Below are 142,356 nucleotides of genomic sequence, written 5' to 3'. Positions count from 1 at the left end.
TAATTGTAGTTACTGATCTTCTGTTCCCACTCATTCGTCATGATCTGTTTGTAAAGGTAAAGCATGCTTCATGTTGACCACATGACTTGGCCATCAGTGGGTGTGACCCCCATTTTGGTTACTAAGCGGGTATGTGTTTTTATGAACATCAATGTGTCAGAATTGGTCCCTTGATGATAAATTGCTGACAGGGGTAGGTAACTGATTTCCTGCTTCTGTGCTATGAGTATTTATGGTGTGAAATATATCATTTGGCAATGGTGTACATTGATATCTCTGATTGTTGAATCACCAATATCTGTGTAACTTTTACGTTTTGATTTTCAAAAAGGTAAAGGATCAATGAATTAAATACTACCTGAACTCTGTGATTCTTTTGTGTTCAAACTAAAAATCAGTTGTAAAGCAAATATGAAAAGTATTATAGTTATATAGAAATATATCATATTCATCCAGTATAAGCCAATAATGTTAACAGCTTTTAAACAAGGCCCTAAAGGCTCCTTGGGGCTACTACGGTCAGCATGCTAACGCTTTGACGGTGCTAACATCCTGAGAATTAGTAGGTATAATGTTTAAACTTTACCATGTTTACCATGTGGCATGCAAACATTTGCTTCTGAATGAGTTTATATGTTATTCATGCATCAAAGTTATTACAATGCATTTTTAAGGGGAACATGAATGTCTGTAAACAACCACATTTCCTGACAATCCATCAAATAGCTTTTGCGACTCCGACCGCAGAGGAAAAGTCAGGGAATCACCAAAATAATGTGATACATTATCTGAGCACCAATATCCAACTTTCCTGCCAATCCAACCAATGATTTTTTAGATATTTCAATTTGGACCAAATAGGACCATAGGGGTGTGCAATATGAAGATATTAGATAGACCGATATTAGTGATAGATATCAAAATGTATTTTATTGTTAGTATTGTGCACATTCTTTCAGTTGCAGTTCTGTGACTCCATTATTTCACCTGCACACAGCGGCGCAGCACCGCTGCTAAATGATTTGCAGTGCTGCTATATATATATATATATATATATATATATATATATATATATATATCCCCAACACAATAAACTTGCTATCTCTACTTGAAACAGCCAGAATCAGGGATTATAGATCGAACATCCCAAGACATTGCCACCAGTTAGCAGTCTGTCATTGGTTGTTTGAAAGCTCGTGTTTCACCGAGTGTGCTCTCCACACACACACACACACCAGAGCGGAAGAGAGACAGGTGAAGTGACGGATTTGCTAAAACAGAATTTCCGGTTAAAACATATCCTCATTGTTCTCCATGAAGTCTGTTGGAAGTGATGAAATGAAGCCCCGGTGTCTTATGTGAAATGAGCCCTGGGCCAAACTTTTTTTTTTTAAAGAAGCTTTAAAAATGCTACATGGCTTGTCAGCAACCGGTCAACTGGTTGCTGACAAGCAATGTAGCATAACTTAGGAAGCGATTTAGCCTTGTGTGCGCTGATTAATTTGGCATGCAGTTAACACACCCGTCTTAACTTTGGATGGATGGAACCTCAAATGGCATTTGCCAAGAATACCAGAAGGAAGTAATGACAGTAACAGGCAAACCGGCTTTTAAAAGGGATATCATGATATTTTTTTCCCTGGACCAACAGATCCCGCGTGACTAGAAATAATCATTCTTGCAGTTCTCGTAAAAGGTTTACCATCAGTATAGGGTTTCTACCCAGTAAAACAACCCTTACTCTCACCCTGCTCTTTGCTCAGTGTGCTTACCCATTCTACTATGGACAGCCACACACACACACACATACATACACACACACACTGACTGGGAGTTCAGCAGTGGGACAGAACAAAGGGCAGATCGGAGCTCCCAGCAGACCACAGATGGGTGGCAGTAAACGAGGCAAGCCAGTCGAAGATTCACGCAGGCCACCCAACCATCCACCGCAGCCCCTGCAGGGCCAGGAGCTGTTGAAAATGGATCCGTCACAGGAAACAGGCAGACAGACACGCTAACGCTGATGGAGGTGGGGGAAGTGAGGGGCTGTAGCTCCATTATTTCAGGAAGCTGATATTCCAGGGAGTGAAAGTATTCCCTTCTCTATATAATTATAAAAGCCAATTTCCCTTTTCGAAATAATGTCTTGCTAACCAATTAATTGTGATAATCCTCTTTGTGGAAACAATGGCATCCCAAGACAAGATGACTTGAGGATGAAAAGAAAGAAAAAGGAGATCCGGAGGCCGACACAAATAAAATGTAGAGCACGGTCGCCAGGTGCTGCATTTTTAAAAGCAATGTGTTTCTCGTTTCTCATGCAAATCATCCGGTTGGACCAGATATTGCCATCAATAAGTTTCCCACAGATACAGTAGCAAGGCAATCATTTACCTCCATTGACAGGTCAAAACACCTTTCATTAGAGTTACGAGGCATCTCATCAAGATGCAGCTTCGCTCGCAGCTGTATGACTGCTGTGTATTGCTTAAGTGTGTTTCATTATTCCCAAAGCAACGTTGATGATGGTGAGGGAAAGGATTACACGTCAGGGTGAGTGATTGGGTTTGAACAGAGCTGCTGCATACACTTTGTATCAACCCAGGGCTCAAATTACACTTAGGTTGAAAACGGAGCACGCAAATGCCCAGGAGAGCTTGTGGCACAGAAATGAAGAGTGGGCCACCATCTCTCTCTCTCTCTCTCTCTCTCTTTCTCTCTCTGTGTGTTTCCCTCACACACACAAACACACACACTTTTCATCTCTTCTCTTTGTCAAATTTTCTTTCGACCCCTCCCCTCCCTCTCCCTTCCCATCGCCGCGCTCGCCTCCCTGTTTTTGAGGCACAACCATCCTTTATGGGCATTCTTATTGTTCCACTGATTCTGTTATGTGTATTTATTGCTCCATTTGTGAAATTGGAGGCACTGGCCGACAAGCCTATTACTATTCAATAACAGGAGCTGGGCATTTTCACAACCGTGGGCTATCAATGTCCCAGACAGAAACGTTACGTCACATCAATTTCAAACAACAGACAGATGGCTATATTGTTGTTGTGTATTATATTGGAGGTAAAATTCCACCCATCTCCACAGAGGGAACTGCGAGTGCCAGCAGTCAACAACCCGTCCGATCTTCAACAAAAGGACAATGTAACTGGCTCAAGAGTAGATCTATTTCCTAATAGATCCTGGTTACTGCTGTCCCGTACCTGTCCCACTAGCAGTATCTGAGCCGAGCATCCTCACACCTCTGACCCTGCCCAAGACTCTCTTTGGCTGATCAATAGGCTGTCAAAGTGCCTAGCAGGCAAAGGGCCGGGGCCATCTGAGATTTCGCGCTCTCATTGTCCGTCTTCACTGTTTTAAGTGCATTTATCAGGTTACACGCCTGCTCTGCTCACCACTTAATACATGGCTGAGCTGCCCTCCTAAAAAACCTAGTGGCCATCAGAGAATGTGTGTCCCAGTTCGTCAAATTAGTCTGGTTACATTTTTCATCAAGCCATTATACAATCATGCAGCGAGACTTTCGACATTAGTGCAGTTTAAACACCCATTTTTTATAATGTAATATCAATCTCCTGCAGGTGTCAAACTAAAATCTGGAGCAAAAATTGAAAACATTCGGGTTAATAATCAATAAGTTTCCGAGCCAAACCGTGGTTCTGGTCCTTCAGAAGGGGCTGCACCAAAACGCTTCTCTGTCTCAGCCGATAAGGAATGAAGCAAACCCACAAAATCTCCTGAGAACAAGTCCCAGAGGAGTCAGAGAGAAGTAGCGCCACACAGCATGAGACCACACTGACCTTCCAGCGCAGCAGAGAAAATACTGCTTTTAGCTCAATTCTGTTGTTCCCGAACACTTGAACATTGTAGGAACAGAAGCGCTGAGAGAGCGGGCAGGTAATAAAACTGAACACACACACACACACACACGATAACTGTATGTGAAGGGTTTTCTCCCTTCATTTCAGATTTATTTGCCCAACTGTATCTTTATCTGCTGCTCACTGATATGAAGCTGTTGGGGGAGCAGAAATATTTCCAACTATCTGCTGAATGTATCTCCTTTCACCCAAGGAAAACACTGTTGTGAGATGTGTGTGTGTGTGTGTGTGTGTGTGTGTGTGTGTGCGGGCTCTTCTGCTCTTCTCCTGTTTTATTGCTTCTGCCATGTATTCACGCGTTCTTATGGGCTTTTCCAATTTAACCACTGGTTTGGAAATAATGAAGGGAGATAAGGAACATTGATAAGCATGGATACGTCCATCAAATGGAGAAAAACTCACACAGGCTGCTGTGTGTGCTCACTTCACAGGCGTTTAACACAATTACCCTGTTATTACTGAGGGTCGGGGCTGCGTCTTGAATTATATTAAGACATTTGCTTCATCCGAGTGTACAGCTGTGATTGTTCATAATTTTCTGCATGTTTGGAATATGTAAAACTGAAAACAGATATTAGAATTGCTTATTTTAATTGACTTGTCCTATTTTATTTATTTATTTTACTATTAATAAATATCTATATATACTGTAGGATTAATTAGGACACTATAACCAATATAGTATATATATATATATATATATATATATATATATATATATATATATATATATATATATATTGGCCTCTCGGCTCCAATATATATTGGTTATAGGGTTATAGTGTTATAGTGTCCTAATTAATTCTACATTAATCAAGCTAAACATTTAAAAATTGGTGGGCTGTGATTTAAGCAGAAAGACACAATTTGTCACGTCATTTGACAGCTATCTGCATTGTTGTTGGTACAGTGGATCCCAGGATTTCCTGGAGTCCAAAGGAACAGCTATAAAATGGTCAGGCTCAACTCCGGGGGGAAGCCACGGATGGGCCTGACCTTTTTGGGATGTCAAGCAAAGGTTAGAAATCTTCACTGGCCTTAAAGCAAATGCACTTGTTTGCCATAATGGAGGAGACCCCTGCCTTTTTTCAGCTAGAGACCAGGTCTGCTCCCGAGAGAGTTCCCTCTGATGGAATTCTCTCTGCACACGCACACACGCATACATACACACACACACATGCACGCACGCACACACGCATGCACACACGCACGCATGCACGCACACACACACTCACAGTACTGTCTCCATTGCTCCACTGCTTTGCCGTATAATTAAGTTCAAGTAAGTGTCAGGCTTTTTTCTAACAAACAAACCAAACTCCAACATGTTTTATTACAATAAATTATCTGAAGTATTTTAGGCCATAAAATGCTCCGCATCATCTTCTTTATTGTGATCATTCTTGTTTCCATTTTCATGCTATTTGCATTTCAAAAAGAGATGAACAGGGAGTCAAACAGTCAACAGCATGATGAGACGCACACGATGTGAGAAATAGATATGTGATCAACCACCTAAGACCCCAGCAAGGAAATCACCCATCCCTTATCCTCTTACGAGAGAGACTAGAACTCTCATAAATATTGGCAAGACACTCTTGTCTGGAGCCTATAGACATATTGTACATCATATAACACATATGACCACTCGTAATTCACACATTTATATTCATACACGTGATTTTGTATTTAAAATATGACTCATAAAGCATGATATATGGAAATTGACAGATCATATGTGATTCCTGAATTAAATATCATATAGATCACATGTTTTATGTCATTTTCTTTCCTTGCCTGAGAAAGGAGCCTTGACCATGCAGGTAATTTACAGTGTTATGGGATGAGTGCAAAACATGCTGTAAATAAATAAGAGTCGACCCATTTCATTTTAGGATGGGGGGTGGGGGTGTTAGCGGAGCCCCCTGTACACCCCACCCCGCTGCCCCTTTGAAACCGTGACGTCCCATCTGTATATCATCGGGAGAAGAGGGGACCGCAAATGGGGCAGCAAGCGACACTATGCAGTCCATTTACTAATTTCAATATGGTGTCCGTCTGTGTGGGTATGGCCTTGGGCACAGTAGCAACCCCCGTTTTAGCTCCCCCCCCCCCCCCTCGTCTCTCCACTGTGTCCCTTTGACCTTGCACTCAATCACAAACACACGTACACACATATCGACTTCATAAGAAACTATACACAAATCACATCTGCTTTCCGGCCCCTTGATATGCGTCCGTTTTTATACCACACACACACACACACACACACACACACACACACACACACACACACACACACACAGGAGAACTCTCAGGTAAATTTTATCTTACACAATCACGCTAATTCATTCATTTCACTGTCCAGTCATCTCCTATTGTACTGTCACTCGTGCAAAATGCAGCCGCCCAAAATGCCTCTCACATTGTCAGTCCGCACCAGACACAATGGTTGCCTTTGTCGATGCCTGACAAGCATCAATACCTTCAGTGTACAGCTGCTGTACTCTTCCTATTGTCTTTGTGCAGTAAAAGCTCTCACATATCGGCAGGCATTTTAGGACACTTTTCAGTGGAATTAACACTGTCAATGAGCACAGTCAGAGGATGGATTATTTTAGAAATTCCAATAACGACACCCGGCATGTGTGTGTGTGTGTGTGTGTGTGTGTGTGTGTGTGTGTGTGTGTGTGTGTGTGTGTGTGTATGTGTGTATGTATGTGTTGTATGTGTGTATGTGTGTGTGCGTGCGTGTGCCTGTGTGTGTGTGTGTGTGTGTGCGTGTGTGTGTGTGTGTGTGTGTATGTGTGTATGTATGTGTTGTATGTGTGTATGTGTGTGTGCGTGCGTGTGCCTGTGTGTGTGTGTGTGTGTGCGTGTGCGTGTGCGTGTGCATGTGTGTCTGTGTGTGTTCTATAGCTCGTCTCTTGGCCCCAGCTTCATTGGGATACACTGCATATGGCCGCATTTGAATTGCTGTGATGGCTCAATAACTCTCTTCAGTGATATGGCTATGATCATTGCCCAGCTGTACGGTGTAATATCAAATGAGCAAATTAAGTGCGCTTTTGTTCTAATATTGCCCTTCGTGTCAGCCGCCCACCTTCAGCCAGTTTGTGCAGACTCTTCTCACAAACTATGAGGAACTATAAAAAAGATCTATTAGTTGAAAAAGCAAAGCGGAAGCAACTATATTTTGTCCCCATGCTGCGCTCTTTGGTCATATAACACTGTCATGGTGTTGTCCTCACTACCAGCAGGTCTGACTGACTGCTGTTTAAAAGGTTTACTGGCCCATGAATCGTGATTAAAACATCTCCTGTGAAAATGTTTTACGGTTGTTGCAGTTTGTGCTTATCCCCAACCCTGTAACACATCACATGTCTGCATGCCTCCTCTCACCCTCCCTAATCATTTCATCTGTGTGTGTGTGTGTGTGTGTGTGTGTGTGTGTGTGTGTGTGTGTGTGTGTGTGTGTGTGTGCTTGTGTGCGTGCGTGTGTGTGTGTGTGTGGTTGTGTGTGTGTGTGTGTGTGTAAGGGATAGGTGTTGGAGCAGAAGCAGAGGGAATATTACACAATCCTCTGTGCATTATTGTAATTAGATTTCCCAGGACAGCTCAATTAAGTCATTCTGCTCCGGGACCCGGTGGTTTGTGGTTTGACACTTGCTCACAAGGGGTCCGGTGTTTTAAGTAAAGCAGAGAAACACAACTATTAAAATGGTCACTTTATCCTTTTAAGACAAAGTTAGGTATATCTCAACGTTTTTTTTCTGCCAGAGGGCAGGTAAAGGTAGAGCCCATACTGCAGCTCTGTTGAGAATGAAGGACAGCGCACAGTTACCCGAGGACAGCCTTGTAATGTAATGTAATGTATATTCTAATGAGAAGAGCTCCATCTATGGACCACCTGTTGAACTGCATTCATTATAAAAAATATTTATAAAATAGCCTTTAATCCAGCTTGGAAGAAGCTCGTTACACCGGTGTGTTAAAGAAAATGCTTGTTGGTGGCAAATAATAGCTATTTTTAGTAGCCACAGGATAAATCTGATCTACGCTCAGTATTACTTAGAGGTCAGCTCTAAAGGGCTGTCCTGGCTTCCAGTGATTATTTATTTGTATGATTGGCAACACAACATGAATGTGTTTGGAGGAATTGCATGTCATGTGTGGTGACAAAGGGAGATTCAGCACTTTTGATGATATGTGGTTACATTACTGGATTCAAGGCTAACGCCGAGTTTGAATGCTCCAGTAACATTTCCTTTTATTTATATCTGCAGACCTTGGCTGAAATAAATGAGTTGAGACAAGTGTGAGGGGCCGATGTTACGAACAATTTCTTCCTGCCATCGGGAAACGACTGTGCGCAAGACATTCAACTCTTTCACTGCCAGTGGCTGACAGGCCGTCCCGTCCCGGCAGCGGAAGGCCTCTTAAAAAGATTCAATGTCGGCATCAACGTGAAAGTCGTTGTGTCATTATCTTAAATCTTAACTATCCAGCAGGATGAAAGTGTGAGAGACAACCATATCTGTCAGGGGTCGGCAGGAGATGTTTTATTCTCTGTGTACAGTGAGTGCCCCTCTCATACGCGGAGATTAGAAGTCCCAACCGAGGAAGTCACTCTGCAAGGGTCATTCTGCAGCCTGCCTTCAATTTACTGCCACTTTTAATATTCTGTCATAGTTAAACATTTTATTGCCCTCTTTTATGACCATATCCGTATGTCCCGCGCTTATGAACTTTTCTATGCAAATCATTCACTTGAATCAAAAATAGAGTCCTGTGCTCTTTTGTTTTTAGCCTGCTTCTGTATTTCTTGCCATCAGCCCTTTTTCTTTCCTGCTGCCTCACTGCCACTGCAAACCTTCCACCCCTTGTTTCTCAGTGTGTGTGTGTGGTCCGCTGGATGGACAGGCACAGCTGTCCAGACAAGGTCTCAGACATTTGGAATTCAAAATGACGTCAACTCAACAGTGTTTTGCAGCAAAAGTATCCGGGAACTGAGGAAGTTTCTCCATGTATGTTAGCAAGTGGGTGAGTGTGTTGTGAGAACAAAACAGCAAATGCTGAGCCGCATGTAATGATCCTGTCTTGTTTTTTTTCTTTCGGTAGTGCTGCACTTGGACTCACAGGGAACTAGTGTCTGTGAGATCAACATTTGTACTTGCTTCACCTCGCTGTATTTTCACACCCTTCTTCCTCCCTGACGACTGCCCCATTGTTGTTTACTCTTCCTCTGAGGCTTGACGGGCCAGCGGGCGTTGGCACAGAGAAAGAGAGAGGAGAGGAGGATGAGCCCCAGATTTACGGCTGTATGGACCTGCCACTTTGGGAATGGAGTTCATGAATACATTCAGATGTTCTCCTTCTGCTGTCCTGCGCGCTATAGGTTACAGAGCCATTTTACCCCCATGGCAGTATGGATCATCCAGCCGGCCAAGTGGGGTGGTAGAGAGACAGCAGAGGCTGCTGGGAGACTGACCAGTGACCAGCAGGACTGGAATATTGTCCTGGTGCCATGGTGACTGGGACAAATCAATATTACATTAGTATGATTGCACAATAGGGATACAAATAGCTGCCTGACTGTGTCTGTGTCTGTGTCTCTGCCACACACACACACACACACACACACACACACACACAGACGCATGGGCTTTTAATGATAGTTATTTGATTGGGAAAGGTGCATCGAAGAGAGAGCAGACCTGACCGGGGTGATGTGTGGATGTGCAGGGGGCCTCTAAGTGCTCATGAATGGCCCTAATGAGGGTAGAAAATGGAGACATAAAGAGGGAATGGGTACACTTTTCACTTTGGTCTGACATACCGTTGCTGCCCCCCGAAGCCCTTGAGGGGGCATTTGGAGAGGGTGCGACCATGCTTCAAATCCTCCTCCTACTCTTTGGACTAATTGTTCAGGATATTGACCTTGGAAAGGAGGAGAGAACGAGGGAGGGAGGGTAAATTGGGTGAGGGGTGGAGGTGGCTCACAGTTCATGTCGGTTGTTTGACCTACAGAGAATGTATTCCTTCCTCAAAGCGGCCCACACACACACACACACACACACACACGCACACAGTTCACAGTGTATATCTTGTTCGTGGCCATTTTGGAAGTAAGATGGATCGAAAGGAGAGTAACGCAAATCAAAAGGCATCAATGAACGTGGCATCATAACTGCTGGAATCAATCACTCCAATTTCAGGCCTCATTTTCAGCCCATGTCATTGATTATCAGCACACGCAGCACTATTGGATCCATGCGGGAGAAAGCGGGGGTCTCACACACAAACAAACACCCCCCCACCCCTTGTCCCTTGCCCTGACCCTGATCGGTGTTAGACAAGTTCACCATGCTGTTCTTCCTCAAGTCCCAGTCAATGGGTGTCAATACGCTGGCCGACAGGGGCTCGAAGGGGAGTCGATGAGGGGCTGATAAGAAGCGAGAGGCTGCTTTGTTTTAGTAATGACGGCTTAAACGAACGCCCACCGGCCTTTCCGTTAACCCACAGCCTCCCCTCAAACAACAAGCTTTCATCAATAAAGGGACAAGCACAAACTATGGACACTCACTTAGCAGCATCCACACACATCACACCACTCTGAGTTTCAGGAAAACAGCATCTTGGACATTTGTATGACCTGAGATAATTGTTAAAAAGCACTTTGAGTATTTGCTGTGGTGTCAACAACTTCATTTGGATCCTCTTAGCAGAAGAAGCTCTGCAGGGTTTTATACCTCCACACGCAGTACGGTGAAGAAATTAAAAATCTATAGGTTTTGGAGCAGTAAAACTTCCTTTTTTATTTTTCAAGCTGATTAATTGCCAGCTTAATGGCATTTTACAATGTTACATTAACACTTTTAACGATTTTAATACTCTTGGTTCTGCAACGTAATATCCAAAGTTCATTAAAAGTAAATTGTAATTCTGATTTATATCTCAACAAGAGATGTAGTATCACGGAAAATCAGAGATGCACCAAATGTTTTATCTGAGGTGACTGCTCATGAGGTTTTGGTCTCCAAAGTCATTGATTGCTTTGTGACTGCTCCCTCATCCCCCTCGCTGCAGGCAGGCATGGTTGTACTCTCACAAGGAACATCTAGAACAGTCCACTCCTCACTGCCCTGCACGATTTCTTGATAGGTTACTTGGTGTGACCACTTTGCTATATTACACCTGGAATCTTACGCCACTCTCCTTTTTATTTTTTTTAAACACTCCCTGCACTGCAGTTTTCCCTCCAACTGTTAAAGCAAGACAGAGTTGGCAATCTGACGTCATATCACAGGACCTGCATTGCCATTTTACACTTTTAATTGACTGCTCACAGTGTTAATTTTACAATATGTAGACAGGGTTTACAGACATAGCAATACAATAAGACAATGTAAATCCCAACAGTATAAAAGAGAATTGCTGTGACATATTTATCACATTAATGTGTGAGGTGGAAGAAAATAAAATTTATGTTTTTAATGGATCATTGGTCCTGTTAACGTTGAGCATAAATGCTGTGCCACCATTGCTTTGGCCACTTGCTGTACTGTATGACTGCAAACAATAGCCTTTTGCTAGAAAGCCCTCCTCCTCTCCTATGACAGGCTTTTATGGCGTGACAGTTGCACTATACCTCCACAATTACTTTTCAATTAGCGCAATGAATATTTCCAACACTGCGGCGCAATTATTTTATAGCCCAGTGTCTTAGCCCATTAATGGTGCTACCAACAGCACGGGAAGTGATAAACCATCTGGCCAGGCTCCCAAAGAGATAGCGCACACTTAATGGAGTGAAAAAGTAAAAGCAATTAATGTCACATTAATATAATGATAATAATGCCTTCCCTTACAGCACTGGCAGGCTGAGCAGGGGACTGGGACAGAGCTTCCATAAGCGCCACTAAGCCGAGGAGAGGAACTCTGCTGGGACTCTGCATGGTCCCCCAAACCGCCTGGAGGACGAGGAAAACCAACTCACAGCTGTAATGGGAATGGAAACATTACTCCAGCCAGGGAGGAAAAAGTCTGAATAGAGCATAAATCGGATATGGGAGTGAGTACTAAATGCTGTCAAACAATAAGTGTGGATGGTGGGTTTAAATACTGATTCACAACTGCTTTTAGCCCGACAAAAAGGGCTCACACAATGGGGCTCTCTCCTGCTATCAATTTAAATGTTAAGATCCGTCATTGCCTTGTAGTGTAATTCTGACAAAGATTGACCAATGGTGTGTGTTTGCATGTGCGCCTGCAAATCAATGTGTGTATTGATGAATTGTAAGTGTGTAAATAAGTAATAAAGACTATGAGTATGTCTGCGCGTGCACATGCTCGGAAACACTGTTTCCTTCTATTTGAGCCTCTGTGTGTGTGCGTGTGTGTGTGCGTGCTGCGTGTGTGTGTGTGCGTGCGTGTGTGCTGAGTGCGTGCGTGCGTGCGTGCGTGCGTGCGTGCGTGCGTGCTGCGTGCGTGCGTGCGTGCGTGCGTGCGTGTGTGCGTGCGTGCGTGTGTGCTGCGTGCGTGTGTGCGTGCGTGCGTGTGTGGCAGCGCCTGTCTCAGGAGTAGCTCCCCTGTCCTATCTCCTGACCCCTCTGTGTTCTCGCCGCCCTGCTCTGTTTGTGTTAATTCCTCTACATCTCCAGGGTGGCTTACATTAGAATATCTTAACCACGAGGCTGCATTAGCATAGCGTGATGGATGCCGCTGAATCTCCATGCCAGATAATGTCCACATTTTGCATTTTAAACTAAGCTACGCTATGGACGTGCTATCCATTTTCACAGGGGGAAATTAGGTCCTGGTGGGAGAGCGCCTGGCACTCTGTCATCCCAAGCAAAGCTCCCTGCCCAGCTTTTATGACACCTCTGGGGCACCATACAGAGACAGGTTGAGGGTCATTGTCTAGCACTGGTCAGCTGTGATGTCACACAAACACTTAGTAAACTTAGGTGTCAGTGTACTTCATTTGTTTTTTTAAATAAAAGATTGCCAAAGTTTGGGATGTTGGATAGTTTCCTCCTACAATATTTATGCGTCTCTGTACGTCCACCTGTCCGCCAGTCTTTTCCACAAATATACGTTGTATTCCTGCCCATGGAGTTACTTTCAAGAGAAGCATGTCAAATCAAGCATGATTTCCATTTTAATCCGTATAGGCAGGCAGACGACTTGTGTGCATATGTCTCAGTGCAGCCAGACTGCCTTGGCTGTGAGGGAGTGTTGATTTCCGTTACAAGGCTGTCGCGGCCCCCGGCAGTTGATCAATAGGAATAAATCAGTGCCCTCCTTTATGTGACATGAGATAGTTGTACATTTATAAGCCTCTTTATGAGATAAGATCTCAACACTTACGTCATACACACTGACACACACTTACATGCAGAGAGCCAGGTTCTGGATTCTTATTAAGCAACAGAATAACAGCATGTCCGTATACTTCGCCTGAGGTGGGATGTTCCTCAATAAATATCCTCACGCAGGTTATTATTTTGTATTCTTATTGGCAGTGATAACTGTACTCAGATGGGGTATTACTGAGCGCAAACTCTTAAAGATGATCCTGTACGAAAGAAACAAATGACAATGCTGTTGCATATGTAAGCCATGTGTTATGTTACACTAAATGAACTGGAAGGTTTGCGGTATATAAACTATCCATATCTGTCGGGTTTGAGGCTCATTGATTTGTCGTCTCCTTGCTTTCTCTTCATACAAGCATGAAAGGCATTGCTGTGCAGCCTAGTAATTCTGTAATGTTCTGCTAATTACGTTTGACTAATTATGATTCTTTTATGTGGCAATATAAGATAGGAGTTTCCCCCCTTATTACGGTATAGGTCCTCGCTTTGCTTCATTGATCAGGAATTGATACCGAGGCCTCCGTTTTCTGTTTATTTTCTAATTAAATATTAGCTTTAACCACTCTGGGGCGAGATAATTAAACTATTACCCCCCCCCCCCCCCCCCCCCATTGACCGCTCCAGAATGTGATCAAGTGAGACTCAAGCTTTAATTAGATGCTTGGACATTAGTGTGCTTCTTTTTCCAGGTTAGGAAAACCAGGCAGGATGCTTTCAACACAAAGCACATTGACTGAGCTCAAATTACATCCGCCTTTAAGTAGCGGATTGATTGGGTAAGGGGAGGCTGTCTTTACGAGCTAAGTGTTTCTGAATAGAGCTGCGGCACATACCTCCTCTTCTGTCCTTTCACGTGCCCCATAAAAAGAGCTCCTCTGGAATGGAGTGTGGAGTATGTGAAAAACAGGAGGGATAATTTAACAACACACGTGTAGATGAAAAGGAGGGGGCCGGGTACTGTGGCAAAGACAGGATGTCTCAACAGAGAGGAAAAGGGAGGAAAAGGTGTGTGCAGGGAAAAGTGTGTGTGCATGTGTGTGTGTGTGTGTGTGTGTGTGTGTCTGCGTGTGTGTGTGTGTGTGTGTGCGCGCGTGCGTGTGTGTGTGTTTGTGTGTGTGTGTGTGTGTGTGCATGTGTGTCTGCGTGCGGGGGCGTTGGAGGTGCAAAGCAAAGTGCCACTGCGCTCTCGTTCTCTTTCTCCACACATGATGGATAGCAACAGTGGGGAGAACAAAACCAAGCATTCCTCATGCTGTCACCACAATGAAACAGGGACATAACAGGATTTGGTCACAATGCGAGCGGAGCACTTCAGAGAGATGCCAGGCCATCATGCCACTTCTACTGGAAGTCAAAGACTCCATCCATCACCTATAACGTCTCCTTAGCATTTGACTGGGGCTGCTGTCTTCCCTGGGACTTCCCGATCTAACACGCGAGTCTGCGTGATGAATTTATTGCACTGGCTATTGTGTTGCTGTTGTTACTCCGTTGAGGGTTGTGAGCGGGCGCGTGGAGCGTGTAGAGTGTTTGATGTAACGTATGCATTTAGAAATAAGGCATATTTGGTTGTTTCCTTAATAAAGAAATAGTTTGGAAAATATACTTATTTACTTTCAGGCCAAGTGTTAGATGAAAAGGTCAATACCACTTCCATATTGGGCCGCTAAGAATGTAGATGAAGCCAAGTGTTAGCTCAGCAAGAAGAGTGGAACCAGGAGAAACAGCAACTATCAGCACCTCCACAGTTGACTAATTAACATGTTGTATTTCGTTTGTTACAAATAAAAGATGTAAAAACGTAAATTCGTTGTTTTACCGAGTAATGTTTCGGAGCTGGTATCAGTAACTTCCCGAAGTTGAACTCCTCAGATTCAAGAAATAGGCAAATTGTAATTTTTTTACATGGCGTTTTTTTGTACAAAACAAGATTTAGTATTACGTATACATTTTTGATGTAATGGTGGGCGGATTTTGTAGCCATCAGAGAAAGCCGGGCTAGCCGCTTCTCCCGGATTCCAGTCTTTATGCTACGCTAACCCGAGCTAACAGGCTGATGGGGATAGCTAGCGGTAGTAATAGTAGGGTAGTATTGTTGTCATTTAAATCTTCCCCAGAAAGAAAATAAACATATTTCCGCAATTCCTTTAAAGCAGACATCAGATATGTTGCACATTTAATTAGTGAATTCTTCCTTAATACTCTTTTATGGATCTTCAAATTAAAAATATATTGAGTAGACACAGCGCAGGTAGGGACTTTGCATCAAAACTGTGAAGTAAAAAAGGCAGCCCCTTTCTTTTTTCCCCAGTATATCTTATTTTATTTGTTGGTTTTTTTCTGTTGATATGTCTAATCTCCATCCAGGGAGTGCAGCATTAGCTGCTTCCCCAGTGTCCGGAGCAAAAAGATCACAGCTCTATCTATAGTTGTGGGCTGTGGTCTTGTCTGTAATGTGAAGCCCCCCAGTCACACTACACAAAACGAGGACTATGGGGGAGGACAGCACTTGCAATCAGGCTCTTGAATGGCTGGCACCGGGTGATAAACATGATTGTGTAATGCTCCTGTAGGTGATAATGTGAATATTGTGCTGTGATCAGAGGAGGTTTGTAGGAGAGGGGGGGGGGGGGGGGGGGGGGGGGTCTGACTCGAAAATGAGGGAGCGGAGGAGGGGAGTGTTGAAGGGGGAGTTGCATTCTCAAAATTAAAAGTTGTAGCCTATTAGTCTGTGTTTGGTAGCTGAGCACGCGCCCATGCCTAACACGGCTGCTAATAGGAAAAGATGTGTGGAAGTGTATGATTTATGGTTGCACGCAGGCAGGGGTGGAATAATTTGGTGCAGAACGGGTACTTACTGAACGGCAACAACTCGGCTACTTATCCGTAGTTTCTGGTGATAAATTAGCTCTTGTTTAAAGTAGCCGGAGACCCATTTTTCATTTTGATTACTACACTTGATATCTCTTTCTTTCTTACTCTCTCTTTGTCAGCAGTGGTTCTCAGCATTTTTTGTGTATGGTTTGGTATATGTGTTTGTGTGTATTCAGCCCAGCCGCTGGTCCAAGCTTAACCCCTCAGTGACTGGACACTGCAGCACCCTCCCATGTAAAAACAAGGTAACGTTGTTAATTTTGAGGAGACCCAATACGACCAGAGTGACATGGCTTTTCTCATTGACCGTGAGCTGTCCTGCTGCCAGCTGGATGCAGGGCTCCTGTCAATCAGCGGCCGACCCCTGCCGGGACCTTCCCCTGCTCAGACAAGGTTCCCATTGATCCCTCCGTCGCCCCTCTGACAGGAAGCAGCCTCAGTGGGGGAAATAAGCAGATGAAATATTAAGTTATAAGTCAGCTTCCAATCAATAAACAGAGCCAGGAGCGGGAAGGGGCAGGGCCAAGTCCCCACAGCGGGAGCCCCACTAGCCGGGGGGTAATACGATTGACGTCTGTGGATCACCCCAAAGACCTGCAGGGAGAGCCGAACCCATCTTTTCCGATCCCTGACTGGGGCCATCACACGCACTTCACTGCCAAGTCCTGCAGCACTAGCTGGCACCCGCTCTTATTGTCCCCTGTTTGGCACTGCCACCCATGCCAGTGCCCAGGCTGAGCTGGACACTCTACAGACGGCATAAATAAAACATATGAGAGCTGTAATGAGAAAAGAGCTGCAGGGCCAACAGAGCCACAGAGCATTGCTCATTGATATACACAGATAGACAACTCAAAAGGAGTCCAGTCAAATTACAGTTTAAAAGAGGGCTGTAGAGCCAACAGCTCCACCCGTAGTTCTCACCTAGAGCCGCAGTGTGACATTGATCACACGTCTGCATGTGTCTCAAGTCCATTGTCCTGAGTAGTTTGCTTAAATTGGGTAGTCTCTGGCCCTGGGGTTGGATAGCTTGGCAGGTGTCAGCGGTTATCTTGGCCTGTCTTCTGTGGACAGGACAACTGAGGAGGTGGTGCCGAGCCCCTGTCAGCCCCCTCCCTGTTAGGCCTGGAAGGGGCAGGGGCGTGGGGGCAGCAGGGCAACTCAGAGAAAGCCCTTTTTCCTTCAGGGCTGCATCTCCGGGGCCTGATCCTCCAGCCCCCTCTCCTCTCCCCTCCACGCTCATGCTGCTGACTGACAGCTATCTTCCAGCTGCGGGACATGCACCCCACCAACCGACCGCTGATAAAATGTTAATGTAATTAACAGATAATGGCTGTTGTTTTTAGCTGTCAATACTCGGACTGGGAAGGGATAAAGGATTGGAGCTGCACAAAGTCACATTCAGATATCTGCCAGCCATTGTAGAATTCAATTATTTCGGCAACACTACCCCCACCTGTCTTCAGTTACTAACCTCCACACCGCCATCAAAGGCCCTCTTCACCTGCCTTTATTGCATAGAAGCACACATCTGATTGTCTTCATATTGGGATATTGACAGCAGTTGACTGGCCTGCAGTTTCGGCCAGCTCTGGAGGGAAGACTTGCTCTCTGGCCAGCCATGGTAAATTTTTCATATTCAGCCATGTCTTCGTGCTCGCTGTTTTAAGATCATAAATCATGTGACTCAGGCAGGCAGCCACAGGGCTCATCTCACCTCGGACAGCGCATCGTACAAAGACGCACCCAGCCAGCCAGCCCGCCCGCCACAAGACAAATGTATTTATATTTGTAACCAAAAACCTGACGCCTATCAGGACATGGCCAGCGCTGTTTTGGACATCGGCTGCCTGACTATTCTGGTATTTTAATAAGTATCAAGCCCAAACAAGATTAGGCGCTTCCAGTTTACGAAATGTCAGTGAAGGCAGCGCTATCACTCATAATAAATGGGCTTATGCAAACACTGGGTTTTTTGCCATGCATAAGAGCTTGTTTGGTGTGCACCACGGTGATGCTGTATGCTGATATGCAATTATTCTAAAGAGTATCAAAGTTCAGGTGTGAGTCTACCATCTTGTTGTAGTAGTGGGGGAATGCTATGAGCAGCTACAGATTACCTCAGGAATATTCCATGAATAAAGAGGAAAAAACTTGGGACGATAAGGGGGAGCCAGAGAAAATGATAAAATACATTCCATAATGGATGGTTCTCTGTGTATTTGTATTTTGTTTTTGGTCCGGCACTATAGCTGATATGAGTCATTATTCTGTGGCCCGACCCTCAGCTGGATTTAGGCTTAACGATGTCAGACTGGAACTTTGATCAGTCCATCTCAAGTGTTTGTGCTCCTGCTCCCTAATTAACCCAGTTTGTATGTGCTAATGACATCTAATTATCATTTGTGTAACAAGATTGCTCTCATTGCCATAATGAGAAAAACTTCTTCAAATGTTGCACCGCTTACAAAGCGGGTTTCTGCTGTTATTAGCAGAGTGTTTATGCAATCACATCTAATTGTAGTGTTAATTAAATCAGGAATACCATTTTGCTAAACAAAGACGCTAAGTAGAGGGAGCTGTGCTAAAAACTTAAACACCCCCTTCCCCACCAACCATCAGTGTAGGTACTCTTCAAACCACAAGCCCCCACCCCAGTAGCATCCACACCTGAAGAAGAAGACTGGCTAGTCAAATCAGGCCCCTCCCTCCCACTGCTTCAATGGTAATTGCCATGCACAAGAAGGTGGGAGGGGGCCGCTGGCTCTTGACCTTGTCCACCCGTCAATATTCACACAACTCTAGGACGAGTGCAATCACAGGTGACCAGATACACAACAGAACAAAAGGAATTTTCAGTAGTCAGCAGGCAAAGAGGACACATTATAAGACATTTAGTTTGTGTGTAGTCGATTGGCAGGTTTGGATCATATTAATTGTATCATTGCATATATTATGACTTCCTTGCTCTGAAAGGATCTTGACGGACTTGTTTTTGTAGGTGCAGCGGGAAGTTGACTCTAACGTTATTTTCAATGTGGGATCCCTGAGAACACTGATGCCTGCTTCTCTCTCATAATTGCTGAAGTCCGAGTAAGGCAGAATATAGGTTATGAATTTATATTATATATTTTCATATTATAAATACTACATTCATCGTAAAAGCTATATTTTCACTAAACGGCGGCTGAAGACTATCTGGGTTTTTATGACACTGACCGGTGGATTTGCAACCTTTTTCCAGAGGACTTATTTATTTATTTGTAGTTTAAAAGATAGTAAAATAATAAGAGCAGGGATACTGCAGTAATTACAAAAACACTATTATCACATAAGGCAGCATTAAAATTCAAACAAAAATCTCTATGCAGATAAAGATTTTGTTTGTCAAAAACATATTTGAGCAAAAGTGAAAACTGACTTTATTTAAATTTTAAATCTGTTAAAAATACAGTTGACGCTTAGGTTCAAGATAAAGGAAACTGATGTAAAATGAATGTGAGTAAATCTTAATTTTGTTTTCAAAATATAAAGACATGGCGGCTTGCAGCTAATGGGGGGGGGGGGGGGGGGGCTACACTGTAACCAACGTACAATCGCAGTGCAAAGCAGGTGCCGTGAGCTAGCCAGAGAGGTACGCTCACACGCACTAAAGGGCATGCGGTGCCAGCCCGGCTATGTAACGCACACACACACACACACACACACACACACACACACACACACACTCTCTCTCTCTCTCTGCTCAGGGAGACGTTACTCCACTATATCCTTACATAGCAAACAGTTGTTTGCTGCTATATTAATGCTCTGGTTGTTTTATAGAGAACCTTTAACTCAAGTCATGTCAGCTGATACTCAAAGTGAATTGACAGTTAAACTGATGTGCTCAGTGGGCAAATCTTGAGATGCACTTGACAGACAAAGTTGGTGCTCTTGGAGAAAAAGGGTTGAAAAAAGCAAACTTCAGGCACTCGTATGTAGAGGAGAAGTCCATAGTATATAAGCACTTACCTATATGTATGGTTATGTTTCTGTAGTCTCTTGACATTATGTATATTCATACATCAAGTACACATTGGTATTCTCTTTACTGCGGCGCAAAAGCTGAACAAATTATATAAAATAGTAAATGATATTTCATCTTTTTGGTGAGCATGCCCAAAAACAAATGACCTAATCACATATGAAATCTTGATCAATTAATCAAAAGATAAGACAAAAAGCTCAGGAAATACATGTAAATAAATCTACAAATGAAGGTTGCTTTGTATGTTTCCTACTGAGCTTAGCAATGAAGAGCTTTTTGAAAATGATCTTTAATAGTTCACAGGTCTTTCAACATTTCAGTCAAACTGAACTTTTCTATCAGTTATTGACTTAAACATAACAAATTCATTCTCTCGTATTACAACAAATTGTTGTGTGCTGCATTATTTATTTATTTTTGCAGCTGTACCGAGAGAATGAAATGAATATGTAATAATTTCCCTATGACACCTTGTATATCCGGACAATATATTAAAACAGAATGAACAGAGTAATTCAGTAAGTGTTGCGCAGTTTGCATACTGTGCTCTCACCTTTCTCTGCCTCAGTAGGATGATCCATTTCTCTCCTCTGTCTTTACGTTCCTTTTCTCGTCCTCCTCCTCCTCTCAATCTCATTTCATACCCCAGTCATTATGTCTCTCCCCCTTCTCCCATCCTCCTCCTGAACAGGACCCATTGGCCCTGATTAATCTGCTGCATTTGACTTAATGAGAGGTCATTCACATATCTGATCACAATGGCTACAGGAATCAATGATAGATGGCCACTTGGCAGAAATACTGAGGTGCTGAAAAAAAAAAACTGATCTGTTAAGTCTTTATTAGATATTCCTCCTCTGCACTGTGTGTTGTATTACTGTGTGTAAAAAATATATTTCAAACATTTAAAAGGCTCTGGGATTGATTATTTTCATTTCTGAGGTCTCATAGTCAGTTCCTTCAACTCAGCTGAACTATTTAGATTCTCAGTTCACCACTCCGGAGTTGGATAAGGTGAGTGTTGTGACTGAAACGTGTGGTAAGACTATATATATATATATATATATACAATAGGTCGTTCAATAATATAGCATCATGATACACACATCTAGAAAGAGAGAGATACAGCAGGTACGCACGCACACAGAAAAACCTTCAGTTAGGAGATTATGAATTGATTTTTCCGCCCTATAAAGCCCATGTCTTCCTCACTGAATGCAGTAATGTGTCCACTTGACCTTTCTTTGTAGGCTCGTTTCTGGTGAATTGACTTCTAAGTGTTTGGCCCTGGCCTTTTCAGCACCATGGGTGTCCTTTGTCCACAGTGTGGCCCTGGCTGGCAGACATCAGCAGCCTGTGAACACACCACGCCCGCCGTACAAATGCAAACACGCTCTCTCTCTCTCTCTCACGCAAACACAAAGTGCGCTGAACTGCCGAGACATGACAGGGAAGGCCTCAATGCAGGACAGAGTGTCAATCTGAGGCGATGACAATGCATGCAGCTGCATTTCGTTCAGACTCACCGTGTAGGCAGATGGAAAACAAGATGTCGCATGAGATCACCTCGTGACATTTTACTTAGCTGACCCACAGCATGTATGTAGCCTATTCAACTGTACTGTAGGTATCGTTCTACACAGCATACTAGCGCGTCGGTGATCCATTCCACTACATTATGCAGAGTGAGACACGTGTATGGAGTATGTGCTGCCATTGAATTTCCTGGTCTTTATCCAAGTGCCATCTCAGGTCCATGGAGTGCGGTGGAAATGAGACTGGTCAGTGACACGAGGTCCCGGGCATCTGAACTAGCATCTGTTGCAGACGGGAACAGCACAGCGGCCGCCCTGTCCTCGCTGTTGGCCCGACACCATCCTGCACTATCCACTGTCTGTCACACCCGGCGCCCTGCGAAGTTAATTGTGAACTAGAGTGGCGCGTTGGGGCCCTCTCGCTAAGAAGCCCCTAATGACAGGCAGAGAGACAGCTACACATGTTCGCTGGCTCTCCCTCTGGAGGAAGCTACAGATAGCGCTCCTGCAAAGACACTGACCTGTCACAAAGCTGTCAGCAGCCAGCCTGTCAGCCATGCAGCCCAGCACGCAGCCCAGCTATCCCAGGTGCTCGGCTGACAATCTCCACACCCTGTTCTGTCGGCTGCTCTGCCAAGCCTGCTGCCGCGTAGATTCATTAGCGCTTTATTCAAAGCGGACTTGGCCACTTCATTATGAACACACCTAAGAGTGTGTGGGACACAAATAAACAGGACTTTTCTTGCTTTGAATTGCTGTCCAGAGTCTTCCAGAGTCGATGTTGTTCAGTCATCTTGTACTCTGGTGTTACATTTCCAGAAAAACTCTCACTACCCTGTTCTACTTGGTCAGCCTTGTTAAGAGACTCCTGAGGTGTGCGTTTTGTGTTTATGAAGGATTCTCCTGGTAGTTTAATGGAGCTCAGCACAGACGTATGGAACACATGTGCTAATATCTCCTCATAGGAGCCCAAATGAGCCATTACAGGAGCTAATCTGACAGGCATACTGCATTCAGTTCCCCATCTGCCAGCCGTGATGCTGAGAGCCCCATCGTGTTCCTCCTGAATGCAGAGCCGGGATGGATGGACCAGATGGAAAACACCCTACTTTAGAAGAAAGCGATTGACCATGGATGCAGATAGGTGCAGGGAGGAAGGACGATGACTGAGAGCATGGTTACACTGGTGAGAGCGTAAAGTTTTGGGCACTTTAGTTGTTGTGTGAAATCCTTTTCCAGAAGCGTGGTACCGTATCTACTGAGGTATGTTGGCCCTCCGCCTCCTCCCCTTTCATCCAGTTTCTCGGTTTCTTCCACCTTCTTAACCCATGGAGAGCAAGAGGGGAAAAACGTGGGGGGAACAAAAGGGCCAATATAGGCTGCTGCCTACCTCTTGGGGAAGAAGACATATAACATTAATGGTATCCGTTAACATCTCCTTAACCCCAATCCCCCTTGCTTGCAGAGCACCTCCCATCCCCTTCTTTTCCCCCTGCAGCCAACCGCAACCCACTCATAACCCCACCACGGTCCCCTCTACCTCCACCCCCCTCAGGCTCCGCTCCCTGGGGGCCTGTTTGTTTCCCTGCCAGGGGCACAGGCGGCGGAACACTGATGAGGTGCTCAGGCCACCGTGAAATGCGCCATAACCTGCCAGCGCAGGGGCCTGGTGAGATTGCCGTATTTACTTTTTAATCTGGCCGCCTTAATACATGTGATAAAAACTTTGTCACATTAGATGGTGACAGATGGGCCCGGAGATGTTATTACTGGTCGGGGGAGGCAGGGGGGAGAGGGTGTTGGGAGGAGCGGGTGTGGGCTGGGGAGCACAGGGCGGCGAGGTGGATGAGAGCGAGCGAGGCAATGCCCCCAATCACGATAATTTTTCATCACCCCAATTACATTGCTGAGTGCGTCTCGGCGGTGGCATGTGCACACCCAGTCCTGCTGCTGGGTAAAGAGCGAGGCAGAGAGACATAAATAAAGATAAAATGAGGTGCCCTAGGTCTTCTATCCCGCTGACTACTCCTCTGCCAGCTCTCCAAACTGATGGAGGCCCCGTTTAAATGAAGGGTAAATCTTATTTAGATAAGAGAACTGAACTGCTGCCCAGGAACCAGAGCATCATTGTTTGTTACTGATGGCTGGAGAGGTGGAGAGGAGAGGGTGGGGGCTGGTCTTTTACATGTTCCTATGCTATATGAGAGATTGAATATTGTTTGTGTGTTTGTTTGCAGGAGTGCAGGTGTACAGACCACATGCAGAGAATATCTGTCACTATACAGATAGACAGGTATGGTTTGGGATTTGAGTGCACATTTGTGAACTGAGTCCCCTGGAAATACAATCTCATTGTAGTATATCCATCCTAATGTTGTTTCCTATCTCTGAGCTCCTTGCTTGTGTATTGCATGGAACACAATATCAAAAAAACAGTTGTTTATAGTGTCTCTTTACAGCATCCAAATGTGTGTGTCTTTGTTGCACGTGTGTCTTTGTTGTACAAACATTTAGTTTGAGCCACCGAACACACAGCACTCAGCTACCTCGAGCAGCACAAGTTTAGCAATTGTTTTCCTTTTTTAATTGTTGTGGAAATTAAATAAGAGTGTTTGTGACATGAGTGTTGGAGGTAATGAGAGCCTGAGAGCAGCTGGGAGGCTACGGGCCTGCGTGTGCATCATTAGGGGCTCAGAGGCGCCACGCTAGCGTAAGCCGCTAATGAAAAGAATGTAGTCACAGATCTCATTTTTCAAGCAATTCTTGTGTAAACTGGAGATTTTCCAGTGTATGCACTGTGGAACAGGGGCCCCACATAAATCACACAGGCTGGCTGCCTCCAGTGAGAAAGAGGGGGCTTCTAGCAAATGCTAACCACACAGACATATGCTGCAGGAAACGGGAAATCTGCAGTGGAGCAGCCAGACAGAGAGACACTCACAGCACCTACACCTGTCTACACCCCCACCCACTTCTCCCCATCCCTTCTAGCTCTCTATCCATCTCCACGGTGCTGTCCAACAGCCCAACCCCCATCCTCGCCCCTCTCTAACATCCCCTCCTACCCGCAGGCAAACCATCCAGCAGCGCCTGCATGCAAGCCATTGAAATGGGTCACTTTATAATTAAATACAATATTAATTACTGCGAGCATCATTACCGATATGTGAGATTTGACTAATTAGTGTAATAGTTTTGGAGTCACGCTCATTAAATATGAAAATTACAGCAGTAGAAAAGATTGGTTCCGTGATCAATCTTGTATGGACAGAGAGGAAATGATTTAGAGAATAGCTTTTATTGTACAATTAACTCCATTACAACCTGCCAGACAAGAATAAAGAGAGCGGGGAATTTGGTCGCTGTAAAGAGTTTCACACAAGTGCTGCCTTCGGCTGCTGGCTCTCCCTCACTTCAAATGCAATCTTTTGCCTGTAACTAGATGAGACACTTGCCAAAGCATACACTACCCTCCAGAGAAGCCGTAGCCTCATCAGCCACTCAATTAGGACAGCTGCTTAATGGAAGACTTGTTGATCTCTCCTATTTGACACCCTCAGAGCTCATTGTACTTTTAGTTTGGCAGCTTAGTGCTCAGATAGAAAAGCAGGTAATTGTCAATTGACGGGGCAAAACGGTTCTAGCGAGCTGCAGCTCATTTTGAGCTTTATCTGAGCATCTTGGCGAGTCGGCCCCTCTACCACTGAACTTTTTTCCATACAGCACAACAAGAAGAGAGCCCCGACATAAGAGCAAGGATTCAGTCATCACATGGAGTTTGTCAAAGGAAAAAGGGAGATTTCAGTATTCAGACAGACATTATTATACAAAATGAACAGTCCTCATAATAGAAATAGAGTATGGATGATCTCCAAGGTGGCCAGTGGGCACTGAGCTTCCCTGTTGTTTGTGTGTACCAGGGTCTCTCTCCAGTGCTCTGGTAAACACATTGCATAGGACCACAGCCAGAGCGTAAGAGCTGAACAGGGCTCCTCTGTGTCCTCAGCATGTGTACGACTAAACACTCAGCGACAGAAATTGGCTCCTTTGCTGGAGTGGATTTTGTGGGTTTAGCATATCAAAGCTGTGAAAATAACCATGTTTGCGTTGCCTCTCCTCTTTCCAGGTGGTCTATCATATCTGGGCCCTCAGACCGGATGGCACGCACCGTGTGTGTTGATCACTATGGCCTCTGGGTAAGGGGAACACCCCTGGCTGGCACCGCAAGTGTGTTAGTTTCAATACAAGTGATGGCAGCCATGACAAAGCAAACAAGATGCAAACCTCATCCAAATTAGGCTCTTTTTTTTTCACATGTGAAAATGGTGATAGACAAATGCCATCAAGGTACAGTGCATGCCCTTGTAATTATCAGTTCATACATTATTTAAAAAAGTAACAACTATCCATTATTATTGAAATAATAATGGCTATAATGCATTGATCCCTTCTCATTGATACCACTTAAATTGTAAAAGGGTCGTCATTCATAATCACTCTATATAAGTATTAGGATATTAGTATTGTAACGCATTTAAACATTTGTAAAAATGAAACTCACCATTGCTTATGACCTTGTGTCTTGAATGTCTTTGTGAACCTCTGCTTGTATACGTATGTACCATAAACATTTTCCACTCTTTGAATATATGCAATAATCCTATCTTCAGCCACATGAATACTGGCCCTCCATATTATTGTAATGCTAACCTCCAGACTGCATGCCTGATAGACAATACTTTATCACAGCTTTGCCTTTTTTATGGGTCTGGTGTCTCTTTAAAATGATTGCCCCTGTTTTGATCTGATTAATTTTGTGTGAGCACAAACAATTACTTTTCATCTTTATCTGCTCAAGGAATCACCCCTTTTTATGGGTATCATTTATTACAGGTGGACAGCTACTTGTTTATTAGAATTTCAAGCAGCCTATCACAGTCGAGATCTCCCGTGGTCTATATTTACATTTCAACTTCAGCTAAACAGGCATGACAAACACATAGCAAAGGGCCAGTCACAGCCAGACTTCATCTTCATATTGCCTCCTCACAGGCCAGACGGACTGGACTTAATGCGAAAGTTCCTGACATGGTGGCAGAAGGTGCTGAGCAGGAGGGTAAAGAGGAAAAAGAGATGCGGAGAAACTGAGTGAGCGAGAGAGAGAAAGAGAGACAGAGCGAGGGAAGGGGAAGGTGGTGGGATGGTGAGAGCAGCTTGACTAAGTATGTATTTGAGCTTTCAGGTGAGTGTCCATCATTCAGGGAAAGAGGATGGGTTCATGGCCTCTGAAATCCATCCATGGTAAGGGGGTCTTCACAGTGAATATAAATATATGTGTGTGTGCCACGACCAGGGCCACTCTTGACAAGCCAACAGCTGTTAATTATGAATTGGCCTGCAGAGAGGGAGACAGGCTGGTGAATATGCAGAGCTGGAGAAGTGCGTAGAGCCCATGCAACACAAGTGTCAGACCCCCACTGCACCCGGAGTGGCAGGGGTTGACCTGGGTGTCAATCACTAGCACCGGGCAAGCAACAGGACAGGGATTGTTTGGAATTGACCCAAAACTCACATGGAAATTAACTTTTTTATTTGATGGAAGCACAAAAAAAGTTAAGTATCATCTCGTCCTGGCAAATTTCAGGATATTGAAAATAATGTTACAAGGATGAAGTCCTCAATAACATTTTCACAGGAAAGTTTATATATGCACACACACACACACACACACACCAATAAACACCAATACACACACACACACACACACCTGTACTTAGGCAATGCAATGCTTTGAGCTCAATGCCGACGTCTCCATTCTAACACTCACAATGCTCACACTGTCAATACGAACATTAGGCTGTTAAGCTGGTATAATGTTGACCATGTTAACAATATCAAGTTAGTGTGTTAACATTCTTAACAAACTAAAATAAAAGTGTAACATTTCAACTTGTGTACACATCACACCATGGAGCCCATTCCCAAAATATGCACAAACTGGTATCTATTAATATGATGCAACTTCCTCTGTGTAGCATCAATGGAAGGAATCAGAAATGAAAGAAACTCAACTAGGCCTTGAAAAAAAACGACAGACAATAATAAAAACCAAATCACCAAAGCAGACAACATAGAAAAACGATGTAAACTCAACAGCAGCTGCAGCACTTAAACACAGAAGAAAATCCACAGACTCAACTTGCAGTCCAGCATGCACAATGCAACACTGACTGTCTCCTCTGGGTACAGTAAGGTTAATGTGTTGAAGGATGCTCACCGGTCTGAAATAAACAGGAGTCCTTCCATCTGCTCCAGGTTCCACTTCTCTAAAGCCCTTTTGAACAAGTATCCAGTCCACTCGGCCCCTCTGTTCCATTGCACTCCTTCAAGAGTTAGCCAGGCCAAGCAGGCACCTGTTGGGTGTGTTTGATTTGGACCACTTAGCGCGCCGGCCGGCGGATCGTAAACCGGGATTAATTAAAGTAGACACAACCTTGTATGCCGAGGTACAATCATTCTAACCTTAACCCATAAACAAGCAATTATTATTATTATATTATATTTTGTTCACTCGCTGTTGGCTACCATTCTTCAGACAGAAAGTTCTTGAGTAAAAGACACTCAATAAAAGTATAGCCTTACTCGGGCTTTACTTAGGCCCTAAGTAAACAAAAAATTACTTTGTTACAGTTAGGAGAGTAAATGTAATTTACCCCGCCTGCCCTTGATATGAAATGTCATTGGGTTGTAATGGTTCTAATGCAGGCAGGTGCCTGCCAGCCCATGCAGAGCTCTACAAATTAAATTGTATTCTGAATTTAAAGTGTTAAGGAATCACGTAAGGGAAAAACCCTGAACAAATAGAAAGGGTTTCAGCACTGAACCCTTAATAACCCCAGTTAAGGGAGGAATCTTAAGACTTATTTGTCATCCTTAAATACCCATATATCTTGCTGCAGTCACTGTGGAGAGCCCCTGTGTCTACACACTAGGACCAGGGTTAACAGGGCCTGTGCCTTTAATGACAGGAATATCTCCAGGAATTTTAATTAATTTTCCACTCTTACCAGCTGAATCTGCGTTAATTCCCCCCTCAAGGACTTTTATAAATTTCATCATTAATAAAATCAGACATTCAATTAGTCCCAAAATCCAGATTGCCAACTGTTTCATAACAGTCTTGGTCTGATTTTCCCTTTTTTATTAGGTTGGGTAAAAAAAAGTTAAAACTAATTTCATTAATCTAATTGTCATAACTTTGAACCATCTCTTAATTAGTTCAAATTAATATGATTAATCACAATAATGACAAAAACTCATTCAATTACAGGTTTTCAATGGCAAGTGGATGTGTTGGGGGTGATAGGGGCATAAAGGATGAGGGCGGGAAGCAGAGCTGGCTGCGAGAGACGGGATTGGTCGTGATTATTCCAATGACTGACAGGTTATCAATCATGCCGCAGTTTTAATAAAGACTGCTGGAACTTCAGTAGAAGGCCTGGCTCGGTCGCCTTCTTTCTTGTTTTATTTCTTCAAAATCCTTTGGAACTCTCCTTATTCCTCCATGAAATATGATCCTTCTTTGAATGACTTGAGCTGCACATTTTAATGAAGAGATGGGTGTGCATGAAAACAAAAATCGACTCATCCATATGTAAATAAAATGATGGCAGTGCATATGCTCATCTTCACTACCCCATTATTGCAGAAAATTGCATACGTTTATGCACGGGAATGATATCACTTTATTTTCATTTGTCTGAGCGTTCGCTAAAGCTGCAGATGAGTCTGGCCCTTCTCTCGTTCCTGTCCCTCCATCTCTCTGCAGACATATGGATCTGAGAGATGCCTGCTGCGTTGCTTTCAATCAGGGCCACCGATCTAACAAAGCAGGGGAGCAGAAGCATGTCACCATTTGTCACATGCCACTGGGGCACAAGCTGAGCAGCAGGCACACCCTCGGGTGTGTTAGGCCAGGAGGGAGTGCTCCAGCTGCCCGTCTCAGGCAGGTTCCCTCTTGTCCCATGCTGTCCCCCTGGGACCAGCCACCCAAATGTCCCCAGTCAGTTGTCTGGGACGATTTGACCTGTGATCCACCCATCTGGATGGAAGGCTGCATGCATTGAGAGGGCTGCTTAGCTTCCATCACCCTGAGGAAGGAGCCTGATGATCAGGAGGCCCATCTGGGGATAGACATCCCCCCTCGAGAGTTTGAACCTTGGAATCCTAAAGACGCCCCTTCACTCTACTCCTCTTGGCTTTTCACTTCTTCAAACACTGCTGCTTTGATCCTCTTAGTCCTATGGCACTGAGAAGGGGGAATTCACCTGCCACCCCAGGTAAAGTCAACCAAAGCCTGTTGGAGCGTGAAGCAAAGCATAGCATAGATACATATGTTATGTCTCGTTGACAGTGCTTATCATGCAGCTCAGGGGCTCCAATCCTTTACCCAATGGTTATATCTCACACAGCATTGGATCCATGTCCGATGCATATCTTGGCTGACAGCATAGTTGAAAGCCTGGAGCATGACAGACATGTAAAAGTATACATTTTATACCCACGGCTTTTAAGTTCCTATGCTGTGGCATTGTTTGTCGTGCCTGGTGATTGGTGGCTATCGGAAGTGATGCAGAACCAGACAGTGAGTGGTGCCATACTTTCAGGATGCTGTGACCACATGGGGCAGCATATGGAGCTATTTCCTCTTCCCTCTCCAGGACTTTTTAGACATGTCAGTTGGGCCTTAATCATGCATTTTTCTGCATGAGGGGAGAACTGGAGTATCTGTGCCGAGCTGGCTTCTGTGCCCTGCGGTTCTCCACTAACACAGTCAATCAATAGTACCCAGCTCCACTGTGTGCACAACATGCATGCACACAAACATGCACACAAAGGCAGAAACCCACAAAGCGTTTACCTTAGTCTCATTTCGGAGCTTGTGCTTATTCTGTCCATTATTCAGGCCAACATGCTTTCGATAATTTCCTTATTGTCATCATGCTTTTTAATTAGAGGAGACTGGGAACTGGTGGATTGGGGATCATACCTCAATAGTTCAGCCTTCCAGAGACTCTGGGACAAAAGGGGCATTTTTCAAGGTCTAAACCCACCCTCCCCTCATATGCACAGCCATCTCTAAGTCCCCAGCCACCCTTGAGAGGGGAGCACAGCATTCCATGTGCATAAAGTTGAAATAAACTGCAGTCTGTATTTTCATTGGGGAAAGTGAACCCAATTTACACGCTGCTCCATTGGAGATGAGCACTCTAGCGTACCCTAGCTGGTAATCTCGCCCAGATTCCCCCTTTGTGTCCTGCATTATTGTTGAAATAAATAACCTTTCACTGCAATCAGTGTGGGGATCTTCACTTAAATTATCACCCCACAGATAGCTCACTCATGATCTGCTTCTATATCCATTAACTATCCTGGAAAGTGATTTATTGATGAAGGGTAAGAAAAAAGGAATGACGAGCAAAGCGAAGGAGTCAGTTTGGTTAGACAATAGTGCCCTCTCCTGTTTGCAGACTGGATCGCTTTGACAGACTGGAAGATGGCACTGACGCAACAATATAATGTGCTGATGAAGTGATGTCTTCCAGCCTCAACACAGTTCACGTTAGCCTTTAAATACAATCTTTAATTACAATGGCCAAACTAAGGAGGGGCTTTTAGAATACCTTCATTTTAAATGAACTAAGGGGCCAAATTCAGTCCAAAAACAAACAAATCCAGATCAGAATAAAGCATCTGAGAAGCCAATGTAACAATTTGTTTACTGCAAAATCCACCAAAGTACGTCAGATGTATGTATGGGCATGGACAGTATGCCCTCTCTCAGTAGCAATTGAAGCCCCCCTCATCCCTCCATCCCCTTTTCCGCAGTCCCTCCTTCCCCACACTCCTGTGATGTGTCGTTACACGCTCGGCTGGCTCCTCTTCCATGACAGACTGTTACTTCCTGGAGCGGAAACGCATTTGATTGTTAACATCTGGGCCATTACAATTGCAAACTAGGGCTCTGTACATCAATCAGGAAGTGATTTCAAAACAAAGAGACCGTCCTCCAATCAATCTATTGGGAAGCGGGGGCATTACATGCTCCTGTAATCCCGGCTAATTAGCGGGATAATGGGAATGAGATTTATGAATCTGCTGAGATGAGTGGAGGTGCGAGGGCACACTCAAATTAGCAGGGATGCACGCCAGCCAGGGCTGCAATAAGGAGGATGTGCTGTTGGTTTTTATCAACTTCCTGCTGCCGGGCCACCTTTAGCTCAGTGTCGCTGTGAAGGGAGCATCGCAGGCTAATGTGCAGGCACGATGCGAGGCACCGTTACACTACATCAAACCTCTGTTTCAGAGGGAGCTGAACTTTGTTAATTTAAGTGTTAACACCCACCAGACGAACATTTTCTGTTTCTCGGTGCTTCCGTTAAACATCTGGTATTTCACCAAAAAAAAGTGAACTGTACACAATCAAGGAAAAAAAGTAAACTAAACTAAAAGTAAAGCAATTAAGTGGCACATTAAATATATATATGGATTTACAAATTTACAAAACAAATATCTTGGTGAAAAGTATGCAACAAATATGGACATTCATAAGCACCCAGAATACACATCAGCTGTTTTATGATGAGGTGAGCTGATTTCTTGTCTTGTTTTTCATGCAAGCCAGAGGTGCGAAAACCAGGTCACACAGATACAGCCACAGATTGTGTAGTTGATTGCTGATTATGGATGCACTCTTGGTTCATCAATACGGTACCCCAGGGTGTCACTGCACCCACTTCAATATGTGAAGATATTATGATGTTGAATGCTATGCAGCATCCTGGTGGCTTGCTTGCCTGCAGTGCAATTTGTGTGATGAAACATTCTGGGAGTCTTGAACTATATCATTCTCCATCTGTTTCCCCAAAACGTTCCAGTCATTCTCACAAATAGACAAGGAGAAAGAGTGAAAGCGGAATCCAGCACTTCTCAAATCATAGCTTTTCTGTAATTATTTCTAGACTGAGTGAATGATGGAGAGTGTATGAGCAACACGGGCTGCATGGCAGTGTGTGTGAGGAAGTGTTTCCCTGGAGGTGGCTGCCTCTGTGCCACCCCGAAAGCCTCTTCCTCCCCAGCGGCCCGAGGCCTGACCTTGCCCACTGGCGGGGGACATCTCCCATTAAAGCAGAGCATTGTGATAAGGCCATTTCTTTTCCTTCAGCATCCCTTTAATGTCATCCCTGAAATATGAAGTCATTAAGCGATATTAAAACAGTGCTGACAAACTAATTAACAGAAGACATTATACGGGATGGGCTCGATTAATCCGCTTTAATTGCTCTTTTAAATGGGGGCTCCAATTAAAATTAATAAAGATTTACTGGTGATCATACCAAACTACACCAAGAAGTGGTTGTCTGAAGGGCAGCCTAAAGTCAGCGGCCTCCATTCTCAAGTTGCACTCCCTATTGCTCCCTGCGCCCTCCCAGACTGAGGCTGCCAAAAAAGCCTGTATCTATGAGCAGGAGATTAAACGGAGGAACTGTCCCAATGCCCCCAGTCACCCAGCTGCTTTTGTCTCCAGCTCAGGGGTGTTTGATCCTTAGTCTCTCCAGGACCCGGTTAAGGAGACACTGGCTCATGTTCCTATTAATATCACGCCACACACATACATTGACTGTGCACAGTCAGTCACGCTTTAAAAAAATAGCATCAAATACGATGTTGACAATTATAAATGATTTCACAGTGTCTATTCGACAGCTGTCTATTTATAAGGCATTTGTAGGTCTATGTATTTTACTTGTCATTTTGTATGTATTTTATTCTATTTAATGTTTTGTACTACCTAGACCGTGAGTCTGAAATAAAAGTTTGATTGATTGATTGAGTGATTGATTGATTGTCCTCTTCCCTTGTAGTCCTTGCTGTGAGGAAAAAATCAGAGCAGAAGAAGCAGCCGTTCAGTTTCAGTGACAAGTGCACCTCTGTGTGGAGACTTCTGCAACGGCAGAACCTGATGACACGTATTTAATGGCAGAAACACACATTTTGAGAGTGTATTTAATTTTAAAAGAAGACTAGTGATTGGCTAAAAACAGCTCGTTTACACCAAAGAGTATATTGGCACATGCACTGTGAGAGATGACTCTGTTGAGTGGGAGGCCAGCTGCGGTGTGTGCACTACAGCAGAGATTCACTAGATGATGCTGTTACTCTTCTCTGTTCATGTCCACGAACTAAGAGATTGATGCCAATTGATTTAGTCTCTTTCATTGTGCCACTGAGAAAACTACAGCTTCCTTAAAAACAAATTCATTTAAATGTTCATTTTAAAGAGGTTAAAAGGGTGACACAAAGCATCTGTTCCAACACAGGGTTTCTGTTTGAGATGTATGACGTCCTGTTGCCTTTCACTTTTCATTTCATCTTCATTACAGAGCATGCTGTGTTTTATCTTTGGCCATACTGAAAATAATTTCATATCGAGCCGTTTAAGTTGAAGCCAGAGGCAGTTGAACAAACTGAAGGTATTTTCTTTGTTTTCTTTCATTATTTCAGGGTTTACCAAGTCTTGTTCAGAAAATGTTACACAACAAATTAATTTCAGCAAAGCACTTTGGTTCAACCAGAGGCACTTTAATTGAGTAGAGAATGTAAATCAATTTACTGAAGAAGACAGATCTAATTGAAAAGAAATATCTATTAAAAGATTAGTAGGGTTTATTGTATCCAGTCTTTGTCATCAACCAATTCAACTAATGTTTTAATTTCCTTAATGTTATCATTTCTGATGTAATTGGTGCTTGGGTGCCTAATTGCTTTTCCTATTAAATGTTTGGTTTTGCACACTGACAATGTAGTTGTAGTGATAAGAAGCAATGTATGTTTAAAAAGTGGTCAGCGCTGTTGTGCATTCCTGTCTTTATTCTCTTTATTTCAAAGGCACCTTGTTGCTTTAGTTAACATCACCTGCAAACATACAATAACAGTTTTGTTTTGCTAAAAACGTCAACGGTGCTCATTCGCAGTGAAATATACAATTGGCATTGTAATTGAATTCATCACATTGAATTCACTGCTGTGATTTTCAGTTTTTTTATATGCATTTGGATGCCCAACGCATCCAAATGTGAGATTTTTCTGACATCACCGTATACTTACATGTGTGCTTGCGTGTGCTTGTTTGCGATCGGTGCTTTGAGTGTGTGTGTGTGTATGGGGGGGGGGGGGGCCTGGAAGAAAGAGTCAACGGTTTTGTGGAATTTTGCTTTGGTGGCACAACTGTGATATGAGGTCACCTCGGGCGTTAGTCATGAGGAGGGAATGCATTGTGGCTGTTTTTAAGACATGGCAGTTGTCCGCATCCGCACCAGCCACACAATGAATGCAGGCCTTAGAAAGTTGACTTGAATTGGCTTCGGTGAACAATGTGAACAGCATAGTTTGGGGGACATTTAACTGGTGGCCGCTGGACGTGGATTAGAGGCACCTTAGGGGCACGGCAGGGGCTCACAGTATTTTCAGAGGGAGAGTTCAACGTTTACAACTGAAAACAAAGCATTTACCTGGTGTGTTGTTTAAATGTTAAAATATGGGAAAGCATTGCCAAAGAAAACCATAGGACACAATTTGTATATTATAATTTAGTGCAGCATCTTTAATTTTAAGAATCATCCAGTACAGTGTCTGTGAATGAAATATCTGAACATGATTGTACTTTACATGACCTTTTATACATGATATTAAAACCCACAACAGTCACTTGATTTTTTTTCCACATGCACATTCTGGGGAGCTAAACATTTACAACATGATTATAGAACACTATGCAACATAAAACAGCAGCACAAGTACATTTACACAACACACACAGCTCTGAAATGAAATGAAAAGCACACTAATACTGATAGTAATTGCCCAAAAAAACTCTTCCAGTTCAGCGAAATCCGGCTACACTCTAGTTTCATGAAAAAACATTTTTACACACCTACAAACTCAGTAACTTTCTAAATGTGTTGAGGCAGATTATACAAGTAAACACTTAACCATAGAATAAACCACAGGAGCATTAACGTTTCAAAATAATTGTTTGTAAAAGTAGAACATACAGCATTTTGACTATATAGCTTATTAATATTTTAAATGGATGTGTCTGTGTGTGTTTTTACAGATCTACAAAGTTATGAATTATCCAACAGCTACATTTCACCTCACTAAAATGCACTACAATAAAGGATGAAAAAATTCTGGAATTGTTAGTGACTCACTCCAATTCCTTCACTGTTATAATGATCCACTTCAGCCTATAAATAGGAAGATGTCTTGAATTCGTCCGGGACGTCACTGTCCAGTTTGCAGATCACCTTGTATATGGACTTTTTCCAAGAGGGGTCTGAATCTTTGGCTGCAGAAATGGCACTGTAAAACTCATGCAAGGTGATCTCAGAAACCTCCAGGAATCTGTCAGGAACCTGTAAAAGAGGGAACAAGTAGAAAACCATAAGTGAAATCAATCTCGTTAAAATCATATTCTAATGACGAAAGAAGTGCTACGTGTAATGCTGTGTTACAAGCATACTGAACAATCTGTCTTAAAGACCTGTAGCTCAATTCTTCAAACACTCAAACTGATGAAAGGGAGCTCATGTCTTTGTTCTCTGCACACATACAATAAATGCAATGCTGCAATCATTAGCTTTCATTTTGATGCCTCTTTGATTAGCGAGTCTTGTTTTCTTCAACCTAAACTAACTACTTGTGAGCTTTCTTTGCATGGATTCCACCCAATGTCAACAAATCATCAATGTGAATCCCACCAGGAATATGGGAGATTAAAATAATTAGCTATAAAACTGGATAAGATTAAGTTTAGATATAAACGTGTGAATATGGGTAATGGCAGCGACCTATAACTACAGCAGGGTCCATGAAAACGCATCAGATGCAAGGGATGCTGGGAGAAAAACACTGTGCAGCCCTTGTTTCCCATCCACTGACCAATCAACACAACATTTGTTGGCACAAGTTATAAGTTATTTTTCTTTCCCCTCATCTCCTGACACAAAAGCGTCCCTGGGAAAGGAATGTCTTGGTCCGAAGGTAAAGAAAACGGTCCCGTCCCTTTCCCACCAAACGGCCTCCTCCCTCGGAATACACAGCGTCTTTCTCAGCATTCCGCATCAGTAGCAATCTCAGTCTCGCTCAGGCGTACTGGTCCTCTAATCCTGAGTTGTTTTAGTGGGATTGTGCGGCTTCCTCTTCCCACAGTTTGATAAAGCATCACTCTGGAGTTTAGATAATGTCTGTAAAGGCTGGCCAGCCACAGGTGCAGTGTGACACACAGGTCACGGACATATACGTGCTGACAGGAGAACCTACTGCAGCAGGTTAGTAACTGCTGTGAAGACGGTAACAATGCCAGTGTTTAAAGGAATATTTTAGGAAATACGCTCATTCACTATCTGGCAGATTTAGATTGATCACACTCTCTATTGTCTCTTACTACGCACCTCCAGAACCCCCTAGTTAACGGTTTATGTCTCATTTGATGTGTAAGTGTAAAACAAGAATTCAACATGTTTGCATGCTCATTAAAAGACAATAAATTCCATATTAATGGAAAGTTGTAGAGGTGCTGGTAGGTGGATTGAGTTACCTTCGCACAGAGCTAGGCTAGCTGTTTCCCCCTGTTTCCAGTCTTTATGCTAAGTTTATAAGCTAGTGGCTGTGGATTCACATTGAACTGACAGAAATGAGAATGGTAACAATCTAATCATTCAGCTGTCTGCCAGAAAACCAATAAGCACATTTCCCAGAAATGTCAATGTGTTGTTGAAAAAATTAACTAATATGTCTAATATGACTAAGATGTTTTATGGTGGATTAACCCACAATGGATGAAGAATACTGCAGATATATTCCTTTCATTTAAGGAATCTTATCTGTCGCACAGTGTACAATGAGAGCAGTACCTTTTTTCTCAAAACCACATAAGCAAGATAGAATTATCTCGACAAAACAGAAGAGGAATGACTAGTGAGTGACACTTACGTGGAAGTCATTGGCTTTATTGTAGTGCATGTTCAGGGCCCGGAACAGCTCTGAGTCCCTGCTAACTGTCATGTCTTTGACATCACTGATGCCGTCAACGATGGCCTGGCGGGCAAACTTCTCCATCTGGATGTAGTAGAACTCCCTGAAGTTACTGAACCATTTGATCAGCTGAGAGGTGATGCAGCGGTTGAACTGGAGAGAGAGAAAAACATATACCATCTCTCAGTTGGTAGCAGACTGACAACCGGAGCCCCCGCATCAACAATAATCTGTCCAAATGGATTGTGCTTGAGCAAAACAATGAATCCCGGGCAGCTCCAAAAAGTGCTTTTCTGACCTTTGAGCTCTCTGTGAAGAATGGAAATGAAAGCAGGGATCATCTTTTTTGGGATAAATGAAATAAGCAATTCAATTTCAGACTTCAATTATACCATAGCAAAATTAAAACATATGAATGCTTTTCAATTAAAAATTAAATGGCCGTCTGATGCGTTGGCATTAGCCCTCTTTTCAATAATTGACTGAAACCCATCATTTGGTAACTATAGGGCAAAATGCCACCAAATGGTCTGTCACTCTATGCGACATTAATTGCTCTGAGCTTTTCCCACCAATGTCTGGGGTGGAAAAACATCTGTCAGGGCTCTGTATTTCTAAACTCAGTCTTGACATTAGTCTTGTTATTCTATCTCCTCATCCAGAAAGACAGAAAAAAATGCCTAAGGGCTGGGCAGGCATCAAAGACGCTTCTTCTCTCTGGTGTGGTGGGTGAGAAAGCGGCAGCATAAGGACAGAAGGAAGCTTCCCTCTCATTGACTCGGGGTGATAGGATGGAATCAGACACTGGGATTAGTTGCTCTTTTGTTCAGTGCCACTTCCCACCACAGGATTGTAAGCAAGGAGGAGACGTTCGCAGGGCTGCAGCAACAGCGTCCTCCCCCCTGACCCCTGGGTCAGAGCAGATTGAGAGGCAGGGGCCCACACTGGCTCAGAGATCCAGGGCCACAGTGGAAGGAGAGAAGATAGGAGAGGAGATGGAAGAGAAACTCGAGAGAGTGGAGGGAAGGCCGGAGAGGAGGTATGAGTGGGAGTTTGTAACATAAGCAGAAATGATGTACCGGTCCTATTGGAAAAGACTAAAAAGAAGCAAGCAGAGATAAATGGGATGAATGATAAGAGCTAACAACAGGAGACAGATAGGGAGACAAGAGAGAAGACAAAAAGAGGAGATAGAAGAGGAGGCATGACACGAGCCCAAGGCCAAAATACACAGGATGTTGTGTTTAGGGCCAGCTCATCGCCGCCTGGTTGCTGCCGCACAAGTCTAATACCAACTCTCTGTTGACACTCAATAGCAATGCCTTGCCTACAGAGTCCTTTGTCACTCCATTTGCTGACTAGAGTGGCTTTTTTAAAGAGAGAATGCCCCTGTATCTCCCTCTGCCCCCAGGACATACTAGCAGCTCAGTGGCTTTGTTATTTAAACCCTCTGCGTTTTTGTTTCTCTCCTCCGACACACTGCTGATTTTTCCGTCCCAAACACACACTGACAAGTAGATACCGGGGAGTTAAGCGCAGGACAAACAATCCTGCAGGTTGTTTTGACATGTTAAATAAAAAGCGAGATTTTTTTATATGTAAAAAAAGAAATTACCTTGACATCAGGGAAGAAGGTTTTCAGCACATTGGAGCTGGGGTAGCGGGTGTAGAAGAACATTAGCTTTGCCTTCTTCAGATGGCTCGGGGTGAGGCCCTCCTGGATGTTCACATTTAAGTTAAGGCAGAAAAAAACTGACAATTAAATACAACACACAGAATAAAGTCCTGTGCAAAGTGATAGCAGACCAGAGTATTGTGTTGCCTCAATCTTCAGCTAAATTGAATTTCCCTAAAGAACAGCTCGCCATTAACCAGGGAGTCAATAATGACCCTAACATGTGCTTATTGGCAAAACAGAATTACGAATTAGATTAGGGATTTTTAATTAGAGAGTGAAGCACTTCATGCCTGGCAGTTAAGACAGCTTGTTTTGAAATGTTTTGAAAAAGGGAGGTGATTTTCTGATATAATTAACTTGATTTAAAGAAGACATATGTTGCTATATTTTTTTCCCTTGAAAAAAAAGAAAATCCTGCAAATTTGACTTTTTTAAAAATCTTTTTAGTGTAAAATGTCAACATATATTTCCTCTGTTGACAATTGTAATAAATTCAACACCTTCTCAAGCATCCCCCTATGCAATGAAGATGCTCAGGAGCATTTCCTCTGTAGTCCACGCCTTAGGTCATAATATTTCCGTATCAGGTCACCACGCCATACATTTATTAGGGAAGCCTACCTTTGAAATGTGGAAGTTGGGATGAAAGATTTATTGGGTATTGTTCAAAGAGAAGCAGAGCTCTTTGCTCCGTATGTCCTGAGAGGCACCCCATAATATTCCTATCTGATGCGTGGCGACAAGAGAATCCACAATACTGAACACTTTAGGATAATTTACTTTACAAAGAGCGATGGTGAAGAAAATGTTTATTTAAATTAACTTAGGCGAAGAATGATGAAATGTAGATATTATTTGATGTGAATGTCAGCAAACACATACCTAAAAGAAATCCCATATTTCCCCCCTGAATAGAACGAGTTATCCCAGAGGGATTTTCTTTGTTTTCCTATGAGGCTAAAAAACTGTTATCTTGCACTCTATTTCAATCATGTACATTCTGACAAAGGTATCCAACAACAAATGCTCAAGACAAGAGCTCAAGTGTTATGGTTGGGAGGCACTTTTGGTTTCCACCAGCACTCAGATGTGACCTTTTAGATGCACCCCTATCACTCTGATGATGGAGAAATAGATCCTGCACCTTTTCAAGTCTGAAAAAATGACGCTTCCTGAAACAGAAACCGATGCTTTCTCTGCCTTTGAAAAATTGGCTTTTGTTCCTGGCAATTCTTATCAAAGCCTTGTATTCCTTTTTATTTGTCTTTTTCTAAACTTAAAGTCATTACTCTGCTCAGATTAAAGAAGACGCTATAATTTTCTATGGGGTTAGCAAGATCAAAGAAAAAATTCTCCTTGAAGTTTTTGTTACTGGAACTGCCCATGCTGCAATGAACCTCAACCAGCCATTGTTAAAATAGAAGAGATAAAATAAAAGGAGTTTGTATAAAATAAAAGGCAAATATAGTATATATGAGATATTATCGAACAAACCCTGCTGTAACAAGCTCAGTGCAGAATATTATGATGTTACATAAAGGTTTTCACTGCAGGTATTTCCAAGGCAATTTTTTTAATACTTATGTAAATTAATGTATCATAAAATGTGATCACTCTATAATAGCTATTTTGTATTTACACAGTTAAGTCTTCTTTTCTTTTTTTTTACATCACTGCATTTTCAACCTACATATATCAAAAGAAAACATTTGTCTATTGTCTAGATTGTTTTTGTCATTAATATTAAGCAATATAGTTTAAAATCTTGCATCAAGAAAAGGCAAAAAGCAGTGCTATATCTTTTCTGTGAAAGGATATGTTGAGTGACATGTAGGGGTTTCGTTCCGCCATCAGTTCACCGCACTCGATCTTGACATGAGGGAGACACAGATTGTCGACTGTCACTGCCCCCAGGGCCGAGGCACGAGGGTGGTGGCCGAGGTGGCTGGACGTCACCTTGGACCTCATGGCAATGGTGTCCCAGGGCAGGTCCACTGAGTCTGGGGAGGTCCTGTCCATTGATGGGGGCATGCAAGGGAGACCCCCAAAGTTGGAATGGGGCCCGTACTTAAGAAGATGCTCTAGGATCTGACTGTCATGCAGAGGAGTGCTGTAATTGAACTGAAACGGTGTCTGGTGCACAGGATAGGGCCTCTTCACAGTGGGGGGGACTGAGCTCAGAGGGGTCACGGCCGGCTTGCGGACCACCAGTGACAGTGCCTCCGTCTGGTCCTGTGGACTTTGGGCCTCGGAGCTTTCGTAATACTCCAAAGAGCGGGGTTTCCCCGCAGGCTCCTCGTCCAGGGGCTGTTCCTGGGTGGAGCCGGCCTGCTGGCTCTTCCTGTCTGCACCCACGCTGATCAGCATCTCTGGAGATGAGCACATGCGCTGCTGGGGGGACAGATCCAGCCCTGTGGAGGACACCTTCTTGAACACCCTGTCCACACAGTCATTCACAGCCCTGGAGAGCTCCTGCTTCAGGGTTTCCTGCAGGTTCTGACTTTCTCTCTGGTGTGCCAGATTACCAACTACTTTCATTCGGTCCTTGCACTCTGCAGTTACCCGGCTATTCTTCCTTTCAAACTCATCTTCAGTGCTTACGTAGCGTGACTCTGTGCATTCTGCCAGGCTGTCATGCTCAACAGCGACTTCTGTCTCATCTCTGTCATTGTGTTCGGGGTCTTCTTGGTTGTAAACTTGAAGGAACTTTTCCTGGAGCTGACGCAGGAGCCTTTGCATGCTGTGGAGCTGCTCTTTCAGCTTGTGACACTCCTCATCCTTGGTGTTGCAGTTGTCACTACTGATGTTTCCAGATCTTCGGTTTGCCGGTCCTCCGACACTGTGTTCCTGATGCTGAGGCAACCGCTGCTTACGTTTGTTCTCCCTGTATGCTTCTCTGGCCTCTCTGGTGTCTCTGGCATCTGTGTCAGACCTCTCACTGTCTCCATGCTGCCTGCTGTTGGGAGAGCCCGCCATGACCCTGATAATGTTCTCCACTCTGGCCCTCTTGGCTTGCAGGTGGTCCGGCACGGGATGCTCCCCCTCCGTACTGGCTCCTGTAGAAATGTGACCACTGGGAGAGGGAGCTTCCACCGCACTGTCCTTTGAAGAGACGCTGCACTGGTCCTCCTGACCGGAGTCAGCGGCAGTGGAGCTGGAAAGGTAGAAATGGCTTTCATCTAGTGCCCTCTTGTTGTGTATTGTCTTGCGAAGGAGTTGAGAGATGATGGATCCGCTGGAGTACGGGGCCAGAGGCTCGTCATACATGTTTCTGCGGAAGCAAGGCAACATGACATCGGGTTTGTCGTCGTCTAGGCAGCCTTCACTGGAGTTGTGCATGTTCTGGTCAAAGGTTAGGGCTCACTTAGAAAACTGGCTTTCAGACACACGCTGCACTCAGAGTTATGAAATACAAGAATCTGAAAAGACAGAAAACACAGCAACACAGTTAGGATGATAAACACATTTGTTTTTATGCTCTAGCTCTTTATTGTTCCTAAATCCTGTATGTGTATTTATTATATTGCTTATTGACTTTTGCAAATTAAAGTGAAACATTTTTTAATCTTTTTTGTCTCTATGATTGTTGTTGAACAGTGGCATAAATAAACAGTTATGATAATGGTATGTGATGTCTCTTTATGCTTTACGTATGTAAAGTACATTAATTTGAATAATGAACAGATTCATTCACAGGTAATTCTGTCATTTTGTTTAGAAAAACTGAAATTACACTGACTTGAAATGTTCACATTAAGAAGCAAAAACAGAATTACTTTTACATATGATAGAAAAATAAAGAAGATGCTCAGCTCTTTAAATAAAAAAAGAGAGAGAAAAAATAAATCTTCAATCTTATTCAAAAAGGGAGTGCGTCCTTTTGGATTGTAATAATGGATAACACAAAGGATGAAAATAACAAATGTTATGTACTCATGAAAGGCGTCTGAAAGCAATAGACCACCACGCACAAGAAACGGCTCTGTGTATTTTTTTACAGGAGAATGTATCATGAAAACCTTTTTTCTAGTAGTCATCTTAAGAAATGATCAAGAGAATATCTTCGTAAAAAAAAGATCCCACCACTCTTCCTTTTAAGTTTGGCTTTTATGAGAATATTTCCACACGATTACAAATATTTCTGTATATACAAATGGAGCAGATGGAGTTGAAAAGACCATATTTAACTTTTTATTTCTATGTTAGTGGATTCTATATCAGTCCCTCTTATGTCTATATTTCTTATTTTAAATTTAATTAAAACCTTCTTTCAGTAACAAACTCTTTTAGGAGAATATCTAAAAACAAACAACTCACTTATTCCGCAAATGTTGAGATCATTTAATTGTCCTATTAGTTGAGGACAGGATTAATTTAAATGTGTCCTTTACTCTTTACAGCTTGAAAATCCCCTGCAACATAATATATATAATGGTTATGTGCACTGCCTGGAGAACGAACAATGTACAACCAATTGTTTAAATTGAAACGTATTTATATACTATGCATAATGACACCTTAAATAAACACAGGACAACATGGTAATAATAAAAACTCACCAAACATTAGAGTATAGTTGTCAGCTGTAGGCTGTAAAAGCATGGGAGTGTCAAAAATACCTCTCATGAAAAACCACTAAACTCAAGTGATGGGTTTTGAAGCGGGTTGAGCTGCAGGCATGCAACTATTAGTCACACGCCTCCAGGGCTGCAGTTTAACCACAGTTCACACAGACAGAGTGAGCGGCGGTGACGGGACCTTACCTGTTGCGCCGGGACGTGCTGCCGAGCTGATGGCCTGCGCAGACTGTGAGTTGGACAGTATGAGAGGAGAGTCGAGGCATCAGACAGAGCTGGGGCGTGGCCATGTGAAAGCAATGAGGTGCACGCACATCGCCCACATAATGTTAAAAGGAGGAACATATGTGTAAAGTGTTGGAGTGATAGTCTACTCAGTGTGGTTGAGATTAAACGCTACTGAATTACCAACAATAATAGGCCAATAATTCTGATTGGCACCTTTAACTGGAAACTGTATGCATACATGATGTAGGCCTATACATCAATACAGACTAATCTGTTGCGATCCTTAAAGCATTCAATTGTTTTATTTGTCTCCAAAGGGCCCAGCAGTGAAACAGACACAGCATAAAACACATAAACACGTTGAATAAGTACAAGTATGGATATAAATGTAAACTGTAAATATATAAATATATAATATATAATAATAATAATAATAATAATAATAATAATAATAATAATAATAATAATAATAATAATAATAATCAATAATATATCTTTCAAACCCTCTGGTGCATATTCGAAGGTAATGGCCGAAACCAACCAAAATATTAGCTTTGTCAGTTGAAACTTATCTTTTATTCTGTTCTATTATGTTTCTATAATGTTATCCCTCATTGCCCTATCGTATCTTATCTTATCTCTGTGTTATTCTATTCTATTATTTTATATTCCCTGTTATTACCTGTGAAAGTGGTTGAAGACTTTATTTGGAGATCATTTTTGGCCACTATTTAAAGTTGTCTCGAACGATTCAGAGGGGACCACAATGAGGACTCCCCCCTCCCCTCCCCACCCCTCCACTCGGAGCACTTGGTTTCTCCCACACTACTTCCTCGCTTTTTCCGGCTTGTCGCTGTGACCGGAGATCCCTTCCGCTGACAGGCTGCTGTCACACAGCCACCATGTTATCCCATTCCCGGTGTCTCACCAGGAATGTTGGCCGTTCCCTCTCCGCTATCCGCCAGGTAGGCAACACGCAAGTAAAACGCTGTCATTGAGACCCTCGACAGGACTCCTCGCGGCTTTCAGCTGCGCGCGAGGAGTCCATGTGTGCAGCGCTACCAGAGCTAGCTGTAGCGTTAGCTGAAGGCCACGGCCAAGACGTAGCTAACCGTGTAAGCCAAGGACAGGATAAAACCTTCCTTCACGGGGGATGGCTGCAGCCAGGGTTGAAGGTTAAAAGCAGTGCCCGCTGTGTGGGGTTGGTCTCACCTGTTCACATGAATGTTAAAGGTGTTTGACCCTCAGCAGAAAGTATCTAGTCACACGAAGCTAGCGTTAAATGAAGGGGTCGGTTGGCTCTGCTTCCAGCTGTCATGTTGAGGTCATATTTAGGTTTATGAGAGAGAGAAAAACACAAGGACCATTATAGCGAAATTAACGGAAGTAATCTGTTAATGTCTTTGTGGTTTAGAGACTCTCTGCCGCTGCGGGAGAAGATAAGTCAGCAAAGTAAAATGTCAGCGAAGTTCCGGTTAGTGTCTTAAATTAACGTTAGTTGTCAGCTTGTCAGTCAGATTAACGTTAACGTCAGATCATTAAGCTTTAATGCAGCTGTTCGTGTAACGTTAGCTACTAAAATAATATTTAATGCATTTGCTGGTGCAATTCTACTGCAAACCCACCTGTGTGCCAGATAAAAGTATTGATCGTGACTAAAGTCATCGTCTCGCTAGTAGAAGTGACCTTTGAACCCTGCACTGACTTATCTCCCTGTTTTTCACTCCATTGCCATTCATGCACAGTCCCAATTGTTATTTATTAACACTGTTAGACATAGTTATTGACCTTGATGTCAATGTTCGAGACATTGAATTATGTTTCTGCACAATACTTAATATTTAAAATAGTTGAAGATGTTTTGTAATCCATCACTGTATCTTGTCACAGGGGAATAATGCATTAGCTCGTCGGGCCACGTCAGGTATGTGTTGTTCAAGCATGACGTCTTAAATCTCAATCTGCGCTTGGGGATAGTGCTGCTTCAAGAAGTTAACACATTGTTCCATGTCAATTTTCTTACAGCTCTATCAGTTGGCCATGCTTTTACTTTGAACAACAATGTGTAAGTATATTAACTCACTAAGACACCAAACTATTTTAAGTGACATGCAACTTTAAGTACACCTGTCTCTCTTTAGATCTGAGGAATGTCATGGACGGTCTTAAGTCCCTAAGTCATCGACACCGGCTCTCATAGTGTCATAACTTTGCCACCCAGGACATGTCTTTAACCTAAAAGTTATAAATATTATGAAAAGTGGTGTGTGCATATGTATTCTCCCCCTTTGCTGTGAAACCCCTAAATACGATCTGTTACTACCAATTACTTTCAGCAGTCACATAATTAGTTGAATTTAGTCTAGTTGTGTGCAATCCAAGTGTTAGATGATCTCAGTATATGTACACACACCTGTTCTGACAGGCCACAGAGTCTGCAACACCACTAAGCAAGCGGCACCATTAAGACCAAGGAGCTCTCCCAACAGGTCAGCAACTTAACATCCCACAGCGCATCACTAAAATTGTTATTACAAAAATAAAATAATATGGCACCACAACAAACCTGCTAAGAGAAGGTCACCCACCAAACTCCCGGACCAGGCTGTGAGGGCATTAATCAGAGAGATGACAGACGACCCTGAAGGAGCTGGAAAGAGCTTGATGGAAGAGGGGCCAGAAGAAAAGCCATTGCTTAAAGAAAGAAAGAAAACACCTTGATGTCCAAATGGGTTTTCTTATTTCGTGGTGCATTATTTTTTCCCATTTTGTAATGCGTGCTTTAATGGCGCTCCGTTAGATGTTCAAAGTGTCAGATTTTTTTTTTCACAACCCAACAAGTTGCAGACTCTGTGGCCTTTCAGAACAGGTCTATCTGGGGGCTTCATAGCAAAGGCTACATATACATACCCCACTTCTCAGTTTTCACAATAAAAAAACAATTTAACTACACCAATTCCCGTTATTCTGTGTAGCTCCATGACATAAAATCCAAAGAAAAAAAATCCATTTAGATTCCAGGTTGTAATGCAACCGAGTAGGAAGAAAAAAACAAAGCGGGGTTGAATGCTTTTATAAGGCACTGCATGTCATGTCCATATGTTCCATACACACAAGCCAAATCTGAATCTGTCTTGTTTTTGGACTCTTGGGTTATAAATTTAGTTAATTTAGGGATTTTTATTACTTGTCTGATTTGATTATTTTCTCCTTTTTATTTTTTCAGAAAATCTGATCCTCGGTCCAGCATCTTCCAAATCCAGTACTTCAGGACATCTGTACCCTACAGTATGTTTCAGCCTGCATGCATTTGATTTCTGCACTTAATTGAATATAAAGCACGACCACCCATGTGTTAAGACATACAGATGTTTTTACTTAACTTTGTTCTCTAGGAGATGAAGTTGTCACAGTCAAGACGCCAGCGTTTGCGGAATCTGTCACAGAGGGGGACGTGAGGTGGGAGAAAGGTAACTAATTACATATCCTGTAAAGCAGTGGTTCTCAACCTTTTTTCAGTGATGTACCCCCTGTGGAAATATTGTTGTAAAAAAATAAATAATACACAGTGCTGGGCCACCAGTGTCTGATTTGATATATAGAATACATCAAATTCAGTTTAGTAACTTACACTTATATTTTATTGAATATTTATTAAATGACTATTTTTGAATTTATGCTAATTTTAAATATGTTTTTTATTTCACGTACCCCCTGGAGTGCCTTTATGTAGCCCCAGGGGTACATGTACCCCCATTTGAGAACCACTGCTGTAAAGTCAGTTTGCACTCGGATGATAAAATATAGCTTTCTACTTACAGCTGTTGGAGACACCGTCTCGGAGGATGAGGTGGTCTGCGAAATTGAGACTGATAAGGTAATACTAAGTAAATGTCATACAAATTCACCATGTTTGGGATTACTAGTAGTAGTTGTGCTTTGCCCTACAAAAGTGAAAGCCTTCATAGTGTGTGGTCTAACGGGAAGTATTTGGACATGTTGTTGTTTTAGGGCATAGTATTCCTTTTTAGCCTGTAAACATGTATATTTGTTGGTGCTTGTGTGACAGACAGAACAGTGGCAAATCATTGCTAAAGTGTGTCATTTTCTCCTAACTAAATATTTTTTTAATTATTTGATCATTTCTAAAACTGTAACAAAGACATTAAGCTTGTGATAATAAGTTTACACTTGAATCAATGCATGCAGTCATTATTTAGGCACCAGGCAAATTTAGAAAATATCCTAGAACAATTTACATTTCTTTTTTTTTTAAACGGACCATTTTTTTTTTTGTTCCTGCCGTTAGACATCATTGCAGGTTCCTGCTCCTGCTTCTGGGGTGATCGAAGAGCTTTTGGTCCCTGATGGAGGGAAGGTCGAGGCAGGAACTGCACTCTTTAAGCTTCGAAAAGGAGGTCTTAATTATAGTATTTTTACTTGATTGATACAAAGTAGTAATATTAAGATAATTAAAAAAAGGCAGTCATATCCTTACTGTTCACCTCTGTCTTTAGCTGGTACTCCCAAAGCTCCAAAAGCCGAGGCCCCGGCCGCTGCAGCCCCTCCGCCACCTTCTGCTACTCCGCCTCCACCTCCTCCCCCCTCAGCTGTGGGCCCCATTCCCACCACTATGCCCCCTGTGCCACCTGTGCCAGCACATGCTATGAACACCAAACCAGGTTAGTTGTCATGAGACAGACGGTCTGGGTCATGTGAGAACTGTTTTGCGTGACATCTGTGCTCTTGACCTCCAGCTTACATGATTAATCATTGTTGGCAGAGGCTTTCACCAGTTCCACTGAACCGATGTGTCGAGGTACTAACTGCTTCTCTATGTCTTTCTCGTAGTTTCAGCCATCAAGCCCACTGTCACTGCACCAGTGGCTCAAGCTGAGGGAGGGGCTAAAGGAGCCAGGACGGAGAGCAGGGTAGAGTGCAAAAATCACCACACCAAAATAACATTGAAGAGTATCTTACATTTTTTTTAGATTTGTTTAGTGATTTTGTAAAGTTGGGAGCTGTTTACTGAATCTGATCATTCTTTTTTTTGTCTTAGGTTAAAATGAACCGCATGAGGCTTAGAATTGCCCAGAGACTGAAGGAAGCCCAAAACACCTGCGCTATGTTGACTACGTTTAATGAGGTCGACATGAGGTAGGAAATTCTAAATGAGTTGACCTACATTATTAAGCCCTCAATGCTATTTTAGATAACAAATGTGAAATGTGCTCTGCTGCATTAACACATCCAAATTGAACCCATTAAAGGAAAAAGACAGACCGTATAGAGTGTGGGGCTCCAAATCTGTTTAAATATCTATAAACATGTTTGCAAGCAATAGTATGCCGTATACATATACTGTATGTTAAAGGCCTGAGTAACACTTGCACAAATGGTTATAGATTGGAAACTGCCAAATAGGAAAAGCTTTTTGAGACCTGATATCCTCTTAAACACTGGAATGTAAATATTTGGTCGTAATGCCATCTAAAACGAAGATAAGAATTGTTAAAACGGGTTTTATTAATTTACAAGGAAATGTTATTGTCTGCACTTGCCCCCTGTGCTGAAGAGGACACTTTGAGGATTTCTTTTCCCCGCAAATGTGTGGTGTCGGCTTTCGGCTATTCAGGGTTTTCTATGTATCCTAATTAGATTGACATTGACGGTCTGGAGCAAGACTTCCCATGCTAGGGCTCATCTGGAGCCGAAGGAGCTAGTCAGAGCAGGAGGCTGGAGCATCTGTAGGGGCCCACAGAGACCTGCGCTCTGAGTGGAAGAGCTGCCTCAACCGATATGGGCTTTTATGACAGCCCAATAAGATTTACAGGCTCCAGAAAGTGAAGATTTTTATCGCTTCTTCTCTCCTTTCTCGGAGAGTCTGTGTCTTGGGAGGGGCTAATTATGTTAGCGGAGAAACCCTAGAGCTTCAACAGGGTTAGAGACAGGAAAACAAACAATTAAAAAGAGAGATACACGAGAAAAATGAGCAATGATGAAGCGATTAGAGGGCCAATTTCAATAGCTTTAATTCACAGCGATCTGTGACAGCATTCTTTTATAGCCATAAAAAGACAGTCTGCTTTTTTCTTTTAGAGTGTATCTTTCATCACATTGTTACAGTGTATGATAAACTATTTTCATGGAGTTAATAAATGCCATAAATGTTTTTCAATGATCATTCATGAAACCATTTGTTTGACAAAGCGGTAACCAGCTCAGTTCATCTGTCCGAAGCTATAGTCTCACATGATTGGCCTATTGAATTTCAGTGATTCCCCTGTAATACAGATAACTTAAATAAATATATATATATATATATATATATATATATAAATAATCTTGCTAGTCGTTTAGGCCCACTGATTTTCTTTTGCCTTTCAAAATGTACTTAATTTTCACAACTACCATAAAAGTTGAGTATCCTAAAATAAATTTTGATCTCTGCATTTATTTCTATTTCCTTGCAGCAACATCACTGAGATGAGGAAGACTTACAAAGATGACTTCCTGAAAAAGCACAACATCAAGTTGGGCTTCATGTCTGCATTTGTGAAGGCTGCTTCCTACGCTCTGGCTGACCAACCTGCTGTCAATGCTGGTAAAGACCGAGAAACGTCACTTTGACTGTCTTTGCACGCATGGGTACAAGTCACTGCAAGAGTGCGGTGAAGAAAAGGATTTAAGTTTCAGTACATTTCACTGCCAAACCTCAAAACCCACACCGACTTATTCACTGCCTTTAGACCACCCTGACCTATTTAGATAGACCACAATGAAGGGGGGCGGGGGTTTATGAAATAGTCTGCAGGTTTTATCTTCTACACGTATTTGCTTGCATGTAGCAGGAAATGGCACACATGAAAAGGACATTAATCTTGTAGTAACGATTTACAGTTTTAACCTGTCTACATATTTCTTCTGTGTTCAATGTTTACACTTAATTTGTGTTTTCAGTAATTGATGACACAACCAAAGAGATTGTGTACAGGGAATACGTCGACATCAGTGTGGCTGTGGCAACGCCAAAGGTGACACGAGTGCATTTACACTGTAATGCTAAATGTAAGTGCTTGATAGCCCACTTGTCTCTAATGTGAAGGGCAGAACATTCAGTCATAACTTCTCTCTCAGGGTCTGGTGGTTCCTGTCATCCGAAGCGTAGAGGGAATGAATTTTACTGATATTGAGAAGGCCATCAATTTGTTGGGAGAAAAGGTAATACTTTACCTTTTTTATAGTGCATATTTATAGTGCATATTATGTCACATTTAGTTATTAATTATTGGTTTGTCACTTGAGAAAGGCTCTTATCTTGAGAGTTCCTCATTGTGTGTTCGTAGGCCCGTAAGAATGAGCTGGCTGTCGAGGACATGGACGGAGGAACTTTCACCATCAGTAATGGCGGCGTGTTTGGGTCCATGTTCGGCACACCTATAATTAATCCCCCGCAGTCTGCTATTTTAGGCATGCATGGCATCTTTGACAGGCCTGTAGCAGTCGGTGGCAAGGTTTGTTTGCTCAATGTTAAACATGCTAATACACAAAATAATATAATGTATTTAGCAGTAACTTTATATATATTTGCTGTTTTTAATTCTAAAAATAAGGTTCACTTGTGTGAATGCTTGTAATCGTGTATACATTGGCTCCTTTCCTCTTGTTTAGGTGGAGATCCGTCCCATGATGTACGTTGCCCTGACGTACGACCATCGTCTGATCGATGGAAGAGAGGCCGTCCTTTTCCTGCGCAAGATCAAGTCTGTAGTGGAGGACCCCAGGGTGCTGCTCCTTGACATGTAAATCCTTGTGCACTCCAGGCCCAACCAAACAAACCATCCCACATAAACGGTGGCTGTGCCCACCTGATGAGCACGTAACTGCAGTTGATGTATTGTTGTATTGGTTAACTATAAAAACTAATTTGGAGAACAGTCGAGTTATGCATTGGACAGTTGTAAGGCTCGCAGTGATAACAGGGTTGCTGCTGCTGTGGGAAAATGGGTCTGGGGTGTCAGTGGTGCTGGTCTCTAGATCAAACAGAATATATATTCTATTTCTCATTTGCGCTATCATTATTTGGGTTGAGAGAAGAACAATGAATTCATGCTGGGCCAGAAACCAAGAAACACTATGTTCTAAAATGAAGTCCTAAATGAAGAAAGGTTTATGCCATCTGTTTCACAAAAAATTAGGACAATTCTCTTTATGCTGTATAAGAAAGACTATTTAAGAAAAGTTGTAAACAATAAAAGCTGCAATACTCAACTATAGCTTTTTGTTTTGGCATTTTTGTTTTATGCTCTCATATTGACAGTGTAGCTAAATGTACAGGAGGAGACAGTAGCACAGATTGTTTGAAGGGTCACAAATTCAAATAAGAGCCACCACTAAGTTAGTGGTTAACTCCCACTAAGCTGTTGGTGGGGGCTGTTCACTGCTTATCATGCCGGACACCTTGAATGGAAGCATTTACTTGTTTCTGCCCTTCCCTTTTAACTTGTCACCTGTCTGTCAGTGGGTTGATAACTAATAAGATTGAACAAGTCTTACTACCTTTTGAATAATAGTGCCATGCCACAGAGATAAAACTTCTAATGGTCTCAGTCCTTTTCGGGACCTTGCTTTAGTCTATTGAGCAAATGGGCACCAAGGCCTCATCGGTGAATAAAATACCAGGGATCGAGAAGAGGTAACAATTTATTGCCTGATATTCTTGTTATTTTACAGAATTTAATGGTGGACACTCCAAACATTGGTAATTGTCAGAATGTACACTAATATGGTGTCAGTTTTTTCATGCATGGATACTATAAAATGTAAATATTCCCAAATTGCATCAAAAGTACTTAAATTGCAATCATGAGTCTCCGAAGTGAAGTAATAAATTAATTTCATGTTTTGGATGCGACATTCCGTTTTTATTGTCATTTTTCTTTGTGAAACAAAGGGAACAAGGTTCTGGTGCTTTGGCCACACGAGGAGTCAGTGTTCAGCTCCAATGCAGAACAGAGGTCAGAGGTGAGGCAGCTGCACCTGCTAGCAGCTCAACGCCTTCCAGGAGACGCTGCTGAAGAAGGGATGACACTTGATGTCACTCACGCCTCCGCCTCCAGAACCCAAGCGATAGCCAGCGTCAAACTGAAGCAACTGTGAAGCGGCACATTGGAGAGTGTAAGATTAAATTGCACCGTGTGTGTGTGTTGCAATTTAAGGACACTGAGCAGAATATTTAGAACGGGCCCCTTGCCGGTGTTTCAAGCCTTAGATCTAACCTCTGTGAGCAGAGACGCAGCTGCAGCGCTCAGGTGGTTGGGGATGATCAGCTGGGTGTGAGAATGGATTCCTGCTGGATGGAGCTGCCACAGTGGCTGGAAGCACAGTGAGCAGAGTGTGTGAGGAACCTTGACCCAGGGCCACAGTTTGTAGGACTGGTACGAAAGGACAAAGTTGTAGACTTTGACTCTCTGAGTCTACGTGCTTGTAGAGCCTTCACTTACCATTCCTGTTAAGAGTTCAAACAACAAAGCCCCAAGGCTCCACCAATCACAAGCCTCCGTCACCCTGGCCACACCACCGATTTCTGTCAACGTACAACGAGCTGAGTTTAGTTGCGTTTATCCAGAACTCATTTCTTAAAATTTTGCTGCGATGTCTTCATATTCCCATGCAATGTGCAGCACTTGACCTCTTTTTCAGTGTAAAAGGGCTTGACTTAATCCGGCCACTAGGTGGCAGATTACACCAGGGAACACCCACTGGTTTCATTTTACAGTGCGTATCTTTACCTGGCGCACAGTACATCTGTTCCATGGCTTTGGAGCTGATCTCTGACTGAACCTCACTCCACTGTCCGAAAAAAGTCAAACGCACCTTTCCTGTGAAAACATTGCATTTTATCAAAATCTAAAGTACTGCAGGTTTCCACATGCAATATTTCACAGGTATTTGATGAACTCACCGTTGCTCGTGAGCAGAACATTTTTAGGGTTGAGGTCCCGACACCGGATGCCTTGCTGATGGAGACTCTCCAGGGCCAGCAGAATCTGAGCCCCCCAGACACGTACCTCTGCCTCTGGAAGGCCCCAGCAGGTCGGCATGGCCTTACCTGTAGGCATGGAGGACTTCACAGGGAACCGAGGCAGGTGGCACCAGCCATCCACCTCAATGATCTGGTCTTCCCCTAGCTCCTCCGATTCTTCTGATTTAAGGAAATCATCCACCTCCTCATCCCCCCTGTGGGACGAGGCTCCAGTAGTGCTGGAGGACAACCAGCCCACAAATGATTGCTCTCTTCCCAATGCCACCTTCTCTCCGGGACACAGCAATTCGGAGGCCTCCTCCACACCCTCCCTTGTCTGACTGGAACGTGTTTCCCCTTTGTTCACCCCTGAGAGGGCCGAGGGGATCCCTGAAAATGCCCCCTGTTTCCCTGCAATGCCGTGGCAGAGGGAAGCAGAGAAAGGGACAGAACATTCTATGGTGTCTGTGTGGTCAGAGAATACTGCTCTGTCTGTGCTCCTGAGGACCACCATGCCATTTCTCTCCTCTGTGGTGGGACTGCTGCCGTCTCTCTTCGAGTCTGTGACCACATCTGCAGAGTTTCCCATCAAAACAGATCCTAGGTGTGAGCCATTGGTATCCCATGATGCCCTGCCACAGATCTGGGTTTGGCAATAGAGAGGAAGATGCAAAATGGCAGGGGATGAACTCAAACCGTTAATTTCACTGTTTGGTGATCCTGCTTTTGCAAATGAGGTCTGATTTGTTTGAGGTGGGGTTTGTCCCAGCGGGCTATTGAAATGACTGTCGGTCACTGCATAGGGGTTCATTTGTACACAGTTATGAACTGGATCTGCAACTTTCCAAGCCACTTCAAACTCAGAGCTGCACTCTGTCAGTCCCAATGCAGCTTTATTTGTTTGCAGTTCTGACATGACGTCAAGAGCTTGACTGACACGAGAGCAAGCAAGAGGAAGAGCAGGCTGTTCCTGAGTTTCACCCGAGTGCAAACACAAACTGGGAGCTGGTGGATGGATGCGGGTGTTGACCTGTGTCCTCGCCGAGCCTGAATTCAGAGTTAGCCGATCGAGCTTGGTATAAAACGATGCTGCGGAACGTGTGTTCTGCAGACAACCCGTCTCCTCGATGTAGGAGTGAGTCCCGCAGCTCTCCAGTCGCTGCTGAGTCTCATCCCATGAGGTGGGGAAGTCGGTGTCTGGGCTCTCATCGCTTAATTTATCCGGAATCACCCCCGCGCTCCCTGTGCTGTTGTGCTGGTAGTCTGTGCTGATGGTGGGTGAGGTGTAGCTGGTCTTCAGCTTGATGCTGGGTTGGCCAGAAGTGAAGCATTCTGGGTGTTCCTTGGCCTTCTCGTTCCTCAACTTGTGCAGCTTGGAGAAGAGCCTCCCACCTGAGACAACAGGGGGAAAAAAACACTGGATCAGACATTGGAGCACATTCACTTCTTAGAATCCACCAAACGGTGTCCAAATAGCACTGAGGACGGAGCAGTTGTCAACAGCTCACCTTTGACATGCTCAAGATGCAGGTACACAGCATCCTCGCTGACGTAGAATCTCAGCAGCTTCACCATGTATGGCACCCCCTGAGGAATGATGGTCGACTGATCCCTGCTCTCCCAGCTCGACTTGACCAGACTCTGCAAGAACACACACACACATAATGTCTGATCTTTTTAGAAAATGCACATATTAATGTGAAGAAAACTGTATCTAATCAGAAATGGTTAAAAGAAATGGCCCGATTACTGTCTGTCTGTAACCATGTCTCTCTGGTCACTGATATTCGAGGTGCACTTGCACTGGCTAAAAGGGTGAGAGCTTTCAAGCCGATCAATGCTGGATGATACTCAGTAAGACAGGATGCAGAGCGCTCCCGTCAACTGGCCTGCCCCAGGATATAAGTACTGGCTTCCTGCCCGGCAACAACCCCCAAAACATCTCCACTTTCAGTGGATAGACTATATGTAGACATATGGACCTGTCTCTAATTTAAATGTATTATTACACAGAGGAAAGCACAATCATGGCTTCTCTGGATTGCACCTGTGATTTACTTCAGATTAGTACTATATTCCTGGAAAGAAACTGAATACTCACCTTAACAACAAATGTCTCCTTATTGACCATACTTTGGACAATCAGGACCTTTGGAATTAAAACAGTATAAAATCAATGAGTGTCAGTACACAAAGCCGATACAGAAACAGAGAGGTAGTCAGTGTTACAGTCTTACCTTATCAGTCACTCCCACCACCTTACACATCTCCAGATCCTCCACAGGTGAACTCAAGTGTCTGATTGGACGGAATCTCAGGCTGCTGTAACCCTGGTGATGAAGGCCACGCAGGATGTCAGCGACAGAACAATGAAGCACAAAGCAACCAAGACATGTTTCCCACAGTGTTTAAGATGAGTAAATCTCAGTGTGAGACAGAAAGGCACCGAATGTTTCATCTAATGTAAGAAGCAACAGAGGACGTGCTCTTTTGTGTTCATCAGAGTACAAGCTAGGAATGCTTATTTATACAATATCCGACTTATGTGAACACTAAAAAGGCCTCAACCCTCTACTGGAATTACAATCACCGCACATTCAGAGCAAATGAGTGACTTTTTGTAATAAAGTATAGTAAAGGATGATAGATTGTCTTACCCCTAAATGAGAGCTTCCCTTCCCCAAGTTGTCCTGCAGATGTGTTATGAAGATTTCTTCAGCTCTCTTCAGATATTGGGTTGTCTTCCTCTTCACAGCCTCCCGACGTTCCTTGTTTGGATCCACTGTAAAACAGTTAGACTCAATTAGAAAAGAAAAACACTAGAGCTGTGGCAATTCACTGAACCTAACAGACAAGACTGACTAAACCTAAGTCTTTATCTAGGATAATGATTAGTTACACACAGCTTAATGTGTACACTGTGAGGGGGAAATGTCTGTTACTTCCTGTTTTTTATTCTGTCCCACATGTTCCCATCACATGTCTTGTGCAAACACGCCTCTTCAAATTCCTCATTCACAGTATTACATGGCTTAAATACTTGTGTGTAAGACAAGATGTTGTCCACTTACGCTGAACCCCATTCAGCAGCAAGTCCACCCCGTTCTTATAGTAACTGAAGGCGGCCTCATAGTCCTCATTGACCTCACTGTCCAGTGCCATGCGGATCTGCTTGGCCGCCTCCACCAGGTAATCTCTCTTTGCCATCGCTGCCTTGTTTTGGACCAGATGGGCCTAAGCACAGCATAGAAAGTTAGACAAGACTGCCGATTGAGCTGGACTTGATTCAAACATTGTCGAAAGTCAAGGTACGCAAGCTGTCTTGTTGAATTAGAAACTGAAACTGAATCTCAGGTTGCTGTAAGCTCTGACAGAGTGTTCTTGGGACTCACCTTTGCTCCCCTGTCTCGTCAACAACAGGACACATCTCTGTCTGGTGTCACGTGGCTCGGCGTGCGTCTGCCCCCAGTGACTCCCAGGCTCAGGCCTTTGAGGCAAAGCAACGTCATCTGAGCCAGTGGAAACAAAGAGTTAACCTCCAGCACAGGAAGTGAGTACAAAGCATGTGCTTACTATTTCTGGTGAATGGAAAGAAGCAGAGTTGCAAATGTCCAAGATGACAGGGAGATGTTGTGTGTCTCAGGTAAATTCTGTAGTGTTGTCTCTCTGGAGGATGGTGAAAACCTAAAGATTACACTGGTGTGGACACCCAAATCTTACTGTATAATCCCAAAAATGCATGCTACACTGTAGACTCACACTGACATTAACCCACACACTTATAATCACATGAAGTGAATTATTTCCAAGAGGCAAATACATTTTTTGCTGACCCAAATTGTATAAATAGAATCATGAAATAATATGCAATTAATCTTTGTTTACATTGTACAATTGTATTACCAGTCAGACAGGGAAGGCTAATGGCGACTAGATTGATGTAAAATGTCCCCATTCTCTGAATGTGGCTACAGCCTGAACCACAAACATGACACACACACACACACACACACACACACACACACACACACACACACACACACACACAGCCTGACTGCAGTCATGGAGGCGACATCCTCTAAGGAGTGTTATGAAACACACAAAGCCACCTTCAGTCTCCTCCATCATCATCTTCTCAACATGCACTCCCATAGCTAAAGAGTTAGCCATCACAATGATGAATACATGGATAAATAGCTTAGAAAACTGACACACACACACACACACACACACACACACACACACACACACACACACACACACTCTGTACCTGATGTGAGGCGAGCATGCCCTGGACCCTCCACCCGCAGTAGCAGCGTCAGCAGCATCAGCAGTGGCGGCCACACACTCCTCTCAGGAGCCGGGGAGGAGGACAGAGCTCAGGCGAGGCTGCCGATTGGCTGAGCATGATGTCACTTTAGGGTACCATTTCACACAAGGCGCTCACTTCCCCCCTCTCATCCTGACAGAGGCTGGTCGATTTAAAGAGACAGTACTATTTTTGGTTACACTGACTGAAGGCCATTTTCAACCCTGACTATTTCTTCTAAAATGGATTGTGCTTATCTTTTAGTGCTGAATATTGACAAGTCCCATATGACAATAACTGAATATATAAACTTGATACTAATTGCAGGATCCACTATGAATGGAAGGATCACCCTGCCCCAGAATATATAATCTGCTGGTGCCCAGTACCAGATGGAGCCACGCTCCAGTCACAGCACAAAGGAGAGTCGTCGTCCCCCCCCGTCCCCCCCCCCCCCCCCAAGGGAGGGCCGGTTTACAGAAGGGGGTGGAAGCTCCATCACGGAGCAGGATGTTGGGGGGCCTGAGATGTATCAGTTCAATTCAATTCAGTTTATTTTGTATAGCCCAATATCACAAATTACAAATTTGCCTCAGAGGGCTTTACAATCTGTACACATACGACATCCCTGTCCCAGGACCTCACATCGAATCAGGAAAAACTCCCCAAAAATAACCTTTGACAGGGAAAAAAGGGAAGAAACCTTCAGGAGAGCAACAGAGGAGGATCCCTCTCCCCGGATGGACAGATGCAGTAGATGTCATGTGTACAGAATGAACAGCATTTATAAAGTTACATAAACACATTACATGAATATGACAATGTATGAATGGAACTCCAATCCATGAAACAGAAGGAGGTAGAGAGGAAGGGGGGCGGGGCGCGTCAGCAGGGCCAACGCCGGTTCACCAGGCATCAGACACCTCCAGGTCCAATGGACCCTATGAGACGTGAAGTCACAACGACTCCGGGGAGGAAGCAGAGTTAATAAGGTGCAATGGAGAGATGTCAATTCATCCATAAGGAGAGAGAGAAGAGGAGATAGGTGCTCAGTGTATCCTAAAACATCCCCCAGCAGCCTATAAGCCTATAGCAGCATATAGGCTGGACCAGGGCAAACCTGATTCAGCCCTAACTATAAGCACTATCAAACAGGAAAGTCTTAAGTCTATTCTTAAATGAGATGACTGTGTCTGCCTCCCGGACTGAAAGTGGAAGCTAGTTCCATAAAAGAGGAGCTTGATAACTGAAGGCTCTTGCTCCCATCCTACTTTTTAGGACTCTAGGAACCACAAGTAGCCCCGCATTTAGTGAGCGCATCCGGTTACTCATCCGGTTCATCTAACCATTGTCGTTCTCTTACCGTCCTCCTGGTTCCTTTGGAGACTTCTTGGAAGAACTAGATGTCCTCCTATCAAACTTCCCAGAAAATGGACCCCCCGCTCATCCTTCTGGGTGACTTTAACATCCAGACTGAGAAGTCAGTGACCTGCTACTCTTACTGTCTTCCTTTGCTCTCTCTCTCAGTCCTTCCCCTCCTACTCACAAAGCTGGCAACCACCTTGACTATATTTTCACCAGAAACTGCTCTACAGCTAACCTCACTGTAACTCCACTTCATGTTTCTGACCATTTCTTCATCTCTTACTCTCTCCCACTTTTTGGAACTGACAACCCTCCCACAACGGATTCTGCACCTGTCCGTCGCAACATCCGCACCCTCTCACCCTCCTCTCTGGCCTCCTCTGTTCTGTCAGCCCTCCCCTCAACCGATTCCTTCGCACTTATGCAGCCTAACTTCGCCACTGACACTCTTCTCTCTACGCTGTCTTCCTCCCTTGATTCTCTCTGTCCTCTTACGACTCGAAAGGTCCGCAAGTCCTCTCCGGCTCCGTGGCTATCCGAACCGGTGCGCGCCGAGAGAGCCACTATGCGAGCAGCGGAAAGGAAATGGCGAAAATCCAAACACGCCAGCGACCTGCTTGCCTATCAATCTCTTCTCTCCTCCTTCTCTGCGTCCATCTCTGGCAGCCAAAAGTTGTTCTATCAATCCAGAATCGAATCCTCTTTATCTAACCCTAAAAGCTCTTCTCAATTTTTTCCAACCTCCTTGACCCCCCTGTTCCCCCCCCTCCCTCCACCCTTCTACCAAGCCACTTTTGTTGACTACTTTACAAAAAGATAGACGACATACGCTCTTCATTTACTAATCCATCTTCCTCAACTACACCTCCAGTAACTTTTACCTTCTTCCCCTTGTTTTTCCTCTTTTATCCCCCTGTCTCCCAATCAAGTTCTTACCTTGGTAACCTCTGCCCGCCCAACCACCTGCCCCCTTGACCCCATCCCTTCTCACCTTCTCCAGTCCATTGCTCCGGACCTTCTTCCCTTTCTCACCCATCTTATTAACACCTCCCTCTCAACCGGCTGTTTCCCTAACTCTCCTCTGAAGGAGGCAAGAGTCAACCCTCTCCTGAAGAAACCCACTCTCGACCCATCTGAAGTCAACAACTACAGACCTGTCTCTCTCCTTCCCTTCCTCTCCAAAACTCTAGAGCGAGCTATCTTTAACCAAGTCTCCTCCTTTCTTCACTGTAACAACCTTCTAGACCCCCACCAGTCTGGATTCAAGACAGGCCACTCAACAGAGCGTTCACACTGCTAGAGCAGCCTCTCTCTCCTCTGTCCTCATCCTTCTAGACCTTTCCGCTGCCTTTGACACAGTGAACCACCAGATCCTCTTGTCCTCCCTCCAGGACCTGGGTATCTCAGGCACCGCGCTCTCACTCTTCTCATCCTACCTCACAGACCGCTCTTACCGGGTAACCTGGAGAGGATCTGTGTCTGAGCCTTGTCCTCTGACTTACTGGGGTCCCTCAGGGTTCAGTCCTTGGTCTCTTCTCTTCTCTCTGTACACCAACTCTCTTGGCTCTGTCATTCGCTCGCATGGCTTCACCTACCACAGCTATGCTGACGACACCAACTGATCCTCTCGTTTCCCCAATCTGAAACACGGGGTAGCAGCACGAATCTCTGCCTGTCCTGACCGACATCTCTCAGTAGATGTCCGCACCACCACCCTGAAAATTAACCCGGACAAGACTGAACTTATGCCCTATGTCAGCTGGGATAGGCTCCAGCGCCCCCCACGACCCTAATGAGGATTAAGCGGTATTGAAAATGGATGGATGGATGGAAGGACTGAACTTCTCCTCCTTCCAGGAAAATGCTCTCCCACCCACGACCTAACTATTAACTTCAACAACCTCAGTGCTGGTTCCGACTCCGACTGCCAGGAACCTCGGAGTGACGCTCGACAGTCAACTCTCCCTGACTGCCAACATTGCCGCAATAACACGCTCCTGTAGGTACATGCTGTACAACATCAGGAGAATACGACCCCTTCTCACTCAGAAGGCGGCACAGGTTCTGGTCCAGGCTCTGGTTCATCTCACGGCTGGACTATTGCAACTCCCTCTTGGCAGGTCTACATGCTAATGCCATTCGACTACTACAGCTCATCCAGAATGCAGCTGCCTCGACTGGTCTTCAACCGACCGAAATTTACCCACACTACTCCGCTCCTCCGCGACCTTCACTGGTTACCGGTGGCCGCCCGCATCCGCTTCAAAACATTGGTACTGGCGTACCGTGCTGCGAACAGATCGGGTCCAGTCTACATCCAGGACATGGTCAAACCGTACACCTCAGCCCGTTCACTTCGCTCGGCTTCTGCCAATCTGCTTGTAGCTCCTTCACTTCGAGCTAAACACTCTACAAAATCACGACTGTTTGCTGTGCTGGCTCCTCATTGGTGAACAAGCTTCCCATTGACATCAGGACAGCAGAAAGTCCTACATCTTCCGGCGCAAACTAAAAACACATCTTTTTCGACTATACCTTGAATAGGTAGCACTAAATGCCGTAGTAGCACTTAATGTCCCTTAACGATAGCACTTTAGTAGCACTTAAATGGCACTTACGGATAGTACTTTGTAGTTTAACTTTATTGAAGAAATTGTACTTGCTTGATTCTTGTTGGTTCTGAGTTTGGACTCCACGGTTTAATGCACTTATTGTAAGTCGCTTTGGATAAAAGCGTCAAGCTAAATGACATGTAATGTAATGTAATGAGCGCAGCTCTCTAGTGGGGCAATATGGTACTACAAGCTCCTTAAGATATGATGGTGCATCACCAATCAAGGCTTGTAGGTGAGGAGAAGAATTTTAAATGTGATTCTGATTTTACAGGGAGCCAGTGCAGAGCAGCTAATACAGGAGTAATGTGGTCTCTTTTCTTAGTTTGTGTGAGTACACAAGCTGCAGCATTCTGGATCAACTGGAGGGATTTAAGAGACTTATTAGAGGAGCCTGATAATAAGGAGTTGTAGTAATCTAGTCTGGAAGTAATTAACGCGTGAACCAGCTTTTCTGCATCTTTTGAGACAAGATGTGCCTGATTTTTGAAATGTTACATAGATGAAAAAATGCAGTCCTTGAGATTTGCTTAACGTGGGAGGTTAAAGGACACAGTCTCAATCAAAGATAACGCCGAGATTCTTTACAGTGGTGTTGGATGCCAGGGCAATGCCATCTACAGAAACCACATCACCAGATAATTGATCTCTGAGGTGTTCAGGGCCTAGTAAAATAACTTCAGTTTGTCTGAGTTAACATCAGGAAGTTGCAGGTCATCCATGTTTTATGTCTTTAAGACATTCTTGAATTTAGCGAGCTGGTTGGTCTCCTCTGGTTTGATCGATTGATATAATTGAGTATCGTCTGCATAGCAATGAAAGTTTATGCTGTGTTTCCTGATAATATTGCCCAAAGGAAGCATATATAAGGTAAATAAAATTGCTGCAACCTTATCCAAAAAGAAGGAAGAGAGGGGTCTGGTTCAGTTCAACGATGACTTTACACCCTTTCTCAAATGTTCATTCAGTCACACTTTATTTTGCACCCTTTTAGAGAAAGTCAGTAAAGATAATTTGCATTAATCACAACACAGTAGATCAAGAACAACAAGGCATCATTCTTTGTTGTACCTCACATTGTAGGATGCTTAATAGCCATTATTGTACATGTAAAGCCTCTGATCAGATTGTAGTGCAAATTGACACATTTCTCCTGGAACTTCTAAAGGGGAATGCTCATGTATCTTTCCTCTCCAGTCTTGGTGTCTTATGTGTAATATCTCCTCTATCTTCAGATCTCCTGGCCTGGTGGCATACATTACCCACAATCCTTTCTCATCAGCTGAAAAGTCTACTACCAGATACTGTTTTGGTGAACAATCTTTGTGATTTGTCGGTGACAAACAGAGGAGGTTAGATATAATTTGGACATTCTGACTGGGTTGGCAGCCTGTTAATATATAGTGTTACCATGGACGATGGAATTATTACCAGTGCCTTCATACCCTTGTGGCAAACTGTGGTGTGTGTGAAAGAGGATCTTTGAATGAGTTTGTCATAGTTAGAGTACAAGTAGAATTCATACAGGGACTGCTGTATGCACCATACCAGTACATTGACTCATAGCTTTGAACTGGTTGGGAGTCTTTACCCCAGCCCCCATACTGGTATCCTGGGTTCAAATGAGCATTCAGTTGGATGACTGTAGGCTTGCCGATGCTCATGATTCCTGGGAGATTGCAGTTGAATGGGAAGAAAATAAAACGTAATTACCGTCACATGCAACCTGCTGACCAGCTGCTGACAAACAGAACTGGCTGATGAGCCTTACCAATATCTGTCTTGATGATCTCCTGCACCTTCTGGCACTCCTCCAGCTTCCTCTGCAGCTTAGCGAACTCAATGTAGATCACCTCCAGGTTGCTCTTGTCAAAAGTCTCCAGTTGGTTCACAATTAGGGTCATGTTGTGAATCTGGCACAAACAGACACAGTTACTACAAGATATAACCAATACAGTGATGAACGGGGAAGCTGAGTCTTGAACTTGTCGGGCAGGAACACACTGCAAACACACTCCAGACCTCCACCAGACGTGGTCCCGTTTCCCGAGTCCCAGTCTTCCACCGGCTGCAAGCAAACTCAATTATTTTACTTAGATAGACCACAGAATGATATTCTGTAAGGAATAACAGTCATCTTTTAAATGTACGAGCCAGAGCCGCACTCAGTCATCGAGAGAGTCGCAGCAGAGTCCGATCATTGTGTCTCTATTGGTGAGATGCCTGGCTGCTGCTCTGATGTACGGGGTTTACATCCGCCATATAAAAAAATTATAAAACATGTGACATCCGTCCACATAATCATTTGCATCCTTGAGATCAGTGCATGTGTGTTTACTAAACACACTATCCTGGGATTACTATTTATGATTGTGGGGTTTTCCTCTAAGAATGTTTAGTATATTTACTCACTGGCAAAACTTGGTGCACTAACTTTGAAAAAAACCAACACAATGAAGTGTTTCAGAATCAGTATATTTGACAAAAAGGCATCACTTTGGCACTTGTAATATAGTGTTTTTATGTGAAGTGAGGAGACTTTTCCTCTTGCTTATACTTTTATCTCATGTTACAGTACCTCAAGTGACAATAAGACGTTCCCTCCTATTTTTATGAATTGGCACCAACATGTGGCCTGAAATGACACAAAGTGTACAAGCTCACTATAAAACAAAGCTGTTTTGTAGTCAGAGTTTCCTAAATTAGTATGCTTTATCAGCAAAAATACAAAAGTACTTTCACTAGACATGTGATAGTTGATTTTCAATTTATCTTTTCAGTCAGTTTGTATTTTCATTAGCTGGGGCTAGAGGGTAATTGGTTCAATATTAATCTCAAACGTTCATGACACCCAGGAGAAAAACTGAAAATGCGTTATGAAGCGATTCATTCTGGATTCATCCTGTCCTCCAGATTGGAAAAGCAGACGTGAGCATCGTTTTTCTTTTGTTCAAGCAGCACAGAGCAATAACTGCATGTTGACCTTCACACTCTGAAGTATAATCATGAACATATACAGTGACTGATTATAACAGATGGGCTGCTGCAGCACACTTTGTACTTTATTATTTCATCTTTAATGACAGTATTGCCGTAATGTAGTTTATATATATTTTCCCATGTTCAAATAATACCATATTGGATTGAGCACACTTGATCTTTCATTAGATTACCTGAAAGAATATTTAAGCATGTATTTTGTTCCTTATTGAATGAATCAATACGTAATAGTAGTATTTATATGCCTAAAATGTTTTTAAAGTTCACACAATGTTAATGCTTCAGTTTGATTTTATTCAGGAAATGACAGTAAAGGGTATGTGTGTTACAGTACATAGCTCTATAGAGCTGCAGTGACAACGTGAGTACAATCGTATCAATCACAATACTAAGATTGAATGGGGAGGGATCAGTCCTTGTTGAACCTCACGCTGTAAGACACATAGTAGCCGTTGTTGTACATGTAGAGCTTCTGATCGGAGGGATTGTAGTCCAGGTTGGTGTATTTCTCCTGGAACTTCTGGAATTGAACGTTGAGGTGTTTCTCCTCATTGGTTTTAGTGTCGAAGGCGTAGTAGATCTCCTCTGTGTTCAGATCCACTGACCTGGTGGGCGTACATGACTCCACAGGCCATGAAAGCATTGACAGCCAACTGCTTGAACACACTGGTCTTCCACTCATCCTCAATGCCAAAAGATTTCTCATCTATTTTAGCAAGGATCATTTTGCCTTTGCTCTCCTCTGAGGCATACATTACCCACAAGCCATTTTCATCAGCTGCAAAGTCCATGTTCTGATGGTCTGAGTAGCTGTACGAGAATCTTTGACTAGCAGCTGGAAGGACTCTGTAGTCATATTTTTGAACTCGTCAGATTCAGTTTGCTTATACTGAAAGGGGTATTGTGCTGTTAATATATGGCGTTACTGTGAACAATGTAATTGTTACCGGTACCTTCCCACCTGCTTGGTATGTCATGGTGTTTGAACGAGGACCTCAAAATCAGCTTTTCATAATTGGAGTACAAATAGAAGTCATGCACAGAGGGAGTGCTGTATGCACCGTAGAAGTACATTGATTCATAGCCTCTGATAGGTTTGGAGTCTTTTCCCCAGCCCCCATACTGAAAACCTACATTTAAATGAGCATTCAGTTGGACCACCATTGGTTTGCTAATGCTCATAACTTACCATCTAAAAGACTGACGAATCATAAATCAGGATGATGATGTTTCACCAAAATGTTATAAATTCTCTGCAACTACTCCGACCTCAATCTAAATAGGTCTTACTGCACCTTGTTCATTTGAATTTCCACCTCCAGGATCAGATCCTTGCTGACTTGCTGCATGTGCTGAACGCGGTCTGCAGGGAAGGTGGTTTCAGGTAAATACACATAACAAACGCACTGGCTGGACTCACCCACTGATGCAGTCACATTGCCAGACTCCCAGTCATGCATTGGCTGAGAAATCAATAATAAAATTGAACCACCATTATAATTGATCACAATGAAGGACCAATTCACCTGCAAGAAGGGTAACTTACGATCCAGGCCAAAGCAGGACTGAGCAGCAGCAGCAGCAGCAGCAGGATCGGCAACATCATGTCTCAGTTTACGTCTCAAGTGTCTCCTCCGTGTCCCGATCAGAGGGCTTTTAAAGACAGCTGTTATCGCACCATCAAAAACATCTTCTCTCTTCCCATATTGTTATTTGTCTGGAACTTCAATGCAAGGACAGCTGTTAATTCACAAGTATCTCATGACTTTATGGCATTTTCCTTGTTTGCTCACGATAACGTTTGAGGAATCGGCCATGTCAGGTTTGATATGAACATGGGGTGTGGGTGAGATAAAATCACACATGTATTAAATTCTGGAGGCACCTTGTAATGTTTATGGCCTGTTTACTCAGAAGGGAACAACTTTGGAGTGAAATGCTGACTCAAACACCAAAAAATCACCCGGCATGAGTCATTTTGATTCCCTTCAGTAACAACACTGAAACAAAAGATGCAGTTGTAAAGAGAAAGGTTCGCAGGTATGACAGTTCTAAACATGACACTGTAAAATTGGACCCCTGATATGAAAAAGCAAATGTTAAAATATAATGTGGAATCAAATGTTTTGTAATCGTTTCCATAGACATTTGCAAAGTACTTAAATGACCAAGAAAAAGAGTCTGTTTTAAGCTGAAAAGATTGTGGGTGATCTCCAAATATAGCATTTATCTGCATGTCCTTCTACTTAGAGACAGGTGACAAACTAACCGGGGAAAATAGAGGTATATATATATATATATATATATATATATATATATATATATATATATATATATATGACTAGAGACACACGATGAATGCAGATGCTTCCATACAGGACATGAGAGGTGACTGAGTGGTTTGATGACCTCAATAGGCCTTTTTAATAGCCGACATTATGAAGTGTCGTAGCAGGATGAGCACAGGTGTAATGAATTGATTGATTATGGGTGCATCACATTCAGGTGTGATCTCTGTTATTGTGCACGCTGGCTCACTGGAACAGCTTACTGGGACCTTCACATGTACCAGAGCTATGACTAATGTCATTAGTAACACCTGTTCCATTTTACTGTGTCATCCTTGGTAAACTAAAGTAAACGAATGAACCTAAATTAACAATATCAGAAGATGTATATTATTGCTGCCAGTTCACTGCATTTTTCTCCCTTCCTTATTGGATTGTTGTTTTGCTTATTTATTTCAGAAAATGTGTTTTATAATTTTGATATACAGTAATAAATAGTGAGGGGCCAAAAATGGCATAGCGTTAGGTGAGTTTTAGAAGTTAAGGGTGTATTACTTCCTAATCTTGTTGATCTTGTATCTGTCTCCACAGTAGCATGTTGACTTGTGGGTAAATACAAATTACAATGATGATGGCTCTGTTCTGTTCTGTGTCTTCCAGTAAGTAATGTAGTCATGACAGTGAGCAAGTATGGACAATACCAGGATGCTTAAACTGGATCATTATACCTGGGAATTTACTATTGTCACACGTGTCCCAAAATGCACTGCAACAGCTAGCATGCCAAGACCTGCAAATCCTGCACCTTTCCGCTACTCTATTGCACACTCATCAGAAATCAGACGTCATCTATGCTCGTCACTTTTAATTACATTTTAATAAGTAGAAATAAATGGCCAAACAAAAAGTTAACTCTGATAACCTTTTAGGATGTCGCTCCAAAACCTAGCTTGTAGGAGGAGTATCATAGAGATGTGTTTTTCACAAAATGAAAAATGGCAGAAAATTTTGGGAAAGGAGTTTAGGGGTCTGATAGGCTTTTTTGTAGGCCAGGCGGAGATGGATTTGTGTGTCAAATTTCAAGTCAATGTGACATACTGGCTGAGGGGCATCGCCTTTCCAACTTCTAGGGGGCACTGGAAAGGCATTTTTTAATACGACACATATATCAGATGTCTATTTTCACCAAGCCTGTCAAGCGTGCAACATTTGGTGAGTTTTGGAACATGGCAAGTACCCCAAAAAAAGAAGACAAATAATTTCAATAGGGTCCAATAGCAGTGACATGCCAAGGTTGTCGGTGCTCAGACCCTAAATATAGTAATTTACTTGTAATGTAAATCAAGTAAATTTAATTTAATTTTCCATTATAAATCAGAAACTAGCTCAGCATGTCTACTTTCTCATCAGTGTCATAAACTTGCAAATGGCACTAAAATAAATGGGTGAGGGGAGCGAGGTGAATAAATAGTAGCTATATTTTCGTTTTTAATACACTTTATTCATGAGGACACACTTGCTTGAGATCATTTATTAGCCATCACAAAGTAAAATTGATGCAGTACATGAAGTACAAGAAAAGAAAGAGAGATACAATAATTGCTTCATTCATAAGATGTGACACTTCAGTAAATCACAAATACTGACTTAGGACAGGAGAAATGGTGGTTCCACAGTGGCGTTAGCAGTGTAGTTGAACCACAGATGGTAGTTTACATAGTAGCCATCATTGTACATGTAGAGCTTCTGGTCAGTGGGATTGTAGTCCATGTTGGAAAACTTATCCTGGAACCTCTCAAAGGGAACACTGACATAGCTCTCTTGTTTGGTGTAGGTGTCATACTTGTAAAATATCTCTTCAGTTTGGATATCGACTGTTCTGACTGCATACAGAACGCCACACACCATGAAGGCATTGCTCACTCCCGGTTTATAGACACTAGTCTGCCATTCCTCCTCAACCCCAAAAGAAGGCTCATTTATTTTAGCAATGACCATCCGACCACTGGAGTCGTCCGTGGCATAAGTCACCCACAGGTCGCTTTCATCGGCAGCGAAGTCAAAGTTCTGATTGGGGGAGTTGGAGTAGGAGAATCTGGTGCTAGCCCTCGGAATCACCCTGGACTCATATTTCATGGTGGTGAAATTCAGTTTGGCCAACCCAAACGGGCTGTTGATCTGATAATACAGAGTGTTGTCACGGATGATGGAATTGTTCCCTGTGCCAAACCAGCTGCTGTGTAAGTTGTGATGCTGGAAGTGGTTTCTCAAAATGAGGTTCTTGTAGTTAGCGTAGAACCTAATGTCAACAATGGAGCCACTGGTGTACCCAGAGTACCAGTACATTGATTCTCTGTCAGGGACAGGCTTAACCTCCATATTTGTAGCCAGATGAGCTCATCGATGTTGGGGTTGAACAGCTCCTGGTGGCGCCTCTCGCACTCCTCTAGTTGCAGCTGCACCTTAACGTACTCCCGACGCGTCACCAGAACCACATTCTTGTCGTAAATCACCTCCAGCCTGTTCAGGGTCCCCATCATGACTGTGATCTGTGAGTAAAGACATGGTTTACCACTGGATTGGCATTATGACGATTGGCTGATGCAGTGACAGCCGTCATCTGGACTTACTTGTACACGCAGAGACTCAAAGACAGTGGTGGAGCCTCTGATGGAGAGCTGCAGCTCTTCAATAAGAGCCTCCACTTGTTTGATCTCCACCTTAATCTCGTCCATATAGGCATCATTGTAGGCATCAGAGTTCTTCTCTATTTTTTCTATTTCTGCTGTCAGCTTTATTATCTTTTCTGCATACGCCGTCAGCTTGGTCTCATAGTATTCCAGCTGAAATAAAGTTGGGTAAAAAATAAGTTTGTACATGTGATTTGACCGTCTCAAATATGTTATCTATTGCACATGCTTCTAATATGCCTGAGCACCTTTCCCATCTCCAGCTCCAGTTTGTGTGAGATCTCCACAGCCGTCTGCTCGACCACCACCAGGTCTTTAACAGGAAAGGTGGAAATGGGCAAGAAAGCGTCACACGTGCACCTCCACCCACTTCCACCTCCGGTCTCATTCCTCGCACTCCCCTCTCTCCACAGGCGCTGTTAAAAAAAAAAAGGTCATATGATCATGCAATGGATCAGCTTACCTCAAAGGTGAGAGCCTGAAAGAATGAATCAGTTGATCTGAGTCATGCCATACATACCCCCCTAGGCCACCGTGGAGCTCAGCAGTGCCAAGAGGTGCAGAGGGACGATCACTGTTGGTGCAGTTGTTATGATTGAGAAAGCTGCATCTTCGGGGCTTATATAGCCCGTTTCAACACCTTGCAGGTTGCAGCACCTATCCTAGTTCCAACCACTGTTAGCCAAGGCATATGCCAATATATGACACTTATTGTTATCTTCAGCAAACAGAAATGAAATACTTGTTTGAAATGATCCATTGATTGGTTGTGCATCACTGATGGGTGGTGATAATATAACTGCTTATTATATATTGTTATAATGTTATGCTTTTGTCAGGGTACTGAAATTTGTGTCTGGGAATGTGCGGCTGTCTCACCTTGGATCACACACAATACACACCCGTATGTTATTGACTAGTCTCATCAAAAAATGGCTTGGCCTTGCAGGGCTCAGTCCTCCATCCATCCATCCATCCATTTTCAATACCGCTTATCCTCATTAGGGTTGCGGGGGCGCTGGAGCCTATCCCAGCTGACATAGGGCGAAGGCAGGGGACACCCTGGACAGGCCGCCAGTCCATCGAGGGCACATGTAGGGACATACAACCATTCACTCTCACATTCACACCTATGGGCAATTTAGAGATCAATTAACCTGCAGCATGTCTTTGGACTGTGGGAGGAAGCCGGAGAGCCCGGAGAGAACCCACACTGCCACGGGGAGAACATGCAAACTCCACACCCGCGGCCCTCTTGCTGTGAGGCGACAGTGCTAGCCACTACACCACCGTGCAGCCAGTCCTGTGAGACGGAATTATCCGCCTTCTTGATAAGTCAGCACCAATTAGAAGTTAGGAGGATGCATACGAACCTGTGACGAAATCTGTGTATGCTTCCGGTTCTAGAGTATGAGTTGTTGGGACTCGGTGATTGCAATCGCAGCTTGTACTTTGCTTATGATCAGAGAAATGAATCTACCAGAACGAGAGAACTTGTTGGCTGAATTCTTCCAAAGTTTCTACCAGGCAGACACTTACAGTGGGTCTACTATCTGACCGAGCTCCCAAGTGTTCCCCCAGATGCTCAGAATGCTCAATGCTGTGCACATTTGTCATTGTTTAAAATTAGAAACAAGATGATTAATTATAATCTATCTTTATTTAATAATTGTGTTACAAAGTAGCCAACAGGCAAATACAATCCTAACACTCACTAACATGTTTTACAACCACTTGATCACTCTTTGAGTCTTTAATCCTTTCGTTTGGTGGTTTTCTTTTTCTTAACTTTCTTGGATTTGCCTTTAACTACTGGCTGCTTGGCATCAAGAGCAGGCCTGGACCTGGTCAGGTGGTACGCAGTGGGGCTCAACTTTCTGTAGCCCATCTCTGGATCGGAGCGTAAACCCTGGGCAGAGACGGACTTGCCTGGAGAAGAGCGAGGGGAGTCATCCAGCAGGTTAGGCTGTGAGTAGGAGCGCATAGCCGGGGAACTGGTGGGCCGGTACGGTGTTGTGCCTCCTAACATGGGCAGGTGGACATGCTCATTGCTCAGATTAGTGACGGAATAGCGACTGCTGTTGGACATGACAATGTGGTGCCAAGAGCTTAGAGGGGTGGCAGAGAAGTGCTGAGGGCCATAAGAATCCTCGTTGGCTCCTCCTGGAGATATGACCATCGAGCTGCGTGGTGTTACAGCCTCCACGGCGCTCTGGAAGGTCTTGAGGATTCGGTCGCTCTTCTGCTTCTCTTTTTTTTGACGGGACTCAACCTTCCTCAGCTGGCGGCGGTGATCCCTCATCATCTGTTTCCTTGTATCTGCCAGTCCCCTGCACAGAAACATCAGATAACATCATTATTTTACAAGCGTCATAAACGGTGAAGATCAGGACAAATACTCAGCTCATATCTAAAACATATTTGGTTTGACTACACGCCATCAATTAAACAACAATAGAACTGTACACACGTCATCACTCAGTGTTTTGCAACAATAAACTTTAATAGGCTACTCTGTGAAACAATGTAGAAGGCACACCTTTGAGTATGATCAAACAGTATAGGAGACATGCTCACCTGTAGTCTACCATTCCTGTCCTGTCACGATCAAGTCTCTGAATCAGCTCCTCAATCTGGTATCGATCCAAAGGAATACTTGATTGCTATCATGGTTTCATGGGACAGAAAAATTAATTAGTTCCACAATGTATTCTTTAAGCGATTCACTCGTCTCCTGCAGTATGTTTTTACTGATTCACTGTGTGTTGGTCAAGGATCAGCACCACAAAAGATTTGTGAAGAGGACGAGTAGAGAGCTAATCATGCGCAATTTCAAAAGGTCAATTTCATGGTACTCTGCCCTGCAAATGTCAATGACTCGGTACAGTTCAAAACAATATTTATTTGGAAACCTGCACCGCCTTCCTGAAGTCAGCACCAGGGACTCGCATTGTGCCATCTTTGTCAATGTTCCTAAAGAAATCCCACAGGCGTAGCTTGCGTTGATCCAAATAGTCCTTCAAAAACATTGGGAGAAGACATTTTGAAAATTACAAAATAGATTTAGAATCAAACAGAAAGAGTTGCCGTCATTTGACAGCTTTACTAATTTAATAAAAAACACTTAAGTAAAACACTTATTATATATGTATAAATAAATATATATATATATATATATATATATATATATATATATATATATATGATACTATATGTTTATATGAAATGATGGAATGTAGCCATTCATTTCAGATTTCAGGAGTACTTATTCTCATTGTGTGACCAAAACATACCTGGATGACTTTCATTGGATCAACACGTTTTGGTGGCTTCTTGGCGATGAAGCCTCCTACACCTCCATACTGTACATCCAGACCGGGATGTTCCTGACATGTAACCTCCAACAGATGCACAAACGTCTCATTTACCTGCACATTCTGGTCAAAAGGCAAAATATAATAATGGTGTTGACAAGGTAGTATACACAGGACACACTGTGATTTGATAGGGAAAAGCTATATTTCTTTGAACTGTGATCAAATGATATGACAGAACAGTCAGATCAGTCAGACAGACAGACAGACAGACAGGCAGACAGGCAGACAGACAGACAGACAGACAGACAGACAGTGGTGCCACAGTAACTCACACATATGTTGATCTCCTCCAAGGCAATTCTAGGTGTGTTCTTCACCACATTAACCAGCGCCAGTGCTCCCTCTACTGTTAAAGAGTTGTAAGCCAGCTACGGGAGTGTAAAAATATACATCACCTTAAAAAGTATACTGATGGTGCATGTTAGCTTCACACAACCTTGTCCACCCACCAGTAGGACTCGGAGTGTGTCATTGAACTCAAGACCCCTGCACAGCATGCCGACACCCTCATTGGTGATGCGGTTGTTGTTGAGGTCGAGGTGCACCAGAGTGTTGTTGAATTTTAGGGCCTCTCCCATGGCCAGAGCACCCTCATTACCAAAACCGTTCCATGATAAGTCGAGGTGTGTTAACATCATATTCACCTAAACATGGAAAATGGGATCAGATGTTGCACCATGTGATCAAATGGATCCCTTATTCAACCATACCTTGAGTCCAGCACAAAGAGCCACAGCCCCTTTCATTCTAAGATAGTTCCAGCTAAGATCCAGCACCTCAAGACCCTCGTTATTTGCTGTAGAGATAGAAGACTTTTGTTGAAAATTTCTCTTGATTGGCAGAACATTCATAGAGTAAAGCAATTAATTTGGTCACATCTACAAAGACATTAGGATTAGTACATTGTACAGTACCCAAAAGGTGTCCCATATGTTCCCCTCCTTTTCCACAAAACGCATTATGGCTCAGGTCCAGCTCCTTCATTCTGGAATTAGTCTACAGGTAAAAAATATTAGTGACATCATAATTACAAAAGTAACAAACTAGCCTACCACTACTTACCAACAAACCACAACTAAAATGTAATTTTTAATGTAAGGCTTGAAAGTAAGAGTTTGGATAACTGATTATGAATCACTTACCAACAGGGCATCTGAAAAATATTTTGCATCATCATCAGTAAATCCATTTCCTGTTTGGACAAAATATGAAATGTATAAATATATAGAATAAGTTTACTTGCGAATCAAATATAGTAATCTCATACAGACTACATTTTTGGGAAATTGTTTTCTTTTCCATCTTTGTGTCAGGCCTGATAGTACACCACCCGCCTCTCGATACAGTAAGCTGTTAATGTTAACTGAAATTACCTGAAAGTTTCATAGATTTTAATGAAATATTGTCCAGCAACACTTTAGCTACATGTTCAGCTCCTGCAGACTGCAGATAGTTGTCGGACAAATCCTGAAAGTCAAACAGATGCTGGTCCAGTATAGACTGCATAGTCCATTGTAAATGGCCATTAAATATGCCACCTGCAAAGCTCTTCTGCCCTCTAGTGGTAGATTAGCAGTCCGACATACCAGGTGCTGCATGGTGAAATTAGCCCCCAGCATCTCCACAAGGTATTTGGCTCCCTCGGCTTGAATGTGATTGTCTGCCAGTTCCAGAGTGTTAATATGCATATCAGCCTAAATACAAAGAGCTTATCAGAAATGTTCTATTACAAAAAAAAAGTCTGCACTCAATAGCATGCATTTTAAACTTACCACTAAAGCGATAGCAAGTGCCTTACACCCCAAAGGCCCCAGCCCATGGTGGTTGAGGGTAATGGTTGTAGAATCATAGTTCCGTATGAAGTAGGAGACTGGCACTACCCCCACCAGCTTGCAGGCCTGGAGGTACACTTCAGGTATAGACGTCTCCTTGTTGCTCTCCTCTTTTTCTGGAAATGAGTAATCCCATATATATAATAATAATAATCCCATATATATATATATATATATATATATATATATATATATATATATATATATATATATATAACAGACATGTATCTTGTATTATTTTTGAATGTTTTTTCTAACCACATGATCAGGAATTAAGATAACAAATGTACAGCTTTACAGTAAGAACAGCAAAGTGGCTTATACTGTCTTTATCCAACAACTCCAACAATGAATCCAAGAATGAGTTTAATGTACTTGCCATCCGACTCCAAGTCTGTGTCAAACTCATCCTCCACGGCCTGCAGTTGAGTTGGGGATGGACAATCATCCTCTTTCAGGCAGAGGGACTCAAAAGACAGCGTTGACATTGCTGGATGCTGTCAGAGCCTATGTCCTGTTTGAAACCATTTCCCAGACACAAAGGGAATACAGCTAGTCTTCTGGTTATTTGTTCATGTATTCCTGTGTGTTCTGTATGGGCTGGCAGCACCTAGAAATGAAATAGGCTTGTGCTGTCCAGCAGGTAATTCTACCCCTCAGGTAACGTTTCAGGTGTAGTGACATCAACAATTTATGCCTCCGTGTGGTTACAATGTTGTTTTTTTAGTAACACTAAGCAAAATGTAGGCTACATTTGTTACATGATATGGTTTAAAGCAGGGGTATTCAACTAAAATTTAAAGAGTACCAGTTAGAGACATTTTCTTGAAGGAAAGGTCCAAAAGATCATAATGTCTAACTATTTAGTGTGATATATATTTAAGTAGCCTGGTAGTTGTATCAACATCTGCATGTAATCAATACCTGTCAAGTCAAATGAGTTCAGTACGATTAAAACACTTTTTAACAATATTTATTATCACGTAACATAGAACTGGACATATGTGTGACTGCAGATATGTATAATGTTCTCTCATGAACTAAATAAAAGTAGTGCTGCATTTCAAAATAAAATAAATACAAAGTGAAAATTGTGCATGTTCAAATAAAGTAAAGTAATAAAGCATGTTCAGAAAAATAAAATAAAGGGAGGAAAAGCTTGAATTTCTCCGTTTCTGTTTCACAGTCTCAACCAATTTTACAGATAATAAATCTCAACACATCTTAACAATTTAACAGTTTTAAAGCATCACTCTTAAATCCCATTCCCCCACTTGTTTGCTCAGTGGGAGAATGGAGCTCTAGTTTGTCCTGCCAGGATTTTAAACCTGGGCTTGAATGGAGTCGGGGCCATTCTCATGCACATGTGGAGGTGCTCATTGGTGAGCCTCGAACAATATTTATTTTTGATGATGTTCATTGCGGAGAAAGCTGCCTCGCAGTTGTAGGTGGAGCCAAACATGGTTAAGATGTATATGGCAACTTCCCTCAGACCTGGGAAAGCTGTCTCGAGGACCATTTGGAGCCAGAAAGTGGAAGGGTCAGTTCTTAGAAACTGCTCTTTCAGGGACACATCTGCTTGGAGATCAACCAGTTGCATCTGGAGAGGCCCAGGATTTACCCATTTAAAGTGCTGCGTGACTTCCTTTGAGAAGCCCCTGACATCAGTGATGATGAATGGGATGAACACGGTGAGCAGCTGTCCAAAGCTGAAGCTGTGAAAACGGTTGCTGAAGTTTACAATCAGCTTATCAATGAAGTCAACAAAAGAAGACACATCTCTCTCTCCCCGAACCTATTCCTGCACTGCTGGGAAGTGTGCACAGTCTCCCTGCAGGTCTTCCTTGAACAACTCAAGTTTCTTTTGAAAGGAGCGGACAGCTGTCATCAGTTCACACAATGAATTGTCCTTGCCCTGTAGCCTCAAATTCAGTTCATTCAGATGTGAAGTGATATCAACCATAAAGGCCACATTATCCATCTGTTTCTCATTTTCTAAAAAGAGAGAAAACAGTGTTGCCTTCTGATGACTTAGCTCTGCCAAAAAAGATGCTACTTCCCTCCTGATGGACCAAAAGCGCACTAAGACCCTCCCTTTGCTGAGCCATCTCACATTATTGTGCAGCAAAAGATCATCAGCATTGGCATCAACTTCTCTGAGGAATTCCCTCAGCATGCGATGCTGGGTGGAAGAGGATGCCCTGAGAAAATGTATAATTTTCATCATTGTATTCATCACCTCAGCATGCTCATCTGACAGGGAGGCACCAGGACAGATTGATGAATGATGCAATGCTAAGCTATGAGCACTGGATTGTCCTCTTTCAGTCTTGCTACAGCTCCTTTCTCTCTCTCTCTCTATCATAGCAGGGGCTCCATCTGTGGCTATTGAAACCACTTGTGTTGGCTCTATTCCTCTCTTCGTTAACATCCCCTTAATGGCCAGGTAGATATCTTCTCCTCTTGTACTGGTCTGAAGGGGAGTGACACCTACCAGGTCTTCACAGAATGCTTTCTGGTCTGTATTGAAAAATCTGAGCATTGTCACAGATGTCAGTGGACTCATCCACCTAAGCCCACACATGGTGCCTTTTGCATGGCTTCATTTAGCTGGATTAGAACGTCCTGAGTTAATATCTCACTTCTCTTTGTGGTATGCTGACATGGGTATTTGCTTTATCTTATCACAAAGCTCTTGTTTTGGTGTTTCAGCGACGACACTCGTGCATTCTTTGACAAGCCCTCCATCAGTAAATGGCTTTTTGTGTTGACCCAAAATCCAAGCAACTCTGAGGGAACACTCATGAGCACGTTGTTGGGCCGTGAATGTGTGGCTCAGGGTCCTGGTGGACTGTTCATATTGGGCTGTGAGACCACTATATCAGATTTGAGTGGGTATGTTTGTCTCAAAATGGCGTTTCACATTGGCACCAGGGTTTCTGAACATATAAGACACACTGGTGTTGTGCTCCCTGTGGAAAGTATGAACAGAAATGATTCTGTCCATTCCAGATTAAATGCTCTATTTTCGCTGTCCACTTTTCTTTTTTTGGAGAGCGCCATTTGTTCCTTATGTTTCGCTCCCTTTCGCTGTCTCACTCGACTTTTTCTCAACTTTCTCCGGCGCAGTCGTCCGTTTCTCTCCCTTTGTTGTCTACATGTATCGCCATCTTTCTTTTTCTTTCTAGCGTCTTTTCATGTGTAACCTGCTTTTCTCATCTGTCTGCGCCGTCTGTCGAGACGTAATGTTTACCACCGAGAATGCATAGATTTGATTGGCGCAGTGGTATCACGTGGGATGGCTTAACTCGCATGCAATTGGTCTGTGCGTTTCCTCATCCACTAAACCACTACCGTAAAGACAACAAAAGCTGCGCCGCGCCGCCGGGTAAACATAAAAGCGCCCTGTCAGGTTTTAAATCATAACCTTCTGTTTTGGTTATGTACTGCAGTTAGTGACCTATGGTTTAAAGCATGTGGTTTAAAGTAAAGTGGCATTTTATAGGATGTTGTACATTTTCATACTATCTTTTTTTTATAGAATGCTGTTTTTTGTTTTGATTTCGGTTTTAACCAGATTAAGACACATTCATTGACAAAAACATCCATTAGCAAACCACACCAGTGACTTTTGACTTGACCCCTAACCTCGCCAACGCGCACGCGCTAACACAGTACAGAAACATGATTGTTAGCCTGTTGTATTACGCGCTCTACCCACTATCACGGTACGTGACAAGTCGACATTGGGGTAAGTCTCGCAGCACGTTCACGTCTTTTTAAAGGTGCCAGTGTCACTGTATGCATTTCTGTTGAGAAGCTCTCGGTAAATTCAGTTCGCTGCTGACTGAGCAGCTTGTCTCGACATTTGTCGGCGCGAGCGCTCGGTTGGTGATTGAAACTAAAACGTGGTGTGACACCTTTCTCGTCGTTCTCTGGTGTGAGCTACTAGTTCCTCCTTTGGGAAAACGGAAAAGTAAGGCACTTGATCTTATTGCCATTAAGCTAAATCAGACTTAAGCTCGTAGAAACATGCGTTAGCTTACTTGTCTTTCTTTTTTACGCGTGCGTCCCTTGTGACGTCACAACGTCCCCACGTGTGACTGTTTTACGGTGTAGTTTTGGTTCAGTGAGATAGAACGGCGTTTTTCATCTTGGCAAAATCAGACACACAAAGCTAAAGAGCTCAGTGTGTTTCAGCTTAGTATGAATGCATCCGTGTTTTCTGACACTAATCTTGTCTTCTAGAGGGCTCGAAGAAGGGTCTCCCTCCTGCAGAGGTTAATGGCAAGGCAGTGTGGGATGGTGGTGCTGCTGTCACAACCAGAAGGTTCACCCAGTGTCAGACGACCCTGCTGGACCGGGGGCTCAGCCCGAGCAGTGGGACGAAGGGAGAGACGAAAGAAAGTATGAAGGAACCAAGCCCAGAAAAGGAAGATGATGCAAGTGCTGTCGCAGATGAAGAACAGCGTGTGGCTGTCCCGCATGAAGAAACAAAGAATGGGGCTGCTTCGACGATGAGTGAGCTGGAATCTACATTGACGGAGAAAGAAGCAGAGAGAAGAAATGGACTGCTGCAGGACAGAGTTGAAGCTCCCAAGCAAAAGGTCAGGGAAATAACTATTCACCTTGTGACGCAAAATACAGAGGAAGGAATTATTTCTCCAACTGGGGACATTGGTCCAGAAAAAGCTCTTGGGCCACAATTGGAGTGCCTGCAAAAGGAGGACAAAGCTCAAGAAACCACCAGTTCAGTGCAGGAAAAAATAAAGATACCAAGCGCAGAAGAGTCGATGACTCCAGCTAAAACTGCATCTGAGGTAACCGAGTGCTGGGATGAATATGTGTCTCCGACTGCTGATGAAATGCATGGTGAGGTGCTGTCATTTTCCTGCCTTCCCTCTAACACTCAAAGCTGCCTTAAACTCAGTGGGCAGCAGGATACACAAGCTAGCTGGCACTTTCCTGCAGGACCTGGCCTGGCAGAAGAGGTGCAGTGCCCACTGTGGCAATTTCCTGCCGTGAGCTATTACCCTCCAATGGAGCCGACCGTTCCATTTGAAGGTGAAACTCCGATATCTCCCATTACTGGAACAGTTACATTCTTTATCAATTAATGTAACAATAGTGAGATGTGTCTAATATCACCAGTAGTTTAACATCCAGCTGTTTATTTGCACAGACTTGTATGTGTTTGTTTTCCACCCAGTCATGTGGAGAGTATGGGAGGAGATGGCTGAGAGTGCCACTGCAGCAGAGCCCTTACCGTTTACCAAGGCCTCGATGGACTTCACTGTTATGTCCTACAACATCCTTGCTCAGGACTTACTAGAGGCCAATCCGGAGCTGTACACACACTGCCCCCTGGAGGTGCTCGACTGGAACTGCCGCTGCAGCCTACTCCTAGAGGAAGTACAGAAATGGGAACCAGATGTGAGTCAAGTGCTGGCTGATTCTGTACATTTGTATTTTGTTTCATTAATAAATGCAGACTAGATACATTTTAATTGTAATCCTTAGGTGTCCACTAATGAGTTTTGTGTTTTCTCTGGTATTTAGATTCTGTGTCTCCAAGAAGTTCAGGAGAACCACTACCATGAACAACTGTATCCAGTCCTGTCTCTTATGGGTAAGTTGTCTGTGAAAATACAGTGTGCCAATCATGTTGGCTGACATTATGATAGCCATTACATATATTGTATCTTCATGTTGTCACTCAAGGCTACACCTGCGTGTTCAAGCGGCGTACGGGAACTAAGACAGACGGCTGTGCTACGTGCTATCGTAGAAGTTGCTTCTCCGAGTTATCAGTCACCACGCTGGAATTCTTTAGGCCTGAGATAGAGCTGCTGGACCGGCACAATGTGGCCATTGTTTTGTTGCTTCAGCCAGTGGTCATCCAGGGGTCGGAGGCCAAGGCAAAGGGCCCATCCTTGTGTGTTGCCAACACCCACCTGCTCTTCAACCCCAGGAGGGGGGATGTGAAGCTGGCTCAGCTAGCCATAATGATGGCAGAAATTGACAGCCTCGTAAAATCCTGTAAAGCCAAAGGTGAAGACTGTAACCTTATATTGTGTGGGGACTTTAACTCTGTCCCCCGAATGCCTCTTTACCAACTGATTACCACCGGCGAGCTCTACTTCCAGGGTCTGCCAGCATGGATGGTGAGACTTAAACACCGCAAAGAATTACCAAGTATAATTCCCAGAAAATATCTCCATGCTTCTCCCACACTTGTTTGGAATAGTTGTATCACTTTTTTGGGGGCGAGAGATGGGTTTATCCATGTTTGCAGGATTTCCCTCTTTAACCATGTATGTATTCACCATGTCCAACAGATATCGGGTCAAGAGGACCTGTCACAAAATACCCATTGTCACAGACTGTATGCCCCCCTGTGGCCCAGCTCACTAGGAATCACTGACAGCTGCCAGTACTTGACAGTTAAGGATATGTTGAAGAGTCAGAAATCAGGTCATTGTTTGAAGTTGTGGCATTCTTCTTTCTTTTTACCTCCTTGTAATCTTGATCCATGGAATATGTTTCAGTCTTTTGCTTTTAATTTCCACTCACCTCACTTACTATATTGGTTGTTCTTGTGTAGGAAAATATCAGTACAGCCATGACTTCATCCAGCAGCTGCGCTTCTGTCCAGCTGCATGTGTCCGTCCTGCGGACTTGGAGACGATCCCAGGTGTGACACACAACACACCAGGTACGGGCTCACAATACAAAAAGCACAACATCACTTTGTACTGTAATGGTTTGAATATCTGGGTCTTCTTTCCTTTAATGCACAGATGCTTCAAGGGTAAATCAATCTTATGATAAAAGGTGAGTTTACCTTGTGTGATGTGCAAAACAAGAATATATTAAAAAAAATGGGGAGTAAAGAAATAAAAACGTTTCCTAATAATAAACCTTGGGTGACAAGGGAGGTTAAAGCTGATATTAATAAAAAGAAAACTGCTTTTCTCAGGAGGACTAAAATTGCCCAAAAGGAATTAAAAACTATAATTAAACAAGGTAAACGTTCATATAAGGACAGGGTTGAAGGACAGATGTCCAATAGTAACAGAAGGGGCCTTTGGAACGGAATGAAATCTATTACTGGTTATGGGACCAGTAATCCCAGTTTGCCTGGTGCTGGGATCAATGCAAATGAGGCTAATCAGTTCTTTGCAAGGTTCGATGATTTGGATTTCTCTGCATCTCACGAGAACATCCGCGCTTCTCTCGCACTGAGTAGTCCTGAGGACTGTAGCCCAGCAATTTTAATAAATGTTGAGGAGGTTCGACAGCAGCTAAAGCGCCTGAAGATTAACAGGGCAGTGGGCCCTGATGGTGTCCATCCACGCACGCTGAAGGTCTGTGCTGACCAGCTGTGCTCAGTTCTTCATTACATCTTTTCCTTATCTCTGTCTTCATCACAAATTCCAGTAATGTGGATAACATCTTGTCTCGTTCCTATCCCAAAGACGAACTGTGAGGAGTCATAGTCTTTCCAACCTGAGACCGATACCAGGGACAGCAGATGGGAATTAGCCTCTCTGGCTAACTCTGGCTCACTTACAGTCCTACTGTTGATTAGTGTGCATTGTCCCTGCAAAATAAAAATACGTCTCACATAATGAACTGTTTTGAAAGGGTTGTCCTAGGTCACTTGAGTAGACAAGTCTCAGTCTTCCAGGATCCCTTGCAGTTTGCATATAGGAAGGGTGTAGGGGTAGATGATGCACTACTTTTTAGTGTTTTTAATACAATACAACCACACCTTTTTTAGCTAAAAAAACGTATGACTTTTAAACTGCACAATACAACGATTGCCTGGGTCTTGGATTACCTATTGTCTCGACCGCAGTGTGTCAGGCTTGATAAAAAACTTTCTGACACTATTTTAACTAAAACTGGAGCACCACAGGGAACAGTTTTATCCCCCTTTTTATTCTCACTTTATACAGCTGACTTCAAGCAGAGCCATGTGTCCTCTAACATCCAAAAGTTTTCAGATGACACTGCTCTGGTTGGTCTACTTACCCGAGGCAATGACCTGGCCTATAAACGGGAGGTTGAATCTTTTGTCAGCTGGTGTAATGACAACTTTTTTAAAATAAATGTTGGAAAGACTAAAGAGCTAGTGATTAATTTTAGAAGGAGGAGGTCTCCCCAGTGATAATTGCGGGTCAGCAGATAGAAATTGTCCAGTCATATAAATATCTTGGGGTCCATCTGGACAGTAAATTGAACTGGAAAAAGAACACTGATGCTGTTTTTAAAAAGGCTCAGTCAAGACTTTTCTTCTTGAGGAAGCTTAGATCCTTTGACATCAGCAGAAAGCTTCTTCATGTTTTTTTATCAGGGGATCTTAGCAAGTGTCCTCTTCTATGCTGTGCTCTGCTGGGGGGCAAGTTAAAAACAATCATTTCTTTTGAAGGCCATCCACTACACTGTGTTTTTAATGGACTCAGAAGTTCATTCAGTGAGCGACTCAGGATGCCTCAGTGTTCTACTGAACGACTCAGAAGGTCCTTTTTTCCGGCAGCAGTTCGATTTTTTTCTTAATGAACACCGTTAGGTGTTTTTTAGATTTAGACTTAGCATCTTTCTGATGGTCATGTTTTATGGGGTATCTTCTGGTTTTGTTTGTTTTGTAGTGTGTTACTTGTCTGTTGTGTTCTGTGGACTGTGTCTATTGTTGTCTGTATGAACGTTTGGTGGCAAATGAGTTTCCCCACTGGGGATTAATAAAGTTTTATAATCTAATTTAATTGTAAAGGCTCAGTTAGGTGGAATTGTTTTGTGGCACAGGTTCAGACACACCATCAGTCATCAGTTAGACCTGGAGTCGGTCTACAAACACATTCTTCCAGGCTTTGGCAATCCAGAAGTCACGACCCTGCACTCTGAAGGGGGAGCTACTGTCGACTACATCTTCTACACCCCAAGACGCATCTTAACCTGTGATCCAAACGGTATGAGGACATGACACAAAAAGTGTTGCTCTGAATGAATTTGCTACAGTAGATAACGTGTTGGTTCTTGATGTTTTTTCTCAGCTGGTGACTTTGTGAGTGTAGGTCTGAAGCTGATTGGTTTGCTCTCCCTCCTATCGGAGGATGTCTTATGGTCAATGAGGGGCCTGCCCAATCACATATTCCCCTCCGACCATCTCAGTCTTTTGGCCAAGTTCCAGCTGGACCTGAATGCTGCATGATAGGAAAGACTGGGTGAACTCAGTGATGTCAGAAGATGAGCATGTTTCCGTTTAAATAGTTAAGGAGTTCTGCTAGTTTGTGTTTTTGTCGGTATGAATAACATAACTGTTATAGTTCACTCCTTTCATCAATGGATCATAGTTTTCCAACTGAATGGAAGTGATATTTTTGTTTAAAAGAGACAGACAAGTTAAAGGATGCCCATGTTTCACATGGTTTTCATCAGATAAATGATGCAGTTCTATGACAAATCTTAATCGTGTAATATTTCTTTAAAAAAATGCAGGCAGTGATTGCTTTAATTCCTGGTGTGATAACACACTGACCTGTTCAGCTGCTCTTTCGCTTTTTAATTGATTTAAAACCCACTTTTCAGTAATATTTTTTTCAGATGGTGATAATATAGAATAAATATTTTCCATTATCTTGTGGCTCCTTAGTGATTTTCTCTTTCTCAACACATTACAGAAGTGAGTCTGCCTCCAGCCATGTGTATGTAGCTCACAGTCAAATGCATCCACAACAGACATCCTCCAGTTGGCCGTCTGGCTCCCTGTGTATCCCGACTGGTCTGGTGCTGAGATTGTGGGCTCAGCCCCTCCCATCCCACTACACTTAGGTACTCGGTTGTTCAGGGAGAGGATGTCTGGCTGATGCATGAATGAATAATTCATTTCAAAAGTTGAGCGTTCATGCATGATGGGGCTTTTTGTATGTGTGGGCTATAGAATGTCTGCAGAGGTGATTACCATCAGTAGGACGTCTTTCACTCGCCCTTCACTCATTCTTGTCAATGCAAACCTATTTGCTGTATACCGTAATACAAGAATCCATTGAAAGTTAAAAACTTTAATGTATAGAGGAATCCGATTGGGTGTGTCTTTCTTCCCCCTGTGGCAAATCAAATGCACCCAAATATGCATAACAGTAAACAAAGACGGTCAGTAGGTTTTTCTTTTCCCAAATAGGTCATCATGCCTTCTGTTTCTACGTCTTACAAACACTGGTGGACAAGGCGTTTGACATCTGGAATCCACTGGAAGGAGGGGTTTGTTTATCTTCATGACTTCTATCTCCTCATAATTCGCCAAGGCAACTGCAGCAACAATAATAAATGCTTGTTTTAAGGAGCTCGCTTGCACAAACCTCGCCACTCTGACCTGCTGTGGTTCTACACTAGTACATTGTACCGGGACAGTACTTTGGCTCACATGCAGCCCTTTCCGAGTTACATTATTGGCCCACACTTGAAAGCGGTTCCATGCTAACTGGGTTTCATTGAAAGTAGCTGCCATTAAGGCTTCTTAGCTGATTGCTGTGCTTCGTGAGGTGGACTTGCATCCATCCACTTGGGGATCCCTGAACATGAGCCCGGCACACATTGCTGCCAGCATACTACAGCGATTACTTGATATGACTGCAGAAGCACACACTGGCAGCACATCAACAGTATAACGGATGGAACAATAATAGCAAACGATGACAAAAGACCTCCTTTTGTTTTCAGTTTGAAAGATATTTTGAGGCTTATGCTTCCCTTTAAGGGAGTTGTTGGTATTAAGTTTCCTTTGTGTGTATATAAACCGAACAGGAAGTGTTAAGAGATCTCCCGAGTCTGCTCTCCTCATCATTTGCCTTGGTGCCAAAGCTGCCCTTCAACTGAGCACACTCGGTGCTCAGATGGAACTATTGGTCAGCAAAAGAACTGGCACCATTGCCTGTCTGACACCTAATTACAGCAAACGTGCTGATTAATCACTTTTACACCGAGGCTGTTACATTCAGAAAATGTAATCAAAAACCCAAAATGTGTTGCCGCAATCCTTGTGACCCTTTATTGTGATCCTATAAATGAACAGTCTTTTTGGGCAAAATGATTGTGTTGTACTAGAGCACTGACATGAAAATGGACAACACCCACTGTACACATACAAATGATGGCTGTGGCCACATATTCCCAAGTGTGTGGTAAATTTTGGTCTACTGGTGATCGCCAACACTGAAGGAAGTATAAAATGACATTTACATTAAAAAACAATACAAAATGCAGATAAAAGTGCTGTAAACAAACCTTTTTACACCGTAGACTAAATGGAAGTCACACCACGTAAGGCAAGTGAAATATCAGATAGAGTTGCTACAAATAAGTCAGAAACAATGTGTGTGTGTGTATATATATATATATGTATATATATATATATATATATATATATATATATATATATATATATATAACTTCTCGTTACTTTACATCCACATAAAATGCAGAGGAGGTCCGTCAGCTGCGTTGCTGTAAGTCACCTTGATAATCTCCTTGGGTCATGTGAAAGGTTTATATATTCATACAGAATAACTTCTGTTTCTCATATCACGTTACAGATGACCTAATACTCTTAAATATACTTTTGTATATTGTGTGTTCAATCCCATATTCAGTCTTTAGAATGTCAAGTGCATGCTAAATGTGCTAGCATTTGGATATTAGATTTTTTTTTTAAATTTGTCTCACAATTAACTTTCACAGCAGAGGTTGCACTGCTTTGTGTTTAGTTGGACAATGAGAATAATGGGGTGGATATAAAAAGTTGTTTTCTTCTCTTTCATACAAGGCACAGGGGTAGTGGTTTGCACTAGTCACTACACAAGCAATTGCTGCCCAGCAGAGCCTAAGTGGATTAAAAAGTACATGACATGAATTTGCACACGTTACAGTACGACGATACAGATTGCAGAAGAGCTTTTGTTGAACATAATAACACCACAGAAACCTATGATATGTCCAATAAAACATTTACACTGCGTGGTAGTCACATTTTAGGTTCAGTTAAGTTCTTAAAACGCTGCAGTTGTTTACAAAGTGCTGCACTCTTGTCCCCTTTTTTTATAATTTGGGAACGTTGCCAGCACCAATTACTCCAGGCAGTAACGGCTCCAGACGGAGCCTCTAACAACGTAGATGGAAGGAAGCTGAATGAGGCATTTGTTTTGAGAGGGAAAGTTGCTGGTGACCTATTCAACGTTGCGTCCCGTGAATAGGACAATGTGTACAAAGAATTGGGCCTGTGTAACAAGTGCGTGGTACCTTGTAACTCTACAAGCAAGCTAAAGTTCTTCAGACTCGAATCTGGTATCCATTCATGTCTGCAGGAGATTTTTGCTCCAAAACCTTCTTCTCTCCAGAGGGGCTGCAACAAAACAGACACAAATATATGAGACGTTGAGTTCTATTCATATAAGAAGGAAACTAATTCATAAACTACTCCTTTGTGCGAGACATCAAGCGTCCGAACATGCTAGTGCCTGTATTTCTAGTGAAGAGACAAGTTATCGAGAACAAAGGATCAATCGTACCGTCTCTCGACGCGGCTGATCCTGCGTATGGGGCTGCCTGGTCCTCTGAGGGGCGAACCCATGCTGTTTCTCCTATCTTTGGTGGGAGAAGGCGGCGCAGGCTTTCCTATCTGCAAAAACGCACACACAAAAATCTTCATCAGAATGACTCCAAAACTCCACATGCAGGTGAATCAACTGCGCTCATGTCTTCGCTGTACGGGGCCCGGTGTGAGTGGCTGAAGAGTGCTCGGCACAATCACATCAATGTTGATGTGATTGTGCCGAGCACTCTCGCTGTAACAGTTCTGCCATCGATGGATGGACCCGGCCACGCATTAAGCCCAGCCGAGCAGAGTCAAGCCATCGCATTAGTTTGATTATACACAGAGCTCAGCATCAAGGCTGCCTTCATTATGTCAGCACGAGAGGCGATGAGAGAGCATCGTTTGAGAGAAATCGCTCCTCAAATAGCCGGGTCAACCCTGTGTCCTGCTGTATGAAGAGGCAGCACGTCAACAGAAATCTAATAAGCAGTTAAGGAGGCCAGCCCTTCTGCTGAGGACAAAGTGTATTCATCATCGTTGTCTCTATATCATTGCAGGAGCTTCTGAGACCATGCTTATGAAACCTCCTCTCCAGATGCTGTTTGCCCCCCTACCTTCAGCCTCATGTCTCGAGTGTGTCTCTCCAGCTCCTTCCGTAGCTCCTCCTTGGTCAGCTTGTCTACGTCGAGGACAGAATGTTTCCATTCAATCTGCTCCACGCTGTGAGTGTCGTGGGACACGTACTGGCCAATCCTGACCTTGCGCAGGGTGTGCCAGTAGCCCCTGTAGGCGCCTTCGAATTCTTGCACCAAGTCCATCAGTGTGCGGAACTCCAGAGGCTTGAACATGAGGTCCTCCCTCCGGCTGATGCCCAGCGCACCGAAGCGGCCTCCGCTGTGAACACCCAGCACGATGTGGTGGAAGTGGTTCCCTGAGAACTGAGACTGAAAGCTAAGGGGGAAGCGCTCCACACCGGGCATGTTGTTGGTGAGGGAACTGTACGGAGGTAGGTCAAGGAAACGATGGACGTTTGGAGAGACAACGTACACCCACTGCCAAAAAGAAAATCCCGCCCCGTCAACAAACCACGACTGGATACAGTACAAGTGGAAGATATCATAGCATACAGTATATGTAGTGGCATGCAACAGGACCTGCTGAAGTAAAGATACATCCCTAGGATCACCGCCTCCAGGCATTTGATTGGCAGAGCCTCCCGCGTCATCTCCTTAGCGATGTCCATCAACCTGTGCAGCAGAACAATGGTTATCTGTGATGTAATACACCACTGAGGGCACCGCAAAGGACATGCACACACTGTTACTGAACAACCAAAAAAACATTTTCCATGAGCCGGGGTAATAAAATCTGCACAGCTAAATCTAATAAAGCGAGGTCATGAAAAGGGTGTCCTGCTGGCTGCTGCTTGACGTTAGCTTCTACCCACAAAGCCCTGGGGTGATACAGCTGATCCACATACAGCCTATTAGCAGTGCAGGCTAAAAGATAAGCAGCGGCAAAACATCCTGTGACTACGAACTTGTGTGTCAATCACTGGTGACCAGTGTTGGATAGAAGATGCTTACGCGGTAAGAGGCCGGCTCTTCTTGATTTCAAAAAACTGTGTTCCAGTGTGATTGTACCTGTAGGACAGTTAAGGTCACACCATAACAGCAACGCACTTTGGGTGAATACTCTGCTGCATGCAGTGGGGAGAATAGAGAACCACTGATAGTGTTTTGTGATATTCATAGGTTGTTGGTTAATTATGGATGCATTTTGTGTCTGAATGGAAGTCAAGCTTAATATAGAACAAAGTATCCAACAGTGGCCTACTTTCTTATGTGTGGCACATATGTATCAGTGTGCCGAAACAGTGGGTCAGTAGGATTAAGGACATTTAGTTTGGACACTATGTACATACACGATTGAAATATATCTTTCCAACTATTGTCCAACACATCTAGATACATTTAATAATTACTTAGTCAAAGGATACTGCAATTCCCTGATGTACTTCTGTATGGCTTCCAGGCGCTGTGGGACAGTGGTGGTAGGTTGGTATGTAGGCACACTCGGCATTGGAATCTGTGGGACAGAGCATCCACACAACTGCCTCATCGTTGTACAATCCCAACATTCATTGCGGCTGGAGAGTCTAGTGTCACGTGACCACGGTGCTATTTCTCCGTTCAGCTAACTAATGGCAAGAGCATTTTCATTGCTCTCGTGACAAATGAATGAAAAGTATTGCTCTTGGGTGTCTAAAACATCTGTAGTGTGCAAATGCTCCGTGCGGGGTAGAATTAAAAAAAAAAACATGGATTGTGTTTTACTACTGTGATGACAAAATATTTAATCATTCACAGTTGATTATTTAACATTGCTCAAGTGGTGCAGTCACGTGCGACTGTATAGTAACACCATAAACTCAATATTTCCACCCCCCCGTCAACACATAGGTGTAAATTGTGTGAGCTTCACCTGCATAGTGTGACTCTTGTCATGTACAACCAGCAGCAACTTTACATGTCAAACACATCCAACCCTTCAGACACCTTACCTTGGGAAGGTCAGTGGCACCCCGGATCTCCTTCCCCAAAGCTTCTCCATTGGGATGTATTCGAGCCACATGGCGCCACATCCTCTCCCATGTCTCCTCGTCCACTGGGAGGCCTCCTCTGTTCACGTAGAAGGGCACTCCTCCATCCCTCAACTCTTCTTCGCCTTCCTCCTCCTGCTCCTCATCTCTCTGCTCCACTGAGCCCACGATGGGCCTCAGCATCCCTCCTCCACCAGGAAGCCAAGGCACAGAAACGTCCAGACTGACGCCTTGAACCTTTCACTGGTTAATCTGCTTGCAGGTTTAAATAGATTTCCACAACAGATGGCCAGCTCATGACATCAAGCAGCTTGTGCCTCAATTATTTAAAAAAATTAACAAAAAGTCAATGGAAGTCTTAGATGTAAGGGTGATCTACTGTAATGAAAACTCAGTTGGAGCACCAATGATTTCCCCCCCGGTGAAGTACAAAAAAATGGTCCTTTTTGGAATAAAGAACGACTTTGCTGTAACTATTCAGCTCTTTGGTCTATTATACTGTCGGCCATTCAATAAGCACACGTTCATGTAAATAAATTAATTAAAGACAGTAAGGCAATTTAGCCGTGAGGCGTGTCGCCTATTTCATTGCCGATACTGTGAAAGTTCAACAATAAGCTTTGGCCGTTACAAGCCGGCCGATGTAACGCCACCGCAGCCTGTAAGAGGATTGACTCGGCAGACAACAAAGTATTACAAATGACTAATTCCCTGTACCGTTAGAGGTCATTCACACCCCAGATATCGAGCTCAATCCCATCACCTCGACACTCCTCGTGCGTCCACTTCATCTCCGTTTCACCAAATCACCGCCTTCAGTCCGCCGGTGATCACCGGTTCATTGTTCACGCGGATGCTGCTGGGTTCAGTGACTGCGGGTTGGACTCACTTCCAACGAGCCGCTCAGACACTCCCAGACCCCCGTCTACTGCGCATGCTCGGTACTGAGCGGATGATCTCAGCCGTGACAAATGCTGCATTTAGGTGCTCCCGGTAAAGTGTTAATCTGAGAACCGCTTGTCATTTATTCACGTAGTTAGGTGCTTTTGGCTATTAACAGTAACGGTGAAGTGGTCGGTGCTGCAGTGGACGGATGACTTAAAGTGAATGTATTATTTATTTTAAATTAATCTACAAAACGGTTATAAAAAAACAAATCCTGCAATCCAGCATGTCAGAGTCGACTTGTTTATTTGTCATTAATCTGTCAATAGTAATGTTTTTAATAATAATAATGATGTTCACTACCTCCTTGTCCTTTCATTGTATATATTACAATAAATAGCATTGTAGGAAAAAAGCATATCTACTGTAATCAAACAAAAGCCCTCAAAACAAATTGATTAAGACCGAAGCAACTGTGTAAAATTATGAACCTGAATGAACTTGTGTATCTTTCCCATAGTAAATTAGCATATTTTCTCATGTGACAAACAAGCCTTTACATATTTGGTGTGTTGAGAAAAACTGGAGACTGAAGACCTGGACATTGCAACAATCGATTTATTCTTGTAACAAAAGGTTTCATAAAAACAAAAACAAAAAAGAGTAATTTGCTGTCAAACCCAGCCCATCCTCACCAAATCTCACACAAAAGGAAAGTCATAATAAACAGGAAACTATTTACAGGTCTAGCTCAGTTGTAGAAATGTTAAACCCTTGGCGCACCAAAGTCATCAGGCATCCGTTCAATATTGTACCTGGATGAAAACAAACAGAAACAACCATTTTAACTGTGTTTTTGACGAAGGAGTCCAGAATAACAATGTTGTGCAAAAAAGGCACACGGATAAAAGCTGCCGTATATTTAAAGCTAACGTAAGTAAAAGGTATTACCTGTGGTTTGAGATGTACATGATGGGTACACCGGGGATCTTCCTGACTCTTCTCTTCAGATCTCTGTCCACAGTGGCCAGGATGTAACACTTGTGCTGTGGACATATATTTATGCTATTGATATAAACTGTGCCAAAAAGTGCCAAAACTAACATGCCATACATGTATCCACTAAAATTATATAACAACTTGTTTTAAATATGATCAATTACACCTGCGCCTTTTCTGCTATGGCAAGCCAAAAATGCCTGGTCTAGTGCAAAAAGACCATTACTTAACATATTGTACGGTATTAAAAAGAACAGACATAAGCTGGGGCCGCATGTATACAACAGTGCGTGGGATCCCCACTAAATGTTTGCGTACGTTCAAGGGAAGAAATGCATGTACGCTAAAACATATTCAAATTTATAAAACATGCGTACGCCTGCCAGTGAGACATTTCTTTTTTTAAATCCTGAATAAACCTGTAAATGTGTGCAGCTGGTTCAGCTTCTAATCCCGACCTGTACAGGCCCACATTCAACAATAAATAGTCAATACAGAGCACTTTATGAATGTTGCTGCATAGAAATGAGCTGTTGTTAAGTGGGTCTTTACGGTAAATCCCGGCAACTATCAAGAGGAAGAACACGCTTTCACTCCTAATTCTTCCATTAGTCCAGTCCTAATCGCGTCCGAGTATCTATCGTGCAACATAAAACCTCGCGAGTGTCTCCGTTGTATTTATGTTTCCAGCAATCGGACTGATTGCTATCAGATGATCCCGACAAAGTGGAATCCACCACTCATTTTGAAGAAAAAGAGCTAGTTTGATAGGTGAACACAATGTATCTATTTACTTTAGTTTTCTTCTGACATTATGATTGGGACTGATGATGATGATGATGAGGATACGGAGTAATCGTTGAGCGACAGTCACCATGGTTACTCCTCTGCTCCAGGGAGCTGTGATACTCGCACTAGACAGACTTTTACAGTTTGTCTGTGTACAGTATGCTGTATCGGTCAATGTGGAATAAACCATGAATGACGCTTGTGTTCCGCATACTCTTTAACGCTAGTTGATTATTTCATCAGCTGCTCCACAGCTGACCACGAGTGCCGGTTTTGCAGTCTCTCCAATGCGCTGAGGAGAGCAGACGGCGCTGATAAAATATGAAGCAAAACCTCAAATATAATTTGAGGTTTGAGTTGGTACATACCTTTTAGAATTGAAATGTGCTTACAGTTATAGCTCACTAGTACAAGCATAAATAACACTGCTGGTTTGACTGTTAAAGATAAAGAGAATATAAAAGTGCAAAGTAACAGGTATGAAGAGAAATTAAATGTTAGAGGAATCATATCATATTTAATTTCTAGTCTGACTTCAATTCACCATCTGAATCGCAAATTTCCTGAGTCTCCAAAATGTTCGTACGCATGGGTCAGAGTTTTTGTAAATGTGCGTACCTTCTCCCGTCAAGGGTGTCTTTATAGATCACGACTTTTGTGTGGGAAGTGCCGTACGCCTCTTTCAGGCCCCGTTTTGTGCGTACGCAACGGTTATAAATGAGACCTCTGGTGTGTTAGAGTGAGTTCAAGGTACAGACAGGAGCAGTGTGGCTGCATTGTCGTACACCTGCAGTATTAGTTATTTATTAATCATGAGGTTTATAATTCTGTTTTCATTCTATTAATGGTTATTGGCATGATCATAATTACTATTATAAAAATAAATCATGTAATACCATGACATTTTCCGAGACGGTTATCTCAACGTGAACATCTCATACCATTAAAACCCCAATAGCAACAACTGAACATTCAATCACATTACCTGTGTTACCCTTTGGACTAAACAGTCATCGGCATATGTCCCCTTGTGTGTGCACGGGAACCGTTCAAACCGTGGATCCTTGGATATCCTGCCATCACAAAAACAGCAAACTATGTTATTATAGGGTAACTTGTGAATTCATGAGTTCATACCCCAAGTGCAATTATATATTCAGCTGCTTGTACCTGAGTGCGACTCTGTATTTCATTCCAAGCTTTTCAATCTCAGCCATCACACAGTCTGTGATACATGGGATACCTGGATTGGATACATTTGCAGAAAAAAACTAAGTATGAACCATCATGACTCACTATATATACTGTATAAAATTAAATTGAGAAAATGGTTAAGATCATCATTAATATTTACGACTTGACAATAGTCCTTACATTTTGCATACAGGCAGTCCATCATAGACTGAACAATGTCCAGTTTGGCCTTGATGGAGAAGTTGATGAAATTGGTGTCTACCAGAACGTGGTACGGTGGACCAAGCTGAGTATTGTACTGGAAGAACAGACATGATGGGTACTTTGTCCTGCACAAAATGTTAACAGACAAATAGAAAATAAATCAAGGAGCCATCCACCTCAAGTTCTTCATCATCTTATTCAAACCGTTGTGTTGCAAACTTACACTTCTCTCTCCTTGAGCAATGAGGGATCTTTCTTCTTTTTCTCCTTTGGTTTAGCTCGGTCCTTCTCTTTTCTACCAAGAAAACAATGAGTTATAGTGCTTGCACACACTTTTAAGATCCCCACATACTGTAAGTATGTAGCTGGATTAAAAATTGACTGACTGATACAAAAAAAGGAGAGAGCCACTGTGGAAACTCACATTCTGTTATCCTTCGGACTTATCATTCTCTTCATTGCAGCAAACTTCTTTGTTTTCTGCTTCCCCTAGATTGAGCAAGGTAAAACACGGATACATTAATTACGACCAACATAAAACAACCAAGAGTTTTATAGCAGGAGAGAACACCATCTCTCAAAGACTTACGTTTAATCATTAAAAAACTAAACCGGACATTATTGAAGCATTTCTTCGACAGCAAGTCATTGTCAACAGTAGTTACACAAACAAACACTGAATGTATTAGCTAAACAGCTAAATCTAACTCGGGCTACATTCAGGATCGCAACGTTTTAAGGAGCGCGTGGCATTTAAATTCCATCAATGTTGAGACCAAGATGGATGAATCTAAATGATACATGTAGACAAATAACTAATTCCTTTCAGTAGCTGATGTTGGAAGTGTAACGTTAGTTACATTAAGTTAAAATGACTGTGCGTTAGGTGCTAGGCTAGCTCATTTAGCTCAGTGGCTTGCCTGCTAAAAAGCTTCAACGTCAAATAAATAATAAACTCAATAACTAAAAGGGGATGTCAATTATCAAGACAGTCGCGATGTAACGCAGTTAAAGGTTACATACCATGGTTTATATTTGAGATCACAGATCTGAGTAGAACCTTCTCCTTTCCCCCTCGTGTACTGTATGGACCCGATTACGTGTGACGTAATCAAGCCTCGACACGTTTTCTGCGCATTTCCCGGCTGCTAAGCTAACGCTCAACAGACGAAGGTACCGTTAGATGCAGTGTTTAATATAATATATTAATGATATTTTTAACACTAGCAATTGTGGTCTGTGTTTGCTGTGCACTGTCGAGCGGTGTCTTGTGAACGTGTCGTGCTGCGCGTCCTGATAACCGCTGTGGGGTCGGCGACAAGCTTGTTGAAATGCCGCTGACGTTGTTGGCTAACTTTGCTGCTAGCATTGTGCTCCGGTTCGCTGGTTGCTGTAGCTGTGGCTGTTGGTCGCAACGATGCTAACAGATGGTAACATTCGCCTCCAGCTTTACTCCGCGAGCCAGGTGACAATAAATCGGAGAGAATCTACGATGTGTTGACGATGATGTTCCGGTGTGTTGTAGTTTCTACAAACGTCATTCAAGCAACTGTCCGGTAAAGTTCCCCAAAGCTGACCTCTGTGTCGCTCATTTAATTAGCTTTGTGGTTGTTTATAACGGTGGATGACATTTAGAAACGTTGTGACACCTGAGCTCACACGCAGAGACGGTGCATCATTCCGTCCCATCGCCATCCTCTGGACTGTTGGTCGGATTGGATTAAGAGTGTAATTAGATAACTGGCCCGGCTTCTTTGACTTTGATAAGTTGTCAGGGCTGAACAGAGTCTGGTGAGAGTTGTATGGTCATTCTTTCGCCAAGTTGTTCATGCATATTTCAGTGCTGTTGATTTCATGTAATGTAATTTTCCCAACGGCCATCACTTCTCCAAGGTGACACTTGAACATTCATGTTTTCTTGACAAAGCGGTCTATTGTGAAGCTCCTCTTCGGCATGCTAATGTCCCAATGTTCCTCTTTCAAATGCATTTGTTGAAATTTAAGCATTTTGGTCTTTATTTTGGTCTGCTCGTTTCCCGCCTAAGCAGTATCTCTCCAATTGTAGGAAACTCGACTTGCCCCCTGGTGAGTGGCAGCTTTTCTTTGAGCACTGAGGGTCTGAGTGAAGGCTGAAAGATGGTCTGATGGACCGCCGCTTCTTCCTGACCTTCCTCTTCTGCTCAGTGTCGTGGATCTTCTTCTGGGAAGTGCGCTGGAAGAAAGGAAAAGAGAGTCAGATTGAGGAATGGCTCCAAGGACATAGCCTCTCTCAATACAGGCACCTGTTTGAAGGTCAGTGTCTTACAGTCATCTTCATTTAAGATGTACTTGGCCAATGCAGTGTAGCTGTTTGGTGGGTAGTCTGATCCTCGGGTGAAGTAAGCAGTTGTAGCTTCAGTGACCTGCACAAGGACACTTCTGCCAGACAGGTCATTACTTGAAACGTTCTGGTTCCGATGGTCTCCCCAACCATAAGCTTATCCAGTACCTTTCTGAGCTTTTGCAGAAATAGCAAATATAAGTCTTGTGTCTAACTGGACTTACCTGTTAAATGCAAGGCAATTGTGTTGCTTATCACAGATTTTGGTTTTGCCCTTTTCAGGCTTATGAGATGCATGTGTGCATGGACAATCAACCAAGGCTTAAATGTTTGTTATAATAGACTTTCATCAGTATTTAAGCATGAGCTGGGGGCATTTCCGATGCTGATTTGTTGGGCTGCATGTGATTGGGGTTTTTGATGTGCTGTGCATGTGTCATCCAGATGTACAGACACTGGAGGAACTGAGTCTGAGTGCACTGAGCCGTCTGGAAGAGGTGGTGAAGGAACAGCAGTGCTGGAGGAAAATTGCAAAGGCCCACATCCAGCTGCTCCGAGACTTTGCCTTGCAGGAGTGGCTTTGCTCACAGAACCTAGGGCACTATTACCATACGTAAGCAATATAAGGGCTTAACTTAAACATGAGTAGCTTTTCTTTTTCGGAAACAATTTCTTGTTGGCTTGTCATGAATGTTTGTTTTTCTCAGCATATATTTTTTTCTTTGTTTGTCTTGGACTGGTTATGTGGTCATGTTTATGCCAGTTAACACAGGATATATTTACATATGTCCACTTGAGGGCAGCCTCGCCTGACTGAGTTTGCTGACTGAGCTGTGGAGGCTGCATTGTTTCAGAGGGTCACTGCAGTAAAATGTATTCTTTAGAGACTGTTTGTGTGAGACCCTGCAGCAATGCAGGTGTTTAAGTATGTGTGTTGTGTGCTCTATATTGATGCAGCCAGAACCGGCTATGATAAGTAGTTGTTGCATTATGGAAATGCTGCCTCAGTCAACAAGGTCAACTGTCTTTCTCAAACACATAGTCATATCGTAGTCATCATGTGTCTCAGGAAAACAGTTTGATATTGGTAAAGGGACACTTTCTGAAGGTCATGTCTCTCCTGCTATTGCTCCCTCCCGTTGCCATTTTGATTGACTGACTGGACTTTCAACCTTTTATTGATAACACAATTATGACATTCAGTCATTCAGAGAAGAACTGTGCATGAACAGAAGATGATCTTTGCACTGATTTCTTAGCTAAAATATACTGTAAATGGGGATTGGTTGCATATTCACATACACCTCTCATTACTTCTCAGATAAATAGTGTAATTATGAATAAGATGATAAAATAGATACAATTATATACTTGAATAAAAAAAAAAACTGAGATCTTTTTTTTTCATTATCAGAGTAATCCATCACAAACACAGTGTAGATAAGCAAACAAGCCACACAATATGAACTGGATGCAACAGCGTGCTGCTAAATTCCCTTTTTTTTTTGATATATGAGAATATATAAAGAAGGAAAAGCAAAAGTCAGATACTTTAGTTTTGTTGAAAAATCTCTTCTGTTGTCACTAAAATACTATTAATGCTTAGGGTTGCAAAATTCCGGGAATATTATTATACAAATAAACTTGGTATTAAAATGAACATGGCTTCAGTTTACCAAGTAATCAATATGCTAGGTAATGACAAACAGTGTTGGGAAAGTTCACTTTCTACATGAACTAGTTCGGTTCATAGTTCATAATTCAAAATGTTGAACTAAGTTCACAGCTCCAAAAAATTAACTAGTTCAGTTATTTTTTTCAATATGTTGCGAGCTATAATTGAAATTGATATCTGTCTGCAATACCGCTCTTGGCCTCTACGCAACTCAGCGCTCTCACACTTGCCAGGCATAGGGCTGAAACGTTCACATGCAACACTAATGACAAAGACGTTAAAAAACAACAGAACATTTTATGTTTACGTTTATGTTTCTGGCAGACAATGTTCCCAACCAGCTGCATTCAGGGTCCAGCTGAGCTAGGCGTGCATAGTCTTGTTCTCAACTACATTTAAGTTCCCTGTTATATGCTTTTGCAAAATAAACTTCTTTTTTTTTCTTCAAAATTCCCGTGGAAACTTTCTGGAAATTTACCGGAAACTTTCCGCCCCTTTGCAACCCTAATCCTGCTAGACGAATTTCCTCTTTTCAGTAATTATCAAGATAATATTGTGTGCTACCATAATTTTAGCTGTTAACCACACAATGAAAGGTGAATTGCAGCACAAGCCAGTTCCAAAGCAAAGGTAGTAGCTTGGCATAAGCTAAGCATTTTTCTCTCCTGTGCTTATCGAAACCTTTCCAGTCCTTTGGTAAGGCTTGGTAGAACATGCCACACCCGTCTCGCTACACCCTGTTGGCATAACTGACGAGTTGAGCTGATAACAAAGATACTTTTCAATGTGGAGAACCTGTTGTGTGCAGTCAATAGACAGGAAGTTAGCAGTCATGTTGGGGTTCTATTTATAAAGGCTGTACTTATAAAGTAATTTAGCTTTGCTCCCATTCCTGTCAATCTACTTCATATACATTCACTTTTGTTTTCCTCTGCAGACTGAAGACGTTGCGTTGTAGGAATCTGGATGATCTGGCTCAGTTTGACAGTCAGCTGCAGCTGTCTCTAGCTGGCTGGGGATACTACTACGAAGACTATATTAAGTTGTCGACAGGCATCAAGATTCTCCAGAACTCCAGGAGGAGTCGTGACCAGGACTACGAGATCCGGCTGGTGCACAGCCTTGCTGTGAGGCGTCCTGAATGAGAAGTGGACAATCGGTGAGATCCTGATAATTTTCTGCCTTAGACTGTTTAGTTTGGTTGCTTTCCACAGCTGCAGATTATTAAAAGGCATTTTGATAGAAGATGTAAACATAAGATGGATTGGACCATTTGGTAAGTTTTGCTAAGTGTTGTTACTACAAGAGTCGCATATCATTTGAATGCAGGGGAATGAAGTGTTGTAATGGAGAAGTTCAGTGTCGTATCATCTCTGTGTACAGCCCAACATCAGTTTGTCTTTTTCTCTCTCAAAACCACTGTATTCCTTCACATCAAGGATAAATGTAGGGTTATATGAAACAATACATGTGTTTCACTTTATAGCATTCTTATTACTTTGTGTAGTCTCATTCAGGGCCTCGATTTAAACATGCATATCACATTTCAAAACTGGCCACTTGAATTACACCATTTCCTGACTTTTTTTTGTTGCTTCATTTGACACAGGATACCATGTACAATATAGTGGCGCTGATGTCCACCCTGGAGTTATGTATTCATAAAGTAAAACCATAAAGATTTAATCAGCAGGCTCAGAGAAGGAAGGAACTGTGTATTTTATCTATTCATTGGTACAATTTCTATTTGTCTTTTCAGCGGGAGCTCTCATATTTGGCTGTACTGTGGCGCTGTGCTTCTTGATAAGGGACCTCATGTTTTACGTGATTGGTGAGTCCTGTGTCAGCTGTTTGGATCGGGGTTGGGCCTGATATGGCTGGTCTTGGCATTGCTAGCACTTTCTGTTTCTGCAAGCACCGTAAGGCAATACTACCGTTTTTACCAATTGCTTTAAAATATTTGTATAGCCTAAGTATTGCCATAAATCTTAGTCAAACTTTAAACTTTGCTTTGTTTTTGTGATGAATCCAACTTATTTCAAAAGCAAATAAATACCATGCATGTTTTGCAAACAACTTGCCTTTTTGTGCTTCTTCCCTTCTTGCGACAGGTGGAATTACTGTTTCCATCATAGCGTTTGTCTTCACCATTAAGTTCCTCTGTGAGCTTGCAGCGAGGGTTGTCAGCTTCTTGCAGAATGAAGATCCAGGGCGACGCGGTGACCGCAGCATCTACGACTATGTCCGGGGAAACTACCTTGACCCACGTTCCTGCAAGGTGTCTTGGGATTGGAAGGAACCACAGGAAGTGGGGCAGACCATGAGCTTTAGAGTCCAGGTGATACTTGACTCAGAATGTGCCAACGCTAAAGATGTACTGTACCTCTTGGTTCTAGTTGACTTGACTTTCTAACAAGTGGCTTATGCATTGCTGCAGTGTCAAGAATATGTTAAGAAGTCTAAACGTTCTTATGTGGTCTCTTTTGTGCTTCTGTCTTAGCTGTTCTACAAGAATGGCCAGCCTTTTCCGGCCCACCGGCCTGTGGGGCTGAGGGTCAACATCTCCCACATCGAATTGGCTCTGGACATCCCTGTTACACAGGAGGTTCTGCAAGAACCACAGTCCAAATGTAGTAAACGTTGCCTTCACTGTGCGCAAGGCCGGACGCTATGAGGTTGCTGTGAAGCTTGGTGGCCTCAATGTGGCCTACAGCCCTTATTACAAGATATTTCAGCCAGGTATTACTTCTGTGTGTGTTTTTAGATGCAACTCGTGTTTTGTGGCATGTGATTATTAATTTGACACGGTTATATTGCTGATCGCGTATTTTTCTGTTCTTTTATTCACTTCAGGTACAGTTGTCCCATCCAAAACCAAGATCGCCTACCATTTCTCCACCCTGGTGCTAACAAATGGCCAGCAGCACGTTTTGCAGATTGAGCCCAGAGACGAGTATGGGAACCCCACCAGTAACTCCACATCTCTCACAGATGAAGCCAACTACAGTGTCCATGTGCACTCTGTAAGGGAGCAAACCCCTTTTCTATTATCCAGTTCACTGTAATTTGAATATTTACTTTGTGATTATGACTATAAAAATAAAAAAGCCAGCATTTATTTTCACCTTTTTGCTCCCAAATTGCACATTTCACTCTCTTTACAATGTAGCAGAACAGGCTGTAATTCATATTTTGAGTTTTCCTGTTCTCGCAGCTGGGCACGGTGGATGATGACAGTCTGGAGGACTACTACAGTAGGTCAGTGACTCTCAATAAGCAGCAGTGCCAGGTTCTGCTCAGACTGACTCTGAGGAAGACGGGCTGTTTCAGGGCCCGCATCTCCTACACGGACCAGCCGCTCAGCAACGGGGAATTTAACATTATTGTTCTCAGTGGTGAGCAGAAGAAAAAATACACCTCCTATTGAAGAAATCACAGCATGAAAATGCAGTATACTTGTCTAGCCTGATAGCTTGTTTTTCAAAGTCTAATACTCATCCTGTCATTGCATATTACAGAGAATGAGAAGACCTGTGTGGAGAAGAATGTGTCCACTCCAGGCATAAGTATCTACTTCGAGGCATACCTTTACAGCAATGGGAACTACAGTTCTTCATAGGCAGTTACCAGCCTCCTCTTTACTGGCTCCCCAGAGGAGGCCCTCCATGGGAGAAGAGGAGGAGGAGCACGACTCTCCTGTGGAGGACAACCTGAGAAGGTCAAGAAACCAAAAAAGGTCTACTGTTACATATCGCCAAGGTAAGTGGCCAGCGTAAAATCGTTAATTGGTAGAAATTTTGGGACCATAAGGAAGTAAGAAATGTTTTATTTGAGAGGGTTTCACTCGACCCACGTGAATGTAAGGTGATGCTGACTTGGACTTTTATGCCAAACAGCAACTGTCCGTGAAGGAGTTCTACCTGAAAATTATCCCATGGCGCCTTTTCACCTTTCGAGTATGTCCAGGAACGAAGGTAAGCCGAAGTAATGTCAGATATCCTGGAGAACAGGCTACTTTGATGGGGTTTGGCAATCTCATAGTAAACCTCTGCTCTCTTTTCAGTTCACCTATTTTGGACCTGACCCGGTTCACAAGTACCTAACTCTAGTGGTGGATGATGGGATACAGCCTCCTGTGGAGCTCAGCTGCAAAGACAGGAACATCATGGCTGCCACCTTCATTCGCTTCCTGCACAAGAACATTGGTTAGTTTAGTCTTGAGCTGCACTTGGTAAATACTGTCTTTTTGTGGCGACCGTAGCAGTAATTTGATGGTATTGTCCACAGGTGGGCTCTGAAACGTTCCAAGACAAGGTGAACTTCTTTCAACGTGAACTCAGGCACATCCACTCCAAGAGACCTCGCACCAAGACTTGCCTAAAGATCACTCGACACTCCATTCTGGACTCGGTGAGTGCTGCTTTACTGCACTATACCATCTGTGCATTATGAAAACAGCCATGTAATCATAACAATCGTGACGATTTTTGACTCATTTGTCTGTCCCTCTTGCTCAGTCCCTTAAGGCTACAAAGAACTTCTCGGTGTCAGACTGGAGTAAGAACTTTGAGGTTGTCTTTCAGGATGAGGAAGGTAAACAACACATCTGAAATATAGTTGCTGAAGCTTCAGTGTGTCCATGAGTTCTCATTCAATATTGAAATGTTTTGCTGTTTGCAGCAAACACTTAAAAAACCAAAAAGGTCTTAAAATTCCATCGGAATGAAAGTTACAGAAACACTTTCTCTGCAGCTCTGGACTGGGGAGGGCCTCGCAGGGAGTGGTTTGAGCTGGTCTGTAAGACCCTCTTGACACGAACAACGAACTGTTCACCCGCTTCAGCGACAACAACCAGGGCCTGGTAAGTTAGTCATTGCACCTTCTTCCACATCTAAAAACCCACTTATCTTATCCTATTAAAAAAAATAAGAGTGCATTCAAATCCATTCTACAGGTGCACCCGAACGCTGAGCGGCACCCCACCTGCGTCTCAGATGTACGAGTTTGCAAGGGTCGCGCGTAGGAAAGTGCTTGTAGGAGTCGGTGCTCTTGGTGGGGCCTACAAACAGCTGGTCCGGGCTCGCTTTACACGTTCCTTTTGCCCAGATCATTGGCCTCAGGATGAACTACAAGGTATGGAACACAGTACATTCCCACAGAAATATGTTTTCCTCGAACGTTGGAAGGTTTTCATTGTTTACGCTTTGTTGTCAGCTCGTCTGTCTCATCAACTTCCTCAACATTCCTCACAAAGCCAATAGACCCTGATTTGTTTCTTGGCATGATATTATGTAATGGAAAAGATCCAACGTGTTTGGCTATTTATCCAACTTAAGGTTTCAAAGCTGAGAACTAAAGCGACCCAATCATCTTTGTATCCTTCCATCAGATGATGAAATGCTCTGTTATTTAAAAATGCAATTTTTTCCGGTGTTTTCGTTTTATTTTCCATACACAGTACTTGAGACGGATGACCAGGAGTTCTACAAAACTAAAGTCTGCTTCATCCTAAACAATGACGTGAGTGAAATGGATTTGGTGTTTGCCGAGGAGAAGTACAGCACAGTCGGGACAGCTGGAGAAGGTGAGGCAACACTTTGGGAATGAACCTCCCCCTTTTCCCTGATGTAATTTCACAGGAGATAGGAGCAATAAACCAAACAAAAAGAAACCATATTGCTCTTTTGGCAAGCGTTTTTATTAAAGTCGGGGGAGTTGCGAGTTTTCTATAAAGGTGGATGAGGAGAGTTTGATGTCCATGGCCCTTTTTGAAACGTTGTTGCTTGTTATAAAATGCCACACAATAACTGGCTTTGTAACTTCCCATGTCGTGTACTGCTTTTTATTTAGATACATATATATTGCTCCAAACTGTTATTTACTTTTCACTAAAAAGGAGTTGGCCATTAATGCTGTCAAGTGTGTGTGTGTGTGTGTGTGACACCAAGCACCCTTTCATCTTGCCTCTACTGGCCACTTCTCAAAGACCAACACTTTTGCTCTTTTACGAATGCTCTCTGACATTTATATTGTGCCACATGTTCTCTTGCAGGTGGTGGAGCTAATATCAGGGGGATCTCAAATCGCTGTTAATAATGAAAACAAGATTCATTATCTCAACCTGCTGGCCCAGTACAGACTAGCCAGCCAGGTGAGAGATGAGGTGGAACACTTCCTGAAAGGTGAGGAAACACACAGCTGCAGCCTGCCACTTTCTTTGCCAATTCCTCTAATTTGAGATCTCCGGTAATGTGCATGTAATTAGTGTAATTTCCTTTTTCAATTGCAGGCTTGAACGAACTGGTTCCAGAAAACCTGCTAGCCATATTTGATGAGAATGAGTTAGAGGTATGTGTGATGAATATAATACAATCCAGTTGATCTTTAAAACACTGCTGGGTAATAGTTATTTGTTTTCCTTTTTAATCACTTCAGCTGTGATGTGTGGCACCGGTGATATAAACGTGCAGGACTTCAAGGACCCATGCTGTGATTGTTGGAGGATCATGGCACTTTAGAGAGAAAGTATGTCACAGGAACTGTTTCTCCATTTTCTTCAAACTAGCAGGCCAGTGATTACATTGCCTAAGCATTTTTGATTTTTCTGTCTCAACAGGTGATGAGGTGGTTCTGGGCCGTGGATGTCCAGCTTCACCCAGGAGGAGTTGGCGCGTCTGCTACAGTTCACCACCGGCTTCCTCTCAGCTGCCCCCTGGGGGATTCAACACCCTTTGCCCCTCCTTCCAGATCATTGCTGCCCCCCACACACAGCACCTTGCCCACTGCACACACATGGTGAGTAGGAAAACACCGGCAGGTTTTCTCTGTCCTCTCTCGCCTCTCTCACTCACTAGAGGCATACAATGGTCAAAAGAATAAGTTATAGAATATCACCACATTATAAATGTTTTAGATCTACAAATGTTTCAATTATGTGACAATGAGCTTAATCTAGAAATGTTACAGGAAATGCTTGATTGGGATCTAAACATTAGCTGATTGTTGTCCAATTTTTTTTTATCAAGTTTTAACAGCTGTGTCTCCCTACGTACGAACTCCCTATGAGGAACTGCACAAGTTGTTGAAGCTGGCCATCCAGTGAGGGCAGTGAGGGCTTCGGCATGCTCTGACTCTCCCATCACTGGCAACTGTGGTTCCACTCGTTCAAGAGGAGACCAGCACTTGCCCGCTCCAGTTGCACCAGTTTCCTGCATTCATCTGCGTTCAACAGTGGGCTTCCTGGCAGAGAATCACCCCAGACACCCAGAGAATCACCCAGACACCCAATCGATACTCTCTTCAGGAAGGAGACTGGGACTTCGCATTACGGGAAGTCCCCAGAAGACTGTCCTGGAACTGGAACTCAACATATGAACTCTAATGCTACTGTTTGTAATATAAAATATCTTGCTTTTTTTAAAAAAAAGGAAACAGGAACTGCTGTAAAAAGGTGATGGTTTGGGCTAGTTTGTATTGTCTTAATGCTAAAGTTTGCTTAGTTTTTATATGTTTGAAAGACCCAAGTTTATGCTAGAGGAAAGGCCTTGAGTATTACTTTAACTGCTTCTTTTGCATTTTGCAAACATGAGGAACACTTAAGTACAACAACGGCCTCCATGTGATGTGGGCGACATGTACAGCAACTTTGGCCTTATACGATCAGGGACCGGATGTGTGTTTGTAAATATATAATATCACTCTTTATTCCAATACTTGTACATACAGTGTGTATACATAGGTTATCATCTTATTACCTTTTTCGGTTTGACGTTAAGGGAGAAGGGATTTCTTATTGTTGCACGTTTGATGGATTCATTACATCTTTTTTATTTTATTTTTTCCTCAAAGAAGGAAAGGGTTTTTTTAAAATAAGCCAAGTAAATTTCTTATTGTTTATACATGTTTTTAACTTATTGCATCTTAAACAATTATTTTGTGTTTACCCTGTTTGTCGCGGAGTTGTAAATGTTTTTGTTATGTTTTATAACCTGACATTATCATGCCCTTTGCATCTGATTGTATCCAGAGAGGTGCATAGCTAAGAGAAGCATAATCGGCAAATAGTAAAGTAAAAGGTTTATTACAGCATTTCTTCTAGTTCATGCAGATTGTCTTTGTGGATGTTGGGAGAGAGCCCATATATAACAAACATGTTGTTATATATGCTGTCTCCTTTTCCTGTTTTCATTCACAACCTGTTCTGGGTTTACCTCAGAGTCTCCCCGATGCCACCTATTCATTCACCCTCAAGCACACATGGTCAAGCCTGCCTCATCCATAGCTGCTTCCTTCCTTTTAGTCATATTATCCCACGTCCTTCAGGGAACTGAAGCATTATATCAGTAGAGATTATGTCCCTAATTGTTTTGTTTACTATAAACTATTTATTTTGAATGTTAGTGTTGTCAATATCCTGAGCCCAACAGAGTTGTTTTTCTCTTTTTTTTTTTTGCTGTTCATAATTGTGTAGAGATTTCCTTTTGCTTTTCCCGAGTTTACATGTTCAGTAGCCATTCTGTACTCGTCTGTGTGCTGCCAGTCATATGGTTTGTAGAGCGTTTATGTAAACTCATTGTTTATATTCAGAAGCAAAATGAAAAAGTTAATGGATGATTTCGTCTCAATAGTATTATGAAACATCAACATGTTCACATTCCCCACAGAGCACTCTGGGTCCAGTTTCACTCCTCACATTCATCTCACCAGTCGGCAGCAAAAGCTTGACTGGGCCACCAACAGATTTAACTTCATGATTGTTGACTGGAGTTTGCAGCATGTTGGGGATTTCTTTGCGGTTGCGCGCCAGTCAACTCGGCGTCCGCGTGGGTTAGTTTGATGAGCATTTGCGAGGTGCTTTAGCTGGCCTTTTACAGTGTTTGAGAGGTTTATAAGAGGATTCTATGGAATTGTGTTTATTTGGGTTGTGCAATGTTGTCCTAATCTACTGAGAGTGTGGAAAAAAGTGCTTAATAAAAGGTTCCATGAAGGGGTGTGTTTTCTGCACCAGTACCAATGGCTAATATCACATTTACTAGAAGTAAACGTAGTTTAAGCATTACACATATTAGCTGTTCCATTAGATATGTCCATTATAAACAAATATGAAGGAGGTTTGTCCCGTAGTTTTATGTTTTTGTTTAATGTTTTGATTTCCATGAGCATATACTACTCCATTTGTGTTTTTTTCTGGGTTAGACGGCCTGAGTGTGACTGTAGATATTTCCCTCTGACCTTAAAACTGGGATACTTTTTTCTTTCCTTTTTTTAAATGCCAAGCCTCTGCTGGCGAATGTTTGAGATTCTCTGCACTGCAGGTCCTTTTGTTTATGGGAATAAAAAAAATAATGGAATACATTCTTACCCCATATCTCACTTTTTGTACTTCATATGTTGATTGTGTTAAAACCTGTGTGATCACACACAGCCTCTTACACTTTCAAGTCTGGATTTTGACTTTGAGATTGTTTGTGGTGCTGAGCATGCAGACCAGTCCAACAATTGCCAATAGCATTCTGAGAGGGGACTAAAGGTGTACACAACATAATTAATAATGTTCACAAAGTGTAAGCCTTTTCTCCAGGTTAAGAACAGAAGATGTATGGTTCGTGACGACTCATCACTTGTAGCACTATTTTTTTTTACATGGGACAAGGTATTTGATTATATCGTATATAAACACATATAAAGAATCATCTAAACTCATTTGATGAGGTTTCACTTCTCTGCCAGCAGATTGCATGTTTCAGACACCAGGGGGCAGTGGCTCGACACGTGCCATTACCAGAGGACACGTGCTTCCTCCGCTGTCTTCTGGAGGGACAGCTTGGCAGCAGTATGATGCGGAGCTTTCCTGTCTTCAGCTGACCCTTCACAATTTCAGTCTTCAACATTGCAGACATTTCTCATTTCCCCCATGCACACACAATATACATACCTCACGAACACGTGAAAATAAACACAGTTCATTCAAACCTGCTGGTTTCACCTCAGCTGAAGGTCTAATGGAATTTTGAGAGCTGTACTGTGTATGAAATGTGATAACACCGAACTGAAAAACAAGTGCTCCCTTTCCTTTCACCATGGTGGCATAACTGACAGCCGTATCAGCACAAGATGTGATAGGAATATGCTCTTGCATTGACTGAATGTTTGCTTCCTGAGTCATACAGTGTCTGATGATGACCTTTGAAAATGGCTTTGCTTTGATGGCTGTGGACATGCAGGCCCTGTGGCCCTCCACGCTGCACCCACGTGTTGCTGCCGCGTCCCCTCACTGTGGTCTGAACACTATCAGGAGCAGGCTGAAAGGCATCTTGAAGTACTTGGAGGCCGGAGTCCCGTTATTTGGTCTTGGCATACACCTGTGCATTTGCATAATGATCTCTCTCAAATTCCCCCCCTAGGAATGCTTGCTAAAGAGGGACCACAAAATCAGAAAGTCATCCTCTCACAAAGAATAATGTACCATGTTGGCCTGGTTGTCCCTCCCCAGAGAACTCGTGGGAGATCGCTCCACAACGATACTGTGCATTTTTGTAAATTCATCTGATGATACTAATTCCAGGAAAAAACATGTTTTTCTGACAAATTTTCCATGTACTATTCTATAACATCTCCAGACCTGACTAGCTCGGTTTTTGGGGTTCGGGGGTTGCCAAGTTCCGGGGGTGAGCCAACCAAAGAATGTATACTTGATCGAAAACAGTGCCTTCATCGACCCATCTCTGAGTCAGACACCCTGCCTCTGAGGAGATGTCCATCAGCTCCTCTGATCAAAGATAGTTCTGCTCAGACAGTAAGTCACAGGGCAGAGAACACAAACATGGCACGCTTTAAGTATCTTTGGATCTTGAGCACTCTCCCTCCTTCCTGCTTGAACAGCAATGGGCTTCCCATTCCAACATGCAGGTCCTCATTACCTGATTGGACGCCACTGATTAACTGCCAACTGGATTGGCTGCAGGTATTCATCATTCTGCGATGATTTTGGCTGATTTTGGAGGCAATACTTAATTCAGCGTGTTGAAGGACAGGAGAGCGTTGCTCCAGCAGCAGGCCTTGGCCCTGAGTTCTCCCCAGGAAGTTTAACTTCACTGTACAGTGTTCTGGACTTCATGTTTCATGTGAAAGGTTCCTTAAGGTCTCAGTACGAACACTAGGCAACCTCAGGTTTCTGTGCGTGACCATGCTCAGAGCAGGAGAGAAGAGATTCTCCTGCTTCTTTCCCTAAAATGACTCTGACTGTCTGGCATTTTTGGGAGGGGGATTCTGCCTCAGCTGTGTTGCCTGTAGTTACCCTATCAGGGTCTTTACTGGCTTCCCTTTATGATTGGCTCTGCAGTCGATATTGTTAAGGGTTAATGTGTAGAAATGGGCGCGGGCGACTAAGTGCAGCAAAGGAATGTATGGATGGGATATGGCTGCTGATTAAAGAGGTTTTCTTCCTCTTCTCTGATATTTCACAGCTTCTCTGTTGCTCCTATCAATCCTCTGTGATTTAGGTGATGAGACCTGTCTCTCAACACCCGAGCCAAGATGCTGCAGGTCCACTCTGAACATGTGCAACTAGCAGCACATCAATGAAAAGGCCTCACATTCCTGGATCAGAAACTGGACTGCCAACACATGTTTTGTTTTTGAAAATGATATAAATGTCCATGCGTACACAGCTGAGGTCAGACACAAGCAGAAGCTTACAGCCGCAAGCGGTCTTGAAGAACTGCAAGCGTGGAGATTAAGTGTCCCCTAGCTGATGGCTGTCCATGTTTTATATGATGTTGGAGAGAGGCTATTGATTCATGGGGTCAGTTAACCTGCTGGGATTTGCAGCTGTTTTATATTCTGTGTGATGGAACACATTTCAGCTCTTGTATTTCCTCTGTAAAGACAAGGCATCTAATGTAATTCTGTTTCAGAAACTCCTCTCTGCTGCTCCGCCCTTGTTATCAGTATGTGTGTCACCATAGAAGGTTTATAGGCTGTGAAGTGAGATTCATTCTGATGTCTGTGTGTAAGTGTGTAAGCAAACTAAATGTTTTGGGCCGTGAAGTGGCGTGGCTCTAGGGGATGGATATGCAAAGTCTGTCGACCATTTTGATCCGGACTGAAATACGTGAACAACTATTTCATAGATGGCTATGAAATGTTGTACAGATGTTCATGGCCCCCAGAGGATGAGTCCTAATGGCTTTTGTGATTCCCGTAGCAAATATGTCAGCAACTAAAGCAAATTTGTCCCTTCACGTTTGATCAAGTGCCAACATCAACCTTTCAATTTATCCAATACTGTGGTTTATGACCAAATACTTACACAACTAATGATAATCATATCAGTCTCAGATGCGCTTTATTAAAATTGCTAAATATGAAGAATATGCTGAGCATTTAGCTCAAAGCTGCTGTTCCTATATGTACGGCCTCATAGGACCGTGGTCCCGGAGACTAGCTGTAGACTCTTAGTCTTCAATGCCCGTCTCCTCATTTCCATGTCCAAATTATCCCTTTAACTGTACATGCATGTAAAATGCTTCATATCCTTCCTAAACCAGAGAGAAGAACAGCGTGGTTTACAAGACATTCTTTTGATGTGATGTAAAGCTGTATAGCAGAGTCTCAAGGTCAGCACCAAAGTCACTGTCATTAATCCTGACTTCCACAGTTATAGGAATAGAAGAATAAGCAAGGCTTGATGGAATGCTTGCCACCCTTAATGGTCTTGAGTGTGCCGAAGCCTGGCGGACACTGGCCAGTAGAGCCTGGCATTGGCCCTCTTTCCAACCACATCTACTAGAAGCCAGTCGAGCTGCAGGCCACTGGGTTGATCCTGAACACTGAACGTCTACATTCAGTGTTCAGGTCACATTTGACCACACATCCACATGGACTGAGCCAGGATGCTGCGTTTGTTGGCATTGTCCAGCCTGAAATAACTCTAAATGTATGGAGATTCAAAGAGTGTATCACTAGATGTAAAATGACTGTGCGTTACATTAAAAAAAAAAAGATTTTTAACAAGCGTGAGGTTTATAAGTTACCGTCCCGCTGCGCCTAAACCTCATAAAGTAGCTGGACTTGGAGTATCCAAGAGCAACTGCACTGCAGTACCTATGGTTCCATATTTGTGAATGAACCACCGTATTGGTCTGTGGTTTGGGCCACACCACAACAATGTGGAAGTTGGTCATCTTTTCATCCCACAGTTTGTCAACTCTGACTTTCTCCAGTTAGAGGATGAGGTTTTCAATGAGTTTCACTGACCACAGCCGTGCAACCTCAACAATAGCCACATCTGGCCTCCACATTTGCCATTTCCTATTGTGTACAGATCAGCTTACAGTGTGTTTACAGTGCAGAGCAACATATCACCTCCACCTTCACTGTGCCGTGAAGTCCAATCTGTTGAAAGAAAAACCATTTGACAGCAGCATCAAAGACGGGATGTTAATAGGATTTTGCATTTGCTTGGCTCAGAGAAGAAGTGTGTGAGAGTCTGAACATGTCACACTACATACTGTTGAATTTACTCAAGGGGAACTGCCTGAAACCAGTGAGTTAGAGATGTATATACAAAAAAGAGAGGTACAGCACACCTGCTGGAAACTGCTGATTAAGGGAAGCGTGTTCCAGTCCGCTGCCAAGTCATCCTGAATAAGGATGGTCGGCACAGGAGGGACCTCCCCGTTGAAGCAGGGGAACAGGCCGAGGCTCTGTTTGAACTGACAGAAAGATTGACTGCATCCTATCAGCCGCTGCTTCCAGGACGTGTCACTCAGTAGATAATGGCAATCTGCCGCCTAAACCCTTTGAGAAAGAGACGTGTTTGCAGCCTGTTTTTATTTCAGATATGTTTTCATGAATAGCAGATTCACATGGCTCCACTGGACAGTCATTGCTGCATGTAAAAGTTGGATTCACTGTATGTAATCATGAGGAAGGCACAACATGATATTTTTCACAAATCATTTCTCCTGCAGGTCCCCGTCCTCATAAAGTTATCAGGTTCCAGGTGCAAGGCAGCCTGCAGAGGACATGATGTAACTCATCCAGGCTCAACTCTGCTTTCTGTGTTAACATTGTGGGTCACGGCAGGAGTCCCTTCCTGTTTAAGGGTGTCAGCCACCCAACGGGATGATGAGGAAACCATCCAGGACACTCTGGGGAGGATGTTAAAGGCCAGAGACAAGTGAGGACATGAGAGAGGCCACGGACATGGCAGAGAGTGTTTGCTTTGCTCCGGGTGTGAGCTATGCAAGGATCTGCCTGTATATTTGTCTTTTAATGGTGAATGGTTGAAACGAGGCTCTGCAGAGGAACCCCCATCAAGGGTCATCACACTGCTACACCAAGAATATCAGGGAGAAACATGTATTTTTAACTGTCCTTTAAGGCATGTGAGTTTAAAGACCTTTTGCTTCTTCTCATTTGCGGAACACATGACACATTTGTTTACATGATGAGATATGACTCATTCTCTTTGAGTTATTTCAAAGAAAAGAGTGTTGTGTTTTATGCTATGACTGTGGGAAGTTAATGGGTCTTTGTAGATAAGAGTCATCTGGCACTAACAAAACAAAGAATGCATTTATGCGTTACGGTTTTCAACAGACACATCAAATTAAAACAGAACAGAATGCAACAGATTCAGATTGAGATCCAAAAGGGGAATGGTATTAAATGCCGGCATGAGGTCAGTCAAAGAAAATACATATTCCTGGGCTGACATGCCTCTGATTTGTTTACTTTGTTGAGACACACCTGGAGAACAGGAAAGCAGGCCCACCAATGATACTGCCCACACTGTGAAATGGTATCTTCAGCCATTACTGTTATCATTATCAATCAAATTTGCTTTCCCAGCTTTACTCCTGTGAATTTGCCAACATGTTTCAAGCCATTCATTCCAGACTGTAATCAACATGTCAAAGCCAACCTGCTCGACAAGGACATCCACATTTCATCAAATATACCCAGCACTGTCCATGGACTGTGGTTGAGATAGTTTCTATCCGCTGGATTAATCTGTGATCTTGTTGCAGTCTTTAGAGAATGCAACAGCAAGATTTCTGTGGCAAAGTAAACATTACATCAGCAAAGAATTTGCCCAGAAAGACCTCTCTAAGGACGCTTTGAATGGAAATAAACTTCCAAGAGTTTCCATTCAGAATCGTCAGACACCCTGTGTTTATTACCATATAAATATGAAAATCTTCCATTTTATGTCTTTTGCTAAGCATGAAAATGACGTAATAAAGGCTGTTATGCAACGAGAGAAGTTCCTGGGTGTTTGCGACAAGGAGATTGAGCTATTTTCTGTTTAGGTTTGTGATTAACAGCCTCCAGGTTGTCTCCAGATGTGGCTTGGCCTCAGACACATACTGAGTACATTTTTTGATCAATTCCCCAATTACAGAGTGACCCAATACGACACTATCCATCATAAGGGATGACGCAGTGATCTAATAAGTAGATCCGACTCCTCGCTGCAAACATGGAATCATTCTTTATGCTAAATGATGGACAGATGGTTGGGCCCTCTGCAAGCAATCACAGCAAATGATTACCAAACTTCTCATCACACACTATCAACTGGTGAGATGAAAACAATAGGGTGGTGGAAAACAGTAGGAGGAGGAATTCGACCATCAGGGCCTAATATTAGCCAGGCCTTTCTTTTTGTGGTGACTGGTCCACAGAGGAACCCTTTGTTGTTTTATTAAAACTGTTCACTTTCAGATGGAAGTTGGATTAATCAACCAACAAACAAAGGGTTGTTCATGACTATCAACTACATTGTTCCATTCCATTTTCCATTTGCCCATTTTGAAATCCCCTGCTGGCTTTTAAACAATTCCCAAACACAAAACCTGGTACAGAACAAGATGTGCAAAGATTTTAAACCAGAATTTGGTCTGAAATCCATCTAAACCTCCCACGCAGTCTTAAAATAGAGGCCCTGTGATTAATTCCTCTGGGTTATCTTATCTCAGGGGCCAATGCAGTAAAGTAGAAACAGTTGAAGGACAATTTCTGACGTTATCGCTTTGTTAACAGCTCTTGATAATTGTCACGTCTGTCCTCGTGTATTTTTCTATTCAGTTGTCATACTGTTTTTATTAATTTAGTCAATAACCCCTTCCTTAGATCAACACGGTTCTGAACTGTGCCAAGACTGTCCCTGAAGAATGAGTCTGGGTACTTATTCTGCATTTGAGAGCACATATTACAGAAACAACACTGGATCCCTTATCATAGTCAATTCACTCCATAATGACAGAGTGAGTACAACCTTCATATGCTCTTGTGTTTTTATGCTTCATTGCATAATATATTACTGGCGTCATGCATCTTAACAGTTGTCATAGAGAACAAACACTGTGGAAACCCTGTTTCTTATCTTTGACTAGGAGTGTAATTTAGAGTTTAAAAAAGCTGGTGGCTGATATATTATACAGTTGAGTGTATATATCAGGAACAGTAGTCAAATGTATATTTAGCCATTCAAGTTACGTACTTAATTTCAAGTTGTATATCATTTTACTTCCACTATGCTACTCATATCTCACCACATGAAGAAAACGTACTTCTTTGTGTGTGATTGAAGTTAAGAGCTCGACTAAAAGCCAAGAATAAGTATAGCAAAGAACTTCCTCATACAGATAAAATAAACAGAACAGAATATTTAAATTAATGAATGATAGAGGTGCTAAAAAGCCATCGCCAGGCTAGTTGCTTCCCCATGCTTCCAGTCTTTGTGCTGAGCTAAGCAAAGCTAACCAACTGTAGCCATTTAACGGACAAACATGAGAACGGTATCAAAGTCCAGCAAGAATGCAAACGATATAATTATTCCAAAGACCAACCTAGTCATTTAATTTTTAACACATAAAGCCCAAGAGCTTAAAATGTTGCATTGATGCAGATTTGAGTACCCAGGGTAAATGAACGTAGCTTAGCCACAACATGAACATGCTGGTTGTGTCAATGCATCAGTAACAGTAATCCAAGTATATAATAGGTTTCTCACATGGACGATTCTACTGCATAATTGTTGCTTTTACTCTATTCATTTTACTTTTTTCCAGTCTTACTTGTCATGGAGTATTTTGAAATGATCATATTGTTTATTTTACCAAAGTAGCTGATCTGTTTCCTCCTTCCACCTCCGACGTCGATATTATTATCTAGTTGCTGTTTACGCCATTAACTCTCTTAGACGCCCTTGGGCATTTAGCCCTAACTCAGACTGTAGCTGCATTGAGCTAATGTGAATGTGCACAGCTGTGACAGGCGTCCTGCACATGCTCAACTTTCACATAAATGAAAGATTGAATTACAATAAACATTGCTCGACCCATCTGTCGCGATTCAATTGCATCTACCCAACACCAATCCATAAAAGTCAGTATCCGATGCATCTCACCTGATGGTAAACGCTGGGCAGTGGGTGACCGTTGGGTCGTGTACGTAGATGCGTTGCTCATGATGCCATGTGAAATCACGAGGATCAGGAGGATAAGTAAACTCACCTCTTCTGGCACTTGAGGCTGTTTAGCAGCATGTCTGTCTGCGGGCTTATTAAAACTTGCTCCCTAATGAACATTCGCCCTTGAAGCCTGCTGAGTGCTTAGTGCTGCTCAGGAGACGGGGCTCTGGACACACGGGGCCTCTCTTCCTGCTCCCTACGGAGCGCTCGAGTATAAAACTCAGCTGTACCGGCAGGCTGGGGTAGAGTCATATAAACACTTTTACATTACAGTGAACTGGAATGTTAACAAAAGACAGTCCACAGGACAAATTCTTCTTCCTCTGTGTTTTATTTTTCGCAGAAATTAATTTGAAAGCTGATGGGGAGAGCCATTTTAATGGCTCCTCGACTGTTTTTGTTTAAACCTTCATTCAAACCCCACTGCGGCGGCATGGGAGAGTGGGAGGAAAAGGCATGCCATGACTTCACACTCAACTGTGGACATGCCAGTGTACGTGTGTGCATGTACTCTGGACAAAACAGAGTGCGGTGTAGACTTGTAGACAGAGTTGCACAATAACACATCCAGCCCAACAGCTACCTCAGGGGTGTGATTTAAGAACTCGGCAGTGACGGTAGACATCCAGGAACTACGGTTTACTTTACAGACATGGAAACCACATTCTGAATAATCAATCCATCCATCTGTCCATCTATGACGTGAGAATCTATCTATCTCATGCCAGCACACCACAGTTGAGTTTTTTATTTTTTATTTAAAACGCAGTTCAAAGAGAACACATAAGTGTCATGATGAATGGGCCAATTTTCCCAAAACATCTGTCGGAGGCCTTGGCATTGGTCTGCCCGGGGGGCTCTTGCAGACAGGTCAGCGCAGTCAGAGAGGCTTCCTCCCTGAGCATCACACGCCTATTCTTCCCTGCAGTCCTGTCCCATGGATCCCATGGTCATAACAAGGTTTCATTGATGGCTGTCGTACCGGCTGGATTCAAGTTTGGTCTTTGTTATATGCTGCTGTTGGTGTTACCCTATTGACCCTCGCGCTGGAGGGATCCCCATCCAACACTGGTGACTGATAATTAGCGAAAGTCTGTGGCAGAAAACACTTTGAAGTCATCTCGGGTAATTGTTGTGTTATCCCCTTTTTCCTTGAAGCTTGCGCGCGTCAACAGAACGTAGGTTACGGCGGGCCAAAGGTTTGTTCTGACTAAATGGACTATGGGGAAAAGGTTTAATGGATTGAAAAATAACAAATTTATCATGCTTAATAGGAAGCTATTCAGGTCAAATTGACCTCATGCCGGGGGTTAAATCGCATCATAACCTTTTGGCGCTCGACCTTCACTGTTAATTGGGGGCAGTGAAGAAGATTTTTCATTCACCTAACTGTTGAAGAGCACATGATTCTCTGCTCACAGCTAACCAAGCATGAGGCTCGTCCAGCGGGACCAGCAGCCGTCAAACACGAGCATTACATGAGGCTGAACGCTTCATATAGGAAGAGGAACACTGCTTGAAAACACAACCAGCAATTAGTTTGGCCCAAACCACGGCACCATACCAAATTGAGGCGCTGTCATGTCGGAGGCTGGAAGGCACGTGTCATCAGCAAGTGAGTCAACCAGCAAATGGGGTTCATATGCATCACCCAATCCCAGCCGCAAAGGTAAACAGACCTTCACCTTTATTACTCGACAGGTCTGACAATTTTACTAAATCTTTCCTTCATCCTGCGTGTGGTCGGACTGTTAAATGGGCAGCCTAGAGTGAAATAAATTTAAAAAGGGGCATTTAATTTCCTTACAACATAATCAACATTACAAGCTGTTTTATTGATAGCTACTTGGTTTAAAGTGTGTTAAAGAAAGGAGAGACCGTCTGGAGGCAATTTAGCGGTGAGTGGAATCTAGCACTTTCTGTGTAACAGTATTTTTGCAGGCCCTGGTTACAAAATAAAACCCATTTTGGAAGATCTGGATGATACTCAATAAAGTTAAGTTATACAAATTATGAAATCACGCCAATGTAGCCTCTTAACGTGGTCAAACTGGGAATTTGTTTTACAGTATGACCACAGAAGCTTCAGTAAATCCAGTTGCATGTCTGAAACACATCGTATTTAAATGGTTAACTACCGGAAAGTCATTGGCAGTTTGGTGCCAGACAGTTGGCATGAACTCAGAGGCCTGTCTCACCTTTGCCCTAATTTCCCAAACATCCCATCTAATATTGCCTCTGCATCATTAATGTTGGGCTTTATGAAACTGTGTTGAATACAGCCATCAGTTAGTACTTTTGGGAGATATGTGTGTGTGAAGCAGTTTTTTTCTCCTGTGGTGGTTGGGGGGGGGGGGGGGGGGGGGGGGATAATTGGGGGTAGATATCCATTTCTAACATCCCGGTAAAGCTACTAATGTGGAAAATGCTTGACCTTGATTTTCCATAGTCGGTTGGCCGAGACAATTTAAATTGGGACTGAAGCTGCGAGGCGCGGCCCTCTAGTGCCCGCTCAGGAAAAATAGCCGGTCCAGCAGGCCTTGTGGCCAGGTCACAGCCAGGAGGACCAGGAGGAAGAAAAAGCACACTAGGCCCTGGCCGACGGCTAGAGAGGCGTTCTGAATCAAGGGTGATGGGCCAGGAAAATTGAAAGGGAGGGGAGAGAGAAAAATGGGGAGAAGAAAAAGAAAGCTCCGGGTGAAATGCCAGGATGATCTATCACACACACAATCCTCTCCCCGCTGCTTTTTCTTTTGTCAATTATTCTAAGAGCCAAAGAAAACATGACGACTCAATACTCCGTGAATTTACAAGAATGCATGTCGCAAGGGCACAATCTCCACCCCCACAGTTATTTAGCCATTACTGCTGGCACTGATTTATGTTGTGATTGTTTTCTGTGATTTTTAATGTTTCAGGCTACATCTGGCTGGAAGAGCTCCACATTTTTTTGGAAAAAATTTATGTTTTCTGGAGAGTTATGGCAAGTTCCTATTTTGACCTAATTGGCTGCCAGCATGATTCTCCCTTTAGCGCCTCTAGCCTTTAGAAAGCACTTACAGAATTGAAAAGTAGATTTGTTAACTGTGTGGTCACATTATCCATTTCAACAGCCCACCAAGGCTGCCATCGATAAAACCATTTTAAATGTGAAAAACAAAACCAGGAATTGTCATAAATTCCACAGGAATCCTTCCTCTCTCATTATGTCCTTGTCTGAACCAATTTGCCCCCTTGGTCAAACACATTTCACTTTTGTACTGGGGAAGACAATTGAACGGTCGTAACCATATTTCTTGGTTATAATGTGAAGCAGCGTCCTGGATCACATTTAAAATAAAATAACAGAGCTGGTTTACTTTTTGCTTATCTAGTCCCTAGATGGAAGCAGGAGGGCAGCATCTGCTCAACTTTCTTAAATTCCTATCTCAGGAACCAGATTCCACTCAAATATTCAAGGAGCAGAACTATTCAGGGTACCATCTCCATGAGAGTTCACGTACCAGCCCAGGGATTAAACTGGTCCACTACACAGTTTATTACATCAGCAGAAAACACACACCATCTGTCCTCCGAGCCCCTGCTGACTTACTGTAAACATCAAGGAACAAGACAATTAGCCCCCATCAAGTCAGGCAGAAAATTGTGCTTTTGACCTGGTCACAGAACCATGCTGATAACATTGCAGACTCATTCAGTACACCAACAAACCTAAGATATAGGAAGATGAATTTAGTCTTTTTTGTTTTCTCCAGGATGACCTCTGACATGAAGCTTGACTTCCATTTGATGCAGTTGGCACATGCTGTTTTTTTCTATTGAGTCCATCGATATCACAGACTGTGCTACAATGTATGATATAATGATTTCTGTACAAAAGCCAAAACCGCTTGTCTTCTGGTGTGGCGTTTCAAAGGGGGCAGAAGGGTAATTTTGTAAAAGAGAAGTACTTAATCCAATCTGTGTACAGTTTTATTGCTGATTTCTTTTAGCACTGACGTCCCAGGCAGCTTAAAGCCTTTGTTACCTAACAACTCACACCATAAAAACGAGTGAGACGATCATTCAGCCATAAAGAATGCATGGTGGATGGATTGCCAGTGCTATGATAGCCAATGGTGCTAAAATCTTTCCTGACATGTTTCTGGATTGCTCCTCTATTTGAATGCCTTAGATGTTGAATATTTTTCGTTTTGTCTTCAATAATTTACCAACAATGTTCTGCAAGGCTTACATGTGCAGCATGGCACACACATTCTGTTTCTCAGTTAGTTTTTCAAGTCAGCACTTGCCAACGCCCATTAAAAAGAAAATAAGTATGAATATCATGAAAGGCGAAGGAGAATGGTCTGTCTTAAATAACGCCCATGTGACCTACTTCTATTACCACGCTGACAGCACTTCATTCATACAAGCTGGGAGAGGACCCTGAAGTCCTTTGGCCTAAGCACATTACATTTATCCTGCTCTATCTTGAACTGTTTCCCTTTGTTGTGTGAATGCCTGGTTTAATGTACACTGCTCAATCTGCCACGAAGCCCGATGGAGGTCTTCTGTAAACATTCCTTCAATGGAAAAGATGTCATGTTCAATGAAAAGAAACTACGTTAATAAAGCACATAATTCTTGCTTTTATGAAGCGTACTCTGCCAATTGAACCTCCCTTTCCACATTTCCCCCCCCAAGTCCTCACGGAGGCCCAGCCTGAACAATGTTAGTATTATGTTAGCTGTTGGGTAAAGGAGAAGGAGAACTGAGGGCTTTGATACAAATGGCAAAAAGGTAGCTAGCGAAGTGATTGACGTTCCTTGTTGGTGCTCTCCATTGAAAGTCATCACAGAGGCCGATTCACATAGATCACTTAAAATTCTGGAGGCGAGGCTAAGAATACTCTGTTGATACTTGCTTATAATGAGAGCTCTACATTCTGGGTGTAATGATACTGTTTGGCTTTCTAATAGGTACACTTGAACTCTCACCCTTCACTCGCTCAACGGTGACGAGACAGTCACTTTCAACTGAATAGATGCAAATGTCTCTCTGTTGGGGTGTTCATGCTGACAGGTAACATCTGGGAGTTTGTTCCCATTGATAGAATTGATTAGAATCTGTCCAGTAGCTTCATAACATGCCTGTAGTTATATGCCGAAAACCATCAAGGTGCAATTAAAAGCACTTAGTATCTGGATAGAAGTCAAATCCACCTTGAGCTTTCTTCAGCAAACGCATGCATGCATGCAAGTTGTTTGCGTCAGTGTAATCACAAGACTTGGCGATTGTTTATTGTTACTATGACCCTGTGCTTTGTATGAAACTGTGCTGTTTAATGCAGTTATATTTCTGTTCTGCATTTGAAAGATGATAGGAGTGGCTTGGTTTGTCATGCCAGAGTTTTCAAAGGACTCTTTGTGTTGAAGCGTCGGTCATAGCCAGAGACATCCTCCTGCTATTTACTCTAGAGTTCCTCCAGATGCTCCAAATTGTATCAAATTGGGCCACGTTAAAGCCCACTTTCATAGCCCTGATAGCTCCACCACACATCTTCAGTGATTCCAAACCAGGGGTTCTTGTGCCCCAGGGGGTCTGCTGTTGCCTGGGGGTATGTGAAAGATTGTTGAGTAGCTCAACTACTTTACCTCTTAAACCCTATCCCTAGCCTTGAGAAAAAAACTACGAGAATAACATATGAATAACATATGAATCAGGAACAGAAAGATGGATGAGAATCCATCTTTCTGGTCTCATTTGACAGCTAAAAAGCTAAGGAATATGAATGCACTGCAAGTAAACATATTTATATTTCCATTCCAGAGTAAATTAGATGCAATAATTAGACTTGTCTAGTATATAATCTAAATCTCATAGGCAATATCACCATTACAACCTAGATCCCATGGATAATGATGCAACTGAATGTCTTCTGCTACTCATTACCAGGGAATGTGACAACAATACATTCTATATAGGTAAAATTGGATGGTCTCCATGTTTTGGCCAATTTTACAGTTACATGTGTGACTGTATACTTCAAAACAATATTTATTTCCATATAGCCAGGATTTTTTGGTTCACATAAAAATCCCATAAACATTGAAATAGTAATTACATATTGACTGAATACCTCCATGCTATACTGACACATTAATGTATAATGAAATGGACCACCGTTTATTATGTGATATCCAGAGTTTGGTCTAAGCAAGCGGAACAGTAGTGCCAAATCAGATTGCCGGTTTTATAGCCCAATAACAACTTAAAACCTTCAATAGTAAACATCACACACACAGTATAAAACAGATATAAACAATACTAAGCATCATATTTCCATCAATGACCAATGATAAAATGTTAGATAAATCCGACAATGATGATGATGTCACATTAGGTCCTCCATTATTAACATCAATTGAATAAGGCTCATATATCAATTAAATATTTCTCAAATTAAATTAATAATATGAGTGTACACAACGAATATACATTATTATGTTTTTAGATTGTATTCTTTTCGCAATATTTTTAAAAAACAAGCACATTTTGACAAAAGCACCCCAAATGTCATCTACAAGCCCGATGCTATTTTCCACAGACAAAAGAGCCAAAAGTAGCCCAATTAGGCGGAAATCAGTCCAATCTGGCAACGCTGAAGCTGACCCGCGTGACGTCTGGGTGAGTGGCGGCCGTTCACTTCGATACCGCCAGGTGGCCACGAGGGGCGCATGAGCAACAGGAGCCGCGAGCAGCCAGGACCCCCCAGTGAAAGTCAGTCAAATTTGACTGATGCGACTTCCCAACAGCCCAACAATTAGTCGGAAGCCGGTAGAACCGTAAGTCACGTGAGCAGTGTCTCGTTGAGTCTGTCAAATGTCAGTTAACTAACAAGGGAGCAAAAGTATTGAATGCAATGTTAAATTAGTCAGCTGCAGTATTAAACAGGAGGAGAAGTTAGCTAACAGTACTAGGATTGGATAAACAGAAGAAATAGACAGGTTAGCTAGTACAGGATAAACCCTTTGGTAGCTAATGTTAAAGCTGAAGGGTAAACAGTTGAAATAGTCAGCATGTAAAAGGTAATGTATAGTTAGCCTATACAATATAGTAGTAAGCTAAAATGAATGTATAATACATATAAATAGCCATGCTTAATTATTGTTTAACAGTTGATATGGTAAGCTAGCATACAGTAATGGATTTAGTTGAAATAACGTTAGCTAAACATAATTGAATAAATGGTTACATTGGAAAGTAATGCATAAACGTTATAGTCCACCCTCCTAAAGGTAATATATATGTTTGATTTTGTTTGCTAAATGTAATGGATAAATGCTGAAATAGGCATTTCTAGCTAAAATAACTGCAGTCCAATACAAAAGTCCTGGAATAAATTCCATCCAAATGTTTTTGTTGTTGTTTTAATCATTTTGTAAGTTTTGCTCGGCTTACATAATAAACTTGCATTACTTAGTGTAGATAGTGAAAGTAATGGATACATTGAGATGCCCCGTTTCTGCCATTAGAAAGTAGTAGTGCAATGCAAACTTGACCAAATTGACAATATTCTGTGAAATAATAATTATTCATACTTTATGTAATTGAAAGCCTTGCGCTAAATAACATCCAGTTGAAAATCTGTTTTAATGAACCGACTTGGAACATGACAGTGGTGTGGAGGAGGGGGAGACTTGAGTTTGTCTGCCAAAAAAAGGTTGAGAACCAGTGCTCTGGCTACACACTTAGACCACAACACGGGGAAACAGATTAAGGCTCTGATTGAGGATATAGTACAGGAACAGCTGAGCGGCAGCCAGCTGCTTTCTCACACAGGTCACTGAGGAGAACTGCACAGATGTGTCTGTGCATGCCCTTGTCACCTTCTAGGATGCATGGGGTCAACTGGCCATGATCTTTGCACTGGGGCCATCGACACCAGCAAGACAGCATGCCTGGGTGTGGAGTGAGACTGTTGGACAATCGTGAGACAAACGCAGCCTCCTTTTCAATTAGATTTCTCATGGGTTGCAAGATGAGTTCTAATCCGCTGTGGCGCTCAGCCCAAGTCTCCACATGTTGTTTACTTAGAGATCTCACAGGAAAGACGCCACCTCTGTTTTTTCAAAGTGTTCATTCAATCACCTAAAGTTTCACCACAGCTATGGTGGAAAAGGTGAATGAATGGGCAGACTACCAGTCTTACTCTCCGCTGCTGTGTGTTTTGGATGAGTCCTGTGAGTGGTTATGGTGCTCAGGGACCACTCATGAGAGAGACAGGCGTGCATCTTTGTGGGTTGAATGAGAGGAGAGAGCTAACCTCTTTTGGGGTTGTTTAAGATCTTATGGGAGAAGAGAAATATGTTGTTACAGACAGGGAAAGTGATGATGCAGCATGGATGAGAGGGAGATGAATAGTATCTGTTACATAACCTGTTTTCCAACATTTCATGACTGTGAGCTTCCCATACCTTTAACTACCAGATCAAAGCATGTCTGTAAAACTTGGAGTTGCCAGGACACACGTTTTACGTGCGGAAGACTTGTGAAAGTTGAGCTGCAGCATTGTAAAGGGAATCGCTTCACACTTTGCCTTTGCAGTATAAATGAAACAATTAATCTACACTCAATTAATTAACATCATTATGACAGATACTGCATTAACTCAAATTATCCAGCAATCAGTGCTGTAGATTCTTGAAGAAAAACATCTGGTTTCTGAAGTTTTGTGATATTGTCGTATAGCCTGCCAATTCAAATTCAAATGGAAGGTAACGACGAACGCAGCTGCCTTGACGATATAGCTCCAATAGTGTCGTTCAAAGGAAGCACGGGAACAGACACACGGCAACATGATGTAACTTGGCAGAGCGCGTGCTGCGTGTGGGCACATGGAACCGAGCGATGCCGTGAGTGAAGCAACAATACAGCCGACGAGGGGGAGTTTCTTCTTGCAAAGCGCATGCAATTCCCGGTGACTTCAGATCCAAGGAGGTGGCGATATTCATGGCAGCGCGATTCAAACTCTCTCACTTGGAGCAGGAGTACATGCTTCAGCAGCCCTGGAGCCAGCGCGCGACTCTCTTTGCGCCTTCTCTTTCTTGGTTCCACATGAACTAAAACAGATGGAATAATGTCTGCTTAAAATAACAGTTATTCAGCGCTGGAAGAGGGTAACAAAGCTTAAAGTTTCTCACTTTGGACTGTAGTGAGGTGCTGATTTGACAACCTGAAGACATTCTGCGCAAAGTCTTACCTGGGCATTATGAAGAGGTATCCAGGGTTTCTTTCATTCTTGGTAGAGGATGCCGTCTTACTGAACTCGTGTAGCTAAATCGCGGACTTTTATTTAATTTGCTCACATTTGAGTGGCTCTCGGTTAAACGCCATCTGCCCTTTTACGCACTACATTCAAATCGTCGCAACCATCCAAAATGGACCGTGTGGGATTCGCTGTTTTGATGGTTTTGGCTGTTGCACTGCTGCGAATTGGTGACAGTCACAAGGACACAACAGGTGGGAAGAAAGAGGGTGCAGTCGCCGGGCGCAGTCAGCAGTCCCGGGTGAGGAGTCAAGGTCACTCGCCATGGAGACCAGAGCACGGCGCATCCTCTGGACCATCCGGTGAAAGTTCTCCCGGGACCGACACGGTTAGGACTCGATTCCGAGTGCCGAGGGCCACATCATCCCAGGGGGACGGCAGGCACATATCCAGAGCAGGGCCGGCTCGTGCTGCAGACGCATCCCGGGAAATCCTCGTCTCTCCGCCGCGGGATGGTGCGCTGCGCACCGCCAGACACCCGAGCAGCCAGCAGCACAGAACCAGAGTGAACCTCAGGCAGAGCAGCAAGCCCAACTCTGCCAGCACGAGGAGACTTGCTGGGTAAGAATGGCAGCCAAGTGCTCTACAGTCTACTGTATACAATGTTTTACTATGCTTTATCAAGCTGTTCAAGCCATTTAAGTCCACCATGAGCAGTACTTTTTAAGGGATTTGTGTGGGCTATTTTACTGTACACTAGTCCACGCTTACTGTAAAGTGGTGGTTGCCCACTTACGCAGGGTCTCTCCTCCTGTAAGACAAACCAAGTCATGATGTAGCACAAATACCTTCAGGAAATGGCTACAAAGTGTTGCTCCAGATCAATACAAAGCTGTGTTGATAAAGTGCATGAAACTGTCATTCAGTAGGTGAAAGAGCTGCATATGAATTAATTAAAGTATCACATTTTGTCATCAGACATGAAATAATAGCTGAGGTTAAACACTGCTGATTACTGAGCTGATAGTGAAGATGTATGATGAACAGCAACCATATGGATGTTTCAAACTGTTTTGAGACTAATGCAACACTGCATTATCACCATTTCCTTCTATTACTACACATAGCAGTATGTTTAAATCAGAGTAGGAGAGTGGCTGCAGACTACTTCAATGTGTGTGCCCCAGCATGCGCTGTTGCCTGTGGCCATGTACTGTGAGTGGTTCAACCAGAGCCTTGGCTGGTGATTTGAGAATTTGCTTAGTGATCACAAACACCTGTTTCCACGATGGCCCTCTCTCAAAGCTGCAAATCCTTACTTTTGTTTTTCTCTGTTAAACTCCAAACAGGAGGATGGGTTATTTCCATATTAAATCCCTTTTCTTTTTTGTTAATTGAACACTTGTGCATTCAGTCCTGTTTGTTCCATAGGGACAAAGCATGATGCACATTGCACACACAATAATCAGAAGGGGATTTGAATGGCTCACCGTTGGTTGCAGACAATGACATTTTTTATTCAATATCTCTTCTCTGTGTCATAAAAGAGGCCCTTGCCTTGAGGAAATTGGTTATTTCAATGGGCAAATATTCCACACCTAACAAGGGGATTCAACAAATTGTTTCACCATCTGTGTAGGCATACGTAAAGTGCACTCACCTGACTTGAGTCCAAATCACATTAACACCCAAATGAAACAATGGACAGGGATGTCGTCCAGTACGTGGGTATATCTGCATTGTACATGATATAAATGTATTGTGCACCATCAATATGCCCTGATCCAACTCACCTTAAAAGCCACATTTCTTATTATATCCGTCATCATGAATTGAGGTGCTGTCTATTTAAAGCAGGGCATAAAGAAAATAGCTGCCTGTAGTATTGGATCCAACATGCTTTATTGCCTTTCTTGACAAGGCCAAAGAAAACAAATCCCAGTGTTGAATGAATGGGGTTCTTTGAGTTTGAAAGAAGCATAAAGATGGCGTGACATAGCTCTTTGTGAACATTAACTTATAGTAGTCTGCATGGTGATTTAAAAACTTTGATTCATGGGCTTCAGATGAATCATCCGGCGCTTGTTAGAGAAAGTGCGTTCATGACACATTTCCTCTTTGAGTTCCCACTCAGCTTACTCATTTGCTATACCCAGAGGCACTGGCAGCGCTGGGTTCACTTAACTCTCCTTTACATTCATGTTGACTCAGTAGAACTCCCTTCTGTTTTCAGTGCACCTGTCAGAGGTTTGTCTGATTCAGATAGCTCAGTGGTGAAATAATACTCCACCGCCTCATGTTCTGGTTTTAAAGAAAAATATAACTAGGTGTGAACATGGTGTTATCCACATTTTAACCTAGGGCTTGATCCTAATTATGTTGTATAAAGTTCTCCATTACATACATATATCCCTTGATGGAATTTGAATGTGATGACTGATGTCTTTGGCACGAGCCTGGCCTGATGTGTTTGATTTATGACAAAGCTAAACCTGCCAGAGGGCCCAAACAACGGCATGCAATCCCTGTGACGCCTCAGTAAGGCTCGCAGTATCTAATGGGCGCAATCCGTCTGAGGTCAATGAGTCAATTCCCGTTATCTTCTCACATCACCATGAGTCAGACATCCACTTACTGTAATATCTTGTGAAAAGATGATGGGGCACAGATCCATGCCAGCGCGTTGACTGTTGCCCTGTAGTTGCTCTTGCGGTCTGGTGCCTTTTCATCTATCTGCAAGAATTGGCCTGCGCTGTAAAAGCGGATTAAAGAGTGCAAAGAATCCAGTTATAACTGTTTAAAACCTGTCATCTCTCATTTGCTCAGTGATTTTAGAAGATGCAGGGTGCTTTTCATGTCCCGTGTGTCTCACATAATCCCTTCAAGGCTCCGATAACTCTGTATTTGTTTTCACTCTGGACTCTCGCATAACAGAAAGAGGGACTTGTGGGTCCACATTCAGATAGAGTTTCGTGACTTGCCCTGAAATTTTTAGCAAATGAAATGCAATTATAGCGTAATCTCTTAAGTGTTCATATCGACTGCCTTTGCAATCAGATCAGTTTGTCATGCAAAGGTCCATTTCTCTATGGATCATGGAGAGGCCCTCTTTATTAATGAATGCTTGAGACAGTACTCTCAGTGTCTTATTTCACCTTGTTTTTCTTGTATATGTCTTCCTTTCAGACCTAATGTCTGTGGGGGTCAGCAGTGCTGCTCAGGCTGGGCTTTGGCATCAGGAACCAATCGCTGCATAAAACGTAAGTACTAAAACCTGAATGTCCCATGTAAATATTTAATATCATTCTTTCATTCAGCTACAAAGAACAACCAATTGAATTCTTTGCAAACTAAGGTCATACATGATTTAGAAGTCTTGAAGTGGCACACAAGCACACTAACGTGCATTATTTATATTAGAGCTTTTTAACTAGAAAGCTTCTCAGACAGAGAGGCTTTACAATATCATACACACAGACTGCAATCTAACACAGTAAATAGCTACTAATGAATATCACGTTACGTGAAATTGCCCTATGAAAGTTTTCCAAGGGTGTTATTGCCCCCATGCCTTTATTTAAGATCTTCACATTTAAATTGTCATCGCTTAGCACTTAGCTCTCTAAGTATGGGTGAAACTGCTTCTTTTATTTGACCACAGCAGTATTGGATATCCTAACTGCCAGATAATTAAAAGAGAAATAGAAGACACTGGCTGAGAATGAATAATTGGCCACTTCTTTAAATGCAAAAAAATCCCAGTCTTATCAGGTCTTATCATTGACATATTCTAAACATGGGTCCACATTCAATACAGAAAGTAAGTAAGTAAAGAACAATCTATATATATAGCTCTTTTTGCAGACGTATGGCATTAACAAGGCATTATACTACATACGACATATACAGAAATGGCTACAACTTACACCAAATTTACTCTTTGCTTGTCATGTTTCAATTTCACATTTACAACCATCATTGTGTGTTGCAGACAGAAATAACAGTTTGGAATTGGAACTTTTTTAGAGAGAGTTATCTTTAAATTTTACAAGTGACATAAAACCCACACGGCAGCTGGCATCTACTGTATCTGTCTATCTATCTATCTATCTATCTATCTATCTATCTATCTATCTATCTATCTATCTATCTATCTATCTATCTATCTATCTATCTATCTATCTATCTAGCAGCTAGCTAGCTATACTTCGATTTGACTTGTTTACTGTTCTCTCTGTTCCTCTGCTAATTATGTCCCTCTCTCACAAACACACACACAAACTCACACGCACACACAGTTAACACACTTTTCAGCCAGTCGATTACACAGCAAGCCTCCTAATTAGATCTCCTTCTCTCCTGCCCTTTGCAAAACCTTCTTCCCTTTTTTTCCTCAACTCCCAGCTAAAGACACACTTACCAAGGTGTAAATTACATCTAACGTGGAGCTGCAGTTACTCACATTAAAGGGGTAAATACTTTTAATCTGCCAGAAAGTAACATGTCCAGCCTAACGTGCCTGTGTTAAACAAGGCAGTGCATCTGAGCAGGTCAGGGATCTGTCCAACCATCTGGACCCTCTTACAGCTTGGCCCTCACCCAGGTCCGACTGGAGGCTATGCTATCATCAGCTGAGTGAAGCCCCACGGCCGGCAAGGTGCCAACACAAAGGCCCCAGACTGGATCTGGGACTGGAAGCCCCCACGTAGAAGACCTCCGTGGAGGAAAACAGGCTCAGGCTATCTTTATTCTGTCCCTGCCTGAGGGCCAGGCTGCTTTATTAGGGGATGGCAGCATGAGAAAACATGTTCACAGTTGGAGAAAGAAAAGGAACAAACGTGTCGGCTGGAAGCAAAGTCAAAACATATCACGGCCGAGATGCGTCTCGTAAATTCTCGCTGAAGGGATTGAAGTAGTGTCTAATATTAAAAGTGTTGTCTGCTTCACCCGCGAGGCTGGATCGGGTGACTACAGTTATGGTTTCCTAACAATACCTCCTTGTTTGATTGGGTTGAGCTCAGAGCAAATTTATGACAGGAATTGTATGACTTGTTGTCCAGGGAGTGCGCCTACATGTCTTTAGAAATGTGTTGTTAAAACGGTCTACGTCTGGGTCTCTGTGGGTCTGGCTGGAGATTGTTGTCTGGCTCTGAAGCCTCCACTCTGCCCATGTCCTGGCAGGTTCGGAACTGACTGTCTCTGTTTTCTACTTCAGGATAGATGGTTAACAGACTTGTTTGTGTCAAAGCAAAATTCCGTGTACTCAAAATAGCTGGCGTTGTGCGATCGAAAGCTTTGATCATTAAGAAGAACAGAACATTGCATTTCCATTGCTGATGTTTATTTCTCTTCTAGTTAAGCTACCAGCTGCAACAGAGATACGACTTCATAGGTTTTACCCAACCAATATTGATTTTATTAATGTCCGAGAACCAAATGTGTGTGTGTGTGTGTTGTCTTTGGCTGGTAAAGTGAGGCCAGGTGTTAACTTGGCTGTAATTCTACCTTTTTACTTACAAGCAGGAGCTCCCGTCGAGATGAATGGAGCATCTTTTTGTTTTGGTCACCACTTGTTCCCCCCTGTGTTAAGAGTCACATCTGTTCATCAACAAGTATTGTTGTGGAGATGAAGAGCAGAAAGTGGCCATATTGTAGCCTCGCCTTGAGTTATAATACAAGAGGGTCTGTCAGCTGCATAACCGTTCACACTGTCTTGAACTTAAGATGCAGCACCAAGACTTTAACACCATCATTCTTACTACACGGCAGTAATAGCAGGACATGGGAATCTTGTACACCTGACAGTAATTGCCAAAAAGAGAAAACGGCAAGTTGTTTTGGTAATATGCACCATCGGTAAATCACGACAGAAATCTGTTTACAAAATACTAAGTTGCTTAGCGTTGGAATTAGGATGAGCGTTTGAATTGCTTGAGTGTAAATACAGTAACCCCCAATAAGGTGTGTGTAGTACAGTGTATAATTACTGTTTTGAAGTTTTGGTTTACAAGGTTTCTTGGAATAAAACATTAAAGTAAGTACCTCTTAAAGCCAGTGTTACTGGAGAATAGATTTGAATTGTATCTGTTCTCCTTTGTATCTGCTCTCAGAGGCTTCACTGTTATATTTTCACCTTTGAATGTGTGTTTCACTCATACCGAGCTGTTAAATGGATTCTTGGATCGGTTACCAGGTGGCACACAGACCATCTGAGCTAAAGTCGGAGCTGCAGTGAAGATACCTCTTAGTTTTTCAACAAGAGGCTGAGCTTCCTTTATACACAGTTTTGTTATGAGCTACAATATCAATTTCAGCATGCTAACCACCTTACAATGACAATGTTGAGACAGTGATGTTCAGCAGATATCTTTACCATTTTCATCATCTTCATTTTGAGCACATTATGATGAGAAGCACAGGAGTGCCATTTGTTTTGCGGGTCTTTGTTCATAAACAAAGTATTGGACAAATTGAAATTCCTTCTGAGGGAGACATAAAGATCTGTAATTTCATGGAAATCCATCCAATAGTTATGTCACTAAAAACCACATGATGCTATGTCCAAAAAGGAATGCTAGGTGTTGGCGTAACTCATACTGCCAGGGTCACTTTACATCAGAGTTATGTTGTATTGCTCTGGCTTCTCCAGTCGACATGGCTGTTTTAGTAATTGGATTAATGGCATGGTCTACCACACACAGAGTGAACAGAGGGTTCGGGATAATATAGAATACCTCTGAACGGGGACTTCAGGCTCCCTGCAGCACAGACAGAAACTGACTTTACATTTAACCTGAGCTCATAGTGCTCCCTAAAATACACGCTTGTAGGTTCTGCAGCAGAATTCATTTCTCCACGCTATGCATCACACTAATTTGGTGAAAGCACGCGATACATATGGCAACTTGCTGCAGCCAGCAGAGAGCACGACCCTCGAGAAAAAGCCCATGGATGGCCTTTGATGTACACCCCTCGCTGTCTGAGAGAGTGTAGATGAAAGGTGCATCATTCACATGGAGGAATACAGTTGTTTTCAGTCTCTTAAGCAGTTGGTGATTGACAGAGTGCAATGCGGTAGAGAGGAGTTTCTTTTTGATTGCCTTCCAGCTTTCTTTGGCCTGCTGTGCCGCTCAGGGCCCCATCCCAACCCTAAAATAACTCATCATGTAGAGAATCTCTCTCTCTCTCTCTCTCTCTCTCTCTCTGTTGTGCTTACCTCTCCCATCACAAGGTAACATTCCCTCTCTTTCTAAACCAAATATATGGCATGTAGCATGTTCATTCCACCATGTCACCAGTGTAGTTTGAGTAGGATTGAAGGCCTCCAGTGTTGAAGGAGCATGTAAGTCATCTTAAGGGATTGACTGTTCACCATGACTTTTAATGTTAATTCATTAATGAAATAACAGTATGATCTTAGCGATCTTTTTAGGTTATTTGTTGAATATCACAGTTGCTCTTTAGATCTTCAGCGTGAAACACATTTTATACAACATGTGTGAAGCAGCTGCTAAACTATCAAGGACATACACGTGTTAACGTTTTCTGACCTCCAAAACAGTACCCAAAAATGCAGGTTCACTATCTTCACCTAATAGATACAAGCCGTCTCAGTTAACTTTGTATTAACCTCCCCGACACACAGCAGAATATCCACATTGGACACGATCGAGTAAGATTTAATGTCTGCGTCCAGACAAAAACTCATTCTGAACCTTGGCAAGAAGTTGTGGCAAGAAGTTGGCTGAATAAGATATATTTTCTCTTATCTACACTGGTCACATGTGCGTGTGTTTTGAATTAGATTTATTGTGCATAACAAGTGAATGAATGAACTGTACTGTTCTTCTTAGGACAGTGCAATGCATGCAGCTGAAGGTCATGAGCCAGAGTCAAGCACATGATGCAGCGTTTGCACCTTGACCCACTGAGTCACCAGGACATCCATAGTACTGCTAAATGCATCAGTTTTTCAGCAGAGTTACTGGAGATATGATGAGCATATAGCCTGTGGAAAAAGTGACATTTGTAATCTACAGAATCTCAACAGAAGCTGAAGAGTTGGGAGTTTACTTCTCAGTTTGTTTGATTAAGTTTAAGTGATATCTCACTAACTAAATCATTTATGTGTCTTGATGATGCAGCATTGAGGCATTCAAATCACAAAAAAACTCAACTATTCTCCCAAAGGTTGAAAGAAAGAGAAAAGAGAGACCGAACACCGATGAGAACCATTCCCTCTGAGCAGCGTCCTCAGTTTTACAACAACAGGAGGAGGTTCTTTTTTAAATGCTAGCGTTTCTGGTGACTTCATTGAGCCGGGGTTGAAATTACTGCTGCGGAGACAGCCACAGAGCCCTCCTCAGCTTTATATGTCGTGTGTGGATTTGTGGGGGTTGCACAGTTCACAGTTCAGGGGCATAGCACTCCCTAGGCAGCCCTGCAGAGTTATGGCCCATTAGACATAACCTGTAATCAATACACACCCCGTTGGCCCAAAACCCATCATTAACATAGACGCTGGACAGCTCGCTCAAAGTTTGTCTACCCAAAACCAGGAGTGCTGCTTTCTCGTCTCCAGCTGGTGTGTCTGTTTGTAGGTTGCAATTGGGTCCTGTTTAGGCCTCCTGCGCCACATGTTTTTCTAATTGCTACCATAGACGAAAGTGTGGTAAAAATTATGTACTATCAGCGTCTGGACCGAGACGTCTTCCTGTAGAGGTTTTTTTTGTTTGTTTATTTGAACTTCTTCATTCATACAGAGATAATGAAGAAGTAGAACAAAGTTGGCCAAGTAAAGCTATTTTTCAATAACACTTTTTCCACGCTGTCATGATGCACAAAAGAACACAAGCTCTCGCAGATCTCTCAGCAGGAAGCCTAGAAAGAAAGACTTGACTTGATTGACACTGACAAAGCAACATTAACAACCAGCACTCCTCTCCTTCAGTCACACACACGCTCCCTGAGGCTATGGTGTTGTTAGGGCAGCCCATGGCCCGCCATATTTCATGGCACCCTCCTGCTTAAAGACCATATGGAAGTTGTTGGGATGTGATCCCTCAGGAGGATGGGGTTTGTGGCTTTCTGGCGAGCACCACGTCTCACAGAGTCAGCTTTACAAGTTGCGGGCGCACGCCCCCAGATCCCGATATCCTCCACAGAGCGACCCAGCATGTGGCTCATTAGAAGCTGAATGTGGGGGTCTGATGGGTGCGGCGCATGGAGGCACGATATTGCGTGGCTAAAAGTAATGTACACAGTGTCATGGGTCAGCTGTTGGTTAACAAAATGCCCCCTCAGAGCTGAGGTGGGTTAGATGGATACAAATTCCAACTACTTTATTAGACCAAAAAGCCCACACTGATTGAAAAATGTGCATCAATAACAGCGGCACCTAAATCTGGTGAAAATAAAGGATCAGTCAAACAGCATCAGGCTCACTCCCTTCTGCTACTGATTAGAACAATAGAGAAGTTTCATTCCCAACTTCAGTCACAGCTCCAGCAGTGTGGTTGGAGGCAGCAGGAAAGGATAGCACTTGAACTGGCAACCATGTAGAAATCACATGTTGTAAAGAGATTAACGCTCACTTGAAATGATAAGCATTGAAAGGCAATTGTATTAACTGCTCAATAGACCAATTCTTACTTCTTCAGTGGATTGCGAGTGCGAATGAGCGGTGAATTGCTCTGCTTGTCTTTCCTCGCTGCCTGCCACGGTCCTAAACACTTGACCTGTTTCATTAGATCTGTCAGGTTCGGTGGTGACTCCTGAAAAGAGGCTCCTGCTGTCATCACAGGACGTTTACCAGACTACGTATTCAGTCTCAAAACGTTTGCAGTTATCTATGTGCAGTTTTGTTGCAGCAATTCTTATTGCCTGTTTTAAAATAAACTGAGGCTTTTAGCTTTTCACAAACATTGCATCCACATTGTTAGACACACATTCTACCTGCAGACGTTAACACCATTATGGATGGTGCAGAGATGCCGTTTTTTAGGCCAACCCGGACGTTAGCATCGCACTGGCTCCCTTGACAAAATGCAAATATTTTTTCCATTGGATTTGCAGAAAATAAGCTCTTTGGCAAACACAATTTTATGTTCAGGAAAATAATCTTCAAAGATAAACACTACTTTTGTGGTTTTAGAAGCATACAAAGCTAATGGTGGGTTATAAACGAACTACACCACAGTCACATGAGCGCGGGTATACACAACGGGGCTGACGTGAGGACGCTTTCTAGTCAGCAACAGACTTTTTTCAGACACATCAAAGCTTTCAAATTCCCAAGAGAGATATTTACTGACTTATTTCATGTCGTAGAACAAAACGTGTTAACCACACACCTTATTTCAGTCATCTAACCAAAAACTAATAAAATTACCGACAAGGTTACCGGAGGTGCAAAAAAGGCAAACTAATTTCCAGGCTTGAGGCACATTCCTGCGTCACTCTATTATGACCTTCAGAAATGGCCACACTGAAATAGCCAATTGTAGGTAAGTTGCTGCAACCATAATTTCTAATGCCATTTAATCTCTGACTGTTATTTTCCAACTTCCTGTCTCTCAGTTACAGCGTTGAAAGGGCCTTCAGTCAAGCCTTTTGTCATATTCTACTTAATTATAATCTTCGGAGCAGCTCCCAGCCTCTAAATCTCATAATGGTGCATAGCTCAGCCTGTAGAGAGTCCTTTCCAAGATTGTTGCGATTATGCTTTCATTGTCAATATTATTTTCAAACGTCAAGTTACCCCTGGTAGCACTGTTGACCTGCGTGAAGTGAGGAGATTTCTCTACATGTTTGAGTTATGTCAGATATTGGTTTCAAGTTTCCCCATGTTGAATGAAAAGACTGTAAAGATGTGATGGGTTGTGTTACTCTGAGTCAGAGAGAGGGGAAGGTGAATCTCTGGTGGATTGTAATGGACTGGAAACAAGCTTGAAGTTGGAAATTAGAGTCCAGTGGAGGGGGGACGAGATTTTACCAAGATATACACGCACATGCAAGCCGAAGCTTATAACAGGTAACTGTAACCCACTAGAGAAATTATGGACAATATTTACCTCAATAAAGACCCTGGGGTTACTTTTACATACAGAATTACTGTGTGATTGCCTCAAAGTGGCAATACTAATAACTTATAAAAGTGATTGATTAGCTCCCAAATGAATGCTTTTTGTAGAAGAATGGATTCTTGGATTAACCATAGCCTCAGGGTTGCAAAATTCCGGGAATATTCAAAGTTGGAAACATTTTCCACGGGAATTAACGGGAATAAACGGGAATATACGGGAATTAACGGGAATGTACGGGAATTAACGGGAATAAACAGAAATAAACTGGAAATGTTGGGGTAATTTAACTGTATGTACCTTGTCATAAGCAGACATGCATGCAAACATTTATAATAGAACTTTTAAAAATGAAATTTTTTACTTTTTTGACATTTTGTGAGTAGAACTTTATTCTTTCATGGAACAACAAAAACATGAACATTTTTTGGTGTTTTTCCCTGAATCCTTTCAGGTCTAAATGCTTTCTTCCTGGACCTCATCAACGTCCTCCTCACTGCTTTAAAAAGTTAGTCTACTGTATACAAATAAACTTGGTATTAAAATGAACATGGCTTCAGTTTACCAAGTAATCAATATGCTAGGTAATGACAAACAGTGTTGGGAAAGTTCACTTTCTACATGAACTTCAGTTCATAGTTCACAAGTTTTAAAATGAACTAGTTCAGTTCATAGTTCATAATTCAAAATGTTGAACTAAGTTTTCAATATGTTGCGAGCTATAATTGAAATCTCGATCTGTCTGCAATACCGCTCTTGGCCTCTACGCCACTTGCCAGGCATAGGGCTGAAACGTTCAGATGCAACACTGATGACAAAGACGTTCAAAAACAACAGAACGTTTTATGTTTACGTTTATGTTTCTGGCAGACAATGTTCACAACCAGCTGCATTCAGGGTCCAGCTGAGCTAGGCGTGCATAGTCTTGTTCTCAACTACATTTAAGTTCCCTGTTATATGTTTTTGCAAAAAAACATAGGCACATTTTCTATTTTTTTTAAATTCCCGAGCCAAAATTCCCGTGGAAACTTTCCGGAAACTTTCCACCCCTTTGCAGCCCTACAAAGTCTTCAGGCATTTATTTAGACCTTGTTAAACTGTTCTAATGTATCTTACAGGACTGGAAGGAGAAAAGATTCACAGACCTCAAACTCACTAGGAGGAGGTTGAAGATATTTTAGCCCATATTAATAGTGTTTTATTACTGATTGGTTTGGATCAGCATGTTTGTTTGGAAGGTTCAAAGCTGCCAACTACAGTCTCCTATTTTCAGATGACTGGATCTGAACACAATCTCCCAAAACTTGGCCAGTCAGTCTTAGTCATAATTAAGGCTGAAGTGGCAATGCCAGGAATGTTTGCCGTTTCTCCTCTTTTATTTCCGATGGATTCCCATTTTATTATTACTCTCGCAAAGCAATAATTGCAGCACATATTTGTGAAATGGATGGAATGTGAGCCAATTAGTTTTAATGATGTGCAAGACAAATCTGCATGACAGCAATTACTGCGACAATGTGTTCAACAGCCCAGAGGCAGGGCCCAGAGACAACACAGACAGGCAGTGGCAGTGTGTGCCGCGGCCACGCAACGGGCTTCACGTGGGGCTCATGTCTGGACCAGAGTCACTGACCTGTCTTCTTTATCGCCAGCACAGGCCAAATGTTTGTCTGGTGTCAGTTCTGGGCCTCACAGCTGGGAACGGGTCACACGTCACTCGATCGAACACGTATTCCAGCCAGCCACGAACGCTGTTTCTCATTTCAACTCAGGCGGTTTATTTGAAGAATGCAGTTTCACACTTTACAGCCAGTTCTTCCCCTGCAGCACAATGTCACAGGAATCTGTGGCCTATTTGATCCACCGCTTCATCCCCAAACTTGAAGTTGAACAGACTCCGGACAAGGCGGTGGCACCCAGCCAGCCTGTACTTTAGTCAGATGATGGATTTAACTCCTCGCCAAACAGAGCTCAGGCTATTCCTATTTTATCCCATGATGGAAAATACGGATCACATAACAGGTTATACAAATCTACAACCACATTTCTCTAAATGTGTATGCTTCATCAAAAAAAAGGGGGCTTTATTTTCCTGAGAGCAGCTAAAACGAAATGATTGAGTGAATTTGTTTGCTTCGCCGTAAAACAGAAGAGAGTGTAGATATATAATACTCAATTTGTTGGTTTTTCTCTTTATACAGCCGGCTTACGACGCGACGCGTAATGTAGTGGTCTTTCAATTAGCGTGCGTCACGATCTGAGAAAACTAAAACACAGCGGTTGATTTGGCTTTCTTTGTGGTCTGTGGAAATGAAAGTCTGACGCTCCGGTTGTTACGCAGCACTGTCAGGATTGTCAGGTTTTCCTGTTTCACTTCAGTTTTGAGTGTCATCACGAGCAACATTTTCAGGGTCCTGCTTTCACTCAAAAGAAACATGAAGTGGCCCCGGAGCCTGAGCAGAATGGCAATAACAGGAAGTGTGCAGCAGGTAGAGCGCTGTTCGCACCCAGTGGGTCCCTCTTCGAACTGCCAGCGCTCCTCACTGCCAAGAGCTGTGGCAGCGTTCCTGCCTGCGATCTGTCAGTGTCCACAGCATCTGTGTCAATAGCATTCCATGGCCCTGTTGACAGAGTGCCGCTGTTTGCTTAAGCCGCCACCGACCAGTGGCCTGATTTACTGTTTGAGGACAATGTCATAAATCCTCAAGTGCCGTCTACGACATGCATTTGTGTGACAAGATCGAGAGGTTGTTTACTTTAAATTGTGTGCCGCAGGTCTTTCAGTTTCTGGAGTGTGACGCGAAGAGGTGGGGTTGGGCTCGCAGAGTGACACAGATTATTTTTTCCATGACCACAAAATGACCTCAGCGCTGTGTATTTGCAGACTATTGATACATATTCTGCACACATTCATCTTTTAAGTACAGTAAGACCCTTAACATGTATTTTGTTGTTCAAATAAAATATACAGGCCATTTCTTTGATGAAGTGTCAGCCATTTACAGTTGGCCTTCAGTTTTTCCCATTCGCTCATGTTTTTATGACCTCTTACTTTTATTGCCTTTTTAAGCTTCCTGTGTTACAGTGAAAGCACACGCTGGATTCTAGATCAGTGACGAAAGATATTTTTAGGAAATCACTCTGTATAGAAACACTAAACTGAGCCATGAACCTGGAGTATAGGCTTTACCTCAGCAAGAAATTGGATAAGGATTTAATGTGAGTGATCATATACATTTCGACTAAACAGGGCAGTTAAAGACTCAAGTGAAATTAAACATGACAGCCCCTCCAGGCTCTCTGCTAAATGAAAAGGACAGGGTGGGTTGAAAATGTAAACTAATGGCCCCATGATTGAATCAATTTAAAGTGAGCCCCGGTTTTGAGATCAGGGATCTACTACTACTACTGCTTCTTCATAGAAGGGGGACACATGCTCGAACATGACCTGCTGAAAACCTGATCTCCATCTGTGCTCTCTCTTCAGCTGACTGCCAGCCCCCCTGCCAGAACCGTGGCTCCTGCAGCCGGCCACAGACCTGTGTGTGTCGCTCAGGCTTCCAGGGGCCCCGCTGTGAGGAGGTGACTCCAGAGCAGGTGTACATCCGTGATGGAGGCGCCCTGAAGCGCGTTCAACCGGGGACCAACCCTTTCCAGAAAGACCAACCACGGAGAAGGCCCTCGGAAAGGCAGGCCATCGATACCACCAAGGTCCAGACCCCACGACCTGCGACCCCCAGACAGCCTGTGTAAGTGACGCAGCTGTGCTTCCCTGTCTTGTCTCTTTATAGCCAGGAGGAGCCTCATAGCTTTGCCAAATAAGGATGGGTCAAAAGATTTCAAGCGAAATCTAACATCAACTTTAAATGATGGTGCCCTGACACCATTCCAGCCATTTAAATTCATTAATTTAGCGGTTTTAAAGTGACCAGGCCTTTCTACTCATATAGTTTGCACTTTGCCTCAACGATTCTTTAATCCACTTTTTAAACTTTTATTTTGAGCAATTAAACTTAAATAATACTTCAACTTCTAACATGAGCATTGTATATATCTCCTGATTCACATTGTCACTCCTGCTGAAAGATTAACCACGGCCGGAGATTTGGGTCTGATAACCCTGTGTTCTGAAGAAGCCTGCATTCCTTCTGATGGCCAGCAGGGGGCAATTCCTCTGGTTGCAAAAATAAGTTAGATTGTATAAAAGTATGAGAAAATTACTCATAGACCTCTCACTTTATTTATTACCTCAGTACATTTTGTGAACCTGAGTTTATGGTCTCAATCTGTAGTTTCAAGTCTTCTTCAATACATAATGATGTTCATTTAGTAAATTATGGTCCCATTTAGAGTAAAATAGAAGACAAAGCAGAGCATTCACTTTCATAGTGTGCTTTTAGTTCATGAAAGTCCATTTGAAACCTTCTGGTCATCTACAAGTGTACTTACACCATATCTTGTTTTCTGGTTGCAAAAAGCAGGCTCACATACAAATATATTGAGAAACTGCGCTATTAGAATTTATCTAAATACTCTTGAACAAACAGAAGTTCATTATCCTGTTGTGTTTATCGCCGCAATAAATCAAACCAGATGAACGGATTCTTATGTTAAAACTTGAATACACTCAAAGTAAAACAAATAAGCATTGTTCTGCCATTTGCAGCCATGCTTGAAAAGGTATCAAGATAAATCTGTGAAATGTAGGAAACTACAACTTGATTTACCAGACAGGAGTATTAACCCATTCTATTTGCTATGAAATTAGAGCTCGGGGATTATTTTTGTCTTCAGGCTTTCACTTTGTTCTTTGATTTATTGGAATAACTGTGACTATAATGTATCCAACTAATAATTGCTCAGACGAAGGCCTCCTTCAGTGCATTCAGCAAACTCTCCAAAGACTTCTAATCAGACAGGCCAGACTAGTTTCTTGGCTTTTAACGCTTGACTGTTTTAGTTCCAATCGCGTTGGAATAACTTTTTGGTTTGATTAATCACTTTACCATGGCTAGAATTACAGTAAATTCTTGATCAAGGATGTCGAAAGGATGTAATTGTTTCCGGGAGGAGTTTTGACGGATCGTTATTGCTTACAGGTTTAGACTTATCTTGTCAAATCCTGCTCCATTTTGGATTCAGGCCCAGTGTTTTTCTAATCCGCTCCCAGTCTGTTAAAGTGCAATAATTTGTTTGGCCGCTGAGGTCATTGTTCACTTTTTAGCCAGTTTGTCATCTGGGTAATTTCTCTGCACCAAACCACTTAAACATTCAGGAGCACCATCAACTGACATTGATGGTGCTCCTCCTGCTAATTGTGAGGGTCTCTTGTGTCATTTGTGCTTTTGCTGGTGTTACGGAATTACGCTGGATGAGCCATCCTTATGTTTGTGGTAGCTCAATGAAACTCTACTAAATGTTTTGGCAGATGGTTCTTGAAAGAGTTTTTGTATACGTCCTCCTTCCCAAAACAATTATATTGGACTTGTCCGT

The 142,356-nt window shown here is 42.9% G+C and overlaps 11 protein-coding genes and 1 pseudogene across 13 annotated transcripts in view; 4 read left to right on the top strand and 8 right to left on the bottom strand.

The window, feature by feature from the left end:
• Positions 1-35,569: 35,569 nt before the first annotated feature.
• Positions 35,570-44,808, bottom strand: prox2 (prospero homeobox 2). The gene is made up of 6 exons (XM_034563506.1): positions 44,797-44,808; positions 44,252-44,294; positions 41,307-42,847; positions 39,426-39,533; positions 37,769-37,963; positions 35,570-36,189 (listed from the first exon to the last, which is right to left on the bottom strand). The coding sequence occupies exons 1-6, from the start codon at positions 44,806-44,808 to the stop codon at positions 36,022-36,024; spliced, it is 2,067 nt and encodes a 688-aa protein (XP_034419397.1). The 3' UTR covers positions 35,570-36,021.
• A 326-nt stretch (positions 44,809-45,134) lies between these two features.
• dlst (dihydrolipoamide S-succinyltransferase) lies at positions 45,135-52,569 on the top strand. Its single transcript, XM_034563377.1, has 15 exons — positions 45,135-45,258; positions 46,184-46,217; positions 46,319-46,358; positions 47,520-47,581; positions 47,689-47,763; positions 48,115-48,170; positions 48,603-48,711; positions 48,811-48,975; positions 49,145-49,224; positions 49,353-49,450; positions 50,767-50,897; positions 51,254-51,327; positions 51,431-51,514; positions 51,640-51,807; positions 51,965-52,569. Exons 1-15 carry the CDS (start codon positions 45,196-45,198, stop codon positions 52,097-52,099), a joined length of 1,374 nt encoding a protein of 457 aa, XP_034419268.1. The 5' UTR covers positions 45,135-45,195; the 3' UTR covers positions 52,100-52,569.
• Positions 52,570-52,978: 409 nt separating this feature from the next.
• On the bottom strand, positions 52,979-58,678 carry rps6kl1 (ribosomal protein S6 kinase-like 1). Its single transcript, XM_034563376.1, has 12 exons — positions 58,588-58,678; positions 57,710-57,826; positions 57,389-57,551; positions 56,975-57,099; positions 56,555-56,647; positions 56,419-56,466; positions 55,826-55,958; positions 54,258-55,709; positions 54,085-54,174; positions 53,797-53,879; positions 53,572-53,667; positions 52,979-53,446 (listed from the first exon to the last, which is right to left on the bottom strand). Exons 3-12 carry the CDS (start codon positions 57,522-57,524, stop codon positions 53,336-53,338), a joined length of 2,367 nt encoding a protein of 788 aa, XP_034419267.1. The 5' UTR covers positions 57,525-57,551; positions 57,710-57,826; positions 58,588-58,678; the 3' UTR covers positions 52,979-53,335.
• A 3,004-nt stretch (positions 58,679-61,682) lies between these two features.
• LOC117751574 lies at positions 61,683-64,865 on the bottom strand (annotated as a pseudogene).
• A 1,147-nt stretch (positions 64,866-66,012) lies between these two features.
• On the bottom strand, positions 66,013-67,206 carry si:ch211-173a9.6 (olfactomedin-4). Its single transcript, XM_034563499.1, is given in 5 exon segments — positions 66,013-66,213; positions 66,215-66,463; positions 66,465-66,783; positions 66,894-67,066; positions 67,150-67,206. Coding segments are annotated over 5 exon segments (999 nt in total).
• Positions 67,207-69,538: 2,332 nt separating this feature from the next.
• On the bottom strand, positions 69,539-72,198 carry si:ch211-173a9.7 (olfactomedin-4). Its single transcript, XM_034563498.1, is given in 5 exon segments — positions 69,539-70,290; positions 70,293-70,440; positions 70,522-70,734; positions 70,830-70,997; positions 72,121-72,198. Coding segments are annotated over 5 exon segments (1,359 nt in total).
• Positions 72,199-72,324: 126 nt separating this feature from the next.
• Positions 72,325-76,355, bottom strand: LOC117725162 (leucine-rich repeat-containing protein 74A). The gene is made up of 13 exons (XM_034525173.1): positions 76,170-76,355; positions 75,731-75,906; positions 75,545-75,652; positions 75,332-75,425; positions 75,101-75,150; positions 74,873-74,954; positions 74,669-74,754; positions 74,408-74,602; positions 74,231-74,326; positions 73,875-74,018; positions 73,494-73,598; positions 73,159-73,244; positions 72,325-72,911 (listed from the first exon to the last, which is right to left on the bottom strand). The coding sequence occupies exons 1-13, from the start codon at positions 76,276-76,278 to the stop codon at positions 72,335-72,337; spliced, it is 1,908 nt and encodes a 635-aa protein (XP_034381064.1). The 5' UTR covers positions 76,279-76,355; the 3' UTR covers positions 72,325-72,334.
• A 3,112-nt stretch (positions 76,356-79,467) lies between these two features.
• Positions 79,468-85,428, top strand: angel1 (angel homolog 1 (Drosophila)). Of its 2 annotated transcripts, XM_034563618.1 has the most exons (10): positions 79,468-79,541; positions 80,039-80,854; positions 81,000-81,223; positions 81,350-81,419; positions 81,512-81,954; positions 82,129-82,264; positions 82,395-82,505; positions 82,591-82,624; positions 84,599-84,762; positions 84,847-85,428. In XM_034563618.1, exons 1-10 carry the CDS (start codon positions 79,475-79,477, stop codon positions 85,002-85,004), a joined length of 2,223 nt encoding a protein of 740 aa, XP_034419509.1. In that variant the 5' UTR covers positions 79,468-79,474; the 3' UTR covers positions 85,005-85,428. The 2 variants fall into 2 exon arrangements, with proteins under 2 accessions (XP_034419509.1, XP_034419508.1); XM_034563617.1 differs by having other exon boundaries at positions 79,475-79,541; positions 81,512-82,264; positions 84,847-85,364.
• A 1,856-nt stretch (positions 85,429-87,284) lies between these two features.
• On the bottom strand, positions 87,285-91,887 carry vash1 (vasohibin 1). 2 transcript variants are annotated; one of them, XM_034563643.1, is made up of 8 exons: positions 91,748-91,887; positions 90,946-91,236; positions 90,382-90,470; positions 89,969-90,025; positions 89,555-89,629; positions 88,997-89,378; positions 88,357-88,466; positions 87,285-88,190 (listed from the first exon to the last, which is right to left on the bottom strand). In XM_034563643.1, exons 2-8 carry the CDS (start codon positions 91,165-91,167, stop codon positions 88,118-88,120), a joined length of 1,008 nt encoding a protein of 335 aa, XP_034419534.1. In that variant the 5' UTR covers positions 91,168-91,236; positions 91,748-91,887; the 3' UTR covers positions 87,285-88,117. The 2 variants fall into 2 exon arrangements, with proteins under 2 accessions (XP_034419534.1, XP_034419533.1); XM_034563642.1 differs by having other exon boundaries at positions 90,946-91,887.
• Positions 91,888-92,469: 582 nt separating this feature from the next.
• On the bottom strand, positions 92,470-96,176 carry fcf1 (FCF1 rRNA-processing protein). Its single transcript, XM_034563265.1, has 8 exons — positions 96,079-96,176; positions 95,480-95,544; positions 95,279-95,350; positions 95,032-95,180; positions 94,828-94,900; positions 94,643-94,730; positions 92,821-92,915; positions 92,470-92,684 (listed from the first exon to the last, which is right to left on the bottom strand). The coding sequence occupies exons 1-8, from the start codon at positions 96,079-96,081 to the stop codon at positions 92,636-92,638; spliced, it is 594 nt and encodes a 197-aa protein (XP_034419156.1). The 5' UTR covers positions 96,082-96,176; the 3' UTR covers positions 92,470-92,635.
• Positions 96,177-100,809: 4,633 nt separating this feature from the next.
• On the top strand, positions 100,810-106,906 carry arel1 (apoptosis resistant E3 ubiquitin protein ligase 1). Its single transcript, XM_034563266.1, is given in 32 exon segments — positions 100,810-100,881; positions 101,162-101,388; positions 101,551-101,676; positions 101,678-101,789; positions 101,904-102,073; positions 102,265-102,445; positions 102,569-102,666; positions 102,668-102,749; positions 102,752-102,808; positions 102,945-103,024; positions 103,114-103,257; positions 103,341-103,460; positions 103,568-103,643; positions 103,803-103,856; positions 103,859-103,911; positions 104,005-104,023; positions 104,026-104,093; positions 104,096-104,148; positions 104,150-104,187; positions 104,512-104,612; positions 104,614-104,634; positions 105,103-105,232; positions 105,340-105,402; positions 105,486-105,529; positions 105,531-105,575; positions 105,667-105,690; positions 105,692-105,745; positions 105,747-105,809; positions 105,811-105,849; positions 106,076-106,105; positions 106,108-106,146; positions 106,148-106,906. Coding segments are annotated over 32 exon segments (2,460 nt in total). The 5' UTR covers positions 100,810-100,865; the 3' UTR covers positions 106,181-106,906.
• A 19,042-nt stretch (positions 106,907-125,948) lies between these two features.
• The window catches only part of LOC117725417 (latent-transforming growth factor beta-binding protein 2-like), a 75,863-nt gene continuing 59,455 nt past the window's right edge, over positions 125,949-142,356 (top strand). The window contains 3 exon segments of the mRNA XM_034525565.1: positions 125,949-126,403; positions 128,969-129,042; positions 140,351-140,612. Of these exon segments, the coding sequence (XP_034381456.1) occupies positions 125,955-126,403; positions 128,969-129,042; positions 140,351-140,612 (785 nt within the window). The 5' untranslated portion in view covers positions 125,949-125,954.

This window comes from Cyclopterus lumpus, chromosome 22, assembly GCF_009769545.1.
Source record: "Cyclopterus lumpus isolate fCycLum1 chromosome 22, fCycLum1.pri, whole genome shotgun sequence".
Taxonomy (NCBI): Eukaryota; Metazoa; Chordata; class Actinopteri; order Perciformes; family Cyclopteridae; genus Cyclopterus; species Cyclopterus lumpus.
The sequence above is the reverse complement of the archived record's forward strand: the minus strand, read 5'-3'. Positions and strand labels throughout refer to the sequence as shown.

Excerpts from the sequence above, each read along its gene's own strand:
- vash1 (XM_034563642.1), bottom strand. The coding sequence starts at position 91,167 with ATGCTGAGGCCCATCGTGGGCTCAGTGGAGCAGAGAGATGAGGAGCAG. Across the intron at positions 89,379-89,554 it reads GAGGCGGTGATCCTAGGGAT|TTCCCTCACCAACAACATGC; the intron begins GTATCTTTACTT and ends ACCTCCGTACAG. Across the intron at positions 88,467-88,996 it reads CTCGAGACATGAGGCTGAAG|ATAGGAAAGCCTGCGCCGCC; the intron begins GTAGGGGGGCAA and ends GCGTTTTTGCAG.
- angel1 (XM_034563617.1), top strand. The coding sequence starts at position 79,475 with ATGATTGTTAGCCTGTTGTATTACGCGCTCTACCCACTATCACGGTAC. Across the intron at positions 79,542-80,038 it reads CGTGACAAGTCGACATTGGG|AGGGCTCGAAGAAGGGTCTC; the intron begins GTAAGTCTCGCA and ends CTTGTCTTCTAG. Across the intron at positions 84,763-84,846 it reads CTTAACCTGTGATCCAAACG|CTGGTGACTTTGTGAGTGTA; the intron begins GTATGAGGACAT and ends GTTTTTTCTCAG.
- fcf1 (XM_034563265.1), bottom strand. Across the intron at positions 95,181-95,278 it reads TTGCTCAAGGAGAGAGAAGT|GACAAAGTACCCATCATGTC; the intron begins GTAAGTTTGCAA and ends CATTTTGTGCAG. Across the intron at positions 92,916-94,642 it reads TAGTCCAAAGGGTAACACAG|CACAAGTGTTACATCCTGGC; the intron begins GTAATGTGATTG and ends ATATGTCCACAG.
- rps6kl1 (XM_034563376.1), bottom strand. The coding sequence starts at position 57,524 with ATGGCAAAGAGAGATTACCTGGTGGAGGCGGCCAAGCAGATCCGCATG. Across the intron at positions 56,467-56,554 it reads TGGTGGGAGTGACTGATAAG|GTCCTGATTGTCCAAAGTAT; the intron begins GTAAGACTGTAA and ends TTAATTCCAAAG. Across the intron at positions 55,710-55,825 it reads GCATCTTGAGCATGTCAAAG|GTGGGAGGCTCTTCTCCAAG; the intron begins GTGAGCTGTTGA and ends CTGTTGTCTCAG.
- LOC117725162 (XM_034525173.1), bottom strand. The coding sequence starts at position 76,278 with ATGTCAACGCTGTCTTTTGAGTCCCTCTGCCTGAAAGAGGATGATTGT. Across the intron at positions 75,653-75,730 it reads CACTTGCTATCGCTTTAGTG|GCTGATATGCATATTAACAC; the intron begins GTAAGTTTAAAA and ends CTTTGTATTTAG. Across the intron at positions 72,912-73,158 it reads ACAGGAATGGTAGACTACAG|GGGACTGGCAGATACAAGGA; the intron begins GTGAGCATGTCT and ends GTTTCTGTGCAG.
- prox2 (XM_034563506.1), bottom strand. Across the intron at positions 42,848-44,251 it reads AGCACGTCCCGGCGCAACAG|CCCTAACCTTTGACCAGAAC; the intron begins GTAAGGTCCCGT and ends TTTCTAAGTGAG. Across the intron at positions 39,534-41,306 it reads ACCCCTACATGTCACTCAAC|ATCCAGGAGGGCCTCACCCC; the intron begins ATATCCTTTCAC and ends TTAAATGTGAAC.
- dlst (XM_034563377.1), top strand. The coding sequence starts at position 45,196 with ATGTTATCCCATTCCCGGTGTCTCACCAGGAATGTTGGCCGTTCCCTC. Across the intron at positions 47,764-48,114 it reads GGACGTGAGGTGGGAGAAAG|CTGTTGGAGACACCGTCTCG; the intron begins GTAACTAATTAC and ends TTCTACTTACAG. Across the intron at positions 51,808-51,964 it reads CTGTAGCAGTCGGTGGCAAG|GTGGAGATCCGTCCCATGAT; the intron begins GTTTGTTTGCTC and ends CCTCTTGTTTAG.